This window comes from Ptychodera flava, chromosome 1, assembly GCF_041260155.1.
Source record: "Ptychodera flava strain L36383 chromosome 1, AS_Pfla_20210202, whole genome shotgun sequence".
Lineage (NCBI taxonomy): Eukaryota > Metazoa > Hemichordata > Enteropneusta > Ptychoderidae > Ptychodera > Ptychodera flava.
Window position 1 is genome coordinate 25,341,685 of NC_091928.1, and position 133,203 is coordinate 25,474,887.

At 37.2% G+C, this 133,203-nt stretch overlaps 6 protein-coding genes across 13 annotated transcripts in view; 4 read left to right on the top strand and 2 right to left on the bottom strand.

Annotated features, from left to right (window-relative positions):
* LOC139133575 (uncharacterized) overlaps nt 1–9,155 on the top strand; it is a 14,217-nt gene extending 5,062 nt beyond the window's left edge. Inside the window, exons 6-14 of the mRNA XM_070700309.1 lie at nt 1,276–1,362; nt 2,093–2,207; nt 2,575–3,162; nt 3,484–3,630; nt 4,065–4,235; nt 5,095–5,355; nt 6,531–6,810; nt 7,056–7,262; nt 7,793–9,155. Of these exons, the coding sequence (XP_070556410.1) occupies nt 1,276–1,362; nt 2,093–2,207; nt 2,575–3,162; nt 3,484–3,630; nt 4,065–4,235; nt 5,095–5,355; nt 6,531–6,810; nt 7,056–7,262; nt 7,793–8,069 (2,133 nt within the window). The 3' untranslated portion in view covers nt 8,070–9,155. The remainder of the gene's footprint in view (nt 1–1,275; nt 1,363–2,092; nt 2,208–2,574; nt 3,163–3,483; nt 3,631–4,064; nt 4,236–5,094; nt 5,356–6,530; nt 6,811–7,055; nt 7,263–7,792) is intronic.
* On the bottom strand, nt 7,503–14,358 carry LOC139133584 (exonuclease 1-like). 2 transcript variants are annotated; one of them, XM_070700329.1, is made up of 9 exons: nt 14,160–14,358; nt 13,162–13,334; nt 12,841–12,960; nt 12,151–12,274; nt 11,528–11,665; nt 11,216–11,428; nt 10,765–10,952; nt 10,411–10,513; nt 7,503–9,954 (listed from the first exon to the last, which is right to left on the bottom strand). In XM_070700329.1, the coding sequence occupies exons 2-9, from the start codon at nt 13,320–13,322 to the stop codon at nt 9,094–9,096; spliced, it is 1,908 nt and encodes a 635-aa protein (XP_070556430.1). In that variant the 5' UTR covers nt 13,323–13,334; nt 14,160–14,358; the 3' UTR covers nt 7,503–9,093. The 2 variants fall into 2 exon arrangements, with proteins under 2 accessions (XP_070556430.1, XP_070556421.1); XM_070700320.1 differs by having other exon boundaries at nt 13,162–14,358.
* A 3,239-nt stretch (nt 14,359–17,597) lies between these two features.
* Nucleotides 17,598–43,842, top strand: LOC139143696 (cytosolic carboxypeptidase 3-like). Its single transcript, XM_070714217.1, has 21 exons — nt 17,598–18,233; nt 21,330–21,384; nt 23,799–23,929; nt 26,432–26,499; nt 27,564–27,637; nt 28,055–28,137; nt 29,151–29,233; nt 29,652–29,785; nt 32,377–32,509; nt 35,028–35,149; nt 36,068–36,188; nt 37,147–37,284; nt 37,956–38,066; nt 38,664–38,833; nt 39,512–39,671; nt 39,949–40,050; nt 40,638–40,763; nt 41,322–41,332; nt 42,675–42,809; nt 43,475–43,541; nt 43,741–43,842. Exons 4-21 carry the CDS (start codon nt 26,497–26,499, stop codon nt 43,840–43,842), a joined length of 1,875 nt encoding a protein of 624 aa, XP_070570318.1. The 5' UTR covers nt 17,598–18,233; nt 21,330–21,384; nt 23,799–23,929; nt 26,432–26,496.
* On the top strand, nt 43,473–69,919 carry LOC139133618 (uncharacterized). 4 transcript variants are annotated; one of them, XM_070700369.1, is made up of 15 exons: nt 43,473–43,541; nt 50,260–50,414; nt 50,981–51,100; nt 52,102–52,168; nt 53,145–53,288; nt 53,567–53,839; nt 54,440–54,524; nt 56,404–56,810; nt 57,477–57,563; nt 60,249–60,456; nt 62,406–62,529; nt 62,998–63,390; nt 64,219–64,291; nt 66,426–66,440; nt 66,671–69,919. In XM_070700369.1, exons 3-15 carry the CDS (start codon nt 51,014–51,016, stop codon nt 66,778–66,780), a joined length of 2,073 nt encoding a protein of 690 aa, XP_070556470.1. In that variant the 5' UTR covers nt 43,473–43,541; nt 50,260–50,414; nt 50,981–51,013; the 3' UTR covers nt 66,781–69,919. The 4 variants fall into 4 exon arrangements, with proteins under 4 accessions (XP_070556470.1, XP_070556481.1, XP_070556489.1 ...); XM_070700380.1 differs by having other exon boundaries at nt 56,536–56,810; XM_070700388.1 differs by having other exon boundaries at nt 56,704–56,810.
* Nucleotides 69,920–70,931: 1,012 nt separating this feature from the next.
* On the bottom strand, nt 70,932–91,590 carry LOC139133599 (GRIP and coiled-coil domain-containing protein 1-like). Of its 3 annotated transcripts, none has more exons than XM_070700358.1 (18): nt 91,549–91,590; nt 89,485–89,640; nt 86,816–87,027; nt 84,384–84,524; nt 83,548–83,637; nt 82,217–82,345; nt 80,701–80,750; nt 80,261–80,402; nt 79,698–79,879; nt 78,779–78,981; nt 78,292–78,434; nt 77,789–77,905; nt 76,911–76,991; nt 76,001–76,131; nt 75,201–75,330; nt 74,867–75,069; nt 73,999–74,128; nt 70,932–73,664 (listed from the first exon to the last, which is right to left on the bottom strand). In XM_070700358.1, exons 2-18 carry the CDS (start codon nt 89,567–89,569, stop codon nt 73,596–73,598), a joined length of 2,238 nt encoding a protein of 745 aa, XP_070556459.1. In that variant the 5' UTR covers nt 89,570–89,640; nt 91,549–91,590; the 3' UTR covers nt 70,932–73,595. The 3 variants fall into 3 exon arrangements, with proteins under 3 accessions (XP_070556459.1, XP_070556441.1, XP_070556450.1); XM_070700340.1 differs by having other exon boundaries at nt 74,867–75,072; XM_070700349.1 differs by lacking the exon at nt 91,549–91,590 and adding an exon at nt 90,043–90,063 and having other exon boundaries at nt 74,867–75,072.
* A 491-nt stretch (nt 91,591–92,081) lies between these two features.
* LOC139133646 (solute carrier family 45 member 3-like) lies at nt 92,082–120,800 on the top strand. 2 transcript variants are annotated; one of them, XM_070700406.1, is made up of 5 exons: nt 92,102–92,233; nt 93,059–93,165; nt 104,281–105,630; nt 111,350–111,615; nt 119,079–120,800. In XM_070700406.1, the coding sequence occupies exons 3-5, from the start codon at nt 104,469–104,471 to the stop codon at nt 119,292–119,294; spliced, it is 1,644 nt and encodes a 547-aa protein (XP_070556507.1). In that variant the 5' UTR covers nt 92,102–92,233; nt 93,059–93,165; nt 104,281–104,468; the 3' UTR covers nt 119,295–120,800. The 2 variants fall into 2 exon arrangements, with proteins under 2 accessions (XP_070556499.1, XP_070556507.1); XM_070700398.1 differs by lacking the exon at nt 93,059–93,165 and having other exon boundaries at nt 92,082–92,233.
* Nucleotides 120,801–133,203: the final 12,403 nt, after the last annotated feature.

Consider the following 133,203-nt stretch of genomic DNA (forward strand, 5'->3'; position numbering starts at 1 on the left):
GCTGTAGATGGGATTTTGTTCAAATGAAGTTGCCATTGCCAAAAATATGCAAATTAACTGGATTAATGTAAAAATGATTAAAATTGAAAAACTGAACAACCACAGGCCAGATTCCTTCAAAAATTTATATGTAAGTACTTTAGGTAGACTTTATATGATTTTGTGCATCTTGGGTCAATATCTTGAATTTTCTATTTTTCATGAATTTTTTTGCAATTTTTCCCATTTTTGGTCAAAAAAATCTTCTTCTCTGAAACTATTGTCCGATTCATTTTAAACTTGGTATGGAGGTTCATAAGGGTGACCTCTGTCAGATTTGTTCAAATTGTGGTGAATTTGCATAATTGTATTTTTGGGCAATTTTTCCCATTTTTGGTCAAAATTTTTTTTCCTCTGAAATGGCTTGTCCGATGGATTTGAAACGTGGTATGGAGGTTTGTTGGGGTGACCTTTGTCAGATTTGTTCAAATTCTGATGAAATTTGCATAATTGTATTTATGGGCAATTTTTCCCATTTTTGGTCAAAAATTTTTTTCCTCTGAAATGGCAAGTCCGATTGATTTGAAACATGGTATGGAGGTTCCTAGGGGTGATATCTGTTTGATGTTTTCAAATTTTAGTGAAATTTGCGTAATTGTATTTTTTTGGCAATTTTTCCCATTTTCAGTCAAAATATCATATTCTCTGAAACTACTTATCCAATTGTTTTGAAACTTGCTATGGAGGTTCCTAGGGGTGACCTCTGTCAGGTTTGTTCAAATTGTGATGAAATTTACATAATTGTAGTTTGGGGCAATAACTCTATCAGATTTGTTCAAAATATGTGAAATATTCATATTTTTGTGTGTCATTTTCCCAATTTGGGGACCATGTAGTTCAGAATCCTGTAGATTGATTTTTTATGTACTTCACCATGGGCTACATGACTCAAATGGGAGCGACACCGTCTTATTGGCGGTATTTTTAAAGTTTTGCATGTACAGGAAAGCATGCACTATCACACCTAGAAATCACTATTTAGCCTGATGTTTCTATGTTTGAATTATTTTTGGTGATGGGAGAATATAAATTAAATCTGCAACACTCATCAATACTCTAGCTACATGTGATACTAAAATGTAAGAAGTGTTGTCATGTATACATACACAGAATGCCACAGGAATTTTTTAGGATGTAAATACTAGCGTCTGATCAATACTTGTCGTAGAGAATCTGAGAAATAACCTCTGGGACTGGACAAAGTCAATTATAATCTATATTTCCTGTTTTGTTTAGGCAATGACAAATGTTGTTGGTCTGTCAAAGAGAACATTAGCATATCGTTTGGAGAAGAGTGGATTTTGTGCAGATACAAGCATTCAGGTAAGATCATTAATCTTTCTCCCAAGTAGAATTTAGTTTTTTAAGCAACAACAATCTTCCCAACTGGTTCATTAGTTGCAGTCGACCATGAACTTCCCAAGGCACCAGTTACTCCAACCTCCCAAGTCTGATTTACTTCTAGCCAAATACTGTGTCATAGGTCCCCTTTGGCTGCCCATGACACATTCAAAGTAAATTGTACTCAGGGGAAATTAGTGTGATATACCCATTGAGATTACTGTGGACTACATCTGGACGAAGAGTATTTTTTCCATTTAGCTGCTATAAAAAATGTATCAGTTTTGTGAATTCTGTTTATGTCAGGTGTAAATATATTTTGTACTCTTACATCTGTCATCATTTTGTTTGCAATTTTCCCAGTTTTTGGTCAAAAAACCTTCTCTGAAACCATAGTTCAAATACATTTGCAAATTTTACATTCTGCTTGAAGCGTGACGCATTGTCATTGAAATCAATGCATTTATTTGAATAGGATCAGGGGAGTTAGTGGGCCATGTGAATGATGTAGTGACTGGTAACTATGGTTACTGGTTGTCCATACATCATGGGCATGTGAATGATGTATGGACAACCAGTATCCATAGTTACCAGTCACTACATCATTCACATGGCCCACTAACTCCCTTGATCATATTCAAATAAATGCATTGATTTGCATTCACATCGAGACATTTACTAAACAAAATCATGTGTTTCAACTGATATGTAGGAGAAAACATTGCTCATGATCAAGAAGAAGATAAAAGACGGAAGATGGTGGATAAAGGCAGACTTAACAGATATACGTTCTGGACTCCGAGAGTCTATGAATCATGTTTGGTCAGGTACAAATACTTTTTTTGGTCTTCATCAAAATCAATAAAAAACACACCCAGGGCAGGTAATGCATTATTTGAATAATATTATATAATTGAACTGTGCATATTATGGTTACATAACACAAATTTTGATAACTCTGTTTATAATACATTTTCAGAACACATCAGATTTCATGAATGTAGATTTATGCAGTTTCTATTCATTTCTACTACTTTTGTATTGGGTTTGGTGTTTAAAAGCGGTTCAACAGTTTACAATATGATTCATAGTGTGTGTGTGTGTGTGTGTGTGTGTGTGTGAGTGTCTGCTGATGTGTAATGTACGGTCAAATTATGCATTGTAATATAATTAATTCTAGTTATCCATTTTCAGGAGATGTTGACACTGGGAATGGTTCACTTGAAACCTTGTATGAGCAATACAAAAGGAAAATTGCGTTCATCAAATCGATTGGGAAAGGCAACCAGTCAGTCCTGAATACCTTTCAGCAAGATGTGGAGGTGATGATAGCTTCTTTGGATGAAGACAATGACTTTCTGAATGCAGGGTATGACAAAGCAGAATCTGACTACAAGAAAAAACAGAGACAGTTGAGAGTAAATGAAGAGTCATTATTCGCATTAGCATGGGGAGTTGAAGGTTACAAACAACTCCTGGACATGAGATCTTCATTAATAGACAAGCTGCAACAATTTAAGGATGACGACAACCCCAACATCAGACTTGAGCTGCCTCGAGTAAAAGAAATTCTATTGGAGTATACAAAAGGCCTGTTCATGAAGAAGAGAGATGCTGCCAGTCATATATTGGTATTTATGGTGTCTGATGAAAGGCGTAACTTCAAGCCGTATGCAGTCCCAGTAAGAGTTCTGCCCACACAGACGATAACAGATGAGAAGATGAGACAGCTGAAAGAGGAACTCCGGTTGAAAATGGAAAGCCTGGGCATGACTGTCGTTGGTTAGTGCTTTGAATTGAAACTCCTGTATTTCATGCCTTTAAACTATTACAGCCCCTATTTTACTGCATTGGGTTGTCGAGGGACTGGTGTGGAGACCTGAGTTGAACAAAATTGTCTGTTTGCAGATAATGATCAAGGCCATAAAGATAAGATATACATGTATACCTTCCTGCATGGTGTAAGATGTAATGAAATGTGTTCTCAAATCTAAGTAAAATGTAATTGCAAACAATTCATACATGTAGTTTCTAGATTTGTTTTGGTTTAGTTCTCAATGCACATGGACAAATACAGTTTTTGTCTTGGTTTTTACATTTCAGGATTTACTACTGATGGTGAATTTAACTCTCTGAGGACAAGGGGAAGTGACAGTTTTCCTATTTCAATCATAGAACTTATCAAGGTAGCCAAAGCAGAAGCCAGTGCGACTCACCACCAGATAATAGCCCAGTATCTTACCCCAAAAAGTGAGTTTTGATACAGATGGTTATGTGTTTTTAAAAAAAATAGTCATTTTTGTCCATGCAAGCTCTAGTTTTAAATAACTTAACTTTTAGAAAGAGACAAGAAGTAAAGTTTTTGGAATGACATAATACCAGTGAGTTTTCTACTTTGAAAATGTTTATACTTTCTGTCTAATTTTGAGTAAGATGCTCATTTACATGTAAAAAAAAAGTTCAGATACTTGGCCTTATGAAAACATAGTTTATGGGGAGGAGGGTCCCAGTACATCTTTGATGAGAAATACAGCCTTGAAAATAAGTGTGCTTTATGAAAACATAGTTTATGGGGAGGAGGGTCCCAGTACATCTTTGATGAGAAATACAGCCTTGAAAATACGTGTGCTTGTTTCATACAGTGCCATCTTAACTGTTTAGCATACAAACTAATTACTTTTCAGGTAATGGAGATCAAGTAGAGCCATTATTAAGTCATCCTGCAATACCGAGAACTGATGTTGAATGGTTATCAAAGTTTGTGAATGATAACAATTGCAACTTCAAAGATGCTGTCGGGATACTGAAGAGAAGATTTTTTCCACATGGATATGACCCTCATCCTTGGATACCTGGTTGGTAACAGAAATTTAATTAATTTTCAGTACTCTCCCTCACATTTGGTATGTGTATATATGTATGTATGTGTATTTTGGGGCTATTTTCTGTAACATTTGTTTGTCACACAGTCGGAAGTGCACTGCTCAGCAGTTTGAATTCTGCAAAACTCTCAATGTGTCATACCTTTGTTCATTCTCCTTGCAGAGAGTTCTTTGAAATTTTAACCTAGCTGGGGAGTTTGACCACTCTAATTGTTCTCTGTATGAGATATTAAACATAAAACAGAGCAACAAAGTTCTCCATAGACTTGCACATGTATAAGCAAGTCCTCCATAGACTCGCATGTATAAGGCCAAGAAAAATAAAAAATTAGTTTTTCATTGTATTCATATTGCAAAAATGGTGCAATGAGTCTTTTAGTCCCCACAGACAAACTCGGGGTGGTGTGGTGTGTGTGTGTGTGTGTGTGTGGGGGGGGGGACTTATAGATCTCTTTCAAATTGGATACAATGGCATTGATCTATGTTATACATTACGCATGTTGATTTCTGTTGTAACTGATACCAAAATTTTGAGCGGTGTTGTGTCATTGACAATGACTTTTAAACCACATCTCCAATTGATTTCAAAATTTGTACTGAAGTTTGTACGCCAATTCAAATATTTGAATGGGTGTACGCACCATTTCTACTGTTAAGCGCATATCTTTGTAATATCCGTGCTTGAGTGGGGCATTTGTTATTATTTTTCTGGTTCAAGATACAACATACTGTCTTTGTCGTTGCGTTTACATCTAAAAGTAACTTTTAATATGACATTGCAGCTCTTTGGTCTCTCGAGTCTTCTACAGTGTTGTAAATTTTACTGTTTCAGGTAAACTAGAGACAGTGTCCGATTGCCTGAAGGCTGTGTTTACCATATATTTATTCCGCCACAAAATTGAGATGTTAAAGGTTAATGGTGTAGATTTCTCTAAGCATCTTTATGTCCCTGAGTCACATAATGGAGTAGCAGAACATGCTAGGGAGGACCACTGCCATGTACTGAAGAGAATAGCTTCCTGTGTCCGTGCTGGTACTGTACCCAAAATTGATGTCAGAAAGTTTGTTGAAGCACTACATGATAAAAATACAGGTGTGTAACAAAATATTTCTACTTTCACTTTCTTTACTTAAAAAAAAAACAACATTTCATTTGCCTTGGATTTTCTGTCAGCCCTGCACTTTGAGTCAATGGAGGTCATCTGTGGTACACCTTTTCTTTCCACCAAAGGCGGTGGTCCTTTTAGTCCCCACAGATGAAGTCCGGCGGGGACTTATAGAATGGGTCCCGTCTGTCTGTCCGTCCGTCCGCAGCCATTTCTCAGACACCTAAACTTGGTACAAGGATAGTACCCTACCCCATACAGATGCACGTCAATTAGTTTCACAATGCGATCAAATTTGGCCATGTTAGAGGACTTTTTAGTTTCACTCTCCATAGACTCCCGTGTATAGCAAGTCTGTCCGCAGCCGTTTCTCTGACACATCTGAAGTGGTTTTGTTCAAACTTGGCACTAGGATAGTACCCTACCCCATATAAATGCACATAGATTTGTTTCAAGATGTTATCGTCATATCATATTTGGCCATGTTAGAGGACTTTTTAGTTTCTCCATAGACTACTATGTATAAGCAAGTCTGTCTGTCTGCAGCCGTTTCTCCGACACCTCTGAAGTGATTTTGTTCAAACTTGGCACAAGGATAGTACCCTACCCCATACAGATGCACGTCGATTTGTTTCACAATGTGATCATATTTGGCCGTGTTAGAGGACTTTTTAGTTTCTCCATAGACTACTATGTATAAGCAAGTCTGTCCGTCCGCAGCCATTTCTCCGACACCTCTGAAGTGATTTTGTTAGCTCCCCTGTCCGAGACGCGGAGCTTATCTGATAGAGTACATACTTCTCTAAATCCCAGACCCAGTGCAAGTCGCATCAATGTCATTCCACATCAACATGGACACCAAAGATCACAACAAAATGGACAAACAGGGACTCTGTCATCTGTGACTTGTTTTATGATAAATCCAATCATACAAACTTATTATAGAATCATCAACAACAACAAAATTACAGTATACTGCTATCACACAGCCAGAGTTCATTGCCCCGTCACACTTACATCTCAGTGATGAGTGGTGACAATGACTATAAACTGAAAGGGCTGGGGAAATTTTGGTTAAGAGAGTACATGTATTTGCTGTATGTAATATTTTTGTCCAATTACCATTTGCCCAGAATTGAACTGTGTATTCATTTTCTGATAGGACTTACATACACAGCCTTAACTGGGAAAAATAAGCACAGTGTTGCAGATGCAGAGAGGTTACTTTCCCCAGCTGTATCAAGACTGTTTTTTTCTCTTGGGTATGAAGAGGAAGGTAGATTTGTCAGACTTGTCAGCAACTGGCACAAAGCAGCAGATGGCAGAGGGATTAGTGAAGACGAAAGGAGCAAGTTCAACAAAGATATGTTAAACTTCATCTTGGATGACTGGATGCCCTGGCATCATTACAATCCAGACTACAGTACTATTGATCCTCTAAGGTATGTTAAAAAATCTCTTATTACCATTTCTATAAATACATTCTCTTCTCTAAACACATGTGATATACTGCACTTTTTAGTGTCTGCTTTCCAAACTTATCATCTGGCTACATGTTGAGTTAGCTTAATACCATGTTTACAGTTTGGTGGCACTAGTCATGTGCACAGGGTATGTATGAAGTAGCCTTTGAAACAGTGCTTTTGCTTGCATAAATAACCTATGTTTTATAACTAATTCCTTACAGACCAATAAAGGGTATATGTGGATTTACCAGAGAAATCATAGTGGCTTTGATTGCCAACATCGAAAGTGCAGAATGGAGACGTTGTGAAGAAGGGCCACCAGAACACCCAAGAGCCAGTACAACTGATGACGTGGAGGGATTTTTCTCTCTCATTCATTCAATGTTGGGTCCAGTGTTTGACCACAAGACTTTCCGTGATAATTACAAGTAAGCAATTCCCACAATTACTTGTGACTTCCTATGTGCATCACTAATCATGTAAATTACAAGCAAGAAATTACCCTAATTACTGGTGACTTGTTTTTATGTACTTCAGTAATTCGGGTAATTGCTTACTTATAATTCTCATGATGAGTGATGTACATAATAACCAGTCGCAGTCAAAATGCCCATATGAACCCAGATTGTTACTGGCTATAATGATGATAAATACAATAAAAACACACATTAATATTGAACATTGTGTGCCATGACCGGCAGTTTTTCTTTTTAAGGCCAATAATTACAAAAATTATCAACATCACTGCCAAAGGCACTGGGTACAATCAAATATGAAGTAACTGTTGATTGTTGTGTATTATTACAGCTGATTAAAGTCTGTTCAGAGAGCATTGAAAAATCTGAAACATTCCAAACCTTGTTACATATGATTTGTATAGAAATGTATTAACATCTGCCTGTAGATTTTACATATATAACAGTCATTTTAATGCCTTCTGCTCTACATTTTTTTCCAGAAAAATATGTAATGAATTTACGAAAAGAGTCGACCCAGATTTACCATATTACTATTGGACTGGGAGTGATTCACGGTTCAACATGGGGCCACTGCCTTCTTTCAACCAACCATCAGGAGATGTGGAAAGACTTGACCGTGTCCAGATTAGAAGGCGAGCTGATCCTGCTGTTTTCCATGCCAACAGGGCATCAGTGCCACGCAGAGGATCACTAACAGTGCGCGCACAATTTTTTCAGAACCCAGAACAGTTGCCACCAATTTCATTGACTTTGTAGTATCAATCATCCTTATAAAGTGTATGAATGTAAAAATGACCCGCTATTTATACCCACGGGTTGGAGTCATGATCAGAAAATCTCATTTACATAACAAACCTGAAAGGAACCACATCTTGCAACAATTTAGCTAATATTATGGTTGATAGGCTTTCTAATGCCAAGACAAATGAGAACGGCTAACTATCTATGTAACTATTGAAGTGTCAGTGAATGTTTTCTAGCAATGAGCACACACATATTTTAGCTAAAATGAATGTGATCTACTGTCAGTAAAATTGTGGTTGCTAACCAATTGCAGGTAAACATTACGACTGCAATAGAAGGCTAATTGTTTTTGCTGTGTACCAGCTAAAACCACATAGGTGTAAGCAACAGTGAAAAATATACAATACACTGATAAAAATATCAACCATTCACAGGCCTACTTTGTTTATTCACTTAGTGCCATAAAGTACTGTAATTGAAAAAAATACCTCCAATAAGACAGTGTTGCTCCTATTTGATTAGAATTGTATTCTAAATAACTACAACTATCTGTGTCAAGGATCCCATGGTGAACTGCCAGAAAAATCAGCATGTGAGATTCTGACATATGTTATCAAAAATTGGCAAAATTACACAAAAATTGACAAAAATCAGATTGAGTTCATCTAAGAATTGCCCCAAAAATACCATTATGCAAATTTCACTAAAATTTAGACAATTTTGCCAAAAGTTATCCTTTAAAACTTCCACACCAATTTTCAAATTTTTTAAGCCAAAACAGGATGATTGCCCCAATAATACCATGCAGATGTTAAAACCTTCCCCTTAAAAGCAATGTGAACTGTCATCATTGAGTTTTTTTTATTTTAACCATTTTTACATTTATTAATTAATTTGCATATTTTTGGCAATGTAAACTTCATTTGAATGAAATACTATCTACAGCCCAACATTTATTTACACAACAAATATCAAGATCAAATGTGCAGTGGTACATGCCTACACTTCTGATCCATCAGACAGGTATTTACATATACTAAATGAGAAGTGAAAAAGTATTTTTTTTTTCAAAACTGAAACCCACCCCACCCCTGAGAAGTGTTTGTGGAAAAAGACTTAGCGCACTTTTTTTGCTTTTCATGACGACATAGTTTTCCCACATGCTGTGTACTTTTGTTATAGTTATTTTTACATAGAACCCCACCAACATCCATGTTGTTCGGAATCTAATGTGATCAACAACCACTGAAAGTTTGCCCTCTGTAAAAGGTTTGTGAACATATCTGGTTAGTTCACTTGGAATAAATCCAATGTGCTGCCACCCATTGCCCACATCTAAATCAACTGCAATTGCATCCTTGTCAAATTTGTTTGAGGGATCTGGCCTCAAGCAGGCTTTCACAGGAAGCTTGTGGTCATAGAGTCTAATGTAACCAGCCTCCAGAACTTCCTGTCTGTTCATGTTGTGACATACACCTAGCACCTTAAATGGGACACTATGTTCAATATTACAAGGATCATCTTCATTGATGTCGTTTAGCCTGGCTATACTAGTAGTATCACTACTGATACTTGAAATTGACATTGACTCAAGAGAGTCAGCAACAGAAATTGTGTCATTTATCATTGTCCACTTCCACAGCATTAGAAAGGGTCTATCATTGATATTTACAATACAACAATCACTCATTGAACACTTTATAAGTGATTGCATGTTAAAAACACTTAGTCGTTCATCTGACAATTTGATAACACCATATGACATGTCTGCAAATTGAGATGACTGAGGTGTAACAATCTTCAAAACACGTAAATTAAGAGTTATAACAGGACAGCAGGGTAAAGTCCAAGCAATAGCTTCCTCTAGTCCAGTAACTGTGATCTCGATATTCACAGACTGAAAAAAAGTACATACTATATTAGAGCTCAACTATCTAACTTTTGGCCAGTTTGACACTATTTTGGTCTGTATATCAACTGCAGTTGGCTGTTCAACTCTCTCAATAGAATGAAATCCAAACGACCGGTATTCAGCTTGCACACAAATAATTTGTGAAAAATTATCATCGCTATTGTCAAAAACTGCATTCAAGTCAGGACTTTAAATTCATCATGACAAATTTATGCTAATAATGGAAACCAAATAATGCCTAAGATTATTATGAATGACTGTTGCAGAGAATTGGCAGTATATGCTGATGTGAGACATCATAAGGGTTAAATAACATGTTTGGAAGAGAGGTGGACTTTTATTCATTGATGCAAAGTGTATACATGATGAATGTAATGCCTCATTTTCAGTGCCGAATAAAATAAACAATTAATTTTCATATATTGTGACCTTTTATCTTACCTGGGTAAAGATAGATGAGGGACTGTAGTTGTTAATGATTGACAAATCATTAACAGAAACATTTCCTACAGCAAGGCCAAGAGCTGTTTCTTTACTCAAGATACTGTAGAGTGTGGTGTTAAGAATTAAACCAACAAAGTTCATGGTTTTGTAAAATTAAAAAAAAACCGTATAATTTGTGATTATAAAAATAGCCTGTGCATAGGTGAATCAATATAAAAACATGGCATGCATTGATCAAAATGATTTTTCACATTTGAGTCTGTACAAAACCATATGAATAAGTTTGATACAATGGTACTATGTGCATTTAACGAATACTCATTTACTGATATACAATTAAACCAAGGATACCGTCCAATGTAAGGCATGTCTGTGTAACATGAACCTTCATCATATGTGTTTAGGGGGACTATGCATTGCGTGTCTACATCGAACACCATGTGATGCCTGAAAATGTTCACTGCCTTGTGAAAATTGTGGACATAATGCTCAGGTATCGTAATCTGCAAATTTAAATAAAGGCCCATCCTGGGAATAGCCTGAAAAAAATTCATACAATATAAGCAGTAAGCATACAACACTGGTGCATTGTTGTGTTGTAAACCAATCTACCAATTTAGGAATTGCAAATTATAAAATCTTGCATATATGAAGTATTGCAGAAGTTTGTACAAATTCAATAAACTGATTTTTAAATGCATAAATATTTAACAGGTGCCATTGGTAAGACAGACAATGTACATGCTTAAGGCGTCACTCATATGAAGGTACAAAATATTGTTTTATTCACTTTAAAATTTACCTGAAAAATATCCTTATCTTTAATTCGTTTCACGAATTCAACTGATCGCTTAATGCCAACTCCAGGAATCGATGGTAAGTAGTCACATCCTGCCAACACACTTATGTAAATAAACTTCAGGAAGGACCATTGATCAAGTTCAAAGCACTCCTGAAGTAGGCTGGCATCAATCATTAGTGAGGTCCCAAAATTCGTATCAGTTTTGGTGAAAACCTGTAGTAATAATTGGAAATCAGGTATTGAGAAAATAATTCTACATGTTTTTCTTTGGTAAGCAAAATAAAAAAATGTTTAGCTCATGGAGATACTTACTTTAGCTGCTCCATAAACAATAACATCAGAGTCCTCCGTGATAACACCATACACTTTCCCACATGTTGCTAAATAGGCCATCTGTGCATCAGCCTCATATGGTGCAACCAGGTACTCTATGTTGTGTTCACGAAGACGCTATAATAAGAGATAATTACCATGTAAAAGTCAACAATGATAAAATGTGTAAGAAAACTAATTTAAAGTTAACAATGACATACTTATTTTCAAAGTTACACCATTTCAAGGCAGTCAGCTATAACTTCATTATTTTTAATATCATGATTTCATATCAAAAGTAACGAAAACCAAAATTTTTTTCGAAGTGTGGTCACATGAAGTTTTCCAAAACAGGTGACCAACCTACAACCTAGATTCTTAACAATTAAGTTATTTTCAGCCTGCAATCCAAATTTGGCAACCACAAATAAGAACATGTATGTGCGTGGATTTGACAGACTCAGCAGACTTACCAAGGACTCCTAAAGTAACATTTCTTAGTATTTTTGTTTAATGACATGCAAAATTGGATATTTTTGGCAAGCAAATTGAAACAAAAGATACAGGTAATGGGGCTTGTAACAAGGATGTTCAAAATGTGTAACATTACAAAGTTTTTGTACCTGTATTACTTTCTGAACCATTGCTTCAGTGATACTGACACCTGCCAGAAAATATCTCTGAGCCTCACAGTAGTTTTTTTTATCCCACAGTAACTTGGCTTTTTGGAGAGAAATCTCCCGTTGCCTAGGGAAAGCAAAAATAAGTCAGTTAATTATACATTATGAACTGTATCAAAATCCAGCACTCAGATGAAATTTCCGGGTGACAGTCAATTGGAATTATATTGGTATTTGGAAAGCAGGACAGCTTGAAAACAGAATTAAACACATGAGCATGTGTAACTTTGTTTTAAAGGCAAACATGAAAGACAACTGTTTATTGTATGTCTATCAAACTAAGCCATGATTATGTTTGTTTAAATCAGTGTTCATTCCACCTAAAAACAGTAGATACAGACAGAATGCAGAATGTGTTGCTTCTCTATTCATAATGAAATTGAAGGAAAAAATAACTGATATGATATCAGCATTTTAGAGAAATCATCTTCAAGATGTGCAATTTTTACAATTTAGTACCATAAACACCATTTCATTTCATTTCAACCAGAAAAAAAATAAATGAAATTTTAAATACTTGAATGATATCAATTTCAAATTAATAGGGTTTGTATGGTTATTCACACTGTCTTGTCAAGTCTGTATTAATTCACATAGGACACTATACTAATGAAATTAACAAGAATAGTTTACCTTTTACGTCTGCTGTTTTCATTTTGCTTGGGAGGATACGGTTGCCCATCAAAAACAACAAGTGGCTTTATCCCCAACTTTTCCAAGTTCAATATCTCCTTTAGAAAATATTGTATGTATCTAGTGTAAACAAAAAAAGTTTTGTTTAAATATACAATTTGTGCATAATAGAGTGACACAATCACAAAGTACAATTTACCAGGCAATGATCAGCAGTTCATCATAGCCTATTTTATAAATTTATGATTTTATAAAATCAACAGGTCCAAAGTATACATCAATACATCTAAATTTGTTTTAATGAAAGCAACATAATTCTACCTGTCTGTTGGTATGTCCATTGCAAGCTCTCGTGCACAGCCACAGGAACCTTTATGGAGAAGCATGGAAGCATCCACTGCCAGTGTCTTCCCACTAAATTCCTGTAGCCTGACATGTCTTGAGGCTTTCTTTATTTGACTGTGTAAGCTTTTTATTCCCATCACCTATTAGAACTACACAAAATTATTATAATTATATTATTGTTATTGTTATTTTATTTATTTATTTATTTATAATTTATTCATTTAATAGTTGCCACTGATGTAAACATGTCACATTCATGCGAGTGATTTTTGGGCATAATAACTCAAAAAAAAAAATCTACAAATATTTTTTTTAACATAAATATTTTTTTAAAACAGGAATTGGGAAAAAAGAATTTTAATCTCAAAAACAATTAAATAAATCTGATTTTTTATGCTCTCTGACCTAAACTACCCTACTAGATAATTTTCATGGTAATAAAAAGTGCCAAAAAACCCTGAAATTTTAAACCACAAAACGGTTAATGGTTAATATAGAAACGTGGGGCAGTGAAATTGATCATTAATGATATTTGTGTTTTTCTGCCCAAAATACCTTGAAGAATGAAATTTTCAATATCACCTATTAATAAAAATTATTTCTGCATAATTATTTAATTGCTGTTTTAATTATTATCATTATTTTTCATAAAAATAAAAAAATAACAAAAGAAGGACAAAAATGAAAAAATAGAATAAACAAAAACAAACAAATAAACACTGAACAGTAGCGAAGTTAATAAGCAAAATCTGAGAGGACTATTTTGTCAATCTTTTTTTTTATGTTATATTTTTTCACTTTTTGTCCATTTTTTCTACTTTGTCAAAAAAATTGTCAGAAATTTTTGTGGTTTTTCTTGAGCCTCTGTGGTCAACATATACATGATATATACATGAAAGTGCTTCTCGACAACAGAATTTTCACAGGAAAATAGTCACAAAAATGTAAAACATGAATACGTAAGTCCATCTTACCGTTTATATTGCGTAACTCGGCAGTAAATCAGTGACGATCACAAAAATCAACAGGTGGTTTAATGCGGTTTGAATATACGCGCGACAACATGAAGAGCGCCAACCGGAAGTGAACGGCCTGACGACCGGTAACGTAATGAAAGGTTGTGAAAGAACCGGTGGTAATTGGTCGCTAGAGGGCGTTTACATTGCACCCACCGCCTGATGCTCTGTATTGAATTTTGAAGCTATTTTGACTCGCTTCAACTAGGTTTTGTTGAACAAATTTATTATTTATGAACACAAAAGTTGTGCGTGTGTGGAATTGATCATTGTAGGGTTTTAAAATCATTGAATTTTAGTGGGCGGAATGTAAATGCACTTTTCAAGTGGAATTGTAAGCGTAATTTTGACGTTACACTGTCAAAGTACCTCTTCCTAATGTTGTACCATGGTACTACTCCCATTTTCAAGTGTGGTGATCCAACCTGAACACGAAAAACACTGGGATAGGGCTACACCATTATATTGAAAGGGGTGAACACTGAAGCAAAGAAAGAATAGATAACCTGATGAAAGGTGACAGATATCCCAAACAATGCCATGAAATTTACACTTTTAATTGTAAAGGAGAAATCTTCAATATAGATATTTAGAACTTTATATTTTATAATACTGTAGAGTTTGAGAGTCCATTGACTGTATAATGCCTTCTATAACTTGTACTGTGAACGCATATCTTCATGTGAGCAATGTCTTCTAACAGTTCAGCAATGCAGATATTAAAGCGTGTAGATAGGGATAGAGAATGAGCTTTATATACAGAATTTTTCTGAATTTTAGAGAGAAATTATTATCAGAACATTTGATAAATTGTTATTTTGAAAGAGGCTTATGGGGAAAAGTTTATATTTTTGGCATTTCTTTTGATTGAACTTCACAAGTATGAGATTTCATTATCAAAACACAAAGTCACATAGTTTTGTTTCACCATAGTTTAAGCAGACTGTGTAGTCTGCACCATAAAATTTATAAAACTTCATAGAAATTCTTACACATGGAATCTACGCAAACACTCTAAGACTTTTAGTACAAATGAGGAATGAGTAGATATCAATGAATTATCATGAAATATTTGGCAAAAATCAAAACATATGAATTTCTGTGCAGATAATTTTTTAATTTGCACATATCCAGATACTTTTGATGAAAATGTCTTTGTGCTTTCGGATTTTTTAACAAGGTTGTGGAAGAAGTGGAAAAAAAGGTGTGAAACATTTTGCTGGAGAAAAAAATGCATATAGATTCAGGTTCTTTGGTCTTCTAATCATGTATTTCATCAGTGACTCCACTGAACATAAAAACAGGTACCAACTCGGTATCGAATTGTTGTTAGACAGTGCCTATTTTTTTACATCATGGTGATGGATTTTCAAATAAAGAGTAAATTCAACTACTAGGAATTCTGTTTCATGGAAAGTGTCTTTCTTGACATTGAATTTCTGTGCAGAAGTGAGAGTGTTGCCGATTTCTCTATATTAGCGCATCTATGTTATTTTTTGGTAGCAGTGGACAGTCAGAAATATGAGTAAATTTGAGGTTGCCGTCTTATATACTTTGCATCAAAAGACATCAAACCCTTCAATTCTTGCATTTCACATTTCTTAATGAAAACTTTCAGCCCTTGAAGATGCAGCGGAACAATTAAGATTGAATCAGTGCCTCAACACAGGTTTCTAAAAAATTTGTCTGCAAATGGACTTGGTACAAGTCTGTGAATAAAATCAAACTTAGTGAATGCAATATAGTTGAGTAATTGGGATTGTATTTTTTTCTGACTGTGATGTAATGATTCTAGGAGAAACTTACTGCTGGTCACGTTCACTCCATGCATGCTCAAATGAACTACACCGAGTGTTCACCTCATACAAACACAGCACGGTTACACTTTATGCAACTTGTTTAACCCTTTCACCACCATAGTTTGTCCCAAATCCATTGTTTTCAATGGTAAAGTTGGACCTGTACACAGGGAACTGGGGGTGAAAGGGTTAAGACAGCATAGGATGTTGTTGCAGTCATCTCAGTCAAATCGTTTTATACACAAAGTTACAATATGTTACTTTAACTTTCTGAAATGACTATTTTACACTACCACCGACTTGAAGCATTTTACCTCCATGCTTGAACCAAGTCTAGTCTACAAATGACTTTCAGAAGAAACAAGTGGTATCCATTGCAACATACCGGTAGCTGATAACTTAATACAATTTTCATGATATTTGTATGTCCAATTCCAAACATCTCGTTAAAAATTTCAATATCTTTTTTTGCATGTAAATCATAGACCTGTGACAGCATAGTAGATCAGCTGTATTCTTTATTGAGCAAAATCATTGAAAAAATCCCCTCTGCTGTTCTGTCACAAGTGATCTCCCACAAATCATTCCATGACTAGTGTTATGGGTACCAGAAACGCCATGAATTTGGAGTGAAAGTGTAATAAAATGTAACTGTTTCTTGCTTCTGTGCAATTTTGAAAAAAATATTGGAACCCTTTCTCCGAAAGTGCAAACTTCATGAATCAACAATGAAAGCCTGAAGTTAATCAAGCAAGGATGATTACAGGTATGCAGACTGAACTTGATAGAATTTTCACCATCAATCCGTGTGTCTACAGATTTGTTGCTTTCTATAGAAAACAAAATAAACCAAACACAGACTAATGAGGGCGCTAATACATTTCTGATACTTGCCTGAGCCTGAAGCGCTAGGCTGTGTAGCTAGTTGTCTGCAAGGCAAAACACCTGAAGTCTACCAATACCATGGAGGTAGCCCGTCGCCATGGGTCATTTCTTTCCATTTCTGCCGTGTGCTTTATGCGAAATGCGATTATGAAACAGAAATCTTTCAAGAATAATCCGCATCCACCTTTATACGAGCATTTAAATAAGAAGTGTTCGGGAATTATGAGTGATTGTGAAGTGTTTTTATTTTTATTTTTTTCATTAAAAGTACTAGCTTGTTGGGAAAGTGTTCAACAAAATGCTTATGCTGCACTTTTGCATAAAATAATTTACAGCTGCGCTTATTTACAATGAAAATGTATCTATCAATACAAATGACAACATTTCCTTTATCTGAAGATTCAACAATTTCCTGTGCGGTGCTTCCTTGCCCAGGATATTAAAAGTACAACATTATAAAAGAAATGTTAAATCCTACTTTTCTTTGCAAAGTCATGCCAGTCCAGGGGGAAAGACCAAAAAATCAGAGCTTGCCGATAATTTATTCCTGGACAATTAAGTCTGAAGTTGAAATTTCTGCCAAACTGCACGAAAGACGACACGAAACGTTAACTTCGGCCGTGCGCTTTATGTGCGATTTGACTTTACAGCTGTGACCTTGCCCGTTTACGCCCCCTATTGACGGTCCCTTTGGTTGTTATGTTCGGTTTCCAAGTCGCCTCGAGTTGAAATTCAATATGGCGGAGTCCTGATAACATCGCAGCTCGGTCAAAAGTTGGACCTGAACGGTAGGCGGTAAAATGAAGATAACGTCAAAGATTTTGAAACTGTTCGATTGATAATAAGGACCTCTCATGATGTGAATGTGTTTCAGGTAAAAGTGATCGGATTTTACTGCAACAGGAGTGGGTATTCAAGCAATCTTAACTGACCATTAACGACTTCACTAGTTTTACGGAAAACATCGAGCTCTGCTTGTTGTCTGTGTGCGTCCTGTCTCTATCCCGTATCCGGGTTGAAACTTTACTTCATCTAATGCGATTGGAAGGAGATGAGAACAAACACATTATTGGTGTTATAAACGAGGAGAGGAAAGTATACTTTGGCTACGAGCCTCGACGAAGGACACTTCGTGTTTTTATCACCGCCTTGGATATCATCAACAACTGAAACCGATCAAGTTTCGAGCGATCGTGAAACACTAAAACTGAAAATACTACGGTTTTACAAATGGTGGCCTCTGAAAGTCCGTCCAGTTCGAAGGCAGTTGCCTCAGACGCTTCCTTAAAACAGTAGTAAGATGCCAGGGAACCCATATAAACCAGACCGCGATTTAGAATATGAAATGGTAAGTTGTTCACATTCTTCCATTGCCTTTTCAACGAGGGCTGTAGTAGAGAACGCATATTAGTTACTGACGTTTCATGTGACCAAGGCCAATGTCATAGTCAGTTTTGACCTCTAAAATCGAGAAACGATTTCACATAATGTTACATGTACTTATTCATCTCTGCGACACTATATCTGTACATTTTTTATATTTTTTAATTTCTCATTTAAACGGATTCTAGGGAACCAAACATTCTCAAAAGAATCTTACATCGACTTTAAAAATATGAGAATTTAACATTGTTGTCTTACTTGATGTAACCAAGTATGCCCTTGGTATTAACTACCGTCATTCGATTAAAAATTTGAAAATAATTGATTGTCACATACATGTACCATGGCACTTAGTGTATCACATTTGTGATGTTGCTGGCAAGAAGTGAAATCCAGTTGAAATCACACCCAATAATTAACTGTTGGAATTTAACAACTGGAACATACAGTTCGTCAGTCATAGGGAGGTATAGTTTGCACAGTCCTCCACTTGAAAGGAAGTATTTCTTTTCATGTGTAGAGTCACGTTCAACCCGCAGCAGGAAAGTAACTGGAGCTCCTTTTGTCAGTTTATGTAAATAATCATAAAAATAAATAAAGCGAAATTGTTAATGGTCTACCATAATCACTCCTGTTACACGACACTGGTTTCCTTTTAAATGGAGTTTGGTTTTTGATGTACACAGGGAGATTCAAAATAATCAGTATTCCCCTCCGGTACTTTTTGAAAATCACTTTGTCTTGAAATTGAAACTTATGAAAGTTAAAATGATGGCTAGAAGCAAAAAACTTTAATGCTGTTCTGTACTACCAGTACTTGGTCCCAGGTCAAAGCAGATGTTTTGTTATGAGAAAAAAATTAAATTAAATTATTTAACCCGTGTCAGTGCCAAAGTCATTTTTGTTGCCCTAAGTTATAGAATATATGTAACGCTAAGAATTTTTTGCAGATCTGGACAATTATTTCAGTTTTTCCTCAAATTTCGGTCAACAACTGAAGCCTATGAAAAATTATGACAATTTGGTCCAATACTATGAAAAAAATACAGAAAAATTCATTAAAATTGGTAAAATGTTGCACTGAAATTTTGGTGGCACTGAAAGGGTTAAATTTATGCAAATTGCATGAACATATATGCTGTTGTCAAGATCTAGCTAGGATGAAATTCTTATCTTTGCACATTGGTAAAATTCTGATGAAAAAGGACAATAATCAGAAAATGTAAAAACTGTGAGTGTAATTCTCTTTGCCGAAATTTAAACTTGTTCTATAGTAATTCAAATTTTAAAATCAAGAGGAGGCATTTCATTGTACAGTTAGTATGTGGGTATGTGACTATGTGTGTGTCCAAATTAACTCAAGATCTGAGATTGCACTTTGCTATACTGTGTAAAGGTACTGTATACTATAGGGACTTGTCTACTTAAAAAAATTGATATATTGAAATTTGACTCTCAACCTGTATGTGAACAAGTACTTCACAGCCTAAATTCTGACTGCCGACCAACTTGAAAGATTTGAAGAGCATTTCAAAATGATTGTGAATCTGATTATACGGCATGTAAGCACCAATCAATGGACAGTCAATGAAGAAACAAACTCTAGTATCAAACCAAGTAGATCCTTCAGCAAAGTTGTGTGGTGGTAATTTAGATACCCGTGACTCACACTGATACTCAGTCGTATTGATTAAATCATGTCAAATCTGATCTCATCAGATCTGAAGTTGCTGCGTGCAACTTATTTCCATGTAATGTTGTAGCGTCAAGTGATGAAATATCAACTCAAATCTGATTGCTTGAAAACTGATACTACCACTCACACAGTGTTGAAGGGTTGTACGCAGTGTATATTGTGTAAGAGATTACAACAGGACTACACATTGTCAGCAGGACATGTGACTCTAGATAAGACACTGACACAGACCCAACAGTGAGATCTCCGACTCTATACAAAGCTAAAAGTTAATTTGGACCAAAAAAATTCTGTATTAAAAATAAAAATTAAAATTATTTGTCCTGTACAAAATACTATGAGTTGTCTTTTGGATGATGTATTTAGAAACCAAGTGCCCCAAAGTGATGGTTTTGAAGTTTTAAAGCTTATCTCATTTTATTGTACAAAAACAATCCTTATTGTGATGCAAATTTAATATATTTTTTGTACTCTGTTAACCAAGAAATCGTAACCAAAAACGAAACCAATTGCTTCATATTTACCATGTACCGGTAGTGTGTTGTCTGAAAATTTGAAATCCACAAACCCCTACAAATACAACAAGAGTCATTGTTGACACAGCCAAGCCTGAACAACACTTCAATTCAAGTAATATTTCATCGGTGAGGAACCCATGGACATATAGTACAATGCAAGCACTTTCAAAGCAAACATTGATCTCTCAATTGACATTCAAATGTTTAAATTTCCTTCCTACTGGTATACTTTTCGCACTTCCTCACGGCTATTAAACCAAACAGTGTACTGTTATGGTAATATGTTGCCATGGCGAAAGTCACGCAATTGGTAATGAGACATGACCTAAGATGTACTTTACTCTGCAATAAAGTGTGAATTAATGAGCTTATCTGTCCATGGAAAAAAAAATGCTTGTTTCGTAAACTCCTAGTTGTATATTCTCAGATATGTACGGAGTTACGATGTATTTGTGATATATGTGTAACATGTTCCCATGAGAATAAAAGTTGTTTCACAGGCATATGGACGGCCATCAGGGAAAATCGAAAACAACTAAATAAATGAAAAGATGAATAAGTGAAAATAATTACACTCTCAATTTGATGTAATAATGCTTTGTTTTGTGGGAAGAAAATGTGGGAATTTTTAAACCCCAACTCCACTCTTGTATAGCTATTCAACAATTTTTGATAACAAATTGCAAACTGTCTAATCCTATAGCGGTTTAGGGTGCATTGTTACATTGTCTACAAAAGTAGAAAAAAATAGTCAAATGGTGTGATTTATGCTTTTTTTATGTTTGTAAGCTAGATTTACAAGTTTAAATGATCTCATATTTAATTTTCATTTTCAAATTGATTTCAGAATCCCTATGAGAGTTTTATGCGTAATCACCTCAGACACTATGGATACTATACAGGTAAGAATTACCCACATATCAATGATGAATATGACCTCTCCTTCCCTCCCCCACCCCCACTGTTTTACCTCCTAGTGCCATCTTTCTCCCCTCCTACCCATCCCCTTCCCCTCCCAAGTTCCCCATTTTTGAATATGCAGATGATCCAGTCGCCAAATTAGAAGAAAGTAACATTCAGTCTGGAGGAGTACAGAACCCAGCAGTAACTTTCAATTTTTTTTAAAGAAAATAGTTTACTTTGCGTGTACAATATTGACTGCTATCTGTTGTGCAGTGTGTGTACAGCTGTACGGTACATACAAGTAGCACTGGGATAATTTGACAACAGAACAATGATATTGAAAAGGAATGAACTCAAAGGTTCACAAACAACAAACACACGTGTGCATATCCAAAGTAATTATACCACACGTTGTGATTGGTTACTAAGGATCTGTGTAATGCTTGATTGAACAGAAAAAATAATGTGCTATACAAAAATAAAAAAGGCTGAAAATCGTCCAAATTTACAAAAGTATCACTGCTTCTTTGGCAATACCCATATCTCTACCACCAGTCAATCAATCCCATTTTCTGTTGGACCTGTACACTTTGAAATAGGGGTGAAAGCCCAGTAAAGCCTTGATATGAATACTGGAATAGATACTCATTACGTATATTGAGAGCACAAAAACTCATCTAATAGAGAATCAATATTGGCGTATTGGAGACTGTCAAGGTAACGTAACCAGTAGCATGGCATGAATGTACTCAAATTCGTAAAAGTAAACATGATTTTAAATCTACAACCACGCACTAGTAGACAGATCTATTGATTATGAAGCATGATCGATACTTAGAGTGTCTGCCCTAGTTTTTTAGTCCATACTATGAAGCTGCATCTAAATGGAATTCTCAAAATGTAATTGCTAGTTTTGAATTCCGCAAACGAGTGTTTCTTTCAATTTGATGCAAGCAATTTCTGTCTGTGAAAAGCTAATTACAACCTCACTATACACCCCTATTCTGCCTACAATGGAACGAACTTGCTTATTGAAAATGGTTGGGAAAGTCCAAAGGGCAGGTATTCGAGGGAGTGACAGACACATCCGTGACTTCTTATGTTATACTTTAAAGGTATACAGTAGATTCATCCCGAGGTCAGCGGAGGTCATTGAGATTTAGGCCAAAGTACAAGATATCATTTGTCCCATGTTTAAAATCTCACAAATAAATTCCTGAGTGTCAGTTGTTAATCGATTCCAAGTAAACACTTAAGAACGTTGAATTTTGAAAATATAAACCACAGGCACACAAACAAACCGAGAGATAAGGGTATCAGATAAAATTCAATGGTGAAAGACCGGGAAAGCCCTTTAGGGACAACACTCTTACATATGGCACCTAAACTGGTAAAGACTACATCTGCTACCTTCCTGATCTGTCATTGTGATTGGTTCATTCAAAATTAGGAAGATAGTGGTTGACCAATTAGCAGAAAGTTGCTTTCTCCGAAGTATACTACATGTAATTTCTCCCCAGTGTACCACCACAAGTTGGCCAACAGTTGCATGACCATTCTTTACATTGGGATAATTGTCCAAATCAGATCCAATTAGTTCTGCCGTCCTTTCACTGTCTGACAAAAGACCCTTTTGATGTGTTTATGGCACCCTGCAATTTTGTGGTGGAAATAAAAAGTGTTTATCACCTGTATGTGTGAATTGGCCAGACACAGTGAGTGGTTTGATAGCTAACATAACCGTTACAAACTGTCTCTGTTGGGAGCAAGACGTTGTATTCTGTGAACGCAAATCACAATGGAAACAGTGGCTTTTAGGGACAAGAGGGTCCATAAGTGAATTGGAAGCATGAGATGAAGAGATAGCCAGAGAAAGAAATTCAATTCCACTAACCATATATCGGATAGTACCATCAGATGCAGTGGTTTAAGCTTTGCAAATTGTTTATGTGTATACATGGCTGATATGACAAGGCAAAATGGACTGATCGATAAAGTTTCTCACAAAGGCACTTTTCAAATTTTATATTCAGCTCAAATATTAAGACTTTCTTCGAATCTACAATTTATCATCATGCTGATCATTGATACAAGACAATTCAAGTTCAAAATGAATGTCGGGATGCGGGTGTAGTTTACATGCACATCATGGAGGTAAAAGCCAAGCATTGTAATGTTTTAAGAATAAAGTGCATACTCTGTGTGTATGTACAGTACATGGTAGATGTATTTCTTTATTACGCTGTGTGTAATGTACAGTACATGGTAGATGTATTTCTTTATTCAGATCTCTCGTAAAAATGAGCAAAAAAGTGCCAAAACCAATATTGTTTTTTAAGACTATCGTTTTCCAATTTGACTTTTTGAATTGCAGTCAATAATGATGAACTTGACTCTTCTCTTGTTCCTATAGGTCGTAATGAAGGTTATCGTACCAGCGTGTCGGTGTTTGAAGACTGGGAGAGGACCCATGATTACAACGTCAGTGACAATGAATCAGAGACGGAATATGAAAACCAAGCATTAAAGACAAACTTGATCCTGGTAATGTTTTTGTTTATTATATTTCTGCACAGCGTACTCATATAAGTCAACATGATTATTATTCAAAAATACTTGTTTTGATTTGCATAGCACTTTCATTGCTCATAAAATATGCTCATGTTCCAATGACAAAGCATTTGAAGCACTAACTGTTGGACTGTTAAATTTATGATTCCATCATTTGTTAAACAATAAATGTGCAGGGAAGAATTTTTGCCGCAACCAATGTGAAATGTTGCTTACTATCAACACAATTTTCGTGACTCACAGAAAAGTTGTGAGTCAGGCACATGTACACAAAAAATTGGCTTTGAGCCTATTTGTATTATTCATAATTTGTTCCTAGAGTCTGATTGTACCTGTAGCTTCTTTGTCATTGTTGAGTCATAATTTTTATCACCAACTTAAAAAATATCGTTGAATACAAGAGTAATGTTTACAATTCTACCGTGTTCATTTTGAGATTGAGAGAAGTGAATTTTGTAATTTTTGTCGACTTTGCCATCAGTTGAAGCGACCCAAAATTGCTAAAATTATACCTAATTAAAAACAACAGATATAGAGATCAGTCTTGTTAAGCGTTGTGCAAATAGCTTTTGTAGATCAAACAAAGAAAAATTGTGTTGCTAAGCATAACATAGAATGGAAGATCGTGCTTTGAGTAACAGATCTCCAGGCTATTTGAATTGTTCTGAGGTGCACTGAGGTGTTCAGTAGCAGACAGAAAAAAACAGAAAATTTCTACAAGTGAGCTAACAAATGCCGTGAAAGAACATAAAAATTGACAGCACTCGATTGAAGCAATTGTCACTTGGGGCATTTCGCCACAATAAAGTTTACCTCTAGGGCCGATGTCCTATTGTTGGCCACTCTCATCAAATTCTATAGGGGTAGAAATACCAGTGTCCCTAACTGCTTGCACACTGATGCAATGGTTATTGTATTGACTTGAAGATTGTGTTGTAAGCCCTGTACTGTGTGTATCCAGTCCGTGGGGAGTGAGTGTGCTGTACAGTTATAGTGATATAGCAGCAATTAGTTCACTGGTACAAGAGTTGTACAAGTGATACATACCAGGGTATACGTGTTCATATTTGTTTCAAGTCATCTCATAAACATTTTGATTTTCAAATTTTCATATACCATGAAAATTAACCTTTTGAAGAGAAGAATTTCAATCAAAAATCAACTTTTCAAAGCCTTTATCTGGTTCTCCACATTTGCTGCGTGCTGTATGTTCAACCATTCTGACGAATTCAATGTACTTGGATGTTGTCCCATTTAAAAGTATACAATGATGTCCCACGACACAGTTTGGTAGTATTTTCTACATAATCTATTGTCATCTCGTGATCACCTGTTATTCTTCATTATCTACAGAAACTCTCAAACGTAGTCATTTAGCCTGACGTCTATCCTCAGCTTGTGTTCACTTTTATGCCCCTCAAAAGTCAAAAACTTGAAATTTTGCTCAAACTTTCCTCAATTAAACTTTCCGCCAGTCTATCACCAAATCAAGGATGAAAATCAGCGGTCACCGAGCAAAGTTTGGTTCTAGAGAAACAAACTACCAAATTAACAAATCCACAATGGCCACCATCCCTGTGTTAACTACATAGGGAAAAATTAAAAATTTCGATTTCAGAAAACCTAAGACCGCGAAAATTTTTCTTACTCCAACTTCGTCCAAGAGCTTTATAAAGAGCCCCCAGAAGTGGTAGATCAGAAAAGAATTATAAAAATTTGAGAGTCTGCCTATCTGTCCCTGAGACGCATTCTACCTTAAATATTATTGTTAGAAGAATAAAATCAAATCATGGCTTATCTTTCAAATGCTACTCAGTAGTGGTGGCAATTATGGATTTCTTGGGTTGGATAATATTTTTTCCTCTTCGATTGCACAAGCAGTAGTTACGACAATGCTCATGTCTTTAGAAAACCTAAAACCGTATTTTACACAGACTTTTGTACTCAGCCATAGAGACCCTATCTTCATGCGAGTACTATTGCAGTAATTTTTTCACCATAAAATTGGCCATAAAGAACCAAGTGGGCGTGATATCTTGCATTTTGAATAGGTATTGTGTAGTACCCTTAGCAAGGTCATAGAGATTTTATCAAACCAACATTCTATGGAGGCAAGGTACCGTATAAACATTTCTCTGAGTAGTAAAGTTCTGTAGAACGGGTGCTGATTGTTTTCAACATTTGTTTGTCAAGAGCCACAGTTATTCAATAAAGACAAGTTCAAGTGGGCCCAAGTCAAAATGAATGAATAAATAAATAAATATATAAAACAAATAAATAAAAGGAGTTTCACAACTTTGACCTTTAGTTGTGTATTTGGAAGATGTAACTGTATATGTGTAAAAACAAGGGTTATTTCGAGTTCAAGATGTATGTTATATCCTTCTTGTTTTTTTTGTTTTTGCAAAATGATCGGCAATTTAATAACTGTACGTATATGATGATATTAACAGAATTTTTTTGTTTAATCGGTAGATGGAAGATTTCAAGATGAAATCAACCGCACAACTCAGCTTATATTCAGCTGTCAGTCGGGTAAAATGGTAAGCCTCGTTTGGTTTCAGTACTTTGTCAGACTTCACATGAATTGCATTCATTTGTTTTGAACAATTTGAACAATCAGAGAATCAATACTCGATAATGAAATACCTGGGTGGCAGGAGAAAAAAAGTTCAGATCTGTTGTTAGTTGTCTTTGCTGTATGTAAAGTGCTAATCAATAATATCAGCTGACACGTACATTTCAGCTGTGTTCCTCACTGACCACAGTGGAACTGTAACCTTTGTTTAATGTAATTTGGATTCTAAACAAAAGGTGCTACCCTTAATCCTGTAAAGTGAGAGTTGTTTTGAGCTAATCCATGTCTTCTTTTAAGTGTACAAACACTTGCCACAGCATGGATGTGCACTTGCACATTCAACAGTCATTTGCTTTCCGAGCATGGAAAAAACACAAGAAAAATACAAGACGCTTCTAATCTGCACTATCCATACTTTAATCTCGTATATTTTGATGTTATTCATACGACTTTTCTCTGTCTGTAAAATACTCCTTATTTTTCTACTCGGAAAATTTATGTTGAAATGCATATTTTTCAACTCATCTGTGTGTAACATTCAATGGCAGTTGTTGACAACTGAATTTTAGTGTAGACTAAAATTCATTTTGTCAACAATGTCATTACAGACTATCGTTGAACACAGTGCATCACATTGACATGATTAAAACTTTGCATTTCAACATATATGGAGAGGAAAATGAGAACATTTGTTTTCTCGAAAAAAAATAATCAGAGACATTGTAAAGAGTATCATCTGCTTTCTCTGACTTACTTTTGGTCTGTGTGTGACAGTGTGAAGCAAAATTAAGATAAATGGTAACATCTTCACTGGTATCTTACTCATTATTTTTCAAGACAGTGAAACCTAGATAAAGACATGTAGATATGGAGAAAATTTCTAGTGGAGAGACTTCTCGTGCATACTGGGAGTCATAGTGGTTTGGATATGTCATTATTCCAGGAATGTTTGAAGACCTGATCAGCCAATATATATGCTGAGTTAAATTTTGTTAACCTTTTTTCTATCCGTTGTATTTTCCCATGTAGGTACCCCGACTTCGGGAACCACGCAATCTGTATGCACTCACCAAGGAACAGGGAGCTCAACATGCTGCAAGATGGTATGCTTTCTTGCTGTCCAATAAAAATCAAAGAAAACTTATTTTTTGATGCCAGCAATGAGTTTTTAAACTTTTTTACATTTGTTTTTAAACCCACTTGGTAACTTGTTTTTCATTGTGGGCAGGAATTTTCTCTTTCATTTGTGTTCATGCAATTGAAGTCCAAACAAAATGTTAAAAGAATTGTTGATGATTGGGAGCGAAATGTCAAAAGAGCAGTCTCCATATTTTCATAGAGAGAGCATTCCACCTATCTGTTCTACTGTCAAATCTAGTATCTGTTCAGTGAAATATTTCAAACTATTATTCATGTAGCATTTCAAATATTTTTTATGCATCCTTTGTGTAAATTACATTCTTTTGAAATGTGTGATTATTGGTATGATCCTTATCATGCGTTACTTATATCCATTTCAGGCCCTCTGTCATGGAGGTTCTGCCAGAAAGGGTGATGCACATACCGTACATACCCAGCGACCCAGAACCATTCTACAAACCAAGTGAGTGGTATTTACATTCGCTGGTTACCATGTCCCAGTGAACACACAAACAGACATGTGAAATCGATGACTGATGTGGTCGCTTTGTAGCAAGTCAGAAATTAATGTATATTATTATTATTGAAAATCCATCAAGCTTAAATTGATAATGTGACATGCGCTGTCTTGCAATAGAGGGGCACGGGTGTATTTCTGTAAAAAATAAACAATTTGAAAGCCCTTTGAACTGTACCTCAATTCATATTATATACATTTGTCATTCTACTCAAGAATGTGAGAACAATATGCTGATAAAGGACTATTCTGCAGAGATTCTGAGACTGAACAACAATAGAAAATTTTTATATACAAAAAAGCAAGAGATAAGTAATAGAAAAGTTGCAACCTGTTCTCATAGTATTTACTCTAATCAAAAATGTGTAATATTGTAGTGAAACAATGCTCTAAAATTTACAACCATTTGTCAGAGCGGAGTTGTATGAGATGCATTTTCTGCAAATAGTTTGACTTTGTGATGTTGTCTGTTAGTATTCATCCACTATCTCTCTGGTGTCTTGAAAACTGTCCTTATAGGCTGTGCCTGAATCATAGATGCAAAATATATCTATCAGGCGACTGGTATTCTCAGATCTGTAAACCAAGTTTCAGAGAATAGCTGTCAACTTCTATTCATGAATATTCAATATTTATCATGAATATGCATAAGCTTATCAGGGATTTGCATAAATGTATGAATATGCATAAATATATATCATGGATATGCAAATTGATATTATGAATATGCATAAACCTTTTATGAGTAGGCATAAACCTAATAATGAGTATGCATCAAAATCTGGAAAAATTTTCAACAACAATAACAATAAAAAGTGTTGCTAGCTTTCCAATAGAAAAGAAAGCAAGGAATTATCTTTAAATTCATGAAAGAAGTACATCATTGCTCAAGAGAATTGAAACAAAATCTACAAGAATTTACAAACTAACCTTTTTTTTTCTCCTCTGGTAATTCATAGCTGGTGTGGAAAAGATGCCAATGCCGGGTAGTGAGAGTGAGGGCAGAGTTGTCTTCTACAATCCAGCCCCTAAAGAATCCTATGTAAGTATCATGCATAAAAAGATATCAGCTTTTCTCAATTTTATTCTGAAATTCTCAAATTACTCTCATAATTACAATGGCATAGATGTGTTATACAGATGTGTGTGTTAATGGTGGCATATTTATATCTGATGGATAAGCAGAACAAAGTAGCTGTAATTACTGATAATCAGATTGGACTAACGCAACCTATGAGGGCAATGACACTTGTTCATCACTGATTCTGTCATTTTCACCGATTTGCTTTGACTGTTCTTGTGAACAAGGAAATGATGGTGTTTGCCAATTTAAACCAGTTCCTCCAAGCCACAATTCATAAATTTTTTAATCATCTATTAACCATCCAATGTGAGTGAAAAGAAACTTTCATCGCTAATGAAATTTCTGATTTGTCTTGCCTTTTCTCATTTGTTTCCAGTTTTTGAGATCCCGTGTAGGCGGCAATCGCAACGGCTGTTCCGTGCGCGCTGTCAAACTCTCCAGTACCGACGACACAACTCTCATATTTGAATCACGCTTCGAAAGTGGAAATCTCTACAAAGCTATTCAAAGGTCAGTCCATCAACACTTTCATTCACGTCTCACAGAGTTTAACCCCCACCATCAACAAATTTTGGTATAGCTCTATTGTTCAGTGCAGCAGATGTGGACCTCTGCACTATGAAATGGGGGTGTGAGGGTTAAGGATCATTGTCTTATCCAGGTTTTTGGAGACTACACTGATCTTTCTTCACAAGTCTGCAGTCATTGTTTTTCATCACTTTAAATCCTGTCAGTGATTTTTAGCCAAATTTTAGCCAAATCCTGTTGATTTTGACTGGTTGGATTAACTTGTATACAAGTTAATTTGAGTGCAAAGTCAATTTTTGTCGCCTTTATAAAATATACCCTACAGTCAATTTTTTGCCAAAATTTTGATAAAAAACTGTAGCCGATGAAATGTGGTATCTCTTTGGTCCAAACTTATGAAAAAACTTAGAGAAAAGTTAATAAAAATTGGTAAATGTGGCACTAAAATTTTGGTGGGAAAAATCATAGCAGTCAAAGGGTTAATAGGGGTACGAAGGGTTTGTCACTGACAAGAAATTATCATACTGAATTGCTCATTTTCCTAACACATTTAAAAGTGTATTTTTGTAATGAACAATGCACTCATACTCGCCTAATTGTTTACGAAAGATATATAAACCACAATTATTATGATTTTGAGGTTAAAACGGAAATGAAGGATAACACTGGGCTAAAGAAAAGACAAATAGCGCTGAAATTAAATGGGTGTTTTAATATTCAGGCCACTATGTCAGAGTCACCACTTATCACATTCTTTGCTTACTACTTGTGGAGGACGTTGAACCCATGGCCACCTCCATCGGCAGATTAGCTTACACAACTCATGCGATGCATTGCTATTTATTGATGTAGCTTAAGGGATACTTTACATGCAAGTAGAGTCTGTGGTTTCCAAATAAAAACATTTTTTGAGAGTTCAACTGTTTTAGATGTCAGACGTAAGAAACAGATAATGGTGAAAAAGTTTGATATAAAGTTGGCATCTTACATCCATTTGAAATATCGATGTTAGAAAATTCACATTTAGTAACAAGAATTTAGATTAATTTTTCGCAACTAAGTGGGATACATGCAATAATTGGAAAGCATTGTAACGTATAAGAAATACCACTGTATATACATATATATATTTTTCTGTGTCTGAAAGGTACAAATTCAATGTGCGAAGGTACAAATTCAATGTGCAATTGTTCTGATTATTGAAAGCATTGATTATTACAATTTTGTGATAAATGATCAGTAATTCATTACATTCAATTAAAGGGAACTGCTGCGTTAGTTACATAATTTCATGATTTGATTCAATCAAAGCTTTTTATCATATACTTTTTCACCATTAGATTTGAGACTCCCACTGTAAACCCATGTTTGGTTTAACCCTGATACAGGAATATTGCAGAGAAAAAAGAGGATTGAAAGGTCAATAATAATAATATATGCCCGCCAATGTTGAGCTTTTTTCTTTGAGTTTTTCATAAGTTTTGTGAAGTGAGGGTGCTCTGAGAGCATTAAGTTGATTAACCCTTTCACCAGTATGGTTTGGCCCAAACCTATTGTTATCATTGATGACTGTAGACCTGTTAATAGGGAATAAGGGTTGGGGGATGGGAGGGGGCTGGTCAGCAGGTTAAGTCTCGGTGCCCTGAGTGAATTCAAATAAGGCACTATTTCTGTAGTAGAGTTAGATGTGTTTCCAAACTGTCTGGCTTCAAACAATGCTACGAAGCCTGTGTTGTCAAAAAGATTTTTTCAGACAGGCAGAATGAGTCACATACCATTGTGTAGAATTCTTTGAAGGACAAAAAAAAAATTCCTGAAGTTTTTTCACAGTTTGGAAGATTGCCAAAATACCTACACCAGATGTTAGGGGGAAAAGCAGTTGATCTCATCAATGCATGTGAAAAGCATCCAATCTGAAATAAAATTTTTCACCTAAATGTTCATGTTTTTCTACATGTCAGCCTCTCCAAACTTTACAAGTGTCAAAAGAGACGCATCAATAAATAAGTATAATAAATGAATAAATAAGTCAAAATACAAGAAACAGCTAAAAAATTAAAATCAATTGAATGCAAAAGTTTCAGATAAATACACTTTATATTTATTGCTAGGGAGTTCATATTATTGTGTTCAATTGTGAAGTATGTCCATAGTTGTTGCATGTTTTTCCCCACTGACAATCAGCCATTCAAATACCAAGTTGAAATGATACTGGGACGTCAAAAGATCAAGTCTGAAGTTGCGCTGACTTATCAAAATAAAACAAACTATGAAGATGAGATATTGTTATAAAGTCAAAATAACTCTTTTGAGTCAAAACAATACTCCCAAGTAGTAGAGATTACATTGAAATAATTTTGTTTGGACAACACAACTTGTGTGGTTTAGTTATAATAATATTGTCAAGGCATAAGTATAGACTTCTTTATTTATGGTTACAAATTATGCCATGTGTAAAATGTGCATTCTGTTTGCTCTTTATATTGTCAGGCTTGATTATGACAATAAAAAATTGTGGTTTGTGGTCACAACTACACTGTTTATAATCTTCTTATGTTATATTTTTTTCAAAGGTCTGAATACGAGTATGAGCTACACCTTCGTTACGACCTGTACACCAAGAAACACACACAGTGGTACTACTTCCGTGTGAACAACGCCAGGCCTGGAATACGCTACAGATTCACAATTGTGAATCTTATGAAGGTAAGAACACTGCCAATAATGAATCCTGCCGAGTTAAACCCTGCCACTTGTACATTTTGGTATGATCCTATTGTTTGCTGTGGGTAAAATTGGACCTCAGCACTTAGAAATGGGTATGATAATAGTGAGGTGAATGAATTACTTCAAAGGAGCAACTGCTTATATTAATAAACTCAGGACATTCGATACTTCCCAAGTTGTATGAGGAGTAAGCAGATATACCTATACAGGTGACATGCACTTGCTGCGGCATGTATAGAATTCTCAGAGTACGTATAGGTTGGTACAGGCAGTAGGAGTGTTTCAGCCAAGATAACTTTGATAGAACTGAACTTCACCCTAGTCACATGTACACAAGCGTTTGGCCCAATCCTAGTCTATAGTAAAGTTGGACCTCTGCACTGAGAAATGGGGGTGTAAGGGTTAGGAGGGGCTGATGTCATCATCTTTTAACATTATGTTGGTGTTGTTTGCTTTCTTATAACTGTAAGAAATAATTTACATGTTTCTGGGAAATGATTTGTTTTGGTCCGGTATAATCAGATATTGCATATTGGTGTACCATGTTAGTGCGTCAGTGGTGCTTATTTAATTTTTATACCCTATCAGACGTTTTTGTTATCTATTAGCAAAATTAGCAACACTGAAAATCTTATGATTTTACAGATGTATCAATTTATCAATATTTATATCAAGCAGTTGCTCTTTTCATGATGAAATAAAAATAATTTTGTTTCGGAGAACAGGAATTTTGCCAAAATATTAGGAAGTATAAGTAGTGAGTTATCAATTCCTTTATTATAATGACTTATTAATCTTTACTAAACTGTGTAAACCAGACACATATCTGTGATTGCACCAGCTTTGACAGTGAGCTCAATCATGCAGAGACCATTATTTGACCAGCTTGTCAACGCAGTCAATCTCTCAAAACTCGAACATCAACTCTGTGTAATTTCTCACTGACTTCTTCCAACTTCCCCGCGTCTTTTGTAAACCATTGTCACAGCAACAATGGCCCTGCAGCAGTCTCTCAAAACCTTTCATTGTGGTGTCTACGCCGATGAAATTCCTACTCGGTCTGCTGGTTTTCTATCAGTACTACTACAAGGACAGACAATGGAATAATCAGACAATACTTAGGACACAATGCGTTGGTGTTTTGCTATGAGCTGTCATGTAGTGAAATGTTCGCCTTGTCTACTGACCACTTAATATCGAACTGCCACTCTCCCATTTCAGATTTACCGCGGCGGAATTAATGAGTTACTATAAGTGAAAGTCTTTCTCCAACATACTTGAATAGAAATGACTCTTTAGAATGTTTGATGTATTGAAATTTAGTCCTGATACAAGAATTAAATTTCCTTTGTAACAAATATAACACGACTTCTCCCTTCCCACTGAATTTAGCCTATTCCGGAATTTTCTTCCCTTTGATGCCAATTCCATAATATTCTAAGATAAACCTGTATTCCCAATCACAAAAAGTGATGCAATTCACAGTTATATCCTGGTTGTTTTGCCCATCACGTTGAACTCCAAAAGTTATCAATAGAGTTAGGGAGGGTGTGATTCTTCAAAGCCTTGAGACAGAATATACTCATGTAAGATCTCAAGTAAGTTTTAAAAAGAAAGACAAAAGATATGGGACTTTTTTGCCCATGATTTATGTAAAACAATATTATATTGAGAGCAGAATGCCCTGGTAGTTGATACATGTATGTATGTGAGAGAAATAACATGCCAAATGACTGTGACAAGTCTTTGTAAGGGGAACATGACGTTGTTGACAAACACTGGTATTTGTTATAGTAACCCAGACAAGTACAAAAGTAAAAATAAGTCAATAGAGAGACCACTATAGTGTTTGTTGGTACCCCGTCCCACAGGGATTAGATCTGGTATGAAACACATTCCAGGGGTTATGGCAATGCTCCTGTATCTCATACCATGCACCAGGGGAGTGTGTGCGTGTGTGTGTGTGTGTGTGCATTGTGTTTGTGAGAGTCCGTGTAGATTTAGAAAATGTGTTGAGATATTTATTTACCAGTGGTATTAACTTACGTACTGAGCAAATGGCAACAAACACTCTTTCCTGTAGGACAGAGTCTCCCATGTATCTGATTGGATTGCTCTTGTGGAATTGCAGTGGTAAATTTTGACATATGGTACTCCCATATGAGGTTTTTTGTCCTGTTGAAAATCAATGGTAACGATATTGGACCGTGTTTAGTAATATACATTATTCCAATAGAATTCATACAGAATATTTCTGTGGAGGGACGTAATGGCTCAACTTTTCCCCTATTTCCTAGAACACAGGTCTAGCTTCATGACTGACAATAATGACATATTGGGGCAAACCATTGTGATAAAGGAGGTTAACCATCAATGCTGAATACAAATGATGTATCATGCAACAAAGGAGGAACTCAGCCTGTAATGTTAACATGCACTTTTCTCAAAACCAATATCTGTTATTTTAACTGTTTTTTGTTTTGTTTTCTTTTTGTAGCCTGGAAGTCTGTATAATCAAGGTATGAGGCCACTGATGTATTCAGAGTTGGATGCCCTCAACAAGCAGATAGGATGGAGAAGATGTGGTGAAGACATCAAATATTATAGAAATAATCACAGGTAATACAGTGATCTGTCACTACACATGTATTGCAGCTTTCTGATTTACCAGAGAATATTAGTGGCGTATACAATTCAAAGAGCATCCAAGGTCATGGCTTAAATGACACACAAGACAAGATTCAAGAAATAACACAGCGCCAAACTGATGACACATCATAACCACTGAAGAGAATAAATCAAACAGGGCCATAACGGGAGCATTCACAGCTGATACACTGATGTTTGACACTTGTCAGCTTGTGACTGTACCACGTCTTGAAGGCCGCCCGAAGACTCTCGTCATTAAAATACTGCTAATTCCTGTTCTCCTGAAAGCATTAAATCAAATTGGAAAATTCTAACAACTTGGTGTCACATTAGTTAAACCCATCTGATTTTGAATGGACCACGGCAAAAACAAACCAACATGCACAAATGCACACATTTGTACATTTGTACACATGGGTTTTTGTTTGTACCGCCATTATGTGTTATCTTGGATGTTATGAGTCTGTAGAACACATCATATCCTATTTTAATTGAGATTGGAGTAGAACCATTGATCGTGTGTTGCACATGAGTGACCGTGAAGTGTTTAAAAGAGGAAGCATATTCATAAAATGGAACCGTGATAGCAGACATGACCATTTTTGGCACAAAAATGTCATGTCACAAAAACTGTAACTGAATAAAGAAACTAGACGAAAAATGTGCAAGACACATGACACTTGACAATGACCGGCAAGTGACCTGCATGAGCTGTTTAGAGCGCCCTCTTGTGGCATATTTTTCCGGTCTTGATACTTGCAGTTCGCATGTGAACTGACAGTGCCTGCAATGTACCCACACTTTACACACTTTAACATCTTTAAGTTTCAACATGTCCAGCATTGTACATTGACCCGAAACATTTGTTTTTCCTTTCTTCAATTTCAGACGAACAAACATGAAAGGAGAGAAATATTACTATTCGCTGACGTGGACATGTACATTTCCAAACAACAATGATACCTATTACTTTGCACATTGTTATCCATATTCATACTCAGATTTACAGGTATGTTATCATCTCAAGTGCAGTTTGTAGTCTAATTTCAGCATTTTATGGTCTACCTTCCAGCTTTGCATAAACAACTTCAAACGCCAAAAGTGGACTACCCAGTGTTACTGAAAACTTGTTGTGTTCTACAATGATTTTTGAGGGAATATTGCTTTTGAAAAAACTTTCATACCATGAAAGTTTTTTTTAAATAAGGGGAAGGAAGTCGTATAAAACTTATTTCTGCACTAAATTTTGCAGAAGATATGAAAAGAAAATTCACTGTTTTGTGAAATAGATTACTTTGTATTTGAACACGGTGACCATGATTTTTATTCCACTAAGAAACCTAATAACAAAGTCTTTCATAACCGTGTGTGCCTTACTTATGATTACAAGTCTTGTCTACCTATTCATAGTGGTGCTTTACATGTATATAAGAGTGAAACATGAAGAAATTTCAGTTTAAATTACAGAAATCAGAAATCACAATGCATGTACTTATAAAATCTCAATTTTACATAATAATACAAGACATTTCCTTGAAGGTAGTACGCACCTCGAAAGTGAAAGACTTAAACTTTTACTCAAACGTTCCTCAGTTAAACTTTCAACCATTGTCTTACCAAATCAAGAATGAAAATCAGGGGTCACTGTGAAAAGTGTAGTACTACAGAAACAAAATACCCAAGATTTACCGATATTAATATTCAAAATGGCCGTCATCCCTGTGTTAACTCTATGAAGTAAATGAAAATTTCAATTTATGAAAAACTGAGATGGTGAAACTTTTTCTTACTCCAAGAGCTTTAACATGAGCCCCCAACAAGTGGAAGATCAGAAAAGAGTTGAACGATTTTGAAAGTCCAAATATCTATACCCGAGATGCATTCTACCTTACATAAGTCTTTTGAAATTTTACCAGAGTATGATAACAGTTTACCTCATGATTTTATTCCTTTCTTTTTTTTTATAGAGTTACCTTCTTCACCTGCAGAATGACCCTGTGCGGAGTCGTTTCTGCAAACAGCGTGTTTCTGTGTCGCACGCTAGCCGGCCACTTAGTCTACGTGTTAACAATTACATCACCTTCAATAAACCCAACAACGCCAAGGTAGGCATAAGTAATCAGCACAAAGCAGAAAATATATAATTTCTGTGTCAGATTATTTCTACATATTGTCACTTTTGGAGTGAAAGAGTCTTTACCTCCAAAACATAAGTTAAAATGATATTCTGACCCAGCTTTTCTTGATATCAAAAATGTAGCGTGGTAAATTGTTCGTTTTACCAAAGCATGTACATGTTGAAAACACTATACTCTAAAATATGTACCGGTACAACTATGTAAATTGAAACAAGGTCATTTCATAACTTTGTAATGACCAGAACTCAAGCAGCTTTCAGAATGAATGATTCGCAGTGCATCTATGGTATAATTTGATTATACGACGTGTACAGTCTGTTGATCAAATGTATTGTAAGCATGTATATGCATTTTGGATTATTGCTTCTGGTCTGCTGAGCAGATTCATAATATTCGCCTCTTCACCCCCAATTCCCTGTAAACAGGTCCACACTCACCATTGATAGCATTAGTTTTGGGCCAAACCATGGTGGTGAAAAGGTTAGACTATCACTTCATAATGACAGCTGTAAATACATCCAGCCACCCTGTTTGAAAACGATAAGATGTAGAAAGTGCTGGTGGTGACAGACCTCAATAATGCAAATCATTGAGGATCCATAGATTTATATCTTAATTTCTCTCACCCCCAAACACAGAGCAAACGTGCCGTTGTCCTGACAGCCAGAGTGCATCCAGGAGAAACACCAGCTAGCTGGATGATGAAAGGGTTCCTCGACTATTTGACGGGGGATTCAGCTGATGCTAAGGTGGGTGACACAGCAGATCAATAGCCCCTGTAGTACCATATGTGATGGCATGATACTTTCTTTGTCGTACTGAGAATTCAGTAATCAAACTAGATTTTACTTGAACACAGTAACTATGCCTGGACCTACACTGGGTATAGATTTGAAGGCAGAATGTGCCTCAACGATATATTTTTGGACTCTCAAATTTTCACAATACTACACTTGTATATCACTTGTGTTTGACTCATTTTGAAACTTGTGGGAGGAGTGAAGTTTTCACTGTTTTGATTTTTTGTGAAAATAAAAAAAATTTCCGCATACAGCTGACATGAAGATATTGGCCATTTTGAATTTCAAATATCAGTAATGAGTGTCTTTAATACCAAGATTTGCATGTAGACTCCCAACTTTTATTCTTGATTTTTGAAAGGGAATTGTTGAAAGTTTAAATCAGTAAGTTTAAAAGTGTGTTCTACTCTGAAAACAAATTGCACTGCAGGATCAGAAACAAGTAATGTACTGTTCTGCAAAATCTCAAGGGATGTTAATATTCACAACTATAACATGCATGTATTGCATTCTTAAAATAATCGACCTGTGTATTTTGTCTTTCAGTTATTACGAGACACCTTTGTCTTCAAGGTGATACCCATGTTGAACCCGGATGGCGTGATTGTAGGCAATTACCGATGTTCGCTGGCTGGGAGAGATCTCAACAGGAATTACAAATCAGTACTCAAGGAGTCGTTTCCGTCCGTGTGTCACTGCAAAATGCTCATCAAAAAGTAAGTGGGACCCTTGACTTGCCCTCAGTGGCTTTGTGAAGGGTGTGTGGTTTCTTCGATGGATGTGGGGTTCTCTATACACACACACTGTCACACTGGGATTTAGAACTCAACTGGTCTATGCTGAAGGTAACAGAAATTAACCTCACAACACCAGGTATTTGTTACATAGGAGGCGAGACAGCTGATTGGAGGAGACCCTAATCCAGGTGTTAATAAATCTACATAATAACATGATAATGAACCTCTTACTACAAAATTTTTATGTGTCACGCCGATCAAAACCTACCAGCCACACTTTGCATGGCTGCTTAGAGTTCAGCCACTATAAATGCAGTGCAATTCTGTCAATAAACCAAAATTAATTCTACATATGACTGTTTAAGAGAGTATCCGTATACCAGAAAAGTACTGGGTATTTAATTTGGTATTGGACAATCAATGTATTAAACAATCTCTTCCTTAACCCTTCCATCCCCATTTCCATGTACATAGATCCAACCACCTTATTGAAAATACTGGGGGTAGCACCAAAATCAGGTTGTAGAAGGGTTACAATCTGGACAGCTTATACTTTTCACTTCCCCTCTAATTTCGTTCAGTTTCCATTTTGTAAATCCAGTGTCATACAGTTTGACATGTCACTATCTTACCTGCAAGTTTTTGTTAACCACACAGGTTAATGGAGGAACGTGATGTCACCATCTACTGTGATTTACATGGCCACAGCAGGAAGCAGAATGTGTTCATCTACGGATGTGAGAACAGACATGATCCAGCCAAGAGACTTAGGGAACGGATCTTTCCTTTCATTCTCAATAAAAATGCACCTGGAAAGGTAAGACCATGGGCAGAAAGTTTGATCACAGTACAGCTAGTAGAATCTGTGTGTGGTAGAATTGACAGTACATTGATGTTGGCACTCACTCTCAGCCTCTCATTGGATATGCATTGTCGAAATTTAAAATTTTGTATAGTGTAAAACTTTTCTCACATCCTAAGTTAGAAGAGAGAAAAGGCAAGCGTTAATCATCCCTATATGGGAAATAGAAGACTAAACATTGGCTTTGCTCTATCTGTGATCTGTTTGGCTGTCGGTATTTTCTCATCGACAGTTCTCCTACGAGAGTTGCAAGTTCAAAGTTCAGAAGAGCAAAGAAGGAACTGGACGTGTAGTGATGTGGCAGATGGGTATAATGAACAGCTTTACCATGGAGGTAAGGAGACTTTGAAAAAAATTCCCCAAGTTACATGTATATTGTACAAGCTGTGATGTTCCACTTGTTTGGTTTCAGCTAAACAACAAAGTGCATGCATTTATATTCAAACCAACTACGTAACTGTATGTTTTCATTGAGTGTCACTGATAACATTTTTCAACATGACCAAAGATACTGATAACTAATACTTTAATCAAAGAGGGACACTCGTTGTAACTTTCGGTTGTATTTTTCATGATTTCATCCTTGAGGACAAGAGTTTCTTTCCCTTTTAATGAGTGGAAGCAATGGGATGGACCAAGTTCAACATTACCACAGAAATCTCAAAGAAAAGTCAATGTTATCAGGATTCTAACCCTTCAGAAGTTAACCAACCACAGGCCATTTCTAATCTACACCGTCAGGGCTAGGTTATAGGGGTAGAGTTAGGGAAAATGTCCCTTGGGTTAACTTATATCCTGTGTATAACTGTCCTTCTAGCAATCCAGGAGACCCTAAATGGGAAATACATATTTGATTTATGTAGAAGTTCATCTTTCTAATATGGAATGATTCCCATCACAATGTCTTGATCTATGCAACAGGCCACATTTTGTGGATCTTCAATGGGCAACAAAGCTAACTATCACTTCAGTACTAGGGACTACGAAGCCATGGGATACCACTTCTGTGATTCCTTGTTGGACTACTGTGATCCAGACAACTCCAAGGTAAGTAATACACACTCCTATATTGTACATGTTGTAAGTACTGTAGTATTAGGAGTGCATAGCAGCTGTAGTGGTCCTAGTGACAACAGTAGCGTCATTAATAATGATAAATGATAACAATGAACAACGTCCACCTACAACACAACTATAGCACTAAGTGATCTTATTTGTCAATCACTAATATTGAAAGATTGAACAGTGCTGGGGTCACACTAAGCCACATTGTAAATCAAATTATCATAGGGAGTTATATGTAACAATTTCTAATAAGAGGCACCCTAAGAAGACGATACCACAGCTACAAGAATCAGCCCATTATTGTGACACATGCATGTTGTTCACAGATATTTGGGTTGAAGGTAAAAAAATTGCTGTCTGCTGTAGTACGTACCATTTTGTTCCTACCATAATGAGTAATGACTGCATATACATTAATGCACAAATACATGTGATTTTCCAAGATCAAACTTGATTTTGTTATGTTGTATTGTACTACCTTGCTGCAAAGAGAAAACTTGGATGCTTGAATTTGTGTCGTTTTTTTTTTTCACATGCCAGTTTCTTGAATTGTAAATTAGCATCTTGTGAAGTGATAGGCATCAGACAGTCACACCCACATCATGCACCGCAATCATTGACCACTTGACATGGGTGACCTTTGAACTGTGAATCAATAAGCTAGATTGAAGGCAGCGACAGTGAAAGCTGAGCATCAACACCACACTTGCTGAGCCTTATTGCAGGTGACCTTTGAACTTTCAGCATGGGTGAAGTGACATATGCTTCTTACAGAATGTGATGCTGAGAGGCCGACTAGATTCAAAGTACATCTTTTGAACTCAACGCATCATTAACGTAATCAAGTTAGGGTGACATTTTGATTTGATCATGTCATCCTATAATACCTGTTGGTACATCAGTAATAATGCAAATAAGAATGCTTTAATAGGAATTCCGACACAGATTCAGTGTCTGACTGTTTCATCTGACATACTGCTAATGCTAGCATTATCTCTTTAGCAATATCATGTAAATCTGTGGTATCATTTTGAATAATGTAGACATGTCCTTTCTTTATTCTTTTTCCAAAATGGCTGTGGTCTTCTCTCGTTTTGCTGGTAATTATCAATACAAATTTGAGATCTAGGCATGACAGCCACATCCCAGCATGCCTTGCATCTATCAGTTGACACGTGTTAATATCAAGAAATTCATTAGATACACTTCCATGTGAAATTTCCAACCCGAATACAGTATCTCTCCCAGTGCTTGCAATATGTAGTTACACACTGAATGAATAGCAAGTTGCATGTTTGTGTAGAAATTTTATGAAATTGTCACTTCTCTTACAACAATCCCTCACTTTTTACTGCCAAGATTTCATCTAACCCATTGTTTGCAATGGAGTAGTTGGACATGCATAAAGTGCAACGTCTGTGAAAGGCTGATATTACCTGAGTTTGAGTTAGTGCAAAATTACATTTTGGAAACCAATTTAGGTAAAAGAAAAGTGTCTACGAGAAGATAGGAAATTTCAGCAATGCCAGTAGTTAGCTTTACCGGTAGGATGCGCCTCTGGTATAAATATTCAGACCGCATAAACACAGAGACTCGCAGACATCTGCACTCTGATTCTGCAAATTCTTCCAAATTACTCACATCTCATCATACAATACACAAGTCTAAAACGCATGTTACATATTTAACTTGCAACCTCACTTCTAATGTATACACTATCAGACACGCATATACGTATGCATGAATGTATTTTTACGCAAAAGTTAAAAATATATTGGCAGAACCCCCTGCAGTGCACTTAGTGTGGTTGCTAGTCTTTCCAGATGAATCAAGCAAACTTCTGTTTTGTCTAAAACCAATCTTTTCATGTTCTTGCCATTCCTTTCACCACAGTCTGCTCAAATTCTTTGTGCCTTGGAGGAGAGAGTACGCCAGGAGATCCTGCCATCTGCGTCTTGTTGGATCACCGCTTCCTCCGGACGGCGTCGTAGATTTGAATGAAGAGTACTTGTCAGTTGTTGAATCAAGGTGAGTTCACGCACCCTCACTTGCACTCTCTGAACCCCCTAGTGGTTCTATGAAATGGAATTGTCCTTTCAGATGTTTGAAAGATTGTGTCAATATCGTAGCATCTGTGGGTGAGCACATATCAGGGAGATGAATTCAATATATGAGATCAAGTCCCATCATAACCAACATAGACAATGCAAATCTGTAAAATAACATACTCTATTTGATCAACGATGTTAGGGCAAGGGGAGGGGGTGCCCAGCTCCTGTCCCCCGTGCTACAATGACAGGGGTAGGGTGAAATTTGAATTATCTAGGGGACAGTACAGGTAACTATGATCAATATTTGATTGGTTAAATGTCATCCTGACTTCCGTCTTTGAAAAGCAGGGTTTGGCTTACCAAATGGCAGGCATCCTGCAATCTGTTAGCCTAGATGAAGTACTGCACATTATGAAAGTCATTTAAACTTTACGAAAAATATGGTTTCTGTACTTAGCTGATAAAAGAAAGCACTCAGTTTTATCAGATGTCACAGTGGTGTTTTGCAGAGCAAGAGAGAGCAAGCATCAAGGGAGAAAATAACTTTGAAGTAAATAAAATGAAATTTTTGAATCCTTAGTTTTCAGTAAATCACAAGTATTTGAAACAGCTTTCTAATCTGCAGTGTCATTCACTTTTCAGTACGAGTGGTTCAGACAGTTCAGCTGATGATGGACTTCCTGTGCACCTGTTAGCCATCGCTCCAAAGGTAGGTCACAGATATGGACAAATCTGGAATATCTATCCATTATTGGAGGACCACGTTAATGTGCATGTCAACTTTCAAACTTCATGTCAAATGAAAACTATATCAAGATTCTATTCTCACTGTTTTGTTGAAGTCGTAATTTATAATTTACAGATAAAAGCATTAACCTTTCTCTTGTTGTGGCATGTCCCCCTTTTAGGCTCCGCTGTCAACGGCGCGGAGCTTATCAAATAGGTTGATTTTCCGTCGTCGTCCGTTAACAATTGCCTTCTCCTCTGGAACCTCAAGTCCATTGCTTTGAAATAATATATGCAGTTCACTTAGGGTGACCTCACTTCAGTTTGTTCAAATCGTGTGTGAAATTTGCATATTTGGTATTTTGGGGGCATTTTTTAGTGTTTTAGTAAAAAAAATCTTCTTCTCTGAAACCGCTTGTCCAATTGCTTTGAAATTTGATATGCAGTTTACTTAGGGTATTTTCACATCATGGTGAAATTTGCATATTTGTATTTTTAAAGCAATTTGTATCATTTTTGGTAAAAAAAATCTTTAAAAATCTTCTTCTTCAAAACTACCAGTCAGATAGCTTTGATATTTGGTACATAGGTCCCCAGGGATGATCTATTTCAGATTTGTTCAAATTGTGCAGACATATGCAAATTTGCATTTTTAAAATAATTTTTGCCATTTTTGGTCAAAAAATGTATTTCTCAAAAATAACTGGTCTGATAGTTTTGAGATTTGGTATACAGGTTTCTATAGATAAACTAGTAAGAATAATATTATTGATTTCTGATGAAATCTGTTATTTTGTATTTTTTGGGCAATTTTTGCCAGTTTTAGTAAAAAAATGTGTATTTACAAAACTACTCATCTGATAGGTTTGAAATTTGGTAAACAGGTTCCTACAGATGAACTACTACAGATTTCGATTCAGTGTAACGTTTCGAGAAAGTAGGAACAACGTCCTTTGGTGTCGATTTAATCGCGATAACATAAACATTGTATCGCGGGGCTACTAAAATAATTAACTTGGCGCTATCAGTGTCTCTGATTACAGTGGACAGCAACACAGTCAATTTCTGTGAGACAGAGTCTGTGAGACATTTTATTTTCAAATATTGAAACAGTAACAGAACAACAAGAATGAAAATCCAACGAAAACATCTAAGTAATCATTGTTGATTAAGAAAGTTGTGAAACATCAAACAATAAAGATACCGTGGTGATATACACGTCCGGTCCATGACCTAAACTTTCACAGTTGTGACGTGGTAATGGCTTTGTCACATAAAACTGAAGATCAGAACAGAGTTGGTAAGTGGCAGTGACTATATACTCTAACATTTTGAGATTACAGCACTGTAACGTTTCAAAAGAAAACCTTCACCAGAACTTGACCTTTGCAAATCAGATGACTGCAAGTACATCGCGATAATTTGCTGTCAAATCTAGACTGACCTTAAAACATTTTATCCGAACACAGGAATGAATATTTCGCTCAGACAACAGAAAACTAGACATTACGTAAAAAGTTAATCCATCTTTTAAATGTGATTGTAGAAAATGCTAAATATCCGACTTGCATCGCAAATCGTCGCAAAGGCGAGTTGTGAGTCATCTGTGAAAATGATTCAACGCTCCAAAAAACACAAACACGTAACGAGATGAATAATAAACACGACTGCTTGAATGTGAAAATGCCTGAAAAAGATTATACTTGTTCTACGACCGTTCAAACTACAACAAACTCATGGGAACGGCGATGGCGGTGACGGTGGTGGTGGCGGTTGCTGCTGAGAAGGCTGGTCAGGCAAAGGCGGTAGATAATTTGTCGCGGTAGAAACTGCACCAGATATTGTCGCAGTGGCACTTGGCGGAGTTATTAACGGCTGCTGGTAATAATTTGCCGATTGTGTTAAGGGCGGAGTATACCATGGAAACTGGTACGGATAATAACCATAAGAGTACATACAGGGCTGATATTGGTGTAAGTTGCCCTGCTGTACATAACTGTTGTCAACAACGGACTCCGTGCTTGCCGCTGGTCCGCAGGTCTCGGTTGATGGCATGATTGCATGTGTGGCCGGCTGGGTTGACGTTGGTTTAACGATAGAGTAACGGGTTGGATTTTTCTCAATGAGAATATCGATGGCGCTTTTCTTCTGTTTTGCCACTGTACTAGCCGTCAATCTTTGTGTTTCCCTATCGATAATTGACTGAAACGTTTTAGATGCGATATCCAAATTCGTCGGTAGCGTGTTTGCATAGTGTTTTTTCAGTATCGCGATGTCAGCGTGCAGAACTAAATTTCTTTTGTTTCGTCCAATTCTGTCTAGGAGATACTTGTCGGGGTTTGATCTTATCAAATGAGCTTCTATTTTCTTTTCAAATGTGTCACTGACTTTTTCGAAAGCTTTATACTTGGCAGTCACCTCGGTTTCTAAACGTCGAACATCTTTCTCCAGTTTTTCGGTTTCTTGTGCAACTGCATTCAGTTCGTTCATCTCATCTCTATGGTGATCGATTTCACCGCACTGAACTGCCGACGTACACCTTATATTGGGACAGTTTCCCTTGTGATGTCCAGTTCCACGCAAGTGACAGTTACTGCACATTCTTTTACGCTTATCAACAGCTACTCCAGGGCTGGGTGTATATTTTCTTTGAAGGCATTCGTATATTTCGAGGTATTCCGCGTGCTCCTGTTGTTTCACTTCAAGTTGTTGCCGCTTCAATTCGATATCAATTTCCATCGGACTCTTATAAACAAATCTGCTTGTTTCATCTCTTGATTTGTTTGAAGGAGGGCTTGAAATGTCGGTAGTTGGATCATTATGGATTCCCTCACGTTGCGTATCGAACGAAAGTCCACGACGGACTGAACTTTCATCACTGTTTGAGACGTCGCTTTGATTTTCACAGCTTGACTCCTTTCTCTTTTGATATGGAGATGTCCCGTCCAGTACACGCAAATGCAATGACAAAAAGTCAGACAATGAATGTCGCTGTGCAGATTTTATCACTCTTGAAAATGTAGATTCCACGATATCAATCCACAAACCATCGCAATTTCTGTAGCACAACCTGATGCAATCCATTCGACCAATATAGGGAATACATTGACGCAGTCGATCTAGAAACCACGTGTATCCTCTACATAACAAGTCGGTCACGCGTACGTCCATTGGAGTGCATCGCTCTCGTCCGTAATACACATAATGGATAATTAGTTCGAGTTCTTCGTTAGAATCCCCGAAAGACTTTGACAACGCCATCCTCACAGCTATAAACCAGCGGTTTGGATAGATTGAAATTGAGAGTCCCCTATACCGGGCCTAGATCGCATAGCGCGCCAAAAACCTGAAGTTTGCGACATTTGTGTGCGATACAGACTTGTGACGTATTTTGGACCGTTCCACTGTTATGAAGTACATGAACTTTTTTGATCTCCGTTGAATTTTAGCCAGGGAGCAGATTCTGTCAAGGCTGTCAGGCAAGATAAGACGGACGTTTGTTTTGCCAACACAGTCGATTCATCTGTGTCCAATTTACGCGAAGTTATATACAGCTCACTGTAAAAAAGTTTACTTTCTCACACCCCGTCACATTGGTAGTAGCCTGCACTAATCAAACTACAGTAATTACGTTTCTAAAATTAGATGCGTGACTATCTTCTGAGAGAGTGACTTTCACACCGTGCTTGAGCGGCATTTTTACTGTCTAACTAAAACTATGGAAACAATGTCGGCTAGAGGTAGAATGTTCCAAAGAGGTAAAGAACTCAGTCTTGACTATCGCAAGCTTGTTTTGCAGTCTTTGTTGGACGTAGGAGCTAATGACGAAACCGGAGTAATACCTCACGGAAAGATTGCCGAAGTTGCCAGAAACACAACAAGGGTCTCATGTACTGTTAACTGTTAAAAAAACTATGGAAGCAGTATCGTGAACAAGGGCATCTACAACGAAAGCCTTGTAGTGGTGGACGTCAGCGAAAATTGAATAACCACGACCTGTTGTATGTAGAGATGCTGAAAAGTGAAAGACCGTCGATTTCATATGCCGAAATTAAAACAAACTTGGCGCAAAATGCAGACATTGAAATTTCGACGTCTGCTCTTTGTAAATACGTGAAATACCGACTACCAAGTGGCGAGTGGACAAGAAAGAAGATAACTAAGCATGCCTATGAGAGATTCACGGAGGGAAATATGGTTTACACTCAAGCCTATACCGATTTCTTGTCACAATGTAATCCATACACTGTAAAGTTTATGGACGAATCTGGAATTCAATTACCGTCTGTTGGCTCACAAAACTACGGTCATTCGCCTGTTGGCGAGCGATGCGTTGAATTGCAACGATATGCAAAAAGTCCAAATATGACTCTAAACGTACTTATGGGTGCTAACGGAATTTGTTACGCAAACATAATCGCGGGGCATCCAACACAACTCAGTTTTTGCAGTTTTTTACTGAAGCTGTTGATGCTAACACGGACAATGGCGAACCAGCAATTCGGCCCGGTGACGTGATAGTGGTAGATAATTGTCCTATTCACCACCATGAAGGTGGAAGAGCACTTCGGCAATCCTTGGACAATTTAGGAGTCGAATATGTTTTCACGCCGACATACTCGCCTGATATAAATCCTGTTGAATATTTATTTAATGACTTGAAGAAACGTTTGAAGTGTCCTGAATATAGAGACATGCTGCATCGTAATATGCAATACGCCATTTTTCATGCACTGTCTGGCATTACGGCAGCCGACTGCCATGGTTATTTTTCCACTGTGGGATTCCTCCAAGTTTAAAATGTTATTTTACGCAAATTATCAAGTCCAGCTAACGTAACGTATAGGAATTATGCTAATACAAGCCGACAACGCAGCCACAAGATGAGACTGTGGTGGTGTGCCTTTTTCATGTTCTTGTTTGCGGATAAACTAATCGACAGCCCCGGTGAAAGAATGTTGTACCGATTTTAAATCGCGATATTGTCATAGTTGTCAGATTTTGACGCTGATGTCAACTTTCCGATTAACGTACACTTCTGAAAAGTTTCCAATCTCAAAATGTAAGACTGTTGTTCATTATAGTGATACTCATATCATAAGTTCTGTGTTAATTCAGATCTTCATTTCATGTGATGACAAAACCAAAACCATAGTCACACAACTGTGAAATTTTCGGGTCATCATGGACATACCAGTCAACACGTTTTCTCTATGGCTTGATGTTTTACAACTTCTGTAATGAACGTGAAATATGTTCATGTCTTTGTTGGATTTTATTTATTTTTAACGTTGGTTTTGGCTTCAAATGTTTGGAGTAAAATATGTTTCAGGAATGAACTGTACTGTCTACAGTTAAATGTTTGTTCGTAAACTGTAATAACCCCCCCTCACTTCCTCAGACACTGATAGCGCCAAGTTAATTATTTTAGTAGCCCCGCGATACAATGTTTACGTTATCGAGATTAAATCGACACCAAAGGACGTTTGTTCTACTTTCTCCAAACGTTACACTGAATCGAAATCTGTAGTAAATGATATTTATTGAAATTATGATGAAATCTGCAATTTTGAAATTTTGGGCAATTTTTTTTCCATTTTTGGTCACAAAATGTGTTTCTCAAAAGTACTGGGTTAACGGCTTCAAAATTTGGTATACAGGTTTCTATAGATGAACTAATTGATCTTTTGAAGAAAAAAATTTGTGATGAAATCTGCCACATTTTGATTTTTTGGGCCAATTGTTGCCATTTTTGGTCAGAAATTTATTCTCATAAAACTACTCATCAGATAGCTTTGGGTGACATGTTCTTAGGGATGAATCCAATGTGATATATTCAAAGTATGATGAAACTTCAATTGTGTATTTTTTTTCAGCTATTTTAGCCACTTTTCTGGCCACTGCATTGAGCTATCAAGATTTCCACCTTCTTCATCAACATGTGTCAAAAATAGTTATTCTCTACATAAACACAGCGGAGCTATATCGGCCGCTAGGTCGCTTGTTAATGTTTCACTTCAGCTGATTACCTTTTTTGTACACATGAATTTCGTTCTGGAAAATAGCAAGTGGAGAGGTTTCGACTTAAAGTCAGGATTGTCTGTTACTATTCTGTTGCCATTTTTAGATGATGATGGTTTTCACCATCAAGCTATACACTGCCTATCTCACACCATGAAGTGTCGTAGTAAACTCGATCAACTCTCGTTACTCATATGTTCTGTGTTTGACACCTGCTCCTGTTTTATATTGAACTTAATCCACCTTGAAGGAGTACATCTTACGCAGTTTGTTCAAACAAGAAAATGCTACTTTGGGAACCAGGCGAGATGAAAACCTCTGGCTGATCTGTACGCCTTCTTAACATGTTGCTCCCCTCATGTGGAACTCCCTGCATTCGAGATGTCCCACTCACCCAACCTTTATAAATTCAAGCAAGACTCACAATCCATTGGGGCTTTCTATCACTATTCCTCATTCTGTACAAGTTTCATATGACTGAATATTACCTACAGACTGTACTTTGGTACTTTATGAATTCATTTATCATAGATAGATTGATTTTGTCATTGAGCCGAAACAAAGAATGAAAACATAGAGGAAAAAAATGAAACTTAAATGAAATATTTAACAAAAAAATTGACACATTTTGAGCATTAGACACATAACGTACAAGTGTTCAGATAATTAACTCTCCACAGCTTCAGAAGAAGAAGAAACTTAAAACCAGGAAAGAGAGGGACCGGAAACGCCATCCAACGCCACGGAGAAATTTGATGAAGGGAAGAGGGAGTCTCCGTCCAATGAGAAAGAAGGATCTGTGTCTGCTGGTAGTGGTGGCAGAAGAGAGGAAAAGGTGTGTAAGCTGAATTGGATCTTTGTTTTTCATGACCATGTTACTCATAGATTTGTGTCCTGTTAGTGTTGTTACAGAGTTGTGTTGGACTCATGAGTTGCAATCTGAGTATCTGTGTGTGATGGGGAGCTGAAATTGCCGCTATACTGTTATGTGGTGATTCTTAGATTTCTTGTGTATCATACCATGTCTTGTCATTTCTAGACTAAGTGTGATATTGTCCAAGCTTCTGCTGTCATGGTAAACAAAGCTGGTTAAGTATTTCAAATTTCATGAATTGAGTTGTGTTATAGAGTTGTTACATCTTCATTTAAGGAGAATTTTTATACACAATTGTATTTTTATATTCCACAACACGAAAAAAAGATTCACGGTCGCTACTGTATTGTTTGACATATCAAGGTTTTGCATATTTACCCCACAAATTTTCCAATTCTGGTGAATGTTTCAGTCATGATTGATTAAATGAGGTGAGCAACAAAATGTCCCGAATATTGATGAGTGCCCTTCAGTGGTGACTCTTCCCTCTCTCTTAACTTTTTGTTTTATCCCTCCCTCCCACACAGGTGATATCCAAGGTGATCAGATACCAGCATGTGATGCCCAAGGACAGTCATTCAACAAGTCGGTTGAATTACAGTCGACATGATACTTCCTCGGCTGATAAAGAGGAAAAAGCTAGGAAGGTGAGTTTGCTCAGAGAAATTTGTGATGTGATCTGACCAAATCACTGTGCAACAAGCTGGTTAGTTTGACAGCTTTGTCATGGATAATAAGTTTGGAAGCTAAGTTCTCTCTGATCTCCACACAAAGCAAACTGCCATCCACATGCATGCATGTACTTTTAATTGAATTGGCCATGTCACACAATTCGTTTTATAAGCGCTGGTAAGATGTTCTTATACTTTACACAACACATGTTAAATTTTACTATTCAGCACTTACAATACTACTGTTTACAAATTGTATTCTTGCTAAGTTCAGGAAATATAGTTGCATAATTTTAGAGCTGTACAGAGAGCCAACATGCAATATGAAAATATCCGCCATGATGAGACCCTATCATTTGATTTGCCTTAGTGTGTTTTAACATTTTACGCAACAGGAAACGTTATGTCATACACAAAAGAAAATTTAATATTCCGACCAATTTATAAATACATTTGACTTATCAAATGTAATGTTGTTGCATTTCAATAAGGTAGTATGCGACCTCGAAACTGAAGATTTAAACTTTACTCAACTTTCCATGAGGAAACTTCAAACCATCTCCTACCAAAACATTGATAAAATCAGGGATCATGGCGTAAAGTTTGGTACTACAGAAACAAAATACCGAATGTATATCAATATTCAAACTTCAAAATGGCCACCGTCCCTTTGTTTAACTCTGTGAGGGAAAGCAAAATTCTTGATGTAATTTTCAAAAACCAAATAGGGTTAAAATTTTCCTTATTTCAAGAGCTTCAAATGAGCTCCCACAAGTGGTAGACCAGAAAAGTATTGCAAAAATTGGAAAGTCCAAATATCTGTCCCCATGGCACATTCTACCTTAAGTCAAATATTAAAAACCTGTGTTAAGAACAGCCGAGACATGCATCAACAAAAATGACTAATTTCGTGTGAAGCTTTCCAGTTTCTTTTTCTAGAAATTTCACTCTTTACATTTTTTTTTTTACATCAACAGACTGAATACCTGGAAGCGCTCACCAATGCATACATGAAGAACGGAATTTTACCTCAGGGAGAAAAAGGTAGATTTTGGGAAAAAATATAGAGAAAATATTATTTACCATACACTGTCATTTGTTAGATATTTAGATTATTGTTCTTGTACTGTGCATAAAGAAAAAAGCTCAGAACATAAAAGTCATTAACAATGCATTTATTCTTAATGTGTAGTGGTGTTCTGTGCAAGTTAACATTGATTGTCATTTCATTTGCATGTTTGAACCTGTATAAAATGTCACAGAGATTCTTCAGTCACTTTTATCATATCCTAGTATGAAACATTTCCTATTGTTATTTTATTTTGACCTTTGCACCACCATTTGTTCATCAAAATCCAACATTATCAATGGCAAGGGTAAACCAGTGTACAGGGAATTGGGGTGTACAGGTGACATAGTTTTTTACGAAGTTTTCAGCTTGTTTTTTGTAACCACTTACTAACTGTATGAGTCAATTTTTTTCATGTTACTCCTTTTCATGAAAAAGAATTAAATTTGTTAACCCTTTGAGCACCGAAGTCTATTTTTGTCCCCTTTATAAAATAAACCCCTGTCAATTTTTCTCAGATTTTTGCCAAAATTTTGAGAAAAAACTATAGCCAATGAAATGTGATGTCCATTTGGTCCAAAATTATAAAGAAATTATAGAAAAATTCATAAAAATTGGTAAAATTTTGCACTAAAATTTGGGCGGGAAAATATACAGGCTGTCAGCGCTAAAAGGGTTAAACAGACATTTTTTGTATGCCTACATGATTGCACATCCTGGTATTTCTGTTGGTATGAATCCACGACTGTGATTTGACATTTTGCACCAACCAAACAATTTCACTGAATTCAGTACTAAAATTGTCACTGTAACTCATTGACAATCAAAAATATCCAATTTGCAAAATGTTGAAATATAAATATGTACATACCACCAAAAATACCAGGATTTCAGTTCTCGTTGGGTCATAAAACTGGCCATGTCAGTACCTCCGTGCTTTTATTTATTCAGAAATTCCTACATTCCGCTATACTGCTGGACAACGGGGTATGTCTAGTGCGCCCATGAATGGAATGGACGGTTTGTGTCCGCACCATGAGAAAACATTTGCTGCACAATATGTGGCCAATCACCTCTCAGATCTGCAGTTTACAGGTAAGCTGTTTTCTGATTGGTCCGTTTCAGGGACTGATCAGCCATTTTTTTTTATGAAATGGTCGTACATCCTGGCATCTTTGGTGGTATGTAGCATATAAAATTCAACATTTTTGTCATGATTGACGGTTGAGGTTGTTTGAATTGTCAGCAGGTGAAGTAAGCAGTCAACTCATTCTGTGAGCATGAAGTTTCCTTCAGAATATCAGAAAGTGACCTATATTTTGTGGTAGTTCCAAGTTCATTAACATTATGGATTTGTTGTGTTTTATATTTAGATGACCAGTATGAGTGGGGTCACTCTTCAAAGAACCTGGATGATGCTCAGGGTAGCAGTAGGTCACGACCTACGACCCGGCAACACGTGGTGGCGCTGTCTGCCGTTCAGCAGAGGCAGCAAGACTTGCTGCAGTTGCAGCACCAGATGGCCAGGTCGCAGCAATCACGCCCGTCCACGGGGCGAGGCAGTCCCATCAAAACGCATCCGTCTCCGTTTGACGAGCAGCTTGACGACAGACGACAGACAGACTATACAGATTTTGTGAAAAGAGGTCAGCAAACAAACTAATATCATTCCTGATGTTTCAAGTTCAGTTGTCATTGTTTTCCCATTGTCATAGTGAAATTGTATGTTGTTTCTGTTATTCAGGTTACTTGGCCATAGGACACTGTAGCTATTAGTTATTCTTTCCTGTCATCATGGTGATCTTGTACTTTATTTTTGTTATCCAGGTTACTGGGCCAAGGCCTGTTATAGCTATTTGTCATTCTTTTCTTGTTGTCATGGTGAAATCATACTTTTTTGTTATCCAGGTTGCTGGGCCAAGGAATGTTGTAGCTATTTGTCATTCTCTTCTTATTGTCATGTTGAGATGGTACTTTGTTTTTGTTATTCAGGTTGCTCGGCCAAAGCCTGTTGTAGCAATTTTTCATTCTTTTCCTGTTGTCATGGTGACATTGTACATTGTCTCTGTTATCCAGGTTACTCGGCCAAGGCCTGGTGTAGCTATTTGTCTCTTCTCCTGTTGCCATGGTTAGACCACACATTATTTTTGTTACTCAGGTTACCGGGCCAAAGCCTGGTGTAGCTAGCTGTTCATCATTCTTTTCCCATTGTCACGGTGAGATCGTACTTTATTTTTATTATCCAGGTTACTCGGCCAAGGCCCGTTCTAGCCATCCAAATAGTCGCTGTCCATCCGCCACACAAATCAGCTACCCACAACCACAGCCAAGGTAAGAGAATACTCAAAATCCTGAACCAAAAGTGTCTTAAAGTCAAACATTTCATATCCGATTTTCGACAGTTTGAGGATTTCCAAGATCAGAATGCCTGCAGCCCTGCTGAAGTTAATGCTTTTACTGAAGTTAACTAGCTAAAAGTAAAACTAACCAGCCCAACTAGCTGAAGTTTATGTTTAAGTTATTTCTATGCAAGTTTGTTCTGCTCCTGAGAGTTTAATTTGCCAGGAACTCTTCAGTGGTTCAGATTATATCTCATCTCTAGGTGTTCAATTGTATTAAGTACCTCTTTTGGATTTATGAAGAGCAAAGAATATGATGGGAAAAATGTATACAGCGATTGGTATTCTTTAAGAATGCTGAAGAGGAATATAGTTCTGAAATTGCAGTGAATGGCTGTCTAGAAACTGTTGTGATAGTTAGAGTAATGTAAATTAAATTTGAATATAACATTGGCTGCTACAGGGGTGAAGCAAATTCATGCCATTTGATTGGCCTTTGATATTATCTTCTTGTTCTTTACTATTGAGCTATCTCAGTACTTGTTTTGTCTACAGTACAGATACTGAGATAGAACTGACAATACATTCCCTCCAAAACAAAAAGGTTACTGTTGATTTGCTCACACCTGTATGTATTCATTTATCAATGGTAAAAAAGCATCGCATAATACTTACTTCTAACAAAAATTTATCATATAACTGTTTTGTATAAGATTTAAGGTAGTACACCTCTCGAAAGTGAAAGACTTCAACTTTTGCTCAAACTTTCCACAATGCAAAATTTTGATCATTCTCTCACTGAGTCAAGAATGAAAATAAAGGGTCACCATGCATAGTTTGATACTAGAGAAACAAATTACCCAACATTTACTATATTTAAATTCAAGATGGCCACCATCCATGTGTTACCTCTGTGGGGGAAAAATAGATTTTAGATTGTTAAAAACTAAGACGATGAAAATTTTTCCAATTCCAAGAGCTTTAAAATGAGCCCAGACAAGTGGTGGATCAGACAGGAATTGTGAAAATTTCAGAGTTTGAATATCTGTCCCCGAGGTGCCGTCTACCTGAAAATTCCAACTGCCTCCCTGAGTAGCAGTCTAAATCCATCATCAAAGACAATAAAGCCATTGAACAGAGGGGTTAAGTTGCAGTTTATGTGCAATTTACTGTTTGAACTCTGAAACCCCATCCCCCAGTGACCTTTGACTTATGACATCATTTGGACATTTCACCCCATGGGAAATAGGGTTCAAAGAGGCAAAGTGTCCCATATTATTCCGTGTAACTTTTTTTGGAAAAGAGCGCAAAGAAACATTTATCAAGTCAAGGACTGAGAAGCTCAAATTGTGTATATAGTGGTTTTAATATCTTGTGAAAGAGTGTTCAAAATCTGTCAGTCACTGAAGGTTGTTCAGTCTTGGTGTTTTGGATGGTAGGTGAGGATTGCTGTGCAGGGAAATGCGTCGTTGCATAAAACCAATTTGGCTGGTTTCATTTGAAGTATGCTGGATCCGATCTTGTCTGAGTGCATCTTGTTGGTAGTTAATTCAATTGATGGTGACCCTAGTATGGCTCAAAATGCTACTTCCTCTATAGTCTCGGTGAAACAAAAATTTTTTCTGCATAGTTTGGAACGAATTCGCTTCGCAGATTTTAGAATTCCAGTTCACTTGCTATGTTTGATTTGATGAATCCTGGATAATCGAAACACGGAAATTCCACCATAAGAAAGATATCCTTGTATGGTAGTTTTCAGGTATATATTTGTAGTATATCTATAAAAAGCACACTAACAAAAGTAAAGTGCTAATGCAGGCACATAGATACTAACTTAATTTCATAATTTAATCATCTTCACGTAACATTAGATGCGAGAGCTGTAGCAGCGGTGGTGGAGGCACTTGTAGCCCCTCAGGGAGGTATAGCGCCACCAACGGCGACAATTGCGTAACCGTCACCTCGTACTCAGTGAGTAAAAACACTAACCCATCATCATCCAGGCTAGATCAGTCTCAGAACACTGACAGAACTAACCGAGTCAAAGCGTCGTCAGGCCCCGACGGCAAGGCCGGGACGAGCAGCCGACAGCAACGCAAGTCGGCCGACTCGGACAGGAGGGAGTCGCCGAGGTACAATAAACAGACGGCGGACAATGATGTCTATTACAGCAAACAGCAGCAACCACAACACTACCAGCAGCAGCAGCACAGACGACAGGATCACCACCAAGACAGGGAGGATGGACTCAAAGTTTCAACCTCTCAGCAAACTACAGGTGACTTCCCCTAGATATCTTTACACCGTGTCTAACCCCTGTCTCTCACTCCCACATTTGCCCTTTTAGTTCAATCCTATTCTACACCCAGGTGGAGTTTGACCCATTTTTCATGCATGGGTAGATTTACTAAAGTATCAAAACTGTTTTTGTTCCATGTCCTTTCGAAAACAAAAATTAGCGGATAATGATATTATGCGGTCAATGCTATCTGTTTGAATGTCTAGATTGATGTGTTAGCCTGCTTGATCAAAATACCTGATGAAATATATTTCTCCTGGGAAGACTCCATACTATTGTGAGAGTTAATAATTACACATCAATAAATGGATCTAACACTTTAACTGCCATGTTCTGTTAATAAGCCATTGTCTTCCTGTCATTTCTAATGATGAGTGAGGACTCCTGTGCCAGTAAAGTGAAATAAAGGTCAAAAGGTCAAGGCCCATGGCCATGTGCCAGCATGTGTGTAAGTCCTGCTAGTTCATGATTTTGACAAAACAGGTAAAAAATTACAAAAAAAACCACCTTATTGCAGCTTGTTTACACTTTGCTGTCATCACCATTATGACAAATGTCATACTGTATTGTCAGAATAAATTGGCAGAGGCCTGCATACATGTTTAACCAAACATTGTTGATGATTTTTTCCTTGAATTTTGACAGGACGTACAGGGTCAGTATCTAATCATCGCACTACATCAACCAGCAATGTATCTGCATCCAAGAAATCAGGGAGAACAAGCCGTACAGGTAAAAACCATTTCAAACTCCATTATGCAAATCCCCTCCCCTGCCCTCCTTCCCCTTCCTCCCCCCCCCCATTCCCGATGCCTCCACGCACTTCAATCTTCCTCTATAATTGACTGTACCATATCAAGAACAGACGGATTGGTCTCATCATACATGTTCTTACCCCCCCTCCCAACCTCTCATAATTCCTCCTGTCTTCCCCCCCCTTAGTCCCTCCCCCTCCCCTTACTCTCTCTCAGTTCATGAATTCATTTCTATTTCTTACTTTACACTCTTCTCGCTGGTCAAATCTAATGCCATCTTCAAAAAAAAATGCCATAGCTGTACTCTAGCCTGCTTGAAATCCCAGCAAAAAAGCAGCGACAGCGACGTGTTCTGTGCATTTTTGATGCAAGTGGTCGTATGTTATAGTCACACTCTAAAAGACCTTCAACAATTCTGTGAACATGAACATTTAGTTCCTGTCTGCATGAAAGAATGAGACATACCGGTACATACCATTTTTTTTCACAATTAACAACAGTTCTGGTATTTGCATATGATAATGTCACTTTCTTGTCAATAGTATTCGTGACTGTCCCTCTCAACAGAATCTCACAACAGATTTCAGTAGCCAGCTAATTAAGTTAGACAATCTCTTAAACTGGCTATCAATCATGATACTGTATCTGTTGTCTTATACTTGAAGGAAAATATTGTGATTTGAAAGTCTGTATCTCTTTCCAGAGTGCATATGGTATTTTCATCTTGAGATGGTATTCGATTTGACCAGAGAACTTGATTTCTGAATTCAAAGCCCCATTTCAGAACGGTTACCATGAAATCTAAATTTGACACGGTTGTGTATGATTCTATGGATTTCTAATACCTTCACAGTGTAATCACTCAACAAATATCTATTAGGTCTTATGTAGTGGCTGAAAATAGCTATCAATTACAATAGCTAAAACAAAACAAAACTAGACAAAAACTGAAGAACAAGTTTGCTACTCTCTGTCAGCTAATTTGCCACTTATGTTGAGCAAAGTAGAATATTATCATTTTTGCAAACCTGGTTTTTACACCGTTTGTTGCATCAACTTTTAGTTTCATTTCTTCTTACATTTGTATAAGATTGATAAGAGCTAAAATGTTCATCAAAAATAGAAGTTCTGTGTTTCTGTCATTTTTCGCATTACAGTGATATAAATCTCACTCTAAAATGTTCACGTTTAGATTTCTAAGACTGTCACAGAATCTTGGCGCTCTGCCCAGTTTTCAACATTTCTACCACGTCATTAAAGTGTTATCACTTTTACATTGATCTCTGCACGACTCACCGTGGTGAAAAGTAGTGGGTCAATAATTGTTTGATAATCACCTCTCTACTCAGGCAGTAATTATCATTATCACCCTCATGGACAGTCACATATCTCCAATAGTGTCCGCCAATGTATAATCGCATATTATTTTCCCTTATATTGTCCTCAAAACGTCACATATTGCCCTGTTGAAGTAGTAGTCAATAACATTTTCATATTAACCTCCAGTAGCAGTCAATATTGTTCACTATTAATCCTCCATTGGCAGTCATAATTGACTGATACTAACATGGTCCAGTCAGAGAAATATCAAGGTTATGCTGGCCAGTGTAACTGCAGATAAGTGGATACACATTCTGTTTACATTGATTGCAATTAACTTAAGGAGTCATAAGAGGAGTAGCAATGTCAAGAATACATGGAGGGGGCCCCCAAAGGAACCCTATTTTCATCATAGTGTAGTCTGTGTCCACTTATCTGCAGTTGCTCCTGTTTTTTCTCTATGACGTATTACACAGAGGTGAAGGGTTCGTCAAACACTGCCACCAAGGCAGCTCGGCTGATTTCATTTCTGTCAAGACGGCTCAGGTCTGTCCCGTGTGTTGTTGCAAGCCTTCGTCCTGATCACACATCATCACAAACTTATTGCTATCCGCAGAATTCTCACCTAATGTTTCCAAGCAGTTTTTTACATACAGGACAGGCCTGTCCAATTTGAACAGAGAAACAACATACTGTACATACAGGTTCAGCTATTTTGCAGGCTCATGCTCCAGTGGCTTTTTTTCCGTTCATTTCCTCAATTGACACACTTTTACAACAAGATTTTGATACAATCCTATTGCGCTTGTTGTACTCAGGCTTGACCTTTGAACTTTTAACCAGAGATGAAGTTTTTAAGATTGCCATGTACTGAAAAACGTGTGCAAAATTTATCTCCAACATTCCCTGGTGCTGTTGTGTTAGTAATATGACCTGGGTCTCAATTGGTATCACCTTTTAACATCCGCAACGAAAGCACAAAAAACCCCTGATCAACAAGCACTTCCGAGTTCTCACCCAAGCGTGCATCTATCACATAGCACGGTGCAACTACAGTGTGATCTTGACAGATCTAAAACCAGCGCACATTTCAAATTTGCAGTACCCACTTTTCCTTCTTGTTCCAAAACCAAACCAAGCCAAAAATCCAGCTTTTCAAGTGCGCTTTCTACAGTTTCCAGGGAAAGCACGCCCAGATCAGCCGTCATCGGCATCGACTCCACGTGGCTGATGTATTATGGGATAGATGAATGCCACTCGGGTGAAAACTCGGACACCTACTTCTTGACCTGCGACTCTCCCCGCCGCCATTACGTCATCTGTCGTCCTTGTTCATCCACAGGAAATCATAGTGTCGATTCTGAAATAATGACTAACGAGGTCGAGCGACTCGTAAGACATAGCCGCTACTCCGCTAGCACCAGCGACATGTCTGACACTGACCCGGAAGCGCTACACAAACACGCACCACAACCTTCTGTTCCCATGACAGCAACCTCATCCAAGGCTTATGTTCCCATGTCCACCGGTGAAACGGGGACCCAGACGGGGTAAATGATTTGTGTACCAACTACGTGCATGTAGTTAGCACGCACACAATACTGTAAACTATGAAAGCTTGGTCGCATGTAAAAATTAAACAAATATTGCAGGCCATCATGAAAGCATCATTGCAAAGTCGGCTTTCCTAGTTTATGCGTCTGTTTGTCATGTTCACATAATGCATCTGTGTCATCTAAAAGCCCATATCATCGTGTGGCTGTCATATTCTGTCTCATCTCATGTCTATCACATGTTCATCACATGTCCATCACATGTCATCTCACGTCCATCACATGCCATCTCATTTCCACCATGTTTCCATCACATGTTCATCGTATGTCCATTTCATGTCCATCGCATGCTAATCACATGCTAATCGTGTCCCTTTTCATCCATTCACGTTGATGTCAACACTGTGTAGTTCTGTGCAGAATTGGTCCGTCATTGCATCACAGCTAGCTGCCCATTTCATCGTTGAACAGAATAAATAGCCGCCATAATACATCCATGCTAGTCCAGTTCTGTACAGTCTACTATTTACAACGTCAACTACTTTCCAAAATTCACAGACTGCCTGTCAGTGACCTCCTGTCACATACAATCAAATATGATATCCCAAAATCAAAAGACTTTTGTGTCCATCTGTACTGAATTTGGACCTTTTGTGCCATATATACACAAACTGAATGATTATTGTCATCTGAACATTCACTTTAACCCAGAATACATCGTTCGTGGTTCAATTTGTTGTAAACAGGCAGAGAACAGTGGAAGGTAGTTCTGATTTGTGAATTTTGTTATTAAATATTATTAACGTTGATGTGCTGTGTTGGTTTGTATGGTACTAGGACGTCTGCCATATGCTAATATGATTTGGTTGCTGTGTATCGGTAATGTTGATTTCTCCGCTCACTCTTATCAAAGTCAAGATCTGTATGTACAGTGGCAATATCCAATACAAGTTGAAGGTTACAAACCACGGGATACGCCAAGTTTTATTTTTCGGAATCCTCAAATCAGATCTTCAGAAGTTGCATTCTAGAGACAGCCGTGTATCTCAATTAACCTCCATACAGTACTTTCCAACCAATAATGGAAATTTCCACACCCGAATTGATGTTTTTTACTGTTGAACTTTGACCTTTCATTAAACTTTGATCGATGCCACTGTGACACACTACTGACTTTGATATTGTGAAATCTTCAGCCTAACAATAACGCATCCATTTCCTGCAGGTATATTTTTGGTGGTGGTCTAGGGTCACACAAAGGTCACACATCCTGGCAAATTCTGTTGCTAGTACTGACAACCCTAATCTAGAGAAAGTTGCAGGATTTGTGACCTTTGATGAGGTCACACCATGGGAGATCAGGTCGCTTTTTATAAAGGGCCAAGGTCAGCAAGATCTATGGCAATCAGTCATGCTGGAGTATCATCTGTAGGCGTCATCACTTGTGTTATTTGACTTAAATTGCAGTGTAAGTGAAGCGAAGGGATTAAAATCCAGTGCATGATGGGATAGCAAGGTGGCAGGCTTCAACTTTTTCGGTGCATCTATGAATGTTAACAAGTCACACATTCTGGTGCTCTTATTCAAAGCCATTAAATAGCAAGGTCATAAACAGATTCAGCCCACTGCAAAGAAAGGCATTGCAGGGTACTCAATGAAATCAAAATTAGAGAAATCTATAAGTATCGTTTGAATATATAACTAATGATGAAGTTCATGACAATCAGGACTCATTACTTATATGAAGTATGTTTACTAAGCCTGAAATCATTTACTGTGTAAGAATTTAAGTTGTAGTGTGAATCAGCTGGATAAAAAGTGTTTGTGAAAACAAAAAGCACCAAAGTGTGTGACCTATGAAGTTGTTGCAGTGTACTAAAACATCTGTGAAAAAATGGCCCTTGAGGGTGCTCTTTTCACATGTTAATTTTTTCCCGTCGCTGTAGGAAGCAACACTTACATATATCCCCTAGAGAGGCGAGAGTCTCAAGCCACACCCAGTCTGGCCACAAAACAGATCTATCTATATCAACCAAGCAAATTTTAAAAGACGGTCATCAGCACAAGCAGGTAAATACAGCACTTCATATGACCATTTTGCATGCATAGTGTCTGCCCATCCTTCAATATCAGTCATTACAAAGACAGATTCTCTTCAACGATAATACCTTGTTAAATGTAAATTTGATATTTCTCAACAGCCTTCTACTCCACTTATTATAATCTTTTGAACACAAGGATCAGAGTTCAAAGGGCAAAAAACTTGACTTTTATGCAAATTTGTTCATTCTGGTTTCATTTGAAATTCAGTGGTCTTTTGGTCTTTGTTCCCCAGGAAGCATGGCCATGTCGTTCAGGGGCTTCAAAATGAGCCCCCACAAGTGGTAGACCAAAAATGTATAAATTTTTACAATAATTGTAAAAATTTGAGGGTCAGAATATCTGACATAAGGCGCGTTCTACCTGTATACAAAATACAAACTTTAGAAAACATTGAGTGACCTACAGCTAGTGTTTGTTGTGTTTTCTTGACCACAGGATACAGACAGGAGTAGCAGGGAGCACACATCGCACACAGTCAGTCCTCACACAGCCAGCGCAAACAGCAATAACAGCAACGCTAACGGCACAGGGAGGGAGCTAACAGTGACCAAGCTGTCATCGGCGGACAGTCACAAACACTTATCAAAGCGCCACTGCAGTCCAACGGAGCTGGTCCAGCCCGTCTACCCGATCGAGAAAAACATGGGCAGTTCGCATCACTTCAGACGCGCGGAGAATTTCACGCAGCAGCAGTCGGAACAACACGGAAGTCCTGATCACTGGAACGTCAATAAGAGCAGACCGAGGAGGAGTCTCAGCGGGGGGCATCTGACATCGGAGGGGTCACCCCTTGACAGAGAAGACCTGGATATCATGGAAGAGGAGGAGGTAGCATTTCTTTCACCCTCGACATTCACCACCCTCTCCTCTTATATTCTCACATCACAGTTTCCAGTCAGTGTTGGAACTTTTCCACTTTCAGCTCTGGGTTGTCCCAGCAAAAGTATCAACTGAGAAGCCTGGGAATTCTCATTGGAACTGAAGATTGACCATCAAATTGTCATGTGATTCCTGCACTACAGATGCATAGAGAGACTCTGTTCAAAATTATCACTGAAATGTCAAAAAAAACCAGAAAAATCCCTGTTGGATAGCGATGAGACTTTGTCCCATAGGATTTCATGGAATATTTTTTTAAAGGATCCATGTATATTGATATAATAATGCAAGTTTGATTGTAACACCCACTAAATGCTAACACCATTGCTGTACTAGTAAACTCAAAAGTAAAAAAAGAATATTGCATTGGTACTCACATGGTCCATATGCTCCTTGAAGGCCTTTTGGAAAGTCCTGGACAGTCCTTCAAATGACATTAGAGTCCTGAAAAGTCCTAGAAAAATGATATAATCCACCCACAGTATTAAAAAATGACAAGATGATCAGCAATGATATCATGAAAATGATAATGTAAAATTATATGTACAATCGTATGATGTAAAAATGGTATGTTGTCAAAACAATGTTCTTGAAAATGGTATTATGGCCCTAGAAAGATTGGTGAATATTGTTAAAAAAGTCTTTACAAGACCTTGAATTAAAAGTGACTTTGAGTGTATGGACCCTGTACTCATATCCGTGTGTGTGTTGGGGTCTGTTCTGTATACATTACAGATGAGTCACATTTCAACCCTGTGTCTATCTTTTCTGTCATAGGCTCGGGCAGTATCTGGCCATGTTCCGTCGTACAGATCTCAGGCTAGAACACCGCTAGTGTCAGCTGAACCAGGTAAGGCAGTCGCTGTTGAATGATAAACACAGAGATCAACAGACATTCTAATGTCAAATTTGCCCCTAGTATACCAGTCTCTTTCATGTCGAAAAAAATCATCATGGTTACAGTCTCAATGACAGTAACAATGGAAGCAGTCATCTTCGTTTGCATATGTGACTTCTCTGGTTACCTACAAGTAGAATACTACAAGGCTATCAGACTATAAGGATATGCAGTGCACAAATATTCTTTTTTCCCCCTTGTTTAACTTGCACAGACATTCTCATTGCTATGTAGAATAATATAATATCAGCCACGGATAAAAAGTAATTTTTTTGCACATTAAAAATTCCATAAACCATGCTCAGCTGAGCGATACAAAGCATAATTTGACTTCACTGCAAATATGATATGTTGCAACGCACAACTAATACTGTATTTGACTTGGTATGGCAGTTCACACAACTAATACAATAACTGGGACGACTGAAATTTAGTGGACACACCTTTGTTTGCGATCTAAAGAGGATTTTTTTAGGGGGGTCTGATTAGGAGTGATGGTATTAGTGGACTAACTAGGTTACTAACAATTCAGCAAAATGTCTTTGTGTCCACTAATCTTCAGTCTTGCTCAATAACTCTACTCTACTATAGTGCATGACCAGCTAATATTGCTTGCATAATTGGTACTATGCTTGTGTGAAAATTACATAGTCTTCTAAAAGCAAGATTAATTGTTTTGCTATTTACTATGAATTATTATACAATGCACATTTGGTGATGCTGGTTTGTTCAAATATTTTGCTAGTTTCATATTTGAATGCACGGCTTGGTTTGAAAGTCACACAACCAATTTAACATTGCTTTGCACAGAATTACTCAGAGTCCATCTCGTAGATGTTCCTTTTTGCTGCTTTACCTGTTTATGTTGTATGAAATGCACTCAGGCTGCCCCCCCCCCCCTGTATCCATTGAGATGTACCACCGAGCTAGCAGCCGTCACTTTTGATGACTCTCAGCTGCAGTTCCTTGTTTAATCCCCCAAAGCATGTTGAGATACACATATTCAGACTGTCAACTCAGCCTGTACATGTGTAGACTGCGTTGTTAATGTTGACAAATGAATTCTGGTGTGGATTAGAATTCAAATGACAACAATAACAGTGCATTTTACAGTTATAGGCGCTTTGTTGACAAGCTATGTATTTGTTGCCGTAACATGCTTTGGGGAGTAGAACAAGAACTTGCCATTGACATCCAACAGAAAGAATACCAAAAAAAACTATCAAAAGCTACTATCTGAACAAGTTCAGTATCATTTTCCTGTAAACAAGTTGACACTGACTGATGATAACAATGACAATGGGGTATTCTTTGTACTCAAGGAGGAAATTTGACATGTTGCATGCACTGGTGTAGGGCTGATGCTGTAACTTTTTTGGTGTACCGTAATATGTTTGTGGTGTACCACTCGTGGGAGCTTATTTTGAAGCTCTTGGAGTAAGGAAACTTTTCACCTACTTGGTTTTGTGAAAATTTGAATCAACTCAGGGATTGCAGCCATTTTGAATTTGAAATATCAATAAATGCTTGGTAATTAGGTTTTTTAGAACTAAAATTTGTATTCTGACATCTGATTTTTGTTCTTTATTTTGTAAGAGTTGGGCTGAAAGTTTCCTCAAGCAATGTTTGAGAAAAAGTTCAAGTTCAGTTTCAAGATACATTCTGCCATAAGATTCTACAGTCATTGTGTAATACAAGCGATTTGTCACTGAGAAATATTCTCAATATCCAGCAAATTTGAAATCATGAACAAATGCCAGGGCACTTAAGGAGTCAAATCCCAGGCGATCAGAGCCATGTACCCCTTAGTTGCCTGGTAGAATACACTTTTCAAGTGATGAGAATGAATCTACAAGTTCTAAGATACCCTCTCCATTTACCATATTGTCTGAGTAATTTCAATGTGAAATCCAAAATTGTTCATGTAAAAAAAAATTCTCAAACAACAAACATCTTGGGAAGTAACACCCACATATAATTTATAAATAAATGTAAATATAAGCAAATACTTTTGTTTGTGTTACTTTACTTTGTTTTTGTTTATGTTAATTTGTTTTGTAATTGATTTTTTCGTAAAATGCTACAGGTAGAGGCCATGATCGTAAGTCAACCATTTTTTCCCCATTGAATTTTTGTTTATGATTATTTAAACTTATCTCTAATTTCCTATTTTGAATCCTCCCCTTATTTGAAACCTTCCTATTCTATAAAATTTCCCCTCTCCTTGTGGTGGTGAGAAATCAGTTTGTTTTGCTTTTTCTCCTAGTGTCGGATCAGTGCATCAAAAATTCTCGTTTGTAAATATCTTTATTCTTCTTTTTTCCTCTGTAGCCACAATATCACTGACACTAGAGAGAGGCTACAGCTATTACGACAGGTTCGGCAACAACCGCAAGCAAAACCGACCGCCGCTTCTACGATACCATCCGAAGAGACTTTGAGTTGAAGGGTGATGATTTTTGACACTCGCTGTCAGACTTGATAAATCTGATCACTCCGTACATTGTTTGTCAGGAGCCAGCAAAAGAGTTACTTTTTCACGTCATGCATAATGAAGGCTTAGTCCAGTGAAATATGTGACATAGACTTAGTCGCCACGCCAACAAATCGTAACTTGACCAGATACTGCTCTGTGGATGGTGATGATGTGATGCAAGGCCGCCGATGTGATTTAACCCCTTTCAGCTTTAAATTTTGGAACAGCCCTGCATTTTGCCCTGGCTGAGTTGGACCCTAACACTGAGAAATAGGGATGAACAGTCAAACACTGGGATAGATACAGCTAGCTGCTACAACAGATAATTGTGCTTCGACGGAATCTTGTTCACGTAGTATGACCTTTACAACTTACTGATAGTATTCTCCAAAAAACGTATGACCCAGCAGAAATGGCTAAGGAGTGAAAACAGCTATCTGAAGACTGCCTGTAGAAGTGATACCTACAGAAACGCTTTATGTGATCATTGAAAACAGCATCAAATTTATGAACATCGCGGCATGTGGTTGCAGCCTGTATATAGGCTTACTGTAATCTATTGTTGTGCTAAGTTTTCAAAGCTCAGCTGTTTAGATAAACACCTCTTTCTATCACAGTCCAATACAAGGAAGGAAGTCTTCTTGAAACAAACAATCCTCAGACTGATGCTTATGAGCATTGCTGTAGGCTGTTAAATTGATTTTCCAGCAAGACTGAAGTACAGTGGACTCACAGTGAATAATTTTACAAATCAACATAATCCTAGGGGGTCTTCTGTTTATTCAGTAGGGGAAGCTCCCCTAAGAAAACCTGATTGCTTTCATGAGGAAGATCAGGCCCATTTTCTGCAGCCGTGGTTTGTTTTCCCCCACTTGGACAGCGCCCCCTACAGTTCAAACTTGAAACCTCTGCCAAAACGTGTTATTGTTGCTGCCTGTGCATTACCATACTCTAAAAAAAAAAATTGAGTGGCCATGGTGTTATATCTTGCAGCCAAAATAATTGTGTGCTGAGAATGTGTTAGAAGAAACTAACATTTCCAAGAGCTTCATCTATTCAGTGTACTTAGCGTATTTCCGTCCACCCTGTTTACAATATGCTGCAAACTCTATGTATCACAAATATTGTCAATAGTAACATATTTTGCTCCCTATCTTATATTTATTGTGATTCATAAAGTTTGACAGTTTTCAAGAAAATTGTATCAGAAAGGTAGTACAGGACATGTTCAGATTCACTGTTAAATTTAACTTAAAAATGCATCTGTAGTTATTTTTCTCTGATCAAAGTGAAAAAAAGAATTGTTGTTTGAGCTACAGGTTTGTATTTTAATGTTTTGATCAGTGATACGGTGACTGAACAATTTCCCCCTGCTGTTGTTGTTTGTTAAAAAGTGCAAAATTTTCATGCTATCATATCTGTGTGGCATTCTGTTCATAACATGGCCATAAATAGGGAAAATATTCACATAATCTGTTGTCAGAGATTGACAACTTATATTTAATTACAGAGATGGTGTGTTTTCCCTGTGAAACACTTTCTGATGTAAGCCAGTGACCACATCGGTAACTCAACAAAAATGTTGTATTTGCATGTGTTAATATTGATCTAGGCAGCTTCTCTGTGTCTTGATGTGTTCACTTTCAAACAACAGAAGCACACGGCAGATTTTCATTTATATTTTATTTTACTCAGGATGTGGCTAAACTAGTCAAATTGTTAGTTTTTAAACCCTATGATCAGATCACAACAGAACCATAGGATAGCTGTTAGAAAATGCAGAATTATGCTTTGCAAGATCTCTCAAGCCTCATGGGTAAATTTTCCCTTCTCCAGTGTGTTTGACTGCATTTACTGTAAATCAAAAAAGTTTTGCTTAATCTGTGTAACATTTCATCCTCTCACCCCAAATTTACAATGCGTTGGTCTAACCACACCATTGAAAACAGTCGGACTATACCAATATTTTGTGGTGCAAGGGTGGAATGTTTGACAAAACGTATCGAGGGCTGGATCATAGGAAGGACACCAAACAGATAGCAGGTCCAAATTTGTGTAATGCCATAGTGTTCTACCGGTATATTGCTGAAGTCCCTCTCTATCACACAGAAAGACACAAGCACAAATCTGAAATAACATTTTTGCAGAGCGCTAGGATGAAAAATGAATATAGGCAAGCATTTTCAGCTTCATATGGCACAATTTTTTTGTTCAAAATTATCCTACATCAAATGGAAACACACTTGAAAAAAGTCTGAAATATGATATTTACCAAGCACGAACTTGACTTTATTTGAAAACTGATTAGTGTCTTGAACTTCACAAGATACTGTTAATACACAATTACTGTTTACATTTTTACAAAGCCAGCACCATTATTTTATTGTCTGCCGCTGTAGATGAAGATTTTAATAATTTTACCTGAAATCTCAGTTCAAACGCTAGCATAATTTGAAAAGTTGTATTGAACAAGATTACTTCTTTTACGTTGATATTTTTGCAAGTGAAATGACATTTCAAAGGAGCAAAAATGTTAAGTTTGTTAAAAAAGATTTTTAGACATGGTCTTCCTTTTAGTCTGATACCTTGAACTTCCCTGTACTGCTGTGGTATCATCCAATATGCATAAGCAAGCAATAGGAATATTCCATTATTTGGAGTATGTAGGTGTGGACAGATCCTGCTCTCCGTCCATTTAACGGGGCTAAGAATATCACACTATATTCTAGGGGGAATTAGTGTCGTACAATAATGATGTATGTTTTGAAACAGTGTTGTACGTTTGTATGACATTCATTGTCTCCAGCATGTACACTTCAACATGAAATGAAAATTTTTTGAAAACCCTGTAAATAAGCCATTTAAGATTGTTTTAAGATATGTTTGAGAGTGTTATATTATGAATTGTGAAGTCTGATAAACATAACACCATTTTTACCAAAGTTGAGTGATTTTTGTGATTTTAAATTTTTTTACATTATTATTAACTGTTTGGGTTGCATACCTATTTGTACATATTAATTGAATGTGTATATACAGAGTCTGTGCTAGTTATGCTGTTTACACAAAAGACCAAATAAAAAAGTTTTAATATTTCCCTGAAAGCGACTTGTGTGATATTTACAAGTGCAAGAGAAAAGAACATTATACACTCAGTGTGACAGTTTTCGGACAGGGTAGTGAATTTCGCCCAAAGCCGTTTCATAAATGACGAGCAGTACGAAATCCTATTAATCATACCTTTCAAAAAACTTTTTTGTGTTTATCCTCAAACTGTTAACACCGACAGAAGAGGTATTTAGGGGGTCAAAGTTGCCAAATTTTTTACCAATATTGAGTGCGTAGTAATCGGACTGCTATCACAGTAATCGGACGTCGTATTTGGAATATGATTATAGGGGCTAAATACTGATATTTTTAAACTTCGAACCCCGATTTGTAATTTCGATGTGTTTAGAAAACTATATGGAAATATTTCGTGATAATTAGTTCCATTTAATCCATGGATGACGCAACAATATTTCGACGTGTATAACGCTTAGATATCGGACACGGGCTGTCTGTGTGTGTTGCGTTCGACACCTTGTATTGTACGGTGCAGCTGACTTCGCCAATTTTGTAGCATCCGAAATAGCTTCTACCGAAAAACAAAAATATCCAAAACGGGACAGCAGCGTCACCTGACTTAATATGCAGTAGCATGACTAGTAAAACGCTATCAATAAGGAGCGAAGTGAGTACGACGAACAGCATGTCATTAAATGTCCGAAAACTGAGGTCGTCCGAAAACTGTCACACTGAGTGTATTGTACAGTCAAACGTGTGTATAGTGGTCACTCAAGGACCGAGAAAAAGTGACCGCTATATGGGAAGGTGGTCTGTCTATAGAAAGTGGGTGTGGCATTTCTTGCCATGTTCATTGTATACCTTGTGGTGAATTTAGGCAACAATAACATCATGCATGATAAATTAAAATGTCAAAATCCCTGATTCCAGGACTCGATATGATTTTCAAGCACTTTTCCGGGATTTCCAGGAGACTCTGAAATTCAAGGACTTGCAACGGGGGTATACAACCTGGATAAAATATTGCCAAAAAGACCACAATACATACAGTTTTAACATATTTTTAAGTGACAGTTTACATTTTATTGAGCTTCATATACAGTCATTGTACAGTTCATTTTTCATTACACTGTCAGTATTTCACAATCATTATTTGCCAATCGTCATAGAAAATAAAATTAAAGATTGGAAGTTGTTTAGGATGTTATTCTCACCTTTAACAAATTTACATTCATGAATCTGGCAGCTGGCTCATTTTTTTTTTCACCGATAACAAAAAATACAGGAACCATGAAAATTTTTGAGGAACTTTGACAACTAAAATGATGACCACAGATAAAGTCCAGTGACATTGCATTAATTAATATATTTCTGAATGCCCAAATCAGAAAATGCTGCATGTTATCATTTATGTGTTTTCTGACTCTGTTGAATAAATGACAATGAAATAAATTGGCAAACATCCAGAATACAAAACTTTATTGTTGTGTTGTAGAAATAATTCACAATTAGTGGAAGGTCAAGTTCTGTAAAGAATGTACAACTTTCGTCTGAAGTGCGTTCTTTTCTTCCAGCAGTAGTTAAACTTCAATGGAAGCCAACTTTCTTTCAACACCGTGTTTCGTTACCTGTGGTATGGCCTTGAAGATGAAAATGTTACTGAGCAGATGTTTTTGGTTCCCAGTGGAACATAACAGACACAGTTTTGAATTACCAGTATGAAGAGTTGACCTTTGAACCAAGAAACACAATTTGAAAATTTACAGCATCATTGATTATCAAAGGTGCTTTTCTCAGATCCCTTCCACCCCTTCCCAAAAATTGGTTGAACCCTAGTGTTTTCTAGTCTGTCATGGGTGTTTTTTCACGTCTCTAAAATTAATTTAACATACTGTTTTCAAGATTAGGGTGGGATCCACCAATTGGTCAACAGAATGAAGAGATACATATAAACATCCCATCCACATTTCCAATACCAACATGCCGATGATAGAAAAACAAAGTCTCTAACACTATACAGTTTTCATGGAAACTAAGAAATTCAATACATTTATATTTAATTATTCAGACAGAAACACTACCAACCTTTGACTTCTGACCTAGGTCATGATTGCTGTGAAATTCCAACATTATTCAAAAATGTTCATAAAAGTATCTGTAATTTACCGGTATTGCAATATACAATATTCATGATATTTTGAAAACTGATGACCATATTTTACATCTTATTCACAATTCTTTCCTTTACACTGCTATTTAATAAATTTGACTAAATGTCTAACAAATGCTATCAAGATAAGATACAGACAGAAAACAATGAACAAAAAAACCCAAAAGACTAGAACATGGGGAAATAAAAATGGAAAAAAAATGGAACATAAAAACCAAGATAGCAAAGATAAAATCAGACAAAGTACTGGGAGTTTATGAGTAAACAAAAACAAAAAAATATGTAAATGATATTTCCATTACAGAACTGAGGCACTCCATGGAAATTGTTTTTGAAAATTCATTCATCAATCACGCTCACTGACATTTGAGATGATTTATATAGTGATTCAACGCAAATGTTCTGACTCGATTCCAATACAACTTTAACTTTTGTCAAAACTAAAAACTTTCGCAGAGGTTTGTCAGCTTGCATAATAAATGCCAAATTTGCATAATTACATATTCAAAGTAGGTTAATTTGATTACTTATTAGCAATGAATAAGTCATTTATGCAAAATACAGAGGTGGAGCTAGCCGTCTGAACCTCAAAGTAGATAAAATATCACATCTTCACAATATGTGTTCTTTTAATATGTATTTTGCATTGTTTGGTTTTTACATATATCTGTCATGGCTGACACAGAGCATGCCACAGCCTAAATCTATGCTTGTCTGTGATTGGTTCATTTCTCTGCTGTTAAACCAATCTGTGACTTTCAATGGCATTCTATCTTCATATGAGTTGCTGCGCAGCCCTAGATATGTTCTCCAGTCAACTTGCTTTGGAAGTACAACATGGACATTTCTATACAAGTTGTCATAGCAACTAAACCACCCTATTGAAACCTATTTGTGACAACAGTAATGACCCCTAGTGAGTATTTCACAGGTTACCATCAGATTATAATATTTATTCCCTAACTCTTGCATCCAATGATGGAAATACTAAATAGATCAGAAATATTTCAAAAGTACCTATAACGTAGATGTGTGCTCTCAAAGCATACATAATGAATAGCTGTGTGAATTTTCACTATAATCAGCTACATACTGTTACCGTGAAGGAATCAGATCATATATATGCATAAGTAAAAATCAGAATCCCAATTTTTTGCCACTATGATGTTATTCACGGAAAACAAAAAAGCCCTGAACGTTATTGTACCTTTACCGTCCAGGAATAAATAAATTAAAGTCTTCATGTTTCTGTAATGGCTAGTGTACGCTGATAAAAACTGGAAGTGGAACTGGTCCGTCTTTGAAAGAATTTGTTTCTTACACTGCCACAACTTTTCCCCCATCCCCAAAAAACTTCAACCCTGTTCTGACTTTTCTGAAAATATATAATCTCTGTTGAAAAAGCTTCTTTGGAATGTCCAGTAATGGCCAGCTTCACGTGTTGATTCCTCCAACTGAGGGACAACCTTGAACTTGACCTTCAGCGGTGACTGGATGAAACATTATTTAATGAACTACAGTTGCAATTGTTATTTTGGCCGAGGTCATTTACTTGGTGAGGCATTGAAGTACGCTGACCAGGTCGCATTCTTCTTGACATTGACTTTGTCTCTCTGGGTAAATGGAACGAGCAAAGTGATTAGTGATTAACAAAAATAACTCTGATTTTCTGAAATGGCTCATCTGTTCTTATACAGCAAAATAAGTTTGATCGGTATTAAACCAAGAACGTGCACAGTAATTTTGAGTTTGTGAATGTTGTGTGCTGATCTGTATGTTTGTGTGTGAATTCAAGCTGTATGGAAGGGTCGTGATCAAAACTGCATCGAGTCAACTTGGTTATTGAACCGCCATTTTTTATGAAGAAGGGATGCAGCCAAGTGATTTTGATCACTGACTTCGCTCTCATTTTGTCAGAAATCCATCACATTGTGTGTCTCCACTCACCTCTCTTGGGCTGAAGTGTAGTATCGTCATGATTGCGTTCAACATCCTCTGCTTTCCCGGGTAGTCATCGCTCATCATGTAGTTGTAAATCACGTTCTTCAAATACTCCAGATTGGCACTCTCTCTGGATCTGAAATTAGCAAGAGATGATCATTAGTGAATCAGAGTAACCAGGGAAAAGATGGCAACACTCATACAGCAACAATTAATTCAGATTCAGATTCAGATTCAGATGGATGACCTTGTGATAAAATGTGAACAGTGACCCCCTGATTTTATTTTTGATTATGAAAGATAATTATCATTGAAAGTTGCCTTGAGGAAGGTTTGAGCAAAGGTTTTCACTACAATGATATATTGTCTGATTTGGACAAATTGATTTAATCTCCTGATATGGTCAGCACACTGATAGATGTGATGAGGAGATAAATGAGAAATTTTGGAGTTGTGAAGAAAACAACTAATTTGAGACAAAACTTTTGGTGGCAGGAGAGTTAAAATAGTTGTAGATTGGAACATATAGCCTCTGTACACACACTGAGGAACCAACTAATGTTTGGGTATACATTTAAGGGCAAGACTGAAGGTTAGTGGACACAAAAAATTTTGTTTGAATTGTTAGTAACCTAAGGAATCCACTCATACAATCACTTTTATTTAGAGATCCCTTTTACTTCATGATCTAAGGTGTGGCCAATTATCTTCAGTAGTATCCATTTAAGATTTACAACAAACTCATATCACAGTAACCATCTTCATACACATGTCAACATTACACATGTCAGCATTACTTTTCTGAGGTTTGTCACTTTCTACAAGAAGAGTTTCTTCCAACATTGCCCATTTGGAATAAGATGATGAGACTCACTGGCTTCTCTCAAGTCTTCGCACTTCTTCTTGAAGTTTTTCAATTTCTTCATTGTACTTCTCATCCGTCATGACGCACTTGTCCTGGAGTTGTCGCAGAGCAGTCTCCAGCTGGTGTTTCTGCTTTCGTAGACTTGCAATTTCCACGTCTTTTCTCGCCTGTAGGTCTACGTAGTGCAGAATTGCTGTGTCGCCCCCAGGCATCTGCTGAAAATGTAAATACCTAGTTAGAAGTCACTTCTTGTGAATTTAAGACTCTCTGAATAATTCATTGATGCAAATCCTAGGTTATTATTCTGAACAAAACTTCATTTCTAAATGAACTCTGTCCTTACCCCACTGAGATGTGTCTGAGAGTGAGAAAGTAGTTCTGAAATAGTCGCTTCATTTTCAAATTGTTTGCTGCCCTCTCCAGATTCCGACTGCATGTCCACTGAGGAGTGTCTGGAGCCGAACTGGAAGTCCCTTATGATTAAACAATAAATCAGCATATCATTAGCATGTAATTAACACTGATACACAGCAATTTTGCTGTATAAAAACACAGTGAATTTCTAGAATGATCAATACTATATGGTACAAATATGCCACTTCATTTTCCATCGGCTAAGAAATGGGCCAGTTTACTACTACTTATATCGATGGCTTCATTCTCAACAACCAAATATATGATGTAAGACTGACTGTGCTCTGAGTTTGACGCTATCAAAGAACATTATAGATACAGTGGCACCAGAAAAGGCCAGTGTAATCTTTAATCAAAATTGACCGATATTTTCAGTTAATATATGACTACAACTTACTGAACTTGGAGTTCTCCTCGAAATAATGCCTGCTCTTTTATAAGAGTTAATTTGGTACAATATGCTTTCTATTAAAAATGTTACTACTCAAAACACATCTTTTGGCAAAAGTATTTTTGAAGTAAGCAAATTTTCAACTCAATCACAAACTAAGTTTCAGTGATTCATTTCAAATCTTTCGCATGTCGGACATTTTGTAAATTAAAACATTGTGTAGAATGTGACATTTTTATACATAAAATGCAAACATTTATTGTCTTTACAACACATTTTGCATAATGAGAGTTTCCTGTCTTGTTATTGCAGTAGAATTCACACACTTTCTCACTTACCCTCCGTATGCACCATAAGTTTGTTGTATTTTTTGTTTGACAAGTTCAATCTCTCTATCTTTCTCTTCAATCAAGGCCAATGTCCTGTCTCTTTGTTTGTGGACTTGTTCCTCCAATTCTCCAACTTTGTGCTGTGAAATGAAGACAAAGACAGATTCAACAAACTTGGAAACAAAGTTTGGTAATATCATCACAATTTGAACAATATTCAGATTTACATCATCCCTTGGGTCCTGAACGACAAATATCGAGGCTAAATTGCAATCAGTTTTGGAGGAGAAAATTTGTTACCACTGTCGCATCTTTTAAGATTGTTGTATATTTTTTACTCAAACACATCAATAGAAATGGTTTGTTCAAAATCTCCTTATACATCTTTATATATGTTATCAAAGTGACATATACAGTGGTTTTCAAGTAATTTCAAAGCATGTACACACAGACAGACACACACACACATACAGATGATGGACACTATATGATCTCATAAGCTCCTATTGCCATATGTCAATATGGCAAATGGGAGCTAAAAAAGTGACAACATTGTCTGAGACTATCACTGATATTAAAATTAGCATATCCGTAAGGGAATAAGCTTATGGTCACTGTTTGTAGAAACTGGTTTTTTTGTTGATTGAGTTACCGTCTTTCTGTACTTATACAAACTATGAAGCTACTGTTTGAATTCATTTTGTCATATTTTATAATACAAACTGAAATATGCTCAGCCACATACCATCAGAACTCTGCTCTGTTATGTGAAGACATTTAGTATAAGTTTTGAAGCACACCAAAATTATAATTTCATGTTGGTCATATGATAATAGATTAACGAATGACTTAAATGAAACCAATTATCTGATTGGTTGATGGTAGTCATGTGATATAGAAAGAGTAAACTTCAAATTACCTTGTACTCAGCTTCTGCAATGACTAAATCTTCTTTGTGCTGGTCTTGTAGAGATCTCTTTTCTGCTAGCATATCGGCAATCTGTATATTAGGATATAAAACTAAATGTTTATCCCTTTCACCCCCAGTTCCCTGTATACAGGTCCAACTTTACCATAGAAAACAATGGATTTGGGACAAACCATGGTGGTAAATGGGTTGAGGTACAATAGTCTCAGGGACAGATATTAATCAGACTCTGAGACTTTTGCAATACTTTTTTAGTCTACCACTTGTGTGGATTCATTTGGTACCTCATGGAATCAGTGCAGTGTTCAGCAGCTTTTGTGAAAATCAAAAATTGAACATTGCCCCACAGAGAAAACACAACCATTTTGAATTTCAAGTGTTGTAGGAATAAATGTGTGATTTCTTTCTGTAGTAGTAAAATTTGCACGGTGACCCTGACTTTCATTCTTGAATTCCAAAGGGAAGAGTATAAAATTCTCTCTCAGAAAGTTTGACCATAGTGTTTGAAGGCATGTACTTTATTACCTTATGTCTTCCACAAAGAACTGAACGAATTCAAAAAATCTACTTTTTGGGGGCTGTGCTACCGGTGAGTAAACACGACTTCCTCTTTATCACAATCTGCGTGGTAGTGACTCTAATATCTGCTATCTTATTGCAAACATGCTTCTGTTTTACTGTTGCTCTGCTCAGAGAGGTGATGTCAATATCAGATACTGTCGCTGTACCGTATATACTCTGGGGTTATACACGAATCAGACTGGTTCTAACAAATGCCAACCAAAGTGGTACGCAAGGGCGCCATCTTGCGGCAAAGTAAGACAAACTCCCTGATTATAAAGTCACTCAAATTTCTTTTCTTTTCTTACCTTTTCTTGATGTTGTTTATCTTGATCGTCTAGCTGCTGTCTGAGTGTGGAGACTCTCTCTCTCAAATCAGTCACCTGGTTCTTCAGTGATTCCATCTCCTTGCTGCTCGTGTTGTCCTGTCGGGGGAACAGAAATTTTGGAGGACAAGTCTGAGATTGTGATACATGGACATATGCAGTCAAGGTGTGTTCAAACAACGTGTCAGAATATCCATGGTAAAACGATACATTGTGGTGTAACAGAGGATGCGTCGCTATGGGGGGTCCTGTCATCTGATGCGGTACAATACAGACTGGTAGATGACTAAGTTTAAAATTCAAATTTTTTGAACATCCTTCTCATACCAAAATTTCTTTGATTCTATGATTGTCAATCTTATAATTGGGATTTACCGATAAAGCAAAATGGGAACAGTCATCAGCCACTGATTGTCTGACTCTTGATAATGTTCATCAAAACATAATAATGAGATTTATTTGACATCAGATCAAATTTCTCTCACCTTGGCATTTTTGCTTTTCAAGACATTTTGTGCTCTGACTTTGTACCGTTCAAATTCATCTTTAAGCTGTTTCAGTTCTTGTTGGCAGGCTCTGTGGGCTGGGTCACTTTCCAGACTGGTGCAGTCTTCAATGTTACACACATCTACAAAAAAAAGAAAGAAAAAAAGAATTTTTATGTAATTTATATGAATTTTTACAGAACAGAGCTTTCCTGTATTTTCTGTATAAAACCACTTTCCTTTATAATCTTGTATTATGTGATAGTGAAACTGCTTGATGTGCATTTGATGAATAGTAAATATTTCTCCAAAATTTATGATTACCATATCACTACAATTCACACTAAAAACTTTCAGTGAACTAGTTTATGACAGTTCCTTAAACCTACGATTTAAACTTAATATATCAAACTAGTTTACCACAGCCAAGAAAATACCCCTTAACTTACTGCTTTTTGTTCAGCAAAGTCATGACCCTTTAACTCACCATCTATATCTACAGGTTTCTCCGCTCTCTGATTGGCTAATTTCAGCAGACCCTTCATCTTGGTGATTTTTTCCACCAGGGTGTTCACATTCAAGTTGGAATCCTCGCCGTCGTCCGCTACGTAGGGAACTGGTGTCTTATTGGCTACTCTGGCTAGAGCCGTGTTCTCCAGGTCAAGCTGGGTCACCCTCTCTTTCAGTCGTCTGGAACGGATTTCAAATATTGAGTATTAGATGAAGATAATTATTTGAGGTTAATAATTTATATGAAGTATATCATCGGAACTAGAAGTGGAACAGGCTTTCAAATTAATGTTAACTATTTTGTTCACTTGATGGGTAGCTATTCCAAGTACCACTTATTATGACCATAGGATTGTCATTCACAACAGCATCATATGAACAATTTACCTGTCCCAAATGGAAATTAAACCAGATTTGGCTGTCTCATGTTTTTGGTCCACTGCTGTAGTTAGGGTAGAATATGTGTCCAGGACAGATATTCAAACCCTCAAATTTTTATAACACTTTTCTGGTCTACCACTTGTAGGGGGGTAATTTGAAGCTTTTGGAGTGAAAGTGAATTTCACAATCTTAATTTATCGAAAATCAAAAATTTTCTTTTTTCCTAGTAGAGTTATCACAGAGATGGCAGCCATTTTGAATTTCAAATATTGGTAAATGTTAGGTAATTTGATTCTCCAGTACCAAACTTTGATTTTTATTCTTGATTTGGTCAGAGAAAGGTTCAAAGTTTCATTGAGGAAAGTTAGAGCAATTCCAGCAAGCACTGCTATTTTAATGACAGAACATAAATAATGTCGTCTTTGACAGAATAGAACTGTGAGTGTGAAATTTGGTCTTTCATTTTCATAAACAGTAGAGCCCATGTATCACCAAACACAAAACTTCACACTTACTGGATTGCCAGCTGATCTTGATATCTGAGTCTTTCATAATTTCCAACCACTTCTGACAGGTCCGATAACTTAGCTTCCAAGCTAGACACTCTGTGTTCATCAGACTCTGCCACCTGTCTCAGTTTCTCTTCAGCTTCAACGGCTTTCTGCTGTTCCAATTGCACTTGAATTCTATGCTGGGCCTGTAAAATTATGTATTGGTTACACTCATGTAGGTACCTATACAAGTATATCCTGTGATACATAAACTGAGGCTTTGAAAGAACTCTTTCTTGTAAGGTTACGTAGAAGAATGTGACAGATATTCAGACTCTCAAATTTTTTCAACACTTTTCTGATCCGCCCTTTGTGGGTGCTCATTTAAAAGCTCTTGGAGTAAGAAAAATTTCCCACGTGTTGTGATGTCATCACATTACATCATTTTATATCAAAGTTGCCATACACCTATCATAGACATCAATGAAATCACATACAAAACATATCAGACTGGTGTCACACACCCACGATACGCATTTTTCTCTCTCTCACACAGACATACACAGACACAGACACACACCACTTACTTTCATCTCTGCCATTTCTCTCTGTAATTCCAGCAATAATGGTGATGGCTTGGAAGCTTGATCTTCAGATGCCTTCAGTCGTCTTCTAACAGCTTCTAACTCTTCACTCATCAACGTTATCCTTCTTTCATACTCTTCAGTTCTGAAAAATAAACAACGATACGTTAATCACCAATTCAACAATTCAGTCACCAAAATGTGTTCTTCTTGCTTTCAATATTGTTGTGAAGCATTGAGAAACAATGTCTGGGTGAGCAGGTTTGATTAAATAAGTTCAAAGGTCAAGCAGAAGTGAGTCAAATTACAGGGATCTTGCAGATACCCCTGCGCCAAGTGATCCTGCTTTCCTTCAGTACAATGGTCTCTTCCAATATTGTAATTTGTGAACAATTGGACTGTTCTAAAATGAACATGTAGGGGTGTGAGAAGCATCAACTTACTTGTTTGGTACTGATTTCTGTTTTTGAAGGGCATCTTGTAAATCATCAACCTACAAGAGAGAAAATTAAGATTTAACACATTTTTTTATCTTCATTACTTAGAAAAACAGAGATGTGGTTAACTTACACGACAATCTATAATATTCTTATCATATTCTTGTGTTGGGTAAATGATTTCTTTGTGCCAGTTTATATATATATACATGTATACTCTGGTAAATTGTCAAAAAACGCGTGCTGGCCATCCCTTTAAAATCCTGTTATGGAGAACCCTTTAGGTTTACAAAAATTTAAGACAGGAGTAATAGCATATCAAGCTTCAACCCCTCCCACCTCTTACTAGTATGGCGTTCTACTGCATAACTGAAAATAAGTGTACTGGTATTGTACTATAGGGTTTGAAGGAGACGTGTACAGTAGTGTCTTACACAATTTATTAACCCTTTGAGGGCCAAAGTCAATTTTTGTCAACTTTATAAAATGTGTCCCCGTCAAATTTTTTTTCCAATTTTTGCCAAAATTTTGATAAAAAATTGTAGCCAATGAAATGTAACATCCATTTGGTCCAAAATCATTGAAAAATTACAGAAAAATTCATAAAAACTGGTAAAATGTTGCACCAAAATTTTGGTGGGAAAAATTACAGCACTAAATTTTGATGAAAACTCTTGTGTTCATGAATTACTAACAACAGTTCTATTGACACCAAAAGGCTTTTAGAGTAATTCATTCAAGATAATCAATGACTGAAAGACCATTTTCAACTCAAAGATTATCCTGGTGATTGCTAACAGTGGATCCCTACAATAAGGAATGAATGAGAAATAAACTTGGCCCACAAGTGTTCCATTTTTGTTTGTGATTGATTATGATCTTTGTACAAATTACAATTTATGTTTTAGCTGAAAAGTTACGATATTTACGATATTATTCACATTCACGGGCACATAAACAAACCATTACAGCATATTGGTGGTTTGTCATATGGTTCAGCTCGACCAATTAAAATGCGACGGACAGGGCATGGTAATATAATGCCACATAATTCATATTGCAAATCATACAAAGCATACTTTAACATATGGAGATTTGTTTTTTTCTTCTCACAACAGTCATACCATAAATAACATATGTCGATATATTAAACCAAATACACTTGTCTGACACTTATCATAGATAACATTGTACACCCCAATATTTTATCAAGATGTTACACAGACTATTCAGGTGCTTGGTGTAGCAAATATTGTTTCTGTTGATTCAGATGATGATACGTCAGGGCCATGCTTTTGGTAAGTGGGTCAATTTTCTAAAATAGGTCAACAAATACCGAACGTAAAAGTGTCCTGCACAAATGGAAGCGACCGTCAGGTTGACTATAATAATAAACTCAACACCTTTTTTATTTTAGAACTGTATTCTTGTTGATTGAATCTATATAACCATATCTGATTACTCACAGCTGCCACTAACTGAATGGAAACAAACACATGGTGATAGCGCCCTCACAGCTTACCTTTTGTTCTAATTTTTCCTTTTCAGCTCTTTCCGCTGCTACCAGCTGTTGCAACTCATGAAGAATCATGGCATGGCTGGTGTGTTCTTGCTCCAGATCCAGCTGCTGGGCTCGCAACTTAGATTTTGCCTGATTTATGAATGAAAAAGATCCAATAAATGTGGATGAAATCAAAACAAACCATTTTTGTAACATCTGCACAGCTAACTTTTGTTGAGAGAGATTTATTGAAAGTCTGACTGCATGGGTCACTCAGAGGTCATTCACCCTTTTGTGTGTCACCATGGCAATTGCTGACTCCAATTTCACTGAGAGAATTATTTTCATCAAAATAGCCTAAGTTCACCATTATCAAAACAGCAAACCTTTCGAGAATAAAATTTCGCTATTCTTGGAGCAATCTCTTTCAATTTGAATCGCAAATGTCCTTCCAAAATGACACATACTATTGGATCACACTGGGGCTGAGCCCATAATCTCACACAGCTATGTAATTTTAATAAAGTGACAGTTCACTGTTTATAGTCGATGAGTTTTGGATGAAGACATTTTTCAGCTTCTCCTCTGATACTTTTCAGATACTCCTCGTTGTCACAGGTGTTGATAGCTTCCACTGCCTCACTGGCTACATATGGGGCAGCTCGCTGAGACCAACTACTCTATGCGTGCTGCAGCATGCTTAGTGCTACAGCTGTGACCCTTGATACAAGACAGCTGCCATGAAGCATGCAGCATGCACATGGCTGATGCTATTGAACAGTGTAATATGTTTTATCCAAAACGAAACTACATCAGAGCTTTTTAACTGATTTTCATTTTTTTTCAGTTAATTTCATAGTTTTATAACTTCACTGCTTGCATAATCTTGCTCAAAGTAAAAAGTATTGAAAATGGACTGTGATGTACGATGACGCTGCCACAATCACAAGAACCATGGGATTACAATGGTGGCAACCATACCGTCAACAATTTTAAGCTTATTGTTCTGCAGAGACGCATGCATATCACTGGCCGCTTGCAAATATCACCCCAAATATCACAACAGACAATTTTCTACATTCGTGTAAAATGTGAGATAACGAAATGTGAAGAATGTCTGCATCTTAGTGGTGAATAAGTTGTCTGTGTACAACTGGACAAAACGACAGTGATGATTATAAATTTGAAAATCTCTTATTACCATATGAGCATTACATCTGTACAGTCTTAATGGATAATACACAAACTACAGTATACACATAACTTCTATGGCCTTATCTAAGCATGGCTAAGCATCTAAGCAACAGTAAAACCCAGCTGTGGACAAAAATTTCTACAAGGGGTTACCACACCTCTGAGAACTGTTCTTGGATTCTGGTCAGTTGTTCTTCATAAGTCTTTTTCTCTTCGGCATGGAACTTACTCAAATCCTCCTGTTCTTGCTGTGGGTGAAAAGAGTCAGCAATAGAATTTTTTTCAGTGGTAAGGCCTGATTTCAAATTAAGTATTACCAATGACTGATATAGCAGTCCAGTTTTGCCACAATGTATCACTGCTATTGGGTCACTTTTTCAGTATTTTTATTTAACATCAAACTATTTCACTTGGTTGCTGAACATATCAACCAAAACACAGACACATAATTTCCTTTCCTTGGAACTTTCAATTAACAAAATTTAATAATTTTATGAGCTGGCTTACTAAAATGACAGCATACCTTACCTGAAACTAATAGGGGAGACTTTAAACACCATTGAAATTACAAAATAGAAACAATTTTGACAGATATAGCAATGTAAATATATTCATAGCTTTGTAGGTACAGAGGCTAAGATGGAGAAACCTTGCTGAAACAAGGCTTGGATTACAAAAATCAATGGCTTTTATCAATTTACAGAAATTCTGATGGAAATTTGACACATGTAAAACAGCCATGATTGGCTAAACCCTGGTATGGCTGAACAGTTATTGAAATGGAAATGTACATCTTTTGTACCAAGCTGTGATTAGATTCGATTAGGCCCCACTTGTCACCACTTTTTGGTTTTATCCTTATCAATAGTCACCTCTAACCATCAATGGTCGGACCAGACTACTGATTAAAAGGGGAGAGGAGGTTACACCATTTCCCGTGACAACAAACATTTAACACCGAATGCAGATTCTGTAGAAATTGTTCGTCACTTACCCGTATTTTCTTTTTATCAGCCTGGAAACTCTGTTCCATTTTGGTCTTTTCAGCGGTGACAGTGGCCAGTGCATTGGTCAGCGTTGCTAGCTGACCTTTCAGCTGGGTTATGGTCACATCTTCAGAGTTGCCGTTACTGTCCTGCAGACAAAAATATGGTTTGAAATGCATCGGTATTAAAATTGAAGCAAACTTGGAGGGAGCTGCTTTTGTTTTGGTATTCTTGGTATCTCATCAATACAATTTTGCCACCTGAGTTGGTCATAAAAGTCTTACGGCGGTCGACTTTAACCCTTTTCCTGCCGAGCGCCCTTGTCCGTTATCCTGCCAAGTCAGTAGAAAACCGCCCCATAATATGTGCCTGCAAAAGATTGGCTCTCCTGCATGTTATCCTGCCAGGCATTTTGGCAGAAATCGCCCATTTTCAGGGTTGTTTTAGCCGTACTTATACGTGTTAGACTTCGATAATTTCTACATGCCCGTAGACAGGGGAAGGAGCTCAAGGGTTACTGCAGAAAAAAATTGAGGTCACCGGCTTTGTTTGCCCTGGGAGTGTGTCATTTTATTGCCGTTTCATGTTTATTTTTTCGGAAATAAACTCCTTCAGTATTACGCACGTCCGCTAGGCACAACATCACCTCACTCGTCTGTTAGTCAGAGACCCTGAGGGTCGTGCTAGGGGTGCAGCAGCACCGGCAAACCTGTCCTGTTTCCCCAGGGTAGGGTCAATTGAATACGTACCTTCAACGACTTGGCAGTGTAGCACAAAAACTACGTTTTTGCCGTTGTATTAACGACATGGCTGAGCCATTGAAGCACAGCTCCACGTAGTTTAGCCAGCTCAGTTGGGAGTTGGTTTACGAGTGTTACCGTTCATTACTGACTTAATCGAGTGGTCCTCAGTCAGGTATGGGTTTGTACCGACATGGCTTGGGCTGCAGCTAACCGGTGATAACCAGTCACTACACCCAAGTCTTCAGTTCACTTTTGCGATGCACGGGTGCAACGCAATATGCTTCCATTGTTCTAGCCATCGACGTGTCCACATGCCTGGCAGCCATATTGTACTGCTAGCTGGTTTGCATAACAAAAGCAGTCCCTGCTAAATGCAGGCGGTATCCCCGTAGCATTGATTGACCTTATGTGCCCTTTTGAATTCTCTGTACGCAAACAGCGTACGTAGTTACCAATGCGTCGGCAAGAGGATACGTTTGCCTGCAAACCAGAGCCAATACTTCGGACGATGGAATAAATAAAAAATCCAAAGCTACGTCCATTGAATGGCACGGCCAAGGCGGTGAAGGACGTTGCCTGGCTTGAACTTGCAGAGCTGAAGCCCAGCTTAGTATGTCGGACACCAGTTTGTAATGGTATTTCCGAGTCGTTCATATCCGTTCCATCGGAGGAACAAGTCGAGCCGTCCCGTCAAAAATACGTTCTCATTTTCAGTCACGCACAACTGAATAAGTGACTTTCGTCTCGCACCATCGGCATATCTGCCAAGTCGTTTGCAAGAGGTAGCCTTCTAGATTAGCATTGCCGAGTTGGTCAAGTTCGGCAGCAATCTCTATAGTGCCAGGCAGCCAAGTACGTCCAACTCTGCCAGAAAACGTCACCATGCTATCCTGCCAAGTCCGCTAAAAAGCGGTAAAAAAAACCCAGCCCCCCTCGGGTGTGGGGACTGGCGGACAGGTTTCTGCACCTTTCCCTGTCTATCGACTCCCTGCGAACCCATTTCGAGGGGGAAAAGGCGTTCCTTGTCAGAAAACCTCTCCTCGGATGACCCCTAAACGCACAGGGGATAGCAACTTGGCAGGAAAGGGGGTACCCAAAAGGGCCCGATTTCCACCGGGTTGGTAGAATAACGGTCACCAGTGCTTCGATTCTGGCTACACCGAATTTCAAGCGGATTTTCACCGACTTGGCAGGAAAAGGGTTAATATGGTGGATTTCTACAGGTAAAAACACATAAGATTTCAGACGCTGAAGTTTTAAGTTATACAGAATTTGAAGACCAGAAATGCCTATAAAGTTGAAAAGATGCATGAGTACCTTTAGCTAGTTACATGACCCAAGTAAATTTTTGTCACCTTTAGAAAATTTAGCCCAGTCAATTTTTTTTCTAATTTTTTCAAACAATTTGACAAAAAACTGTAGCCAATAAAATGTAGTGCCAATTTGGTCCAAAATTATCCAAAATATTGCAGAAAAATCCCAAATTTGCAAAAAATGTAGCACTCAAACTTGGGTGGGAAAAAATTACAGCACTCAAATGGTTAAGTAGAGAATTAGAAAATGTATGTTTCAAAGGTCAGAAAAGATTACAAAACTATCATCAAACCTGACAGCTACTGCCCCTTCAATACCACAAAGGAAGTGCATACATCTATTTATGTTCTGTTTGAATCCCTTCTGTGATTTTTAACACTCACCTGAGGCTGAGCATTGACACTTAGAGGATCTTCAAATTTCTCTCCCTGCTCCGAGGCGTCGTCTTTCTCTCCATCTTCACTGTGTTTGTCATCCTCTTTATCTTTGAGAGGCTCCGCCGACGGCTGCTGAGGAGGAGGCTGACTCAAGATCTGCAGGCTCGCTTCCAAGGCTTCCTTCTCCTTAACAAGACTTTTGTAAGCATGGATGACATCTGGAAAACACACAGGGCACACCAACAGGTCATTAAATCTTACACATGAAAGTAGGTCACACTTCGAAAACGAAAGACTTACACTTTTGCTAGAACTTTCCTCAATGTATCTTTCAACCATACTCTTTCAAAATCTACAAAAATCAAGGGGTCACAGTGCAAATTTTGGTACTAGAGAAACAAATTACCCAATATTAACTGATATTTGAAATTCAAAATGGCCGCCATCCCTGTGTTATCTCTATGGGGGAAAACGAAATTCCTGATTTTCACAAAACTGAGCCAGTAAAAACGTTATTTACTCCATAAGCTTTAAAATAAGCCCCCACAAGTGGTAGACCAAAAGAATATTGTAAAAGTTTAAGAGTCTGAATATCTGTCCCTGAGGTGTGCTCTACCTTAACCCTTTCACCATCGTGGTTTAAACCAAATCCAATTGTTTTCTATGGTAAAGTTGGACCTCTAGAGAGGAAAATGGGGATGACAGGGTTGAAGATTTGACTAGTGTTTTCATACATTTGCTTCCAGAAAAAAACTAATGCACCTCTATATTGAGAAGGTAAACACCATTCTGAGGGTTGTAAACACCATACTTTTGTAACATAAACAACAAAGAAGTATTTGTAACTTGTAACCTTTACACTTGTGAGTTCACTGTAAACACTGCACTTGCTAGCCATAAACACCACACTGAACTGTAAACACTATTTCAAAGTGATCACATGAATCTATGTACCGTAATTGAAAAAACACACAATAGCTACTCAACAATTGTTCAGTTAAAGGGACGTTTATCTAGATGTGGTATATCGATTGTGTTTCATGTGTACCTATGTGTATTTAATTCACAACTTGCAAACTGTCGTTTTCCACTGACTTTGAAATCAGTTAATATAATTTGCTCTCTGCTTAATCTCATCAGGAATACGCCTCTTTAAAAAAGAATTTTTTGGAGTGTTTGCTTTTTCTCAATAAAGAGGCAGCACTCATGTCGACATCCAACAATTCAGATACCTGGCTAATCTCAATGCATCAACCACTGCATAGAGAAGTCTGTGTGTATGCTTTGCCTGCATCACTGGGCTGTACAGGATCAATTCTCAGAATTGTGTTGGCAAATGTCAATATCAGTAAAATTTGGAACTAACATCATTCACGGCTAGATTGCTCCAGGGTTCAAACTGGTAGACGTGTCCATTTATTTAACACAGGCATCTGAATATCCAGCACTTAATCTGCACACGTGTTCTCTTGATTTGCAAAATTCATATCTGACATGCCTATGCAAATGGTATCCAGGGTAACAAACTCTGCCACATCACAACACACTGGACTGCACAATACCAGTGTACCTTACCCTGCCAGTACTGCAGACAGTGTAAACTTTCTGAACATCAAACCAATTTCTGTGGCAGCAGAATGTTTTTATGTTTCTATATGTTGGTTTTTATTACTTCAGAATATTTTTGGTATCATTCGACACACTGCGTCTTGGCTGTCATGTCTCTCCAAATGTAACCATGTGTAAATTTCTGTCTAATTTGCTGGCAAGAGTTTACAATAATACGGGTAGTAAAATTTTTGTTGGAGGTTAGCTATTCTATATGATAGTTTGTAACACAACACAACACAAGTGAATTTCATACTTCTGTTCAACTTGACTTTTGCGAACAGTAGCTCTAAAATACGTCTGCGCAAAGAAAATTTTATGTCTTTACATTACTTAGTAGCCATTGAAATTATCTATATCAGAAATGGTAACCATGGTAACATCAAAGCAGCCCTACATGGCTACACTGATACACCATACTATACAGCATGGGGGTATAAGTTTCACACTTTCTTGAAAACACCAAGGGGATCTATGTAAGAATGAAACCCAGTGACTAACACTGACTAGTTTACCAACCTTCAATGACCAAATCAGAAGTGCAAGCAGGCTGGCATCTGACTAACACTGACTAGTTTACCAACCTTCAATGACCAAATCAGAAGTGCCAGCAGGCTGGCATCTGACTAACACTGACTAGTTTACCAACCTTCAATGACCAAATCAGAAGTGCCAGCAGGCTGGCATCTGACTAACACTGACTAGTTTACCAACCTTCAATGACCAAATCAGAAGTGCCAGCAGGCTGGCATCTGACTAACACTGACTAGTTTACCAACCTTCAATGACAAATCAGAAGTGCCAGCAGGCTGGCATCTGACTAACACTGACTAGTTTACCAACCTTCAATGACCAAATCAGAAGTGCAAGCAGGCTGGCATCTGGTCTCAAAAAAAAAGACTTCACCATTATGTGCCTGTACTGTTGCAACAGCATAGCTGCTGTTTGGTAAGGAACCAAACCAATATATGCGATTTCAGCCGAGGGCAGCTTTATGCCCTGCTTTACCATTGTGTACAAGGCACAGCACACCATACAGAGGCAAAGTTCAGGAATCATCGTCTCACCTCTCAGCCGTTTCTCATATCTTGCAACTTGCTCCTTCTGTTTTTCTATTGTTTCCAGTAGATCCTTTCGAGTTGCTCTGTCCATGTTTGGAGGTGAATTATCAGCTGTTTGCTGGACTTCCTATTCTTGGTCACATCTCAATCTGGACAAAGTATCTGTAAAACATAATCAAATTAACCTGTGTTACTCACCCTGTTTCTGGACAGATAAACTTCTCAAGTTATTCTGAAAACACATCGACCTATCTGAATCAATTGGAAAACAAGTGCCTGCAAAACAGAAGATCTTCTAAGTACACTGGACAGTCAAAATCATGACAGATGCGTAAATACAACATTTTTGTTAAATTTATCTAAAAAATATAAATCATGGAAGATTTCACTCTCACTTCAGCACAAAGACTGGAGAACTGTGAACAGGGAATGTATACGGAGAAAATGAGAGGTAAAGAAATCTGGGAAACCCAATCGACAGGAAAGTTTCCCCTTTTACCACCACATCTAAGCCTACAATCATATTTCCAGGACATTGAAAACCATGTCACGTTGATGAATTACCGAGTAACCCTTTCGCCATCTTGGTCTGGCCTAAACCCATTGTTATCAACAGTGAGTATGGACCAATTTACAGGGAATTGAAAAGATTAATTGGAAAAAAATCCTTAGGCCAGCTGTGTGTGTGTTTGGAAATATTATGTATTCATGAAAGATCATCTGGCTCAATGGCAGCAAATTATCACAAATGTGAGGGCCCTGAATGATGGCAAGGAGTGTCATTACGTAACTCTTATCATTTAATATGAAACAGAAGTGGATTGCACATTATATGATTCAATGATGAACAGACAGTGTGCATAAATCCGTGGTCAGAGTATCATGGCGGTCTGTCATTAAATCCATTCGAGTTGAGAAATATTGCCACCATGTCAAATTTGAAAATTACTCAGTCAGTCATATCTGCGTACGGATCTAAAAGCCTGAAATTTGATTTTAGATGGACGCATTTTGGCAGGATCAAGAAAATATTAAAATCTCCTTTATTGGTACAAAATTTACCACAGTATAAGCATGGGCTAAGTTAATGATAATATGGCGAATGATAATACTGACATCATGATTACATGGCAGTGATTTAATGAGAAAGCTATGGACAGCTGTTGACAGCAACACATTCAATTTCAAATTTTTATTCAGCAGAGTTATGTAGTCACCAAGAATTATATTGACATGTTAAATGTTTAAACCACAGACAACATAGGTTTAATTTTTTTTTTTTTTTTTTTTTTTTTTTTTTTTTGCATTTTCATACTTCTCTCGACCAGCATTTATCATTGCTCTGTTCTCATATTATTTGTATGGTTGATAGGCACCCAGCTACATGTAAATGTAACTTTAAAGTAGTGATGGGGTATCCACCGGGAATTATTTGTCATGCGTATGAAACCAGCTGCCGGTACAGCAGTAGCAATTACAAGCTCTGATGATGTATACAAGTCACGGTAATACTGGGTTTACAAAGCCAAAATTCTGTAAAGCCTATAAATGTTGTATTCGACTTTGTGGTCGAGTTCGCGAAGTTATAACGTCCGGTGTCCACGCCCTGAGTTCTACACGGCCACTGGTATCTCTGACCTTTGACCGAAAAGGTGCACTCCGTGAACGCCAACGGGAAGTGACGGTCGAGCGAGCGGAAGCCATGATTCAATTGGAAAATTAGTAGGGCAATGGTAGATACGGAGATTAACGTGAATATCAAGAATGTAAGGTTTTAAAAATGGTGTTTATAAGAGTGTCAAATATATAAAAAAAGAAGGAGTTGGTGTGGGATAAACTAAAACATGTTGTGATGAAAGTGTAAGAGTTCAATCGACGTGGCACAGTTAATCGACACTCCGAGGACAACAGATGATATTCCGATCCCACAGCTGGGCATATTAATCGATAGATCATCATAATCCCCGATGTATTTATTTATCTTGAGATATTAGAGCGCATTTTATTGTATTGAAGGGGTTGTTTACTATGAATTGAACGGTTAAAATCGTCTGAATGTAAAGTACTCACCCGAGCATGTAGGTCGCCATTGTATTTTCTCAGTGCTATATTGGTGAGGAAGAACTACTATATTGAATAGATTGTTTGGGAATGTGTGTAAGAGGGACATTATTTACAACATGGAGCAGAACGTCGTTTAATCTTGAAAGTATACTTTTATTTGCATAATTTAGTTATAAGATGTAACTTATGCCATTAAAAGTATTGGTCATCATCACAATGGAAGTTCGAGTTTCCTGAAGTACACATCGTCCACTATCAAAATACTCAAAATCCCCATTTTGTACAGTGGTACAGCCGTGGGATTCCGCTCGTAGTAGACGAGCTAGCTTAGTGATAAAGGGCAGTTTAGCGGTTTGTTGTTGATTTCTGTTGTATAATTAGGACTGTTGTCAGAGAAGTTCCATTATAACTTTCTTCAAACTTGGGAAAATATTCACCTGCATACACTGATGTAGCTGAGTATGAGGGAGATACACTGTTTTTTGAATTATTTTATCGGGTGTCTGCCATATTGGGAAAAAACACGAGTCTAGGCTTTGATTCACCATGATGACGTTGGCGGTTACGTCAAGTAAACTATGAAAGCCTGTCAAACTACCGATAGATTGGACGCTGCTGATGTGGGAACCGGGTGTCCGCCCGAGTTAAACGTGTCTTACTGAATCCTCAGCGGAAAACGACGTATTTTCAGGTGAGGAACTGTCTATCCAGCAAACTTTGCCGATACGATTTTTTTTTTGTTTCAGGAAAATTACAGATGAATTGTGTACCGTATTTGCGTGCCACCGGCACTCAGTGTCACAGAGCTTTGGCCAAGCCCACACGCAAAACTTTAATTTTGACAACCTTGACACGCGACACAACAAATTTTCGATTCAGACACTTGGCACCAAGGCCAGGTCGTCCCACACTTCCCTTCAGACTTTATCCCCACCGGCATATACTGTGTGTGAGACAGGTGTAACACCAGTAGAAACTGGGATTTGCGTTCTTCAAATTTGAACCAAATTCATTGTCAACGTCATGATCTGACACTCATCTATTGTCAGTTTTTTTCCATGTCGGAGGGGGAACCCAGTGTGAGAGAAAAGTTCACTGTGCACCAGACGTAAACAAATACTGTAAACGTGCAACGTGGCCACGGAACATTGCAAGTGGCAACAATCTAGCCCATATCCACGTCCGCAAGTACTTTATAGTTGTGCTCGTCCACGTCCGACGTCCGCAATTACTACCACCATTTTTAAAGTCTATGCTACAACTAAGTTGTGCTGTCTCAGACATGATGTATCAAAACTGTAACCTTATCTTGCTTTCTCGGGAGTCCGGATAGAGGCGTTGATTGTGAAAAGAAAACTTACGTATTTTACTTGCCGATCACTTTACTGTAACCATGGAGCTAGATGTTTCTAGCTCCATGCTGTAAAGTTTAATAGCATGAAATATTTTTTCAGGGCCCTTCCTATGTCTCAAATTTAATTGAGACAAGAATAGTCTCACTCATGATTGTTTACAGAATATTGCTCAGAATTTGCTCCGCCTACCAGGAGGGTGTAAAGGTGTAACACACAGACATGCCACGCAAAGCTACTCCAGGATTCAGATTGCCAGCACAGCTTGTTTGTAGGTAACATTCTTATCATCATTAACCAAGTCGTTCAACATGTTTCTGAAATTCTTACAAATTTTCTTTTCACGGGTATTCACCATCTTTCATCAAATAAATTCAAAAATGTTCAGGGTACTGGCTGTGACAAAATTGGCCAAAAAAAGCACAAATTTCGAAAAATGCACCCAAAATTGCCAAAAAGTAGGTATATGAGGTAAAAGGTATTTGTACTAAGTGTTTCACTATGATCAAATATCCTTACTTCCCTTATAATGTTTCAGAATGCAGTAAACTTCATGCAAATTTTTCTTCTGTTGATATGTTTTGTGAAAACATTTACTTATGGAATTTAATTTTTAAGAAAGTGGCAGACGAACAGGTTTTCCATTCATTCCCTGTATCTGTTAGTCATTCATTGCTTGAAACAAGAATTTATTATTAAGTTATGATGAATTAAACAAACATGATCCTGGTAACCTATCCACCCTATTCCATTTCTGCTGTCAAGAACCTTTTGTACTATTTTACAAAGAATATGTCGACTTACCAATATTTCATAATTTTTCTGTGTCACCGTGAACAAAAATTGTAGCACCAACGATTCTTTTCACATTTCTGGCAAAATATAAAGAAATCTGTACAAATTTATAAATCAGTACAATAAATAAGAGAAGCGAGAAAGTTTCCCAACTAAAAAAAATCAGCCAAGAGTCTATTAATCAGTGTAATTGTGGGGAAATGATTGCATTTGACGAGGACAGAAAAAGCCAAATTGCTGATACACAACATGCTGGTTCATATCATAGGCAGAATAGCTGTGGTCATAATCTGCTATTATTTCCACTTTATATAAAATTTATTGATAGGATAGGCAATTCTCTGATCGTACTGTTCCAAGTGAGTGACATTTTCTAAGAGCATACTGTATCGTGTATTGCCCACATGTCAGGTAAGACATACTTTTCTGCCGGAAAGATAAGTGTGTCTAGGTTGTGAGAGGTTGACAGAGGTATCCCAGAATTGTTTGCATTGAGACTGTAGTGTGTAAATATGTCAGTAGATGAAGTTGATAAAACTGTTCATGCCTTTGTTGCAGTCTATTAATCCCATTAGAGTAGAGACCTGCAAATAATAGAGCTCATTAAAGAGTCAAATCTGATAATAAGGTTATTGATAAGTAAAATGATCAAGCTTTTCAGTCAGACAGACATTAATATCTTTTTCTCAAGAGCCTCAAGAGTTGAAGTATCACGACATGCAAATCAAATATTGTTTAAGTTTAACCCTTTGAGCACCAAAGTCAATTTTAGTCGCCTTCATGAAATATACCCAGTCAATTTTTTCAGATTTTTGCCAAAATTTTGATATAAAACTGTAGCAAATGAAATGTTATGCTCATATGGTCCAAAATTATCAAAAAAACACACAGAGAAATTCATAAAAATTATAAAATATTGCACTAAAATTTTGGTTGGAAAATTATAGCACTCAATTTTAATTAATGTCCCTTGATTCAGATTTCATGTGTATAATCATCACTATGCTCCAAAAATTGAAAAACACAAGGGATTGCCAATTTACATAACGGTACATGATTTGCATATTATTTTTTGTTAAAATTATTCTTTGGTGTGGTTATCAGTATATCAATAGATTGTTCCAAAAACAGAGTGGTGGGTCATCCCTCTCCCTGTTGAGAGCCCTGATTATCGTGTACTATGCAATGAAAATTGTATCGTAGAAGATAGCGGCATATACATTTGTATGAAATATGCTAATATTACAAATTATGTGTACGCAATATCAGGTGACCAATGAGTTTTTTAACCCTTGAGTGCTGTAATTTTTCCCACCAAAATTTTATTGTAACATTTTCCCAATTATTGTGAATTTTTCTGTAATTTTTTGATACTTTTGGACCAAATGGACATCATATTTCATGGGCTACAGTTTTTTATCAAAATTTTAGCAAAAACACCTGAAAAAAATTGAATGGGGTATATTTTATAGAGGCTACAAAATTTGACTTTGGCGCTCAAAGGGTTAAACCAATAAATGAAATGGCAGGGAGACTATGGGTGATCATTCATCACATTAATAGAGGCAAGAGTTTACCTTTTGCAGTCAGCATTACAAAGTGAACTGTATTTGATAAATTTATGATTGACAATTGTGTATACATTTAGTAATTGAAAACCTCATATACTTTCCCTATAAATTTAGCTCAAATTCTAAAATTGTACAGGTTTTCCTGTCAGTATTGCGATTGTTTCCTGCAATCCTCAGATTATTCCACACAATAATATACATGTAATCTGATCAGATATCAGATCTCACAGGATGTGGTGTTCTTAACTTTGAGTGGTTTCACTCTCAACGTTCCATTCGCAGTCAAGGGAATACCTCAGAACATAATGGTATAGCTACGATAGTTTATAGAGAATGCTGCCAGCACAACTCGCAAAACCGATGATCCCTTTTTTCCTCAATAAAAATAGTAACCATATGGTTTTAAGTGTTTGGAATAAATAAACATGTGGTACATATTGGCAACATGGACAAGTATTGGGGCCTTCCAAACAACTGAGTTATTAACCCCATACTTTCTGGTATCATTGCTGTTTGTGAATTGATGTTTTCGTTGAATAATTGCATTGTTAAACCTTTCATGTCCAGTGCATAGCAGTTAAGTTTTATTGCAGAGAAAAACAATATTGTTGAACCAAATTTAAATGTGAATGAGCTGAAGATATATACACAGGAGAATTTGCCGTCTACAGCCGCTTAGTTTGTGTGTTTACTTAAGGAGATTAGCTCGGCTGCACCAAGTTGTCATTTGAAAACTTTGATTCAAATAGTTTTTTAGAAAAGTAAAATTAACGGTCGTAGGGTTGATATCAAACATAAATGTAGTTGTTTTGTGGGAAAAGACTCCTCAAACCTTACGGCTGTTAAAGCTTAATCTGTAAATATTGATTAGGTCTGTTATATCTAGATAACAAGTCTGACTTCACTGAAAATAAAATTGATTTTTTGGGGGAAGAGGTAAATTCATAAGTCAAAACTCACCTATCCACAAACAATGAAGTCCTTTGTGTAATATTTATCTCTGTTTCAGTACACAGTACGATGTATGTATGTTTTATCGATTCAAAAAGGAAGTTTTAAGTCTTTTGGTATGTGGGTCTTTTAACCTTCCCAAACTCATGTATGACAACAGTTTGCCACATTGGTTCTACAGAGTTTAGATTGATTTGGCATTTGCACTGGCACAGTTTAAACTGGGTAGAGATAAATATTGATAGATACCGGTATGTAGGGTAGGGATGGATAGTATTAGTGTAATAATTAGCCCTAATTAACTCCCAGACTACTGCAATATAGTAAAATTGCCATACCAAACATACTGTGACTTGCTATGTATCGCATCGCACCATTTGGCATCAAGCTATACATATAAGTACTGGTAATTCATAATGGTACCGGGAAATTCCGGCATTAATTATAGGTAATCAGCGGGTGAAGATCTTGTGCATGTAGGTTGCATGCATTTGTTCCAGGTATTTTTAACTCTTTGATTTGATTGTTGTTGTTGTTGCTAATTGGCATTGTGTCTTGCGGTTGCTGTGGCACATTGTGAGCTTTCTAGAAGAATACAATAGTCACACACTGCTCGGCCCTGCCATGGAAATCAAGGTTTTCAAAGTCAGTGGTATGTGCTGCACTCCCATTATTGGATGGCAGAAAACAGTTTATACCGGTATGTCATAAGTTTTATGTGAACAGAATGTGTCAAATGATATCACAAACAGTAAAATAAAACCGTACCCAAGCTTCAACAAGTAAACTGTAGTGCACCCACCTATCAAAGTCAAACCATCCACAGAGCCGAAATAAAATGGCTGTTAACATTTTTTCTGATCGACAGAATTTTGCCAATTACACATCAAAGCAGCTTACTACATTAAATTACCTCTCTGAATGATGGCGTGTCAAAATTTTGAGGCATTACCATATTTCAGAAGGAAATTAACGGTCAATTGCAGTTTTTATCAATTCATAATCTTATGAGTTTGGTAATTCCATCAGGAAAACTGTCAGTTAGAAAATGATGAGTGTCCTTGAAACAACGAGACCTTTCTCTCGTAACGTAAGAACTCAAGAAGGTTACAGAATGTGTCGGCTAGTATACATTTATGATGGAGGAGAGAGGGTTATATGGTTGACCTCTTGACCCCTGACCGGATGCTGAAAAGCATCGCATCTAATAGCATGGTGATGTTTCACTAGTAAGTGTGATCTGCAGAAGTGCTATTCCCCAGCAAAAATGCTAAATTATACGACTGAGACTCAGAGTTGTGTTGCCATAGATCACGGCCATCAGTTTTTTTTTCAAAATTGCATGTACTTGTTACCGTAAATAAACAAAGACACATAGGGATTTCCTGTTTTGTAGACTCGGGTACATTTACATGTGTGAGGTGACTGAACAATATTGCTTCCAACTGTTCCGGTAAAACCACCTGCAGTGCGTGTTATATATTTACGTGTGAAAATTCATACAGGTACATTTCTTGTGTTTTAGGCATGTTAGGGTTGGGCCAAGAGATTTGGGGGGGGGGGGGAGGAATCAAGCAAGCCCCTCATAGTTTATCACTTGAGAAAACTAGTAGTTTTCCAGGACAAGTGACAACCTGAATTTACAGCAAACATTCTTGCAAAGGGTTTGGGTATTTTTGTCTTATTTCTTGCTCTAAAGTTTCAATGCCAATATTCTTTTCAGGTCAAGTCCTCGTAAAACTGCAATGATCTCAACATGACTTTACACTTGTCAAGGTCAAGTCATTAAAAATCACAATGTTTATGGTGTCTCTGGGAGGCAAGTCAGTGGATATCATGGTGCCTGAGTGAGTTTTCTAGGTGTCTTCAATCTGTCCCTCTGAGCATCTTATGCTCTGCTGGGTTTGTAACGACTTGACCTGGTGGTGACTTACGACCCTGTTGGAAATTGCAATAACCTTTGACACAGTGTTCAATAATTCATGAAGATACACAACTTTCCTGTGCATATTTTGATACATTTTGCTTCGCTAATTTCAGTAAAACAGTTCTTTCAGCAGTGACATGTATTTTTAAAAGCCCAAATTTTGAATACATGTAGCTTTGTAAAATGCAAACATCATGTGATGGCTACCATTAGATGTACACAGGTGTGTTTGGCATGAAAAAAGTGTACAATGTACTAATACGAGTAGAATTCCATTTTAATATTGGCAGAGAATTTTTGTCAAAAAAGGCCCATGTTTTCACTGAAATAGTGTAATACCTACATGTATTGATTTTATAAATAATGTATGGTTGTGCAACGTGAGGTGTGGCGGTCACCCCATCACAAATATGCAGTCGAGGTTATCACGTTTTCTCCAGAGTTTCACATGTGTGTCATTTACAATTCATTGATATACTGTAATGATATGTGTGCTGTTACAGACAGGCAAACACAATGTGTGTACATGGTACATTTGTCCTTCCTTTAAAAAGATATTTATACACACAACAGTATACTCAGCCCAAGTTGTAAATTTCTTTTCACGCTCTGCTGATATTTTTGAATTTCTAGATTATGTCATTGTAAGATGGGAACAAAAGGATGTTTCTGCCGTGATACTATAGTAAATGTTTAACCCTTTCAGTGGGAAAAGAAATTTTTGTCACCCTTATAAAATATACCTAAGCCAATTTATTGCCAGATTTTTGCCAAAATTTTGATAAAAACTGTGGCCAATGAAATGTTGTGTTCATTTGGTCCAAAATTATCAGAAAAATTACAGAAAAGTTCATAAAAATTGGTAAAATGTTTCACTGAAATTTTGGTGGGAAAAAATACAGCACTCAAGGGTTAATTAATCGTAGGTGTTGGCGTAGAGAAAGCCAAATTCCACAGGTGTGTGAGGTTACACCCAGTAGTTTTAGTATTACGCTTTGTCACATACCAGCTGAAACCACTGTTATTGTCAGGGTCGGACTCAACTGCTACTGGGGACTGATCTGTCTTCACCACACAGGTGAGTGAAAGGATAGAGAGCTCTTGTCAGTTAATTGTTGGAAAAAACAATGAAATACCAGCAAGGTAACAATAGTTGCTATCGATATGCAAATTTCTGGAGGACGTCCTTCAGAAATTGGTGTGGAGTGGTAGTAATTATGTACAGTTACAATAATGATTGCTTACAATGACTGGTACATGTTACAACTGTAATTGTAGAATTTTATAAGAAGTAATGGTTGATAACTACGACATATTGAAAGTTGCAGGTATGAATATACAGCTTTATACATTTTGATTCCAGGTATGTAGCCGTGTTAACTTAAGTGACAAACATTCAGTGTTTCTCAATGTCTGAGTAAAACAAGTTTTTTTTCATACTTTTTGTAATCTTGCTGATGCCATTGTCATCTTAGTTTGTTGAACATCAATTGCAAGCATAACCATCGAATAGCAAAAACAAAGTTTTAATAATATTAATATTATAATAATATATTCAATTGATGTTATTTTGCAATTTTCAGTTTTAGAAATATTAGAGGGATACTGGCTGTAAATCTTGATAATATTTTCGTGTTGTTTAAAAACCTTGAGTCCGTTTCCTTCTCCTGCCTAAGATATGTCAAAACTTAGAATATCATACTAGTGAACACAATGCATTGTGGACAGTATGTAGCATTACTGTAGACAAACTTACCATAATCTGAGAATTAGTTTGTGAACAATAACATTAGATATAGTAGCCAAGTTGAATACTTTGCACTTGAACATGATGTTTGGAGTAGAGACGGAGAATGTGTTCTACCAGTACAAACAGTAGAGAGGAAACGATAATTTGAAACGAGGCCAAGCGTAATACGCAAGGGAGATTTAAAACCAGGCTATCTATGCAATGCGAGATCACAGTTATTCCCATTGTATAGATCCATCGTGAGTTTTAAATGCCCCGACCTTTGACCCACCCCAGTGTTGTCAAACACATGCTCATTGTAGTTCTACAACAGTTGAAGAAGGGTGTGGTTACAAGCACTCTACTTTGAATCCCAAGAATAGGATGGATGTATGCTTACATGTGTAGATAAACTAAAACCAGGCTTGTGGGGTAGGCTATACATGTATGTAGAGTACTACACTGTAGTATAAGGTATATGTTTACTGGTTTACAAGCTGTGAAAATAACAGTTTAATTAATGACAAATTGCAGACTTTTCACAAAAATTTAATGTGTTCTCATACCGGTACTACTTGCAACTGCCTATACTTTTATTGCCACCTGTCACTGAAATTTTCTACATCTACAAATGTGATGTGTGACTGAGTTCATCAAATTGCAATCAGGACTTCATCACATTTTATGGAACTTGTATGGACTGATTAAAAATCAAAATTTAAAGGTATGTGCAGGGTTCTCCACAAGGGGATTATTAGGGGTGGGCCACCCCGTCTGTTTTTTGGAGCAATCTATTCATATGTTTAATAACCATATTAAGAATATATTTCCACAACAAAATAATATTGTGCATTGTTATGCAAATTGCCCACCCCTCTGTTTTTGCAAACCATAATGTTGATGTACCAGGCCTCAGATTGTCTTGCCAGGAAATTTACTCACTAGATTACAATTTCAATGGAAAACAACAGGCTTTAACACCTCCATACATGTAAGTCCCTTACAGACCAGAACAAACTTTATACCAGGGATCAAGTCCCTGACCTTAAGTGCTGGTCAATTTGGCATGATTTTTTGAGCAGAACAAGAGACTGCTTTTACAAGTAGAACAAAAATACTTTTTTGGAATGCATAGTCACTAAATATTAACCAGAAAGGCCAAACCAAAACTTAGAATTATTTACCCATTGCACATACTTTGTATGACTGGAATGTCTTGTGTTGCCAAACTTGGTACTGAGATAGCGGCAAGCTTTGTGAGGCTTATCAAAATCTGACAAGTTAAAATTCCTGTTTGACAGCTGTTGCACTCCAGTGTTACAGGTAGAAACATTGGTCTAGCCGATGTTACATCATGAAATCCTCCTCTGCATATATTATTTCCATTTTGAAAACTGGTCAAAGATGGCGTGTAAATTTGTGAAGGCTTGATTCTGAACAAAAAGTTAGGTATGGCATGCTGTTTTGTAATGCAAATGTCACCGTAATAAAAATCAAAACACTATACCATACCAAGGTTTTTTTAATTTATGTGCATATTGGAAACATCTCCTTTGCCTGTAGAATGTTACATGCTTATCATTGAAAACTGCAATGTGGTTATTTAAACCACAGTATCATGGGAAATACCGGTAAAAAGTCCTTGAATTTGAAAGCAATTGAGTTACAGCACAATACCTGACAGTGGTGACCACCACCAAATCCCTACATGTACCGAAAGTTCCAAGTAACCCCATCTTTGAAAGTAACAGGGGCTACAATGTAGTGCATGCCTTGTAATTGAAAGATTTAAACTTTTGCCCAAACTTTCCACAAGGAAACTATACACCATTCCTTTTGGAGATCCAGACTAAATATCAGTGGGGTCATCATACAAATTTGGCACCAGAGAAAACAAATCACCCAAGATTTACCGATATTTCAAATTCACAAAATGGCCGCCATCCCTGTGTTAACTCCAATGAGGAAAATGAAATTTTTTGATATTCACAAAAATAAGCCAGTGAAAACTTTTATTTACTCCACGAGCTTCAAAATGAGCCCCCACAAATAACAGTAGACCAAAAATCTGTCGCAAAAGATTAAGAGTCGGAACATCTGCCTCTGAGACACATATCACTGTACCAGTACAAGGGTGAACATCTTTATTTCCCTTAAGCATCTATGTACAGAATACATTCTGACCGTTAGAATAATTTATCAGTCCAAGTAGATATATCCTTTGTAATACTGGTACAATTACTAATGATCAATTACCGGTATTTATGTCAAACATATTTTGCTCGCCTTTGTTAGTGATAATTAAGCTCTAGCAGCTGCATTTATATGCATTATTTATAATTTTGGTTCAATCTGACTGTATAATACAATGTCTTCTCATAAATTGTTTTTGCAAGGATATTGTCCATTTAAGAAAAAGTAGGTGTTGTTGTACCATGGAATGCAACCTATGTTCAACAAAACTGTATCATTTATATATTTATGTGCTGCAGGTCAATAATAACCATCACTTTTTAATATGAAAGATAAAGCAAATAACAGGATGGCTGGACAGTCTCATATTACTTTTTTGTACTTGGTACACAAGTTTTGTAGATAATGTTATAGATAAAAAGAACTGACTCATTTGAGTGTCTGGATAGAACACACAAGGGAAGTGCTAACGTACTTATCAAGTTGATCATAGAGACCGAAGTTAATTAGGACAGCACTTTGGCTAAACAAACCATAATACAACTATCGTACTGAAGCCAATCTGTTTACAAGGATAAACAGTGGAGTGGCGTGTCACATGATAGTATTTCGGCACCTACATGTGTGATCTATCCAAACACTCAAATGAGTGGGTTCTCTTTATCAACAATGTTATCTACAGAACTTGTGTGGGACGTACAAAAGAGTAAACGTAAGTAAAAGACTGTCCAACCATCCTATTTTTTGCTGTAAACTTGAAAAATGTTGTAAATGAAGTGAAATATAATCCAACTGTTACTGTGGTGACTGTCATGCTACTGATCTGCAAGACGATTAGTACAACCCTTCAACTTGTGATAAACCAGTATAAATACACATTATTGTTTACAGAAAAATATGACAGAAGTCACCTTATATCGCAGGATACATGTACTTTAGAAACTCACTATTAAAATGGAAGCTTTATTATATTTCACAGATATCTAGAAAAGATATCTTAGATAGAATATCTCAAAACAGGCAATTATAGAATTGCAAGTATTCTTATCTGAATAAACCAAACATACTGGTACCAGTATAATTTCAAAAGCCAACATGGATCAGATCGGGGATCAGATATGGTTTTTAAGTTAGTTAGAGAGTTACTGGTCAATTCAAGCTGAGGTACACTTAAATTTATTGTCTGGTATCTTCAGGTTCTTTTATTTCATTGATAGTAAATTGTAGAAGACGTAAGTATTGAGCTTTTGGGTTTTTTTCAGTAATTAAAATTTGTTTGTCAAAACAAACAGTGACTAGGTAATATCTGTATAGCAAACACAGAAGCTATAAAATGTGTATTTCAGTGGCCAAGTTCATGTTAGAGCATGTCGGCATGAACTGACTTGCTGCATACTACTGTGGAATGTTTTGTCAGCATTACATGTAAATTGTAGTACAGTATTGTCTCAGGCTGAAAAATATGAAAATACTGGCTGGCTGCCCATTTCTTTTACTTTGATTGAAGGAAAATTACTTATACTGTGAAATCTGCACACACGAAACAGCTGTCTGCATCGGAAGAAGTTTTTCATTCAATCCATCATTCAACAGATGGAAGCCTTGTCACAGGATTGAGATATCACCACTCCTGCAAATGGGAACCTAACCCTTTCACCATAATGGTTTGGTCCAACCCCTTTTTTTCAATTGTGAGTGTGGACCTGTATACGGGGAAATAGGGTGAGAAGGCTGGAAGGCACAATACTCATGATCACTGTCTAAAATTTATGCAACATGAGATCATGAGGCTAGTATCCTGGTTTGAACCCTTTCAACATCATGGTTTGGCCTGAGCCCGTTGTCATCAATAGTGAGTGAGGACCTGTTTACCTGGTATTGGGGGGGGGGGGGTGAGCAGGTTCAACTACACCCTCCTGATCTAATCCTTGTAATGCTGTGCTGTATTAACATTACATGTACCCGATACATGTACTCTTTGAATAATATTAATATTACATGCGCTGTACTTAAAATATTTAGTTAACAAGGGCATTTGAAATAACTGATTTCTGCATTTATTTCTTTTCAACGTCCAATAATTCATATACACGTAATTGTTGCAGGCCCTATCATGACGTATTGATAATTTGGCTTTTAGCTGACGTGTTTTGCTTATCGCTGTCAAACTGCTCCGGCCTATTTCTGACAACAGGGTATATTTTTTTTAATTTTTTCCAGGGAATTAGAGTGATCCGATGAGTGTTTGCTTGGATTAATGTCAGTGCAGCTGGCAGTGACGTGATTGGGTGCAGGTAGGCAGCATGTCCGGCTATATAGAAGTGCATCATCTGCTACTACGCAGCAGTTAGATCCAACAGTGGTACGTACCCATCAACAGAGCCGGGGGAGATAGAGAGACGTCAAATATGCCAGCTACAGATACAGTCAGTATATTGACAGCCACGCCGTCGCTAGGACTGGGCCATGATTTCCGACTGTCCTACCTGCTGTCACTCAATTCAATAATCTGCGGATTGGAGCTGTGCACCTCTGCCGCCTTCAGTTATATCCCTCCCATGTTACTCAAGGCTGGATTCTCCGAAGGCTCGATGAGTTTTGTAATGGGGCTAGGCCCTGTCTTTGCCCTCATTTTGGTTCCGCTGCTGGGGGTCTACAGCGATCAGTGTACAAGCCGCTATGGGAGGAGGCGACCGTTCATTTTCTATTTCTCCGTGGGGACCATCGTCACCCTGGTGATCATTCCATACGGAAGCGCCACCGGGAAAATCAGTTTGGCTCTTGCCGTGATCGTGCTTGACTTCTGCACTCAGGCGTGTTACACACCGTTTGAAGCCCTGCTGTCAGACTGCTGCACCAACCCCCAGCAGCACAACAGATGTTTCACCGTGTTTTCTTTCATGACCAGCATCGGAGGCTGTATCGGCTACTGGCTGACATCCATCGACTGGACGCAGACAAGATGGGGTACACAATTTAGCAAACCTGAGAAAGCTGTCTTTTCAATTTTGTTAGTCATATTCACGTCAGCCGCCGTTACGTCACTCTTGTTGGCCAGAGACACACCAGCAAAACCATGTAGCTCCACGAAACCTACAATACATAAGCACGATACTAGGACTAAAGACATGAGCGACCTGACTGAAAAAATTGACAAATACCTTCAAAAATCGAGCATTAGTAAATTTGGCGAGAGCAAATCATCTAACGGAGATTTGTCAATGAAAATTTTGATATCAGACGGTCCGGTCTTCTATGGCAACGACATTAACGGTAGAAATCTACTTCACAATCTTGTTAAAACAAGGACGAAAATCTCCAATATGGGTTTGCTGTCTAGGGCAGCCCGTAAACTGTTGCCAGACGCAGTTGTCAGAAATATACAAGAGCTTCAACAAAGTGTTATAACAATGCCCGCTGTGTTGGCTCGACTCTGGACGGCTCACTTTGTCACAACGACGGCTATCATGGGATTCAAGTTATTCTTCACGGATTTTGTCGGGACGGCCATCTTCAATGGAAATCCTGATGCGGCTGAAGGCTCAGAGTCGCAAAATCTTTACGATGCAGGTTTGTTTTCAATAGTCTATTCGTCATCGGTCCTCTGGCCATTTTCATTGATGAAGATATCTGACCTACATCATTAGAGGGCCAGTAACTCTAACTTTTATTGATTTTTTTTGCACTTTTTTTTTTTTGTCCGTCAACAGCGTTTATAATTATACATGTAAAATACACTGTTGATTATTGTTTACATCTAAATTCTATTCTGGACCAGAATGCACTTGTCAACAATAACAATGCAGTGTACACATGTACAGGCTGAGTTGACAAGCTGAATACTGAGTATTTCAGCAACATGATTTCGGGAGCAGGACAAGAAACTGAATATGTGAAAAAATAAAACTAGTGATAGGGTTACTGTATATTGGTACATATGATAGGAAAACCCTAAACTTTGATGTATTCTCTTCCATTTTGAAATTTGCTTCGCCACCCCCACCCCCACCCTCCTCCCAAAGACAAAATTTCTTCAAAGATTATTTGCTACAGACACAGCATATGACATGATTTTCCAAAACAGACGTACGGGAAGATGCTACAATCTTAAAATTTCAGCAAGTCCAGTTTTTATCCTTGATAACAGTCTGGTCAAACCACTGATAGATAGAGAGTTTTTCCGAATCACTTCTGATAACAATAGGGTTAAACCATTTTTTGAAGCAAAAAAAGTCATTAGAGATAGTCACTGACATAATTAACCTTTGATCTGAACCTTTTCCAAAAATGTACCTTCCAAGTTAGTGGAAATATTGTATATGTGGCACTTTTTCACACCGCCATCATGATATTTAATACCTTAGTATTTATTTGAGCCACAATTTTACGGTGTCATTCACATTTATGTGAAAAAAAAAAAATTTTATGGCTAACATTGGTGAAGGGATAGTATTTGCATCAAATGCAATAATTCTCAGCTGTCATTATTGTCGGTTGAATGTTTTCCATTTATAGCAGCGTGTCTCTAGTTCAAAGAATGAGTCGGTGGCTGTAACTTCTGATGATTTTTTTTGCTATTTTTTTTTCGTACGTCACTTGCAATGTCTTGTATTTGTCCCCAAATCATGTTGAAACTACTATTTGGCCTGCCGAGTGTCTTTACATGTACAGTACAGAACAGTAGAGTGTATAATTACTGCTTTCATTGGAATTCTAGTCCAGACCAGAATTCACTTGTCAGCAATAACAATACAGTCTACACATGTACGGGCTGAGTTGACAAGCTGAATACTGTGTATCTCAACATGCTTTGGTGAATAGAACAAGAAACTGTAGTTGACATTAAAAACAAAAATGACGAAAAATTCATCAAAAGCTACAGTTTCTGTCCCTTTAACTTTTCCATGACAACCTGGAGATGATAATTGCACACACCCTACAGCAAATCGATGTTTTTCTAATTCTGCATGAATCGTTGCGTGGACATGCGTGTCATTTTGTTTACAATGTCTAAACTTTAACATTTGCTTTGAGTGACTCTGAGTTCTGTTAGAAATTTAATGACATCCGGCATGTTGCATCCATCCTGTTTCCATGACGAGATCATGTACCCTGTGGCACTTCCAGTGTACTTCAGTCACTTTATGGATGGTTCCCATGGAAGTTGTACCAATCCAGGGATACAATTACAGTATAAAGGAACAGGAGAATTGTTACCAGGTCTCCAAACCATTCATCTTGCTCCATAACTGTAGGAAAAAGTTTTAATTGAGAAGGCTCGCATAATATTTTGCATGTACTGCATGTTTTGGAAAGAGAGTTTTTATCTAAAGAGTTCTATCAGAGTCTTATTGCTTTGACTAAGTTCTAGTTTTTGCCAACTAAAGTTTTCTACCGTAGCTGATATTTCCCCCCCCCCCCTTAATATACAGTGTAAAGTTTTTTCCATCACTATAAAAACAATAATAAGAGTCCACATTGTGTATGTGATGATGGTTTATATGGCACAAGTGTGATGAATGCAACAGCGGCAGGCTTTTTAACCCTTCGAGCGTCAAAGTCCATTTTTGTCCCCTTTATAAAACCCCCAGTCAATTTTTCTTGGATTTTTTGCCAAAATTTTTAGAGAAAACTGTAGCCAATGAAATGTGATGTCCATTTGCTCCAAAATTATCAAAACATTACAGAAAAATTCATGAAAATTCATAAAATTTTGCACTAAATTTTGGCGGGAGAAAATTACTGCACTCAAAGGGTTAATTAATATTCAAAACTCTTGAAATTTTTGGATAATTTCTGTAAACTCTCCAGCATTCAAACCTTCATACAGAGCACCAATGATATGAAATCATCAATAAAACTTAGGCTTGATTTAAAGTCTGTGCATCCCATGGAAAGCAAATCAATCCAAATGTGGCAAGGGTAAGTAATTTGCAGATTTTCTGACATTATCAGGCTCACATGTATTTGGAAATATTTCATGTGTACAGATACAGTATCTTGAAATGTTTCCAGTGCCACAGGGAAAGTGAGTAACTTCAACACAGCGATATATGGTACCAGTATACTGGTAAATAGAGTGATACACTGGTAAAGGTAGATTTCAGAAAACATTTGCGTTAATGTTATCCGTGAAAGACAAAAATTCTCATAAAAGTTGTCCCCACAAAAGTAATTCCAAAGAATCAGGGCCTTGCAAACTTCAATATATTATTATTGTTTGTAGTGAAACAAAACATGAAACTGAATCACTTGATGTCCGTCTGTGACACGTAAGACTACCATGTACTGCTAACCAAGTTATCAGTGGCTTCGTCATATCAACATTTCTCAGATAGCTGCCAGTAGGAAAACTAAGTATTAATATGATTAATGATTGGTTGAGATGTATATTTGTGTGGAACTTGCCATCCCTGGAGGTGAACATATGGTACTGTTGATGATGGAATACCCTACAGATAACACTTGCTATATTTATACTGGTTGCCCAGACACTGGACCTGTACTTCCCAGGGCTTAACAGTGCCAATAGCAACTGTATGAAGAGCATGTTTGATGGTAGCGAAATGCGCCGTAACCATTCTTTGTAACGACTTTTTTACTGTTATCGCCATGGATGCAACATACCTTGCAAATCTGCCTTTTATGCCCTGCAATATACAGTTACAGTATCGGCAAAGAGATTGAGGCCACAGATGTTGGATGTAAAAATTGGTGAACATTAATAGCCCATGTAACAATCGTCAACTTAATCCTTCTTTTTTCAAAGTTGAATTCAGTGGAAAGTCTGGTTTTAGTTTGCAATATCTCAAAAAAATGTGAGAAATTTAAGTTTAACATATAAATTGTGTCATTTTGAGATTTCAAAAAACAAATGTCTACAGTAAAACCTGTCTAAACCAGAATGCTGTCTATTCTGAACAGTTATCTCAGTTCTTGGCCCATAGAAACAATGTTAAATACACCTCCATAAACTGGACACCCCTCTAAACTGAACGACCTTTCCAGAGTCGATGGTGTCTGTTTTAGACAGGTTTTACTGTATATTCTGATTTCTACTGGATTTGAACAGGTTCCATGCCAAAGCAAATGAAGCAATGGAGTGCTGTTTAATCTACAAAGTAATCATAAATTGAACACCCTGAAATTTCAGCTAAATTCAGTCTTAGTGCTCGGTACCCTAAATACAACTACCGGTATGCTACCTACCCTAAGTGAGTCATACAAGTCTCAGGCGATCTACCATATTTTCAACATTTTGGATTTCAACAGGTAAAACACATAACTCAAAGTAAAGTTTTAGGTTATACAGGAATTGCATACCAGCACTCCACTATTTAGTCCCCGCGGACAAAGTCCGGCGGGGACTTATAGATTGGGTCCCGTCTGTGCGTCCGTCCGTCCGTCCGTCCGTCCGTCCGTCATCAACAGTTTCTCAGACACTGCTGAACCAATTTCGTTCAAACTTGGCACAAAGGTATAACACTATGACCTACAGATGCACGTTGATTTATTTGTGATACGATCGAATTTGGCCGCTAGGCGGCCATTTTGTTGCGATTTTTCATGTCTTTGGACCATAACTCAGACATCCTTGAGCAGATTCTGTTCAAACTTGGCACAAAGGCATAACACTATGGCTTTCATATCCATGTCAAATAATTTTGCGATAAGATCCAATATGGGCGCGAGGCGGCCATTTTGTTGCGATTTTACATGTCTTTTGACCATAACTCAGACATCCTTGAACAGATTCTGTTCAAACTTGACACAAAGGCATAACACTATGGCCTACATCTGCATGTCAAACTAATTGCGATAAGATCCAATATGGCCGCGAGGCGGCCATTTTGTCTGCGATTTTTCGTGTCTTTGAACCATAACTCAAACATCCTCCAATCGATTCTGTTCAAACTTGGCACAAAGGCATAACACTATGGCCTACATATGCATGTCAAATTATATTGCGATACGATCCAATATGGGCGTGAGGCGGCCATTTGTTGCGATTTACATGTCTTTGGACCATAACTCAGACATCCTTGAACCGATTCTGTTCAAATTTGGCACAAAAGCAAAACAGTATGCCCTTCATATGAACACCAATTTATTTCGTGAAATGATCCAATATGGCTGACAGGCGGCCATTTTTTTGCAATTTTTTCATGTCTTTGAACCGTAACTCAAACATCCTTATCCTTGAACCGATTTTGTTCAAACTTGGCATAAAGGCAAAGCACGTACTATGGCATGCATATGCATGTATCAATTAACCTTGCGATATGATCCAATATGGCTGCAGAACTGCCATTTTGTTGGAATTTTGCATGTCTTTGAAGCGTAATTCAAAGGTCATTACACCCATTTTGTCCAAACTTGGCACAAAGATCAAGCACTATGGCATACATGTCAATTTACTTCGTGACATGTTCCAATATGGCTGCCAGATTGTCATTTTTTTCCAGTATCGCTGCCCGATGGTCATTTTGGATTTTTTCATGTCTTTGAGGCTTAATCATATGCAAATATTCCTTAACCAATGTTGTTGAGACTTGGTACAAAGATAAAGTACTATGACATACATATGCATGTCTACTAATTTTGTGCTATGATCCATATGGTCAATAGACAGCCATTTGATTTCAATTTTGGTGTGATTTTTTTATGTCTTTGAAACATAAACATAGGTCACTGTCCCTCGATGGACTGATTTTGTTCAAACGTAATACATTCTTGTGCACATTAATTTATTTCATTATATGATTTGAAATGGCTGATGGCTGATTACGACAACGTACCCGATCCCATAGCATTTCGAAAATTCCACCAAACCATGTGTATAGTATGTGCCGTCATGACACTAGAGGCAGTGAGGGCATCGTTATGTGTGATGTAATCAAAAGTTCCTTCAGTGGTCATTACTGGCAGAGATGAGTCATTTATTGAACGTTCCTCAGATTACTTTATTATGCAAGTCACAGGCCTCAGGATGCACCCGTTGCATCAATGTCATTCCACAGCGACCTAGACCACAGCTACCTAGACACCAAAGATTATAACAAAATAGACAAGCGGGGACTGTGTCATCAACGATGACTATTTTATTCGATATATTGCAAACTAAAACATACTTTGTACACACAATGCATTTCAATATCAAGCAGTTTGACCCCTTAGCACAAGACAAAAAGCTATTTGAGGTAGAGAGAATTGCTACTAGCTTGGAGAAAAAAAACTAGTATCTTACTACCATTGTGATTGGAAAATCTTCACTTTATTTTTATTGCAGGTGTACGCATGGGTAGCTGGGGTCTGCTATTGCATGGTATAACTGCCGCCATATACTCTGCCTGTCTGGAGGCTCTGGTCAGTACAGTGGGAACCAGGAGAACCTACATGTTTGGTATTTTTACCTTCGCCGTGGCCACCTCTTTCATTGTATTCACACGGAATATGACCATGGTGCTCTGGTTGTCGGCGTTGACGGGATGTGCCTATGCCACGGTAACAGCTCTGCCATACACCTTGCTGACTACTTATCATGAAAACCTAGATGTAAGTAATTGTGTGGTCTGATAAAAACATTTTGCACTTTGTAGTGTTTGAATTTTTTAAAAGTCAGAATTGTTTCAAACTTTATCCTGCAAGTATGAATGATGATATATTAGTATGCATAATCAATAAGTGACATCATCAAACAACCAATCAGCATCTGTCATACCGGTACATAAATTTTTTTGAGAGAAGGAGTGTAATTGGTTGAAGTTAAAGTTGAACAGAGAAGAGGGATTTCCCTTTAATATCAGCTATAGCTGAAATCATCATACTTAGGGGTTATTACACGAAGTTTGGGCGATACCGCGTCGTATTCGAGTGATGTGTCTGTATTTTGACGAGTTGCGCAGCAACGAGTCAAAATACGGACACATCACGAGAATACGACGCGGTATCACCCTAACTTCGTGTAATAACCCCTTTATCATACATGCATGTTTTGGTTATGACTGTTTTCCCACAGACGCTCCGAAATTAGCGACGAAATCAACTTGAAAAAGACCTTCCTTCCTCCGGGCTGTACTTACAAAAAGTTGGTTGCTAAGGAGTGATGACAACCGTATCACTTCTTGATATAAATCCGCTATTGGGCCATTCCACTTCAAAGGAGGGTTTATGGAGCACTTTTAATGCGAACAACTTAAATATTACGATGTCGACACGGGTTTTCACAATTTGAAGAAGATTTATTTTAGCTACTATAGACTATAGTCTATAGAAGCTATTGGGATGGGTATCCGTCCGGCGTCAGTCTGTATGTATGTATGTATGTATGTATGTATGTCCGTTTGTGAGGCGTCCGTCCACTCAAATATCTTGAGAACCGCAGTACTTACTGATTTGATATTTGTTGTGTAGATGAAAAATATGATTTTGAGAAGCTGTTTTTTACGCTCCCATATATGCATATGTATATATGCAAATGGGAGGTATTCGTATAAGGTGGAAAAATGGCGTCTGTGTGTATGTATGTAAGTATGTATGTATGTCTGTTAGTCCGTCCGAATCAAAACTCCTAAACCGTAGCACCTACTGTCTTAGTATTTGGTGTACAGGTGCACCTAGGGGTGGAGATGTGAATTTGTTCAAATGAAGATGTCAGTGCCAAAAATATGCAAATGAGGGGGAAAAAAGGAAAAATCCTACAAATGGCTAAAACTCAGTAAGCATTGGTCAGATTTGGTTGAAACTTGGTATGCAGATTTCTTTAGGTATTCTAAATTATGTGTGCGAAAATTGGGATGAAATTTGCATGTTTGTATTTTTAGGGTATTTTTTCCGTTTTTAGTAAAAAAATCTTGTTCTCTGAAATCGCTCGTCTGAATGCTATGAAACTTAATATTCATGTTCCTCAGAATGACTTTAGTCATGCTTGTACAAATTGTATTGATATTGTCATATTTGTAATTTTGGGCAATTTTCCCAATTTTTGATAAAAAATTTTTAATCAAAAAACTGCTGATTTGATAGCTTTGATACATGTATTTGGTATACAGGTATCTAAGATTAATCTCAATATAATGTATTGAAGGTATGTTGAAACTGGCAATTTTTTTTATTTTGGGGGCAATTTTTGCCTTTTTTGGTCAAAAAATTTTTCTCCAAAAATTCTGATCTGGTAGCTTTGATATCTAGTGTACAGGTTCCTAGGGTTTATGTTGATTAGATATATTTAAAATTAGGATGAAATCTGCAATTTTGTATTTTGGGGGCAATTTTTCTCATTTTTGGTCAAAAAATTTGTTTCTCAAAATTTACCAGTCTGATTGCTTTGATATTTAGTAAACCGGTCCTTAGGGTTTTTGTTAATAAGATATATTGAAATTAAGTTGAAATCCGGAATTTTGAATTTTTGGGGCAACTTTGCAAAACTTTCAGTTTTACTGGGATATCTTTCATTTTGTATTTTTAAGATTTTTTTTGGTAATTTTATACCTACTGGAACTAAGAGTATATAATGTGGTGATTTAGTAAGCATTTGATATGGTAAACTGTATTTGGTGTTGAAATACGGCAAAAAAATCCTGGCAGATTTTGAAAAAATTCCTAACAAATACCAATAAAAAAATTCAGCCAGAGAAGGTTTGACAAAAAGAAAAGGTGAGAGAGTGGGGAAAAAAGAATGTACAATGGATCGGATAAAAAAGATAATGTACAGGTCTCATCGATCTTCCAGACGCCATCCCTTATCAAATGGTCCACCCCGATGTATTTTTGTGCACAATTAACCATGCAGTGTATTTTAGTTTAAGATGTCAAGCTAGGTAAGGATTTGAAAGGAATAGTCAAGTTCATCACAGTTTAAGGTAGCTAAATACCTTTTAGACACTTTCAGATTTTTATTTTTTTCTCAATTGAACACGTCCCAAACCCCAATAAAGTATACATTTTCTGAAAGCCCTGATATAGAGCTATCCGACTAAGCACAGTACACGGTCATTATTTGCATAGGAGTCACGTGACAAGCGTTTTGCTGAACCTTCCAAAAACCGGTTTTTCCCGCCTTATGCGAACATGCTGCAAGATTTCCGGTTGGAATTTCTTCATTGACAAGCCTTGACAATATCCTTCAAAACTGTGTCTGGGATTTTCTTTATATGCCTTTGGTTTTTTTTAATGCGCTCTTAAAGGTGTTAGATGAAGGTGCTTTTCAAGGAATTTTAATTATCACGCCATATAATTTGAATGGAGCCTCCGGGAAAAAATCGCAGACACTGTTTTGAAGTATATTGTCAAGGCTTGTCAATGAAGAAATTCTAACCGGAATCTTGCAGCGTGTTTGCATAAGGCGGGAAAAACCGTTTTTTTGAAGCTTCAGCAAAACGCTTGTCACGTGACTCTTATGCAAATAATGACCGTGTACTGTGCTTGGTCGGATAGCTCTATATCAGGGCTTTCAGAAAATGTATACTTTATTGGGGTTTGGGACGTGTTCAATTGAGAAAAAAATAAAAATCTGAAAGTGTCTAAAAGGTATTTAGCTACCTTAACTTTATCTCTTGTGTCATCATCCTTGTGTAATTGGTTAAGTTTGTAAGTTGTTCCAGATGTGGATGTACCAGCTGTTCTGGAAGAAAACAATGTTTACTTTTTCCTGTAGGGTTTCTGAGTTGATGATTGTATGTTGAAATTTCTCCATGTATCTGGTGTATAGGCAAAGTGTAAGCATTGGTTGCATGTTATGTATTTCAGTCTATGTCAAATATTGTAAATGAAAAATCAAGAACAGTTTACTGTGTGCTTGTAAAAGATAACATATTTGTCAATACATAAACTGCCTTGCAGATTGATTGTCTTAAATATTATCACAGAAGTAGAAAAGGAAAAGAAACTATTCAAATTGCTGTAACATATTCACCTTCAGTGCCTGTATAGGCCTATACTTAACTATTTTATCATTACATTCAGCTGTTTGTTATATCTTTATCACTCTCCATGGGCCAAGGCACACTTGGGGTCAATGTCATCACTCTGTGCCAGTCTGTGTATGTCAGTCTGTCTGTATATGTATGACCATGTTTCATACAATTGTGACTTCTTTTGATAACTATATGGGAGCGAACAGTGATGTTGTCACTATTTTTTTTATTTTTTGATATTGTTGAAAATAGGCAAATTAATGCCAAAAAAGGTGTTTTTGGTAAAAAATCTTCTTCATAACCGCTGGTCAGACAACTTTGTTATTTGGTATACAGGTCCCTAGGGATAACCCAACTTAGATTTGTTCAAATTGTGATGAAATATGCAAATGTGTATTTTTAAGGAATTTTTTTGTCATTTTTGGTCAAAATTTGACTTACATTGTATGTAATTCTTGTACTGTATAAACCCTATCAATTCACCCAGAAAAAAATAATTAATATGATTTTAAATAATTGAATTAACTAGGAAATCATCAAAGCCAAAATAATTTTAGTGTGGAATTATCAGAAAGTTCAACTTTTTTTGACAGTTCATAGTGAAATGCTTACCATCTTGGAGGATTAAAACATGTATAGGCAACTTTCCTGAATCCCAACTTTGATATATTCTGAACCACCATTTATGTTATCTAAAAGAAATTGCTCATAATAGTTTGTCATGATAGGGTGGTCAAATAAATAGAGATAGAGAAAGTTCTAATTTCCATTTATGGTTGACTTGGTAAGGATAAAATAAGATTACCTTTTGAGGAAAAAAATAGAGTGGTCAATTAAAAGAGTGGTCAAAGTGATAGGGTTTTTATGGTAAAGCTGGGCTGTAAGATTCCTCATGTGCTATTTATAGCAATTATGCAATCTGTGTAAACAGTGCAATGAAAGTGTAATGTGATTCCTTATAATGCTTTTGATGACCTTGAACTTCTTAAGTTTCAAACATTTGTCTCTTCAGTGTGCTTTCTCTGAGTACATACAGTCTCAACTTATTCAACAGAACTTACTTACAATGTTAATTTGAAAGTTAAAATGTGCTTGGTTAATAGGATGAAAATACTGATATTAAAAGATAACCAGCTCAAGATTCTTTATAACCTGACAGATATGCTGTTTTTTTATGACGTAAATCTTGATTTAAGCAAGTCTTGTTTACTTTAATTAGAATGTAATTAACTCTGGTTTATTTGCTATTATAGACTAATATAGTCTGATGAAATATGCAAATCTGTATTTTTACGGAATTTTTTTCCATTTTTGGTCAGGCCATCCTGAAATGAGCTATCAAAGATATCCACCTTCTTCATCAATACATGTGTCACAAAAGTTATTCTCTACATAACACAGCAGAGCTCTGTCAACTGTTGAGTCGCTGTTTTTTCAAAACCGCTGGTCAGACAGCTTTAATATTTGGTTTAATACATGTCCCTAGGATGACCTTAGTGAGATAATTTCATACAGTCAGGAAATACTTAATTTTGTATCCATGTCTATAGTAGCTTCAGGGACTTTGGCCCTACGTTATAATTTAAAATGACAGTGGATGTAAAACATAGGCGGGAGTTTGTAAAATGGGTGTGTTTTCGTATTTTAATATATAATCTCATCCCTGCGTGAAAGTTATGAGGCCGCCAAAATCGGGTCAAAATACTCGCGCCACGCCAGCGTTCGATTTCAAACTCGATCGAGTATGAACAGCTAGCTGAGAGCATGGAGCAAGCAGCTCTGCGACATTTATGAATGCACAATGGATATAATACCCGTACCAGTCACTTTATCTCGAAGAATTATACATGTCCCCAGACGTCAAATATGCCGAATTTATCTTCTTAGTAAGCGGATTAGGGAAAACATGAAGTGAGTACACTGTTAAAGCTGTAGTGTCGTAACTCATTCGTGACGAATAAAACATTTCAAAGGTATATCCGTCGTCTTGCTCGTATATTTTCGTTCCTGGCTTGCCTAAATAGAACTAAACTTCCTTTAACAACCTAAGCGAAAGTTTGACTTTCCCTAGATCTTACATTGTATCTGAAACCGCACCGCATTGGTGCCACCAGACACGATCATGACCTGTGAATCTCACTGACACTACAAATCGGAAATATTATGTGCACCTTCAACCTTGTCTGTCGCGAGTATTTTCAGCCCGGTTGGATTTTTGTGGCTCATTTACGACTGTAAACGATGTAATTCACCGCCCAGAAACTTATTAAGCTCATCTACAGGAAACTTGTCGTAAAGCGGTTCTATCATGATGCACTGTCAACCGATATCTTCAGCAGCGTAGACGACGGAAAACACTGCACCGCCACGGGACCGGCCGTGAACGATGACAGGTGTCGGCAAATGATACAAATTTTCAATACGTTTGTTTGTATGTTTTTGGTACAACTGTACTTGTGCCTAGTTGCAATGCCCATGAAGTGACTGCAAACAACAGAATTTTGACCATAATCATAATGACGTTTCTGATTGTCATTTGTCTTATTCGCTCAGCTGTTTGATAGGAACATATACGAACGAAGGTCATTCATACCAGCGAAGGTCACGCGTACGCGTCGCTGTAAGTAGTTCGGTTACAGTGAAAATATAATTCGTATTTTCACTAGTTAAAATACGGGTTCATATCAGTACCACCTGAACAATAGAAAAATGGCAATACAGGCATAGCATGTATGATAAATGTATATATTATCTGTGGGATGGCTAGCTGATGCATCACAAGCCTTGTTGTGTAAATGTTAGCTTACTGTTTGATACAATTGCTCATGCTGGTAACTGCTGTTGGACAGTTGGGTGTTCAGCCATGATCTATGAAATCTCAAGCATTTATGATCTCTTTGCGTGGTTCTGAAAAAATGCTGGTAGGAGCTGTGTCCCATCCCTTTATCAGGCCTGTGAAGGTTGTAAATCTTAAAGTCAAACAGACATACTGACTCTCAGCCCAGATATCTGCCATAAGTTTCCAGAAGGATTTTAAATCTATGCAAATTTATGCAATTCACCTGATTTCCTGGCTTCTTTTTTCTTCCGTTTTCAACATTTCAAAAAAAATTAGCTCTCAGACTCTGGTTGGGGCAAATTTTGTGAAATTTTTTACATTATATCCTTTAAATACTATACAACAAAATATCAGTTTTGTTTGGCAATTAAGTTCTTATATTTTGAATAAGAGTCATTTCAATTTACATTTTCATGATTGGAATTGCTGTTTTGGAACTTCAGTCTACTAGCCAATATAAATATAGGGAAAATTTTTAATTTTTGGCCTCTTACATTAGTATGATTGTCTCAGTAAACTCCTTATTTGAAATAGAAATGATAGACTAAAATGTAATTTCATTCAAAGTCGAACAGCCTTTCCAGAAAAACCGAAGAGAATGATCCAAAATTCCTGCTTAACCATGTTTTCTCTTCACATTGGTAATTGACATCTATGCCAGTTCTAGACTCCTCGTGCCAAAGTTCAACCAACAGCATGTTATAGATCAAAAGACACGCAAATAATCCACGGCCGTTATTTTCTTTGTACAGGCAGATGCGCTTTGCAATGTGTATGAATTACACTGTTGCTAAGCAACAGAGCAGGAGTTTGATATATAAGTCACTCCTCATCAAATGGCCACATCGGTGACTGTAACCTGTCCATCAGATGCCTTGCTACCAAATACAAAACGCACGAAAAAATCTTTTTTCAGAAATATCAGACAGACAAATACACTGTACGATTTATCAGGTACTCACATCATTCATGCATTGAAAACAAATATGTTAATGTATTCACTCCAAATCCCTTTTTTCCCAGTGAGTCATTGTAGCATACATGAAATCTTACTGTAACAGGCTGACATCATATTGTAACTATTTGAGCCATTACTATAAAATCACTTTACAATCATTGACATAGGAGCACTTTAGTTTATCAACTCATACAGGTATTTGGTGCACTTGCGGTAAAACTTAGGTGACTGAATTATCTCTCTTGCATAGACAAAAGAAAAAACAATGGATCTTATTCAGCAAATTTTGCCTCTGTTTTTATTTCAGAGATACTACATGGATCTGTCAGTGGACAAGCAGCATTTACACGGGAAAGGAACCGATGTGGCTCTCTTGGACAGCGCCTACTTCCTCTCGGAAACCGTGTCAGCATTCCTGTTTGGTTTATTGGTGCACTGGACGGGTACCACAGCCATCTACATGGTGTGCTCGGCCATCTTTGCCTTCATGGGATGTGTCTATGTTCTCAGAATTAGCTATTGAGGTACATTGCCATCTAGATGGTGTGCTCGGCCATCTTTGCCTTCCAGGGTGTGGCTATGTCCTCAGAATTAGCTATTGAGGTACATAGCCATCTACATGGTGTACTCAGCCATCTTTGCCTCAGTGAGTTGTCAATTTTCGCAGAATTAGCTATTGAGGTACATAGCTACATGGTGTGCAGAATTAGCTATTGAGGTACATAGCCATCTACATGGTGTGTTCAGCCATCTTCGCCTTCCTTGGTTGTGTCTATGTTTTCAGTATTAGCTATCTAGGCATATTGATCGTCATCCATCACACTGCCGCATGCTGTCTCTGGTGAAGTCAGTTTGTTTCTCATTTTTATTGGAGAGAATTTTTCACCATCTTACTTTTGTAGTAAGAGAGTCTCACTGACACGTAACAGTCAGGGTTTGACCTTCGTCCAAGATGAATCAGGAAATAGAATTTGAGAGGGAACGTGGAAAGAATCTCTCTGAATAATGAACCAAATCTGTAGATGATACTGTATTCAATGGAGTTCTGTCACTCCAGACAAGATAAACGAACGGTTATCAGTTTTTAGCTCATATTTGGTATGTATATAAATACCAAAAAGAGCTTATATTTTGTAAAGTGATGCACCATAAAGATTTATTTTTTTTGGTTGATGTGGCAGAAACAAGCAGAAAAGGTGTTTGCCATGTTCCTTTGAAAATACCATTTGATATCCCCACCGGTGTCTGCTTTCACAGGTTGACAAATACGTCCAACGTACCACATAATCTGTGAACAACATATTTATCAAAGCTTTAGTGTGTGACAGCTGAATGGTGACAGAAACTCTTGACTCAACATCCAGGTGGAAGTACACTGACAGAAAAAGTGTTCTTGTAATGAGCATTATTCCTTGCTCATACTTCATAAGTGCAACTATTAAAAAAGGGAGAAATATATTTATTTTAACTTTATTAATAATATTATCAGGATCTTTTCCTGTTATTCTTCATGTATTTAATGTTTACTAAATAATTATATATCAATTTCTTCAGTCTTAAGTGTTGTCAGTTTCATGTACATATCAGTGAATTACTTCCAGCATTCACTTCTTTACCAATCACAATTTACACATTCCCATTTTCTCACTTTCTGTGTATTTATTAACTTAGTGGTTTTAGTTGGAGACCACAGAAGTCTCCTTGTTCTACCTGCACCCAATCTTAACCAAACATAAAAAACATAGCAAGAGTAATACCAGTATATGCACTGTACTTCAAAGCTGTATAAAGCCTCCTGCCAATCGCAAAGGGTGTTTCAAATTTTAAGCAATGTTAAGTGTGATACCAATCACAAAGGGTGTTACAAATGTGAAGTCATGTAAAGTGTGCTACCAATTACATGCACAAAGGATGTTTCAAATCTGCACTTCTGCATAAATTTATTTCTCTAGTGTAAATGTATTCACTGTATGATCCTCATTTCTGCGTGCAATATTTTTATAAACATGTGGACATTTTTTTTCACAAACTCTTCACTGGTCATGGATTTAATTCAACCCTGCCTCCCCTATTTCACAGTCCAAAAACAGCCCATTATATGTGGCCTTAGACAAATTACATTGTGCCAAGGGGGGTACAACAACCCTAAAGTGCCATTAAAGGTATACTGTCACCTGTTCCAATTTTGCCACATTTACCATGGAAAGAGCAAATCTAACCAATCACAGATTTTAAGCGGGTGGCCCCTTTTTAAAAACAGCGCCCTCACATGGGCATATTTAGATTACAGGTGACTGTATACCTTTAACTGCACTTCAATATTCAACCCTTCCACTCCTATGTCCTTTCATTTCAAAATGGTCCGCCCACCCTATCGATCAGAGTGGGGATATACCAAAGTAATAGCATGGAGGAGTAAGGCTGGACTGCCTAAATCCACTTGTGCTAATCCATCACAATACACAGTGACATAACCACCTGTTTGATGTTCTGACCAATACTGAATGTTTACCAGGTTCTCTGGTCACTGACATACAATATTATGCCACAGAAATGCAAACTTCACTTTTCTACATTATTAAGAGTCTATGTATAGTCAACACACAGCCTAACAGATCCTCCGTTTTCTTCCTTTTTGTTTCTTATATTTTCCATCAATATTTGGTTGTATGACCATGTTACACATGAGTTTTCAACGTTGTTGAACATTTTACTTATTTTTCTCATATGCTTTTTTTGTTGCCACTGAATCTTAACAATAGAGTTAATGGTACACACATGCATACCATGCTTGCGGTTGACTATCAACTTTTCCAGCGTGTTTGTGGCCTCAGAATCCGGAAATGAGCTAAACTGATAAAAGATAACAGTTGTGAGTGATAAGGCAAAACTGACATCCTGGTCCTGACTGGAATTCAGACTGACCTTGTCACGCAAACCAGACATTACTGTCAACACACTTCAACCCATTTGAATACCAACTGGCAATGTTTTGATTGACACAAGTTATTCAACAGATTAGAAGAGCAAAATGGAGTGAAAAGATACAATAGGCAGTGCAAATGTACAGGTTGCTGTCATTTGGTAGGATCACTGGGAGATTATCCCTGTAACAGAAGGGGTCAGAGGTTGTATTTTCTGTCACGACTGCAATCCCAGAATGCACTTGTCAAACAAGGAACTGTTGACAGATATTTGATTTCAGGGGTTGCCCTTACATGATGATATCTGCAACTGCTTTCAAATGCCCACCAAAACAGAGCAATCATTAACCAATAAGGAAATAAATTCTATGAAAAATATCAAAAAATGTCGATGCAGTGTACATGTGTACAGGCTGAGTTGACAAGCTGAATACTGTGCATATGGGAGTAAAGCAACAAACTATGGTTTATATTAGAAACAACAATAATGAAAAAATCACCCAAAGTTACGGCTACTGGCCCTTTATGTAATACCAGCCAATGAGCTTTCAGTTCGGTGTGAGACATTTTATACATGCAAGTGGAATGTCATTTCTGCCAATTCCTGTAAAATTCTTGATTTGAAATTCATAGGTAGACTTGGTTCAAGTCGGTGAATTTCTAAAAAATAAAATCATTTGTAATAGTTTCTTTTGTCTCTCTCCTATTTCATACAAACCTATTTGTAATTTGGCAGCCCAGACCAGGTTTTTCTAACGATTAAAGTCATTACCTTTTGAGTCTGCGCAGAAGTGAGTTACATGTAGTTTCTGCTGGATTGACCAGAAAAACTCCCCTGTATAGCGTTCACTCCACTCAACGCATTCACCCCACTCATGCGTTTCACTTGAAAACAAAATACAAATCATGGCGTTCAGCCCACTCAAACATTCACAAATCACAGACTTGAACCAAGTGTAATTTATAGGTAGAAGAGCGCCACAGTTGGACACTGCAGGGTTTCCCAGAGGGGTAACATATTGCTATCATTAAACCGATCATCAAATTTTACACTATTGATTTTTCACTATTTTTATAGCCTATTATTCAAATGGTATTACCCTTATATTGGAATTATGTTTTTGCCGAGATGACTTCATGGGCTAAAAACTGGCATTATTTAGAATCTATTTGTACCAGAATTGAGATCTGGCTACCCAAATTTCACTTGATATGGTGCAACCCAACTATTCAAAACAGTAGGAACAGACCAAACTTTGGCAAAGAAAAGGTGAAGTGACAAAATCGCAAAACCAGAACGTTTACAGGCGGATTTTGGGGGACCTCAAAATTCAAAATAATAGCCAATGACGAGTGCTGACGAACATAAATTGTATGTCACCGCTTGGCTGAACATTGATGATGGATTAGTGGACAAACAGCAACAGCTGTGTGTAGCATGTGTGCATGGATTTACAGATTTCCAATTGTGTTTCCGACATTTGTCACGGATTAACGTGACATTATCCGAATTTGTTATGAAATCATTAAGTCTAACAAGCCTCCCGTGCTTGAAGATTATCCAACATGAATTGGTCAGCTCTCATAACTTTGAGAAAAGAGGTTTTCCTCCATATATTTATGAGTATATCAGTGTGTTTAAAAAGGGAATTTGCAAAAACTGTCTATTTTTTCTTTTTCTTAATGTGGAAAATGTCGTCTGGTTGAGAAAAAAAAATACGACTATATGTCATAAAGTATTCCGTTCCGTTAGATGTACAACCATTAAAGGAAGGGGCGAAATTATGATTCTTTGGACTTGTTTTGACATTCCTCTTCGGTGAAAGAAGTGATTTTACAACACTGACCAAAATGCCAAGCAAGCAGATCTTTGGCACTTTGCTCTTAAGGTAGTTCCTGCCTTAAAGAGAAAAACAAACTTTTTCTCAATTTTCGTCAAGCAAACTTTTGATCATTCACTTTCAAAATCAAGAATAAAAAAGGGGATCACCATTCAAATTTGTGTAATAGAGAAACAAATTACCCTGGATATTACCGATATTTGAAATCCAAAATGGCCGCCATCATTGTGTCATCTCTATGGGAGAAAATAACTTCACAATTTTTACATAATTAAGCCGATGCAAACTAGAATACTCTATAAGCTTCAAATTGAGCACCCACAAGTAGTAGGCAAAAATTGAAAAACTTTTGCCCAAACTACAGAAATAAATTGCCCAATATTAGCTGACAGAGTTTAAATTTAAAATGGCTGCCATCCCTATGTTGACTTTACGGGGCAAATAAACAAAAACAAGGTTAGTGAAAAGTTGACTTATTCTATGAGCTTCATAATGAGCCACCACAAGTGGTAAAACCAAAAATGTATAGTAACTAATTGTCCCAGTGGAGCGATATGTGCCCATGACATAAAAGCCCCAATAGCTGTGAATTTCATGCATTATTTTCATGATTTTACTTTCAAACCAAAGTTGGTTCCTATAAATGTGCTAACTGAAGAAATGTATAGAAGTATTTGCGCACTGATTTTGACCATGCCTACACGTTTTAACAGGTAAATAATAAATGGATGTCACACACATAAAATGGTACCCCATATCTTGCACATACACATCGTGATCATAAAAAAAACAAGCATGATGCCATTTACTTGAATGCACAACACAGGATGGCCAACATTTTGTTGTTGTAATCTTTATTTTCTCTGTTATATGATTAGTTTTTGAAAATGGCGGGAAATCTAAAATGATGTTAAAATGTTTGAATTTACATGCCACTTTCGACACTTATGACTGTGTTATACACTTTTTCAGTATTTAGTGGGTCTTATTCAAAGAAAACTCTTGGAAAACTGGGGATATTTTAAGATCGGTTTATTACACATTCGCAGCTACTGGGGCTTAAAATTCTGTCCGTATCGCAGGCAAAGCCTGGCCAGCTGTCTCTTAAAGAGGCAGTCCTCGATCCCTGGTTCTCCATTAGTTCTTGTTGACATTGACATGAGTATTTACAAGGTGTTAAAAAGTTCTTGCTTGGCCACGTTACTGGAAACACATATTAATTTTGCCATATTCACTGAGGCCAGAGTCAGCAAATTCTTTGTCTATATCTCTGCGTGTAGCTTTTTCAAAGCTTTTTCAGGAAAGCTGATCTTGGAGAATTATCCATTGTTGACAATATTCTTTGACAAAATAAAGCTATGACTTTTACATTCAACAAAATACTTTCTTACAGCAGTCATGTTACAACCATTGAACCATGTGGTGACCCAAAACTGTGTCCTCTAGAAGCCTATAGGAATGGACAGGGTGTATGAGAAAATAGTCCAATAATGGCCATTTGATTTTGTATTCAATTTCTTTTATGGTTTGTATGTTACTGCTTACCCACCTACCTTTTGGTAATTTGAATGGATGCATAACAAAGAATTTACTTACTCTGGCCCAGTCCATTATGCATACAATGGTCCTGACTGTCATGCAGTCGCTGCACAGCTTTTTAACTTTTCTACACCAAGACACCATTATGGATCATTACATCTCGAAATTTGTATCTATTTGTGAAAAAAAATTTGAGCGCCCATTTGAAACACCTCAGTTTTTACTGTCACATAGACTTTCCCATAACTTATATGTTTATGTCCAAAACTCATGTGAATTACATAGAAAGCCATATAAAAAACTTGGAGTATGGTAATGTGTCATTAATACGTAAAATTATTTGCATACACGATGACTAACCTTATATTCATTTTACTCTTAATTTGTTACATTCACAGAATGTAAAATTTTATCGAGTTACTCCAAACAGAGAACCGATATTTTAATATATTAACAAATCGATGCTCCTTCTGAATCATGATACTGTATTCAAAATAAAATATGTAAATTAATTTACAACTCAAAGTCAGTCTCTCTCTCTCTCTCTCTCTCTCTCTCTCTCTCTCTCTCTCTCTCTCTCTCTCTCTCTCTCTCTCTCTCTCTCTCTCTCTCTCTCTCTCTCTCTCTCTCTCTCTCTCTCTCACTTGAATACCGTATATCAACAACTTAAACAAAAGGAAGAGCCGTAAATGTGCCTACGCTTTGAGGGCGCCCTGACAGACACCCGCAAAACTTCTCAAGTCCCACGTGGTTCCATTGTAAGCAAAGAATAAACGGATGCATATTTGGTTCAGCTCGATGCAGTTTTATATATCCGTAGGACAAGGGCTCTCTCACACTTGAAAAGATAAATGATTTGCCTGTTAAGGTAGACACTCAGAAATTCAAACTTTCAAACTTTCACAATTCTGTTTTGTCTTCTACTTGTAGGGGCTCATTTAAATTTGAAGCTCATGGAATAAATCACGTTTCCATGCACCGACTTACTTTTACAAAATCGAAAATTAACTTTGTTTCCATTGAGTTCACACATGGATGGCAGCCATTTTGAATCTCCAGAGTCGTGAAATTTCGGGCAATTTCTTACAACAGTACCAAAATTGACACCCTGTGTTCATTCGTGATTTTGAAAGAGAATCGTTGAAAGTACACGATGCATTATAGTTGCATGGTTAATATTTCTGTTTCAACGTTCTTTGGTAAGAAGAATGGAGAAAGATTTATTTGTTTTGTAGAACCATAAATGATGAAAGTACAATGCAATACTTTATTACTCTCCGCGGAGATATTACGGTCTGCGATAAAACAATCCAATAACATTATATTACCATGCCCTGTCCATTGCGTTTTAATTGGTCGAGCTGAACCACGTTACTGCCCACAAATACACAATTATGGTTTGCTTTCATGCCCGTGAATATGAATAATATCGTAAACATAGTAACGTTACGGCTAAAACGAAAATTGTGATTTGTACAAAGATTATAATCAACCACAAAATAAAATGGAGAATTTGTGGGCCAAGTTTAGACGCTTTATTTCAAAAAAAAATCTCCGGATTTGCAAAATTTTTGCAGCGCGCGCTCTACTCACTGACAGGTTCTGGGGAGCCGTTGTCGTTCACACGGGAAATTTTCGTAAATTTTGACGGTTTTTCGGGGCGAGAGGAAAGCCAAATTAAAGGCCTCGGCAAGCCTCGCCCGTTAATTTTTGGCTTTCCTCTCGCCCTTGCCCATTAATAAACGCTAATGGTAAGCGCGTCGTCCGTTATTTCTATAATAGACAGTCGAATACATTCACGCACAAAAAACATACAACATCACAAAATAAACTTGCCTAAAAATCTGTCCTGCTTGATTTTAAATCGTAGTCTAAAATAGCTCCTGGTATAAAAGAATGTTTATGACGATGTATGCAAGCAAAGGGCACTCAATATACCATTTATTTCGATTCGACGACCATCAAAATCTTTGTATAATGGATCTGCCGCATCGCTCAGGATGGTATTTCTCTTATAGCCATTTTGTCTGTACAAGATTTATCAAAGGAACATAATAGGTATACATGTAGTATCAAAAGTCATGCACACGATTAATGTAACGAGATGGCATATTGCCCAGTAGCGTGATTCACGATGTGGTTCACGGTGTTCCTAATTTGGCTATATGACAAGAGAGATGATTTCAACTTTAGTATTATCAATTTCCCACACCTCATCAGTAATATTCCATCCTCACCAGCTTATAGGGTTTCCCAGCTTATTTGATATCCAAGAACATGCAATTCATATGGTGATTTTGTAGAGCAAAATGGCCATCTCTCTCACAAACTGTTAAATCAAGGTTACACCGACTTGTCTCTACATCCAAATGCTTTTTGGCAGGTATAACAAGCTGGTAGATAAATACTAGCATCTCTCTGCGACAAATGGTCGCTGATGGCATCAGTGACACTGGACCTTAGTGGGTGACCACTACCTATTTGACTTACAGATTGATATATGGCGGGTGCCACATGTGGGGCAGCATGCGCTTACTATTTTCGAAACACCTGACATCACTTCTTGGCCTTTTGGCCAGAGGTCCATATATCTTTCTTTCATGAAATTGACTTTGTTTTGTGTACCGGTGCTTTACTGTCTGTTCTGTTTTGTTCTGTTCTGTCTTGTGTCTATGTTTATAACTAGTGTATTACGAATTTTGACCTAGTGTTATCGGATTACGGATGGGTATGATAGCGATTACTTTGCATATACGGTTGGTAGGTACATTTTACTCGTAGGTGCGATATTACTCGTCCTCATTTATTGCCTATGAAGTATTAAAGGGTCAGGCAGGGGTTCGTCGGAACTACGCTCAGAGATCATATGGGGTCCATACGGCCAATGTGAACACTATATCCATCGTACATTGACGATTGATGAAAGTTAAATCATGTTTGTCAAAAATGTACATCGTAAAATTAAGTGTTGCAACTAGATGTGTTGACGTCATGCATTCAGATGTTATGCACAAAATGCATTGTTTGTAATCAAGAAAGTCGCACATGCGCAGTTCCGACGACCAATCCCTTCAACTCTGACGGAACTCTAAACAAAGCTCGCATTTCGGCCCATACTTGCTAGATGATATTACGATTAAAGGTCGTAAGCACCGCGAAATTGAAAGACTGAAACTTTTGCTGAACCTTTGCTCAATCGGTAGACAGTCACTTTCATGATCAAGAACAAAAGGGCACCCCAGGGGGCACGCACCCTATTCGAATTTGTACACGTGTACCCTTTGGCAGTTTATAAAGTAGAGGGCAATTTACAATATTCCGTTAAAGCGGAGAGGTGAAATGCTACATTTTTGGCCAAATACTAGGTCAAAACTCTATATTTACTACAAAATGATCGATCAAGAGTACTTTTGTGCGGTTATAAGTTGTGCTGGAGTCAAGTACAAGGGCAGATCGTCCATGTAGCCGACACGAACACGAAGTGTCTGTGACCGGCTACCAAAAACCATGAAAAATCGTAAAGAATGAACTACAAAATGACTGTCAGTTTTAAGTTGCAGGTAGAAAAAGTCTGTGCCTTTGTATAAAATACTATAAAAATAGTAGAAAGTGAGCAACCAGCTGAAAGTTAGTCGAGGAGACCTTAACCGCATATCATTTGCATCTCATTGTCGGCTACATGGACTGTGTGCCGTAACAAAGGCTAAAAGGCCTACAGTTAGTTCCATTAACATGTTTTGGTGAAAATTCTACATCAGGCGAGAAAAGGGGGTCAAAACCGTGGTACATATGTGTACACCCTTCCCACAGTAGTGCCCCTTGGGGTCACCATGCAAACGTTTATTACTGATGAAATAAATTATTCAAACTTTATAGTATATGTCATAAAAAACTAGACTTTATAAAAACGATACGGTCAAAATCTTTTCTCAACAAGCTTCATAATGGGTCCACTCAGGCTTGAGGTCAGCAAGGTATTGTAGGAATTTGATTGTCAAAATATTTTCCCTCGGGCGCATTCTATCTAAGGGACAGATATTCGGACTCTCAAATTTTGACAAATCTTTTCTGATCTACCACTTGTTGGGGCTCATTTTAAAGCCCTTGGGGTAAGAAAAATTTTTACAGTCTTCGTTTACACAAAATTTTATTTTCCACATATAGTGAACGTAGGCATGGCGGCCATTTTGAATTTCAAGTATCAGTAAAAGATAAAGGTAATTTGTTTGTCTAGAACCAAAATTTGCACCATGACCCCTTATGTTTATTCTTGATTTGGTAAGAGTGTTGTTGAAAGTTTCATCGATGAAAGTTTGAGCATACTACCTTAAACAACTACAGGTCAAAGTTGAATATTTTCATTGATTGCTAAGTCAGATCCATTCGCTGATCCTTCCGCCCCGAAAAAAGAAATTAACAATCGGTTTAGATCTTTGTGGAGAAGTGTGCTCTCAGTGTGCCAAATATTTGTTCTCAACTATCGATCCATACGCGCTACAAATACGGAATTATGTCTTTGAAGTAAATGCATGCAAAGGTCAAACTGACACAGCTGATATATCCGATCGAAAATGCTAGCTGAGACAATCCTCTGTCACCGTGTCTTCCGAAACGTTGTGATAAACACATTCACGTATGCATATACTTAAAAAGTACAGTGCGTACAGAGCTGATGAAAAGTTCACGCTCTGTGTCGTCCTTTTAGACTACTATATGCTGTGGATAATTTACTTTTCACCTCGTTCGTCAGACCCTCGTAATTAATGCCGATGACAGCGGAGCTTTGACCAGAGAGATTCATTTGATGATCCGACCGCTGTGAGTTATTCATGAAGGGGTATTTTCTCGTCGATGCTAATATAGATAGCTGTTGTATTTGTTCGTGCCTTCATGTGTGAAACAATCCAACATTTCGGCGTGAACGCTATCAGCTCTCTCCATCTTCATTTGATATCGTATCGTTCCTTCGATTTCAAGTCAATTTTCGCCCATTTAACACGGTGATTCAAACAATACGGGGTTTCACACTGCCGTGTGCCACAGGCCGATAGGACGTTCACAGTCAAACAAAAATACATAAAGTTATAACATATGAGTATTATTAATAAATAGCATTGATATGGTATTTGATCAGGGTAAAGCTTTCATTTCCGCTCTGTGGTACTTGGAAAGTCACTGAACGTGTAAGCATTACAAATATACTATAATTCGACGCGCTTTTAACGGCTGTGTCAAGAGTGATCCGTACAAAACTGATTAGGACTTTTTAATAATATCTATATTTCATAACTTTTTATATATTGTGCTTATACTAAACATCTTATCAGCCAGAGGTAGCGCCACTTAAAAGAGGCAGTTGACAGGTAGTTTGGTCGGAGGCAGCATGATTAATTTATTTTTGGGTAAAAATGCACTTAAAACATAAAACATATTGATAAATATTGGTCAGTAACTAAGATACGTAGCATAGATCTCCTTCATTGCACTGATAAGGAAGACTGTATTGAGAGAGAGAGAGAGAGAGAGAGAGAGAGAGACAGAGAGACAGAGAGACAGAGAGACAGAGAGAGGGGGAGAGACAGAGAGAGAGAGAGAGAGAGAGAGAAGAGAGAGAGTGTGTGTGTGTGTGTGAGAGAGAGACAGAGACAGAGAGAGGGGGAGAGACAGAGAGAGGGGGAGAGGGACAGACAGCCTGACACGGATATAGGTTCAGAAAAGGTGACTTAGAGGGCACAAATGGGGAAAATGCATAGGCCTATGGATGAATGAGACCGGAAAGTGTAATATATACGAAGGCGAGATCCGTGCGAGGTAATTTATTTAGTGTCAAGATTCCGTATTGAAGCCTTTAAACTATGACTCAAACCGTTGCCTCGGGGCCGTTTGTGTTTTCCTGGAATATATAGTGTGACGCAGAAAGTCAAACTGTATATTTTGCATGTCTTCATCTTACATTGTGTTGTGTTATTAGTGTGTGTGTGTTTGTGTGTGTGTGTGTGTGTGTGTGTGTGTGTGTGTGTATGCGTGCGTGCAAAGATACTTGTTGTCATACGTAATGGTGCGCCCTCACTCGGTTGAGTGCCGTAAAGTCACTTTCCCCGCCAGAGTGATGTCCTGTAACTGTCGAAATGTAGCTGTTTGTTGTAATTTTAATACCATTGACTACTTTTACAGCAATAATGTGTTTTGTTTTTACACCAAACACTTCTTTAAACCATAGCTCTACTGTCTATGTTTAAACACTGTTACCTTTTTCCGTTAATGGTTTTCCCGCCTAACCGCTTAACTGAATACACCCCGCGTCAGTGCGACACACATTTTTCTTTCTTGCGGCGGCGGCGAAAGTTACCCTAATACACGACAACACCGCTCTGAATAAAAAATCAAACGAAGAAAGGGAGACACTGGAGGGAAAACTGACAACAGCACGATTTCGTGTAGCTCTGTCACTCTTCCCTAATGCAATATTAATTGTAATGCGCGTATTTCAGGGAAAGACATTGTCTGGGAACCTGGCAATGTATATTAAGCAGGCTACCTGAGAATTCACGATTACTCGCCGACAAAGACATTATCGATTACTATTTGAGAATCTGAAGCGCTTCTTATCCTGTATTTTCTTGCTTCGAATGCATTATCAAAATGAAAATTACCGCGTTTCTCTCCGGTTAAAAAACTTTTTTTCTGTCAGATTGCAATCGTGGCGGGGTCTGAATGGTTGGCTTACTTGCATTTCCAATTCTAATTCGCGTTACTTTAAATAGGCTGCGAGTTTCACATTACCCGCTATTATACGCGTTTTTCTTCTTTCACAGAGCAGCCTCGACGATCTCCCCGAGTAACTACCGCTCACTTCATAATCGCACCTATACGGTGTGCTGAGTGGATTTCGAAAGCCATGTTTACGATAATATGTCACGATGAAGTCGACGGCCGGCTTGGTGACGGTACTCCACACGACTCCGCGTTCCAGGCTTTGCATTGAACGAATGGGGTGGACATAAAGAACAAGTACGCAGCATTGTCCACTCAACAATGCATTACAGTAATTGGTGCCTATTTTTCCCTTGGATTCAAAAAATTTCTTTTGAATGTAAGCTTACGGTAGGGGAGCCTCTTCAATACGTACGCCTCGCAAAGGGGAAAAAAACTAGGGTTTTGAAAACGAAGGCTTTGATCAAAAAACGCAAACCACATCACATATGCTTTAAGAATTCGTCTGCACGTTGTTCGAATACTATGTAAATGCACAATTTGACATATCTATCCTTCGACCGGAAACGTTCCATACCTGTCAGTGACATCAAACGTCAAGCAGGTGAAAGGAACAAAATTGGCATCATTTTTGTGTTGGGAAAACTATGTGTATCTTTTTCCCGGTTAGAATATGACATGTTGTCAAATTATATGCATGTTGCATCTGCCAAACTCTGAGTAGCTTTGTTGACCTAGAAAAGGCGACATACAGAAATGAAATGTTTTAGTTGCTTTACTTTATAAAGTAGAGTTATATGAAACCCTGATGCAAGGGCAAAACAGATTAAGTATTAACAATACCTCTGATTCCGGGAGAAACTCTCCTGTATAGCGTTCACCCCACCCTTTGCGTTCACCCCACTCACGCGTTTCACATGAAAACGGAACACAAATCATCGCGTTCACCCAACTCAAACATTCACAAATCACAGATTTGAACAAAAACAAGGAAATTCTATGAGGCGTACTTCTTACTATCATCTTCAGACAACGTTGTGTTTCCTTTTATGTATGTATGTATGTATGTATGTATGTATGTATGTATGTATGTATGTATGTATGTATGTATGTATGTATGTATGTATGTATGTATGTATGTATGTATGTATGTATGTATGTATGTATGTATGTGTGTAGGGCCTATGTATGTATGTATGTATGTATGTATGTATGTATGTATGTATGTATGTATGTATGTATGTATGTATGTATGTATGTATGTATGTATGTATGTATGTATGTATGTATGTATGTATGTATGTATGTATGTATGTATGTATGTATGTATGTATGTATGTATGTATGTATGTATGTATGTATGTATGTATGTATGTATGTATGTATGTATCTATGTATCTATGTAATGTATAAG

Coding starts and splice junctions, on each gene's coding strand:
- LOC139133646 (XM_070700398.1), top strand. CDS start 104,469: ATGCCAGCTACAGATACAGTCAGTATATTGACAGCCACGCCGTCGCTA. Junction 105,631..111,349: donor GCAAAATCTTTACGATGCAG/GTTTGTTTTCAA, acceptor TTTTTATTGCAG/GTGTACGCATGGGTAGCTGG. Junction 111,616..119,078: donor CTTATCATGAAAACCTAGAT/GTAAGTAATTGT, acceptor TTTTTATTTCAG/AGATACTACATGGATCTGTC.
- LOC139143696 (XM_070714217.1), top strand. Junction 32,510..35,027: donor CAATTGTGAATCTTATGAAG/GTAAGAACACTG, acceptor TTCTTTTTGTAG/CCTGGAAGTCTGTATAATCA. Junction 36,189..37,146: donor ATTCATACTCAGATTTACAG/GTATGTTATCAT, acceptor TTTTTTTTATAG/AGTTACCTTCTTCACCTGCA.
- LOC139133599 (XM_070700340.1), bottom strand. CDS start 89,569: ATGGACAGAGCAACTCGAAAGGATCTACTGGAAACAATAGAAAAACAG. Junction 80,751..82,216: donor AGGAAAAATTAGAACAAAAG/GTAAGCTGTGAG, acceptor TCTCTCTTGTAG/GTTGATGATTTACAAGATGC. Junction 76,992..77,788: donor ATAAACAACATCAAGAAAAG/GTAAGAAAAGAA, acceptor CCTAATATACAG/ATTGCCGATATGCTAGCAGA.
- LOC139133584 (XM_070700329.1), bottom strand. CDS start 13,322: ATGGGAATAAAAAGCTTACACAGTCAAATAAAGAAAGCCTCAAGACAT. Junction 11,666..12,150: donor TGGTTCAGAAAGTAATACAG/GTACAAAAACTT, acceptor CTCTTATTATAG/CGTCTTCGTGAACACAACAT. Junction 11,429..11,527: donor TTGTTTATGGAGCAGCTAAA/GTAAGTATCTCC, acceptor TTATTACTACAG/GTTTTCACCAAAACTGATAC.
- LOC139133618 (XM_070700369.1), top strand. CDS start 51,014: ATGCCCAAGGACAGTCATTCAACAAGTCGGTTGAATTACAGTCGACAT. Junction 54,525..56,403: donor TACCCACAACCACAGCCAAG/GTAAGAGAATAC, acceptor ACGTAACATTAG/ATGCGAGAGCTGTAGCAGCG. Junction 60,457..62,405: donor GAAACGGGGACCCAGACGGG/GTAAATGATTTG, acceptor CCGTCGCTGTAG/GAAGCAACACTTACATATAT.